The following is a 144,179-nucleotide window of genomic DNA, read 5'->3' as shown; positions in this document are numbered from 1 at the left end:
CATTTTACATAAAAATGTACACATAGGAAAGTAGCCATACATTCCATGTACTTATACTCATTACATAAACCTTAGAAAATTTACCAAAACACAAACAAAACAGTAATCTCAGTAACATTCTAGTTAGCAACATTCATTTTATATATTAGGTGATATTTTGCTGAAACTAAATTGCCAATATTGGGCTTAATGATATACCAATGTATCTAAATTTTTTGAACTTTGATTACAATATGATTTATTGGTTATTTTAAGTCATTGTAACTACCATGTCAGTGTTCTTCCCTTTTAGTTGACCTCATTTTAAACCAAGAATCCATGATTTTGAAGGATAATCAAATGAAAGGTGTAAACCAAATGCCATGTTGAAAAGTAGAAAAAAATCTTAAATGAAAAACTCTTCATTGTATATTTTCCATAGTAATTACTGTTGTTAATCACTGGAGCTGGTACAAACAAAAAGGGGATCCAATCAAAAGACCTGCTTACTTACTTACTGTGATCTTACTGTGAACTGTGGCTCTGGGGTGATGCCTCCACTTCCTCACTGTGATGGTTAATTTTTATGTGTCAACTTGACTGGGCAAAGGGATGCCTAGATAGTTGATTAAAAAATTATTTGGTTGTTTGTGAAGATATTTCTGGAGGAGATTTCCATTTGAATTAGTGAATAAAGCAGATATCTTTCTCCAGTGTTGGATAGGCATTATGCAATTTGTTAAAGGTTTTAGATGGAACACAAAGGCAGAAGAAGGATAGATTTTTTTCTCTCAGCCTAAGCTGAGACATCCATCTTTCAGATGTAGTCAGGAACAAACACCTTTCCCTCTTCCCCATTCCTGCTCCCTTCACAGACCTTTTGACCAAATTACACCACTGGTTTTCCTGGTTCTGTAACTTTCAATGGCAGACTGTGGTTGTTGACCTCCATAATTACTTTACAAATTTTTATAATAAATCATAAATATATATATATAGGTCTATGGGTTATATAACTATATATCTATATCATCTTTATCTCTATCACCTATATCTATATTTATCTATATATCTGTATCTATATCACCTTGTCTATGTTCCTCTATTGGTTGTCCAGAGAACCCTGACTAGTACACCCACTACCTTTCTCCATTTGAATTTCCCTTTGATAGCAATGCCTTCTACCACCTTCATGAAAATTTTATGGCCCAACTCAAATGCTTCCCTTTCTGAATGAAAATCCAGACTTGGTTACTGCCTCTCCCCACATGCCCATTGCATCTGCTTGCCCTTCTTTTCCACTGTGCCATTTATCACAGCAGTTATATATCTAGTTCCCACACTAGATGGAAATCTTTTAAGCCAGGGACCTTTTCATAATCACTGAAGCTCCTAAGATGAATAAAATATCTTGGTATTAGGGAAACCAAAAGGAGTGACCTTCATAGGTTGTGTGTTTGAGGCTTTCAGTATACTTGAAGACTTTCAGTATAGATTGGCTGACACATTTTAAACATTCAAAGCTTGAGCAGATTTAGGACTTGGCAAGTCCAATGTATCTAATCCAAATCTTTTACTTTGTAGAGGGGAATCAACTCTCAGGGAAATCAAGCAACTTTCCCAAGGAAAGGTCACATAGCTGAATATTGGCAGCACCAGTAATCAATGCCAAGCCTAGTGTATTTTCTGTTATATTGATGACTTCTCTGCCTTTCCCTCCTCAGTGATCCCTAGAGAAGTCATTCAAAGAAGAGTTTCCTCAGATTTCAAAGAGGCTGGCTTCAATTGCTCATCAGAAGTTTTTGAAAATTGATTTGTATTACCTGCAGCTGCTGAATTTTTAATTTTCTTAATCAATTACATCTACTTCACAAAAAAGGAATAATTGGATCATATTTAATGGAGACAGAGCTAAGTAAGGATGGAACTATAGGCACAAAATTCTTATGTGTTTGATTGAATGGATTTACTGTTTAAAGGAATGACTATTCATAGTTTAAATTCCATGATACAGAAAGACAGATACTGATGATATGAACCAAACACAAACTTGCAAACACAAAAGTAGATGGGAAAAATTCAGAATTTATAGGCAATTTGTGTCCATTTTATCTTCACACAGTAAAGCAGGAGTTGACAAATTGGCCCTTGGGCCAAAGCTGGTGTCTATTTTAGTTAAAGTTTTATTGGAGCATGTCTATACCTACTTCTTCACTGATTGTCTGTGTCTGCTTTCATGCTAGTAGTTTCATGATTGGGAGAAAGATCATATGGCCCTAAAATCTAACATTTTTATTATCTGGCCTTTTACACAAAACTTTTCCAGACTCTTGAACTTGATGGTATCTTAATCTGGGTTTTATAACTCCACTATAATTTCTAGATATGTTTTTAGAATTCTACTAGAATGTTTAAATTTTGTGATTTCATGTCTATATTAATGAGGAAAAAATGAACATAAGCATGCTTCACATCATCTGAATGACTGCCCTAGAACATAGTTGCAATGTCTTGTGTTTTAATGTCTGCATTTAGATATGGGTTAATAGTCATGCTAGAAACATGAAAAGGTACATAGACCTCACACTGTGCTAGAAAAAGTTTTTTTAGGAGCATGAAAGGCTGTGTTAACTACCTTGTTGTTATGGCTTATATCTAGATGACCCCTCAAAACTTCATGTGCTCATAAGTGGGGCTTTTGAGACTGACCGGATAATGGTGTGTGATACTGGATCAGTCCACTGGTTGGTTTAGCATAGTTCTGGGTGTGGATGATAGATTTACTGAAGAGGGAAAACTCACATGGGTGTGAGTGGCACCAACCAATAGGCTTGTATGGAATGAAAAAGAAAAGAAGTAGGAAGCCCCTGCTGCTTTTTGCCTGCCATGCCATGGACTGTTTCTGCTCTGCAATGCCCCTCTGCCATGCCTCCCAGCCTTGGAGATAATTGACTATGGACTGAAAACTCTACAAACTGTGAGCCACAATAAACCTTTCCTGCTTTAACTTGTGAGCATTGAGTATTTTGTCCCAGCAACAAGAAAGTAACTGAGACACTTTCCTCTGACATTGAGGCATCTGCCTTTGAGATAGATAAACTTATCACCAGAGAAAAATATATATGTTTTTCTCTGCTCCCAGGAGACTCATCCTGACACAAACAAATTCACTTTCCCTGTTCCAAGGGAAAAGAAGGATAGTTATTTTTTGCTATATGGGAAAGTGAGGATGGCTCCACTTTTAAACTTTGCATAGGGTGCATTTTTCTTCATTATTTACCAATTAATTTTCAAGGTATTCATAAAGTAGTCAGTGGGTTTCTAAGGACTTAGGGTTTTATTGGGGAAAACCAATGTTACTCTACTCATAGGTGATTATACCATTTCACTTTGTAGCTAGAAATCTGTCACCAACAGATACAAAGTTTGAGGTTGATCATCCATTTAAAATAGAATCCTTTATCTTTCAACTATTCATGCATCCTTGAAGCCTATGTCAACTCAATCAAATTCATGAAGATAAAGAAGATAAAATCAGACAGGCTTTTGAAAGTTCAGGGCCTATGAAAAATAAGACTGATTGGTTTAAAGAGGAACTTTGGAAGCAAGAAAGCAGAATTTGACCTATAAAGCTTGAAACCATACAAAGGCAATTAAAATACTGATTTCCTCAAAGTATAAAGGTTCATGTGATAGTTCAAGCCCAGAAACTACTTAGAGGCACTCAATTTTAGTCTTCAGTAGTTAAGATAAAATTTACAACAGCAGACTGGAATACTACTTTTAGAAAGAATTATGTAGCAGGAGGCAAAAGATGATTTATAGCCTTAGATTCAGTAATTCCACAAATAGGGATTATTTTTTATTTAGGAAATAATATACAGAAATAGAAGATACATAAGCAAGAATATTTACTGCTATATCATCTTTAAGATACAAAATAAGAAAGCACTTTATGTTAAAAATATCAGTCTTAGTAGAATGTTTAATATGCTATTTTAATCTTATAGAACTATTAAAGCAAATAATTTAGAGAACATGTAGAAATATGGAGAAATGTGTCATAAATTAAGTAAAAACAGTAAGCAAGAGCATGTTCACTAAAACAACTACAGTTAGTGAATATTACATGCTAGTGACAATATCAAAACAGAAAATAATTTATCAAGTAGTGTGATTGTGATAGTTATCTTTCCATCAACTTAAAAGGATGAATAGCTAACTTTGGCTCATGGTTTCAGAGGTTTCAGACTGTAGTCATTGGCCTGGTTGCTTTGGGTCTCTGGTAGCACAGCAACTTGTGGTAGGAGTGTGTGGCAGAGGAGGTTGCTCAAGTTATGGCAGCTGAGAAACAGAGAGAGAGAGGGAGAGAGAGAGAGAGAGAGAGAGAGAGGCCAGAGTCCCACCACTTCCATAGTAGTAATACTATAATGACATTTTAAATGATTTCTTTAATGATTTTCTTAAATGAAGAATGAGGACAATTACTAAAAAGAAAAAGCTCAAATACTAAGAAAACATCATATTTTTATTTTGACATAAGATTTGATATACAGTTTCTGGAGAAAATAAAAATCATTCTATTCAAAAGTTTTAAGGATTCTGATGAAGAGTTTAAATGCCAGAAGTCATGTGGGTCCCTTCTCTGAGAATGAAGTGTCACTGAGTTCCTACTGAGAGGAATCATCTACTGGTAAGATAACAGCCTTTTGTGGCAAGGGCTATTATTGTCCCCATTTTTCAGATGTGGTAACAAACTTAAAGCAGAGCAGTAATTTGCCCATGATCACACAGCTAATTAGTGGCAGAGCTGTGATTTAATCCAAACCTATCTGACTACAAGGTCACTGCAGCTGTTGATTTAGAAAATCTTGAGGACTTTATGCCCCCGAGAAATAGCCTCTCAGACAAGAAGACCCTGGTAATGAACAGGTTCTTGGTAATCACACAGACCTGAGTTTGGATTCTGGCTTTTTCTGTCAGCTAGGATGCTTCTGATGAAAAGGAAATAAAATCTGCCTCATAGTAGCACAGAGACTTGGGCAATTCATTATCTCATGTAATACAAAGTCCAGAGGTTGGGCTGGCTGTGAGGCTGCTGGGGTTGGCAGCTCAGCAATATCATGGAAGACCTTTGCTCTTTCTCTCTTGTCCCTCTACTATCCTCAGTGTTATCCTTGTTGAGAATATGATGCATCACATCACTGCTAGAAGGAAAAGGTAATCCTTTGTCTGAGATTCTCTCTCAGGCGGAGACTTTTCCAGAAGTCTTCCAGGAGAAATGTCTCCCAGGATTTTGCCTGAACTAGTTTCTGTAGGGAAGCAACAGCCTGGTTGCTTTACATTAGCATGATGTGCATGGACATTGGGTGTCAACGATGATATTCATTGTACTCTTTTCTTAGGCTTGCCTAATTCACTTGCATTTCTATTTCTTCTTCTGTATGATGGCAGATCTCAAGGTTCCACAGAGTGAGGGTTCAATGCGGCTGGCCAATGGAGAATGTCCAGTATTTTATTGGTTGAATTTGTCTGTTGATGGTGAAAAAGTACTGATTATGTAAGGGTAGCTTTTTAAGGTTTGATTGTAGTTGTCTTAATTCTTTTTCTTTACCATTCCTCACTCCTGCAGTGTGGTAAAGATTGAGGTGTGAATACTCCACAAGTTTAAGTGTTCTTCTATCCTCTTTTCTTTTTTTTTTTTTTTGCTGTATAGGGAAATGGACTCAGGACCTTGTGCTTGCGAATCAGGTGCAGTGCCACTGAGCTAAATCCTGGGCCCATTATCCTCTATTCTTATCCTGAGACTTTTATCCATTTCTCTGTTGAACTTATATAATTGACAATAAACTACATTAAATCTGGAGTTTTAAGATGTTATGGAATTCCATTAGTACAAATAAAAAACTGAGTTTCATTGAAAATTCACAATTTCTATCCAGACCCAAGCTGTTCCCCACCCTGTTAGTCTCTGTTACTGATGTTTCTTTTAGGTTACCTTTTAACAGTGGAATTTATTTTTCTGCATTGTGAGTAAGTTTTAGTTATATGAAGTGAAAAAAAAAATGAACTTTTATGAATTGCAAAATTCATGCACTTAAACAATTGTGACTCTTCCTTCCTGAAAAAGCAGAAAGCATACACATTACAGACTGAATGTTTGTCCTTCCTGTGATTCATAGGTTGAAGCTGTAATTCCCAGTGCAGTCTCTAATGGGACACAATATTGCTTCTAAGGAAATAATAAAGGTTAAATGAGGCCCAAAGGGTGGGACTGTGATCCAGTAAGATTAGTGCCCTTTTAAGAAGATATACCAGAGAGCTTGCCCTCTTTCTCTTGCCTTGTACAAACATAGAGACTGTCTTCAAGCCAAGAAGAGAATCTGACCATGTTGGCACCTAATCTTGGAATTCCAACCTCCAGATATGTGAGAAAATAAATTTCTGTTGTTTAGGCTAACCAATCTGTAGTTTGTTTTTGTTACAGCAGCATGTGCTGACTAACATAAGTACACCTTGCCAGTTAAGTGTTCTGGTATGACCACATCCACTGGAGGAATATCACATAGGCTTTGCTTTTTCACATACTATTATTAAGGCTGGGTTTCTCTCATCTGCTTTGTCTGTTCACCCCATCTCTGGTGCACACATGGGTGACAGGTAGAATGATACATGGAGGTCAACACTAGGAACTGTGAAAACAAGTAAAAGAAAACTGGTTTGCAGGGCTGGTTTGCATGAATTATTTCTGTCTGTCTGCCTCTCTCCTCCTCTGTTCCTCCAAATATCATGTGAATCATGCCACTGGATATAGTTTATAGTTCCTTTTGAATTATTCACAGGTGTCACAGAAACCATGGAAATATTTCTTTATCAGAGTGAAAGAACATCAGCCCCACTTTGGAGACAAAGCACTGGTGTATCTTTACTAGTGTGTGTGAGTATAGAGTCACTGCTGTTTTTTTTTTTTGGCAACTCTGGTGGAATGCCATAAGAAGTGTGATGTAGTTCATTCTGTAGCCAGTTTTTGCTTAATTCTCCAGCTCTCACCCATTTATTGCAGTCCCAAAGCTCTTAAAATATAGTAAAAACTATAAAATATCAACGGGTTAAAGTATTTCAACCTACAAGAATGCAACAGCAGAACAATAAATAACTTGTGTGAATTTTTATTTACTATAAAACAAGAATACTACACTTGAAATGTCTTAAAAGGAAATACTACTTAAAATTCTTTCACCCTAATACAATTGTCCTCATTTTCCATATCTCCAGGCAGCTTTGGGCCTATGTCTACATTTTTGAATAGTTGTAACCATAACACATATGTACTTGTGAATAGTAGTGTACTGTTGAGATTCTTGAATTTGACTTCTCAATTTTAATTATTTGCCTTGGGCTTCAAAGTTTATAGTATTTTGTCATTTTTGCTTAAATCCTTTTATTGATACATTTTAGGTATACAATATGTTTGCATTTAACATTGGGAACTTGTACCTGTACATGATACATCTTGGTTCTTATTGTTTCCTCATTCCTTGTCCTCCCTTCACCCCTTCAACCCTTCCCTATTTACAAAGACTTTATTTCCATTTTTTCCCTTTCTCATAATTTTTCCTTTCCCTTGTTACCTTTCCCCTTCCTCTCAAATTTTCCCTACCTGTTTGGACCTTTTCTTCCTATTTCAAATTATCAATTATTCATTTTAATCATTTTAATCCTTATTTACACTTTCAGTTTCTCACACCAGAGAAACTATTTGGTATTTAAACATGTGTGTCCTATTTATTTCACTTAAGAGTATGGCCTCAATATGCAACCATTTAGCTATAAATGTCTCTAGTTTCTTGTTCTTTATGGCTGAGTACTCCATTTTATAACAAAACTACATCTTCTTTATCCAGTTTCCAGTTGATGGGCACTTGGGCTGTTTCCAAGCTTTAGCTATTACAAACTGAGCCGCTATAAACATGGGTGCACATATATCACTGTGGTATGATTCTTTAAATTCTTTTGGGAAGATCCCCAGTAGGGGAATAGCTGGGTCAAATGGGACCTGTAGCCCTAGTTCTTTGAGGTATCTCCATACTGATTTCCACAGTGGTTGCACCAGTCTGGACTCCCACCAACAATGGAGAAGGGTTCCTTTCTCCCCACACCCCCACCAGCATTTGTTATTGGTTGATTTCTTGATAGCAGCCATTATTTCTGGGCTGAGGTGGAATCTCATTGTTGTTTTCATCTGCATCTCTCGAATGACCGGTGATATTGAATATTTTTTCATATGTTTATTTGCTGCTTTTACTTCTTTGTCTGAGAAATATCTGTTCATTTCAGATGCCTATTTTTGAATTGGATCTTTAAATTTGGGGGGTCTGATTTTTTTCAATTCTTTATATATGCTAGATAGTAGTCCTTTGTCTGAGGTACAGCTGCTAAAAATTCTTTCCCACATTGTAGGTTGTCTGTTAGCTCTGTTGGTGGTTTCTCTTGCAGTACGGAAGACTTTTAATAAGATAAGATCCCAGTTGTTGTTTCTTTGTGCTAGTTCCTGGGCTATTGAGGTTTTGTTCATAAAGTCTTTTCCTATGCCAATGTCTTTAAGAGTTCTACATAACTTATCTTCCAGCAAGTTGTGTTTCTGTCTTAATATTTAGATCTTTAATCTGCTTTGATCTTAGTTTAGGGCATGGTGATCGATATGGGTCTAGTTTTATTCTTTGCCAGGTTGAAATCCAGTTTTTCCAACACCATTTATTAAATAGGCTATCTTTCCTCCAATGAGGGTGGTGGGCTCCTTTGTCAAAGATGAGGTGGCTGAGTATGTCTGGAGTTGTTTCTGCATCTTCTATTCTATTCCACTGATCCGCAGGTCTGTTTCTTTGCCAGTACCATGCTGTTTTTATCACAGTAGCTTTGAAGTATAGTTTCAAGCTGGGGATTGTGATGCCTTCTGCCATGTCTGTGTTGCCTAGAATTGCTTTTGCTATTCTAGGTCTCTTCTGGTTCCAAATGAATTTTGGATTGTTTTCTCTAGTTCTGTGAAATATATTGTTGGAATTTCAATTGGCATTGCATTAAATCTATATAGCAGTTTTGGAAGTATGGCCATTTTCACTCTACTGGTTCTTCCTACCCAGGAACAGGGATGTCTTTCCATTTTCTTATATTCTCTTTGTTCTCTTTTTTCAGAGTGCTGTAGTTTTCTATGTAGAGGCCTTTTGTTTCCTTTGTTAGATTAATTCCTAGATATTTCATTTTTGGGGCATACTATTGTAAAAGATATTGTTTCCCTAATTTCTCTCTCAGTGAGTCTATTATTTGTGTATAAGAAGGCTACTGTTTTTTGAGTGTTGACCCTGTATCCAGCTACTCTACTGAATCTATCAATTAAGTCTAGAAGTCTTTTGGCAGAGTTTTTTGGGTCTTCTATGTAAAGGATCATATCATCAGCAAATAATGACAGTTTCACTTCTTCCTTTCCTATCTTTATTCCTTTTATTTCTTTCTCTTTTCTAATTGCTGTGGCTATTGTTTCCAGAACTATATCGAACAGGAGTGGTGATAGTGGGCATCCTTGTCTTGTTCCTGATTTTAGCATGGAAGCTGTCAGTTTTGTGACCATTTAGCATGATGTTGGCTGTTGGTTTTTCATAAATAGCCTTAATCAGGTTGAGATAAAGACCTTCTATTCCAATTTTCTGTAGGGTTTTTATCATGAATGGGTGTTGGATTTTGTTAAATGCTTTTTCTGCATCTATTGAGATGATCATATGGTTATTGTCCGTGGCTCTGTTAATATAGTGTATTACATTTATTGATTTATTTGTATTGAACCATCCCTGCATCCCTGGGATAAATCTGACTTGGTCAGGGTGTATGATCTTCTTGATGACCCTCTGTATTCTATTTGCCAGTATCTTGTTGAGGATTTTTACATCTATGCTCATTAGGGAGATTGGCCTGTAGTTCTCTTTTTTGGTTGGATCTTTCCCTGGTTTTGGAATGAAAGTAAACCTTGGTTCCAGGAATGAATTTGGAAGCATTGCTTCCCTTTCAATTTCATTGATGAGTTTAAAGAGAAATGGCATTAGTTCTTCTTTAAATGTCTTGTAGAATTCAACATTGAAGCCATCAGGATTTGGGGTTTTCTTTGTTGGTAAATTTTTTATTACATTTTCACTTTGACTATTGTAATTGGGGTGTTTAGAATTTCTGTATCTTCTTCATTTGGCAATTTGAATGTATCTAGGAATCTGTCCATTTCTTCTTTGTTTTACATTTTATTAGAGTACAAGTTCTCGAAGTAGGTATTGATGATCCTCTGGATTTCTGCTGGATCTGTTGTTACTTCACCTTTTTTGTTCTTAATTGCATGGATTTGAGCCTTTTCTTTCTATTTTTCAATAAAGTTGGCTAAAGCTTTACCAATTTTATTTATTCTTTTGAATAACTAACTCTTTGATTCATTGATTTTTTTTGTGTCATTCTCTTAGTCTCCATTGCATTGATTTCTGCTCTGATCTTTATAATTTCCTCTCTTCTATGAGCTTTGGGTTTGTCATGCTCTTCTTTTTCTAGGAGCTTGAGGTTCAGCATTAGGTTGTTTATTTGAGCTCACTCTGTTTTCCTAATATGGGTACTTACTGCTATGAATTTCCCTCATAGAAGTGCTTTCATTGTGTCCCAAAGATTCCTGTATGTTGTACTGACATTATCATTGACTTGTAGAAACTGTCTAATTTCTTGTTTAATTTCCTCTGTGATCCATTGGTTGTTCAGGGGAGTGTTATTCAGTTTCCATGTGTTTGTGAGGGTTTTGTGGTTTCTTATATGATTGATCTCCAATTTTATTGCACTATGGTCTGATAAAGTACAGGGGGTAACTTCAATTCTTTTACATTTACTTAGACATGTCCTGTGAGCTAGCATGTGGTCTATTTTGGAGAATGGCCCGTGTGTAGCTGAAAAGAATGTGTATTTTGATTTTGTAGGGTGGAACACTCTGTAAAAATCCATTAAGTCCGGGCTGGGGATTTAGCTCAGTGGTTTCGCTGCCTGCTGCACAAGTGCAAGGACCCGAGTTTGATCCCTGATACCAAAAAAAAAAAAAAAATCTATTAAGTCCATTGGTTCAATAGCTTGGTTCAGTTCTAGAATATAGTTGTTAATTTTTTGTCTAGATGATCTGTCTATTTGTGATAGTGGGGTATTCACTACAATTATATTAGTGCTTATTTGGGTTTTCATGCCCAGTAATATTTGTTTTGTATAGTTGGGGGCATTTGTATTTGGTACATATATATTTAGGATTGTCATCTCTTCCTCTTGGACTGTTCCCTTCACAAGGATGTAGTGACCATCTTTGTCTTCCTTAATTAGTTTTGGTTTGAAATCTACTTCGTCTGCAAATAAGATTGCTACGTCTACTTTTTTCTGGGTTCCTGTTGCACGGAGAATGGTTTTCCATCCTTTTTCTTTCAGCCTATGAATTTCTTTTTGAGTTAGGTGTGTTCTTGTATATAGCACATGTTGGATTTTGCTTTTTAATCCATTCTGCCAGTCTATTTCTTTTTATTGGTGATTTGAGGCCATTAACATTGATAGTTACAATTGATAGATATTGATTCATCCTTGTCATGATGGTTTACTGTTGTTGGCTCTTTTATTTCTTATATTTTCCCCCATTCCCTTTAGTGTCTTACCTTGCCTGGTGGCTTCCCTCTGTTGGGCTTCATGGAGTTGTGACCTTCATTGTCTTTTTCTAGGATATTACTTAGAATTGTTTGGAGTGCTGGTTTGCTGTTCATGAAATTTCTCAGGTGCTCTTTGTCATGGAAGTATCTAATTTCCCCATTGATTTTGAAAGATAATTTTGCAGGATGCAACAGTCTAGGTTGGAAGTTATTTTCTTTTAGGGTTTGAAATACTTTACTCCAGGCTCTCCTTGACTTGAGGGTTTTTGTTGAGAAGTCTGCTGTGATTCTGTTGGGCTTTCCATTTTAGGTGATTTGTTTCTTTTCTCTAACTGCTTGTAGGATTTTGTTCTTCTGTCAGGTTTCTGGGATCTTGACTTTATATGTCTAGGTGTAGATTTTTTTGATCATGGCTATTTGGAGCTCTATATGCCTCACTTATCTGTATGTCCAGTTCTCTACCTCTCTCTGAAGCTTTCCACTATCTCTTCTGTGAACAGTTTTTTATGTCAATTGTACTTTCTCCTGTTTTTTCATGGACTCCTATCAGTCTAATGTTATTCTTTGCATCATCTAGCAGTTGCTGGATCGATTTCTCATGGTCCCTTACTATTTTTAACAAATCTCTGTTTTCATGGTTCTTCACCACCATCCTGTCTTCTATATCTCATAGTCTATCATCACATTCTCTTAATCTGCTCAGCATACTTTCAATGGAGTTTTTAATCTCCTGAATATCTGTTTGAATCTGTTTCATGGATTCCATTTCTTTCTTATGCTGGGCATTCATAGCTTCCAGCATGGTTCTGAGCTCACCTATTTTTTTTTATCTGTTTCTGTTCTGGAGCCTCTAATCATATCTTTCACTCTGCTCACCATCTTTGTAGTTGTCTGGGAAATTATTTCTGTTTTGAATTTTTCTAGAACCTCATTCATCTGTTTTGTTACTTCATGTGCTATCAGTTCAGGGTGTCCAGGTGGTTGAGTATCAGACTTTCCTACCTCATTTCCCCCAGAATTTGCCTTTAGTGTGGTGGAAGTCTGCGTTTGTGACTTGCTTAAATGTCTTCTCATTTTTGTTTTTGGTACTGTCCTTGGTTTAATTCCTGGGTTGATACTTCAAAATTGCTTATTGTAAGTATCTTTGTTGATGTATTTAGAACCCTTGTCGAATGATTGCTTTTCAGAGGTGTCTTCCAGATATAGCTTGTCTTTAGGTTTTGAGTTTCTAATGACTCTGAGGGTATCTCATATTCATTATACCAGGAAGGCAATCACAACACCTTAGCCCAAATGATACAACTAGCAACACAATAGCATCAAGTACATCTTAGAAAAATGACAATTTGTAGTAGTTATTATTCTATCACCTTTAACTGTGTGAATTAAATAAAAATCAAGGACCAGTCCACCATATGTTTATAGTGAATAAACTCTTCAATATAGCAACTTTACCCTTTGGGATGGGAAGTGAGAAGGAGTTGGGGAGGGATGATAGGTAGAAGGAGAGGGAAAGGTTAGCAGTGAGGCCAGAGGACACAGGAAGATCATGGAAACTCTAAGAAACTGTTGAAGACAAGAGGAAAAGACAGAATGAAAGAACAAAGATGAGAACAGAACAGCCTAACAGCAATAGAGAGGTTAGAAAATGTATTTACTATCCTTTAAAACTAATGACAATCAAGAGAAGGAAAAAGAGAAGAAAAGAAAAATAAAGAAGAAATCTGAATTAGGTCCAGAACAGGAAAAAAAGTGGACAGAAGAACAGTGTGGGACAGTGAGTGAATGAGAGAGAGAGAGAGAGAGAGAGAGAGAGAGAGAGAGAGAGAGAGAGAGAGAGAGAGAGAGAGAGAAAAGAAAGAAAAAAAAGCAGAGACAAAAAATCAAAAACAGTAGAAAAAAATTAAAAATTAATAATAAGAAAAAAATTTTTGCAAATAACAAATAAAAAATAAAAATGAAAGGGCTCCTTCAGGGTATGTCTCTGTTGTCACAATAGACAACGTGGGCAGCAGTGTGCAGACACAAGTCAATGAGTCTCAGCAAGCCAGTAGCAGACCTGTGAGATTCAGGCAGATTTCTGGCTGCAAGTCTCAAGTTGAGCTCCCTGTCCTCCTGCAGAGTTGAGCTCTGCAAGTTTCTACTGCAGGTTCCAGCTGCCCTTACCCTGAAGATAATCCAGGTTCTGATGATCCGTCTAACTTACCAGGTACAGGGGTTTGGTGTGCCTTTATTGTAGAGATGCCCTTCACTTTTCCAGTGGGCTTCAATTTTCCTCGAGGAGCCTGAGAGAGGCCCTCTTTCTGTTGTTCATTTCTGCTCTATCTTTTGGAGCTCAGGATAATGGCCTTTATGACCCCCTATGCCTCTGTAGTGTAGAACCAGGTCACAGGGCAGCTGGAGAAGGCCAGAGGCAGGAGGGCGGTGGTAGTGGTGGTGGTATGGCTGCAGGCGCCTGCGCGGCTAAACTGGTCTCTGTCGGCAGAGATCCGGAAAAAGTGGGTGCTCCAAGCTGTCGAGGTCCTCACCATGCACTGGCTGGTTTATGTGGGCAGATCTCAGGGACTCTATTTTACCATTTTTGCAGAGATTTTAATTTGAAAAGCTCAGATTCCAAAGCAGGTGCAAGGAAATAAGAATCACACAGTTGGAGCCTGTCCCAGCACCCGGAAGGAAGCTTCCCTCCTCTCTCCCAGGCTCCTAGGGCAGAGAAGCTCAGCTGGTCCCAGCACCTGGAAGGAAGCTCCCCGCCTCTATCCCAGGCTCCTAGGGCAGAGAAGCTCAGCCGGTCCCAGCACCAAGAAGGAAGCTCCCCACCTCCATCCTAGGCTCCTAGGGCAGAGAAGCTGAGCCGGTCCCAGCACCTGGAAGGAAGCTCCCCTGCTGCCATCCCAAGCTCCTAGGGCAGAGAAAGTGAGCTGTGTGGGTGCCAGAAGCACCCCCTCTCGTGGAAATGAGAAGACACATAAACAGACTTCTGGATCACCTACAGCAACCCCAAAGGGAAATGAGATGGAACACTCTGATATTCAACCACCTGGACTCTCTGAACTGGTAACAAAAGAGGATCTGGCAAAAATGAAATCAGAAATAATTACTCAGATAACAGCAAAGATTGTGCTCATGGTGCAAGGCATGATTAATAAATCTAGAGAGGACACAGATAAAAAAATAGAGGATCTGAGGAATATGATGGAATCCCAACACAGGAAACAAATGGAATCCATAAAACAGATACAAACAGATTTCCAAGAGATTAAAAACTCCATCGAAAGTCTGTGCAGCAGAATGAACCAATGTGAGGATGGAATTTCAGATATAGAAGATAAGATTGCAATTAGTGAGGAGGAAAAGAAAAATTGCTTTAAAATTGTAAGGGAACATGAGAAATCAATCCAGCAGATGCTAGATGATGCAAAGAAGAATAACATAAGATTGATTGGAGTCAATGAAGAAAGAGGAGAGAGTGCAGATGACATAAAAAAACTCTTCACAGAGGTGATGGCAGAAAACTTCCCAAGGAGGGGAAAAGAACTTGACATACAGATAAGTGAGGCATATAGGACTCCAGCTAGCCTTAATCAAAAAAAATCTACACATAGGCATATAATAGTTAGGATTCCAGAAATCCAGGAGAAGAACAAAATTCTTCAAGTAGTGAAAGAAAAGAAACAAATGACATACAAAGGAAAGCCCATCAGAATCACAGCAGACTTCTCAATGCAAACACTCAAGGCAAGAAGAACTTGGAGTGATGTAGTTCAAGCCCTAAAGGAAAACAGCCTCCAACCCAGACTGATGTACCCTGCAAAACTATCTTTCAAAATTGTTGGAGAAATAAGATACTTTCATGATAAAGAGGACCTCAGGAACTTCATGAATACCAAACCGGCACTCCAAAAAATTTTAGACAATACCCTAGGAAAAGACAATGAGGATCACAACCCCAGGAAACCCAGCAGAATGAATCCATTGGGTGTGACAAATTAAATGCAAAGGGGGAGAATCCAACAAAAAGAAAAAGTCATGACAAGGCTTTTAAAACTTTTAACTTCATCTCCCTAATGAGTGTATAATTCAATCTTATTACTGTACTGATTAGTATTTTTCTGATTCTAGAGTTGCACACCATTCCTTGTGCTATGCTGGCTATTTATCATCTTCTTACATCTACATTTTAATTGGGTTGTCTATTAATGAGCTCTAAGAATTCTTTATATATTCTGGTCATAGGTTATATGTATTGTAAATATGGTCTGTTTAAGCACTACTTTTTATTTTAATGATGTCATTTAAAGTTCTAAATTTTGATGGAATCTCATTTATCAATTTTTTTCTTTTATACATCATGTTTTTTGTATCCTAGGTAGTTCTTGCCTACCCTGAATTCATAAATATTTTCCCTTATAATTTCTTCTTAAAGTTTTATACTTTTAGGCTTTCTTATTTAGGTTCATAGATCCCTTCAAGTTATTTTCATGTATGGAAAAAAAGGGTTGAGGTTAATTTTTTATATACGGATACCAGGTGTTCTAGTGCCGTTTGCTGAAGACACTGTCTCTTCCTTGGCTCTTGAATTGAGTTTATATTCTATAAAATGCTAATGTTAAATAATCTTTCAAAACTCAGTGGACCATATATGTGTGGTTCTATTTCTAGATTCTCTGTTTTATTCCAATGATCTATATGTCTTTCCTTACACCAACACTGCCTCGATTACTGTAGCTTTAGAAGAAGTCTTAAAATGAGGTACTAAATGTCTTCCAGCACTGTTTTTGTTTTTGCTTTTGTTTTTAACTTTTCTAGGTCTTTTGTATTCCTTCATAACTTTTAAATTTCAATATCCAATTCTTCATTTATAGCAAGTATACACAGACCTGAATTTTTACATATACCTTGTGTTTTCTAATCCTGCTAAATTCAAGTACAACTTCTAGGGGCTCCTAGAGATTTCTTAGTATTTTCTCTGTAGATGATCATTTCATCTACATATAAAGATTTTGCTTCTGCCATGCCAATCCTACCCTAGTTGTGTCATTTTATTGCCAGACTATTTTGGTGGGGACTAGGTTTCAAAGTTTAATGGACAGATAAAGAGTAAGCATACCTGCCCTTGTTCCCCACTTTAAGGAGAAAGTATTGTATCTTCTCCATTCATATAAGGCATTCTCACTGGAAGTATGGAGTACATGTCTTTAATCTGTTGAGAAGGTTCTGTTCTACTTCTAATCTCCTGATAGCTTTTACCATGAACAGCTGTAGAATTTAGTCCAATACTTTTTCTCCAACTAGTGACAGGATCATATGGCTTTTTCCTTTCCTCTGTCAAAATGATGACTTTTGGGGGTGGATCTTCCAATGCTGAACCAACACTGCCATCCCTATAACAAAACCACTTTCTACATCCTGCCAGATCTGACTTCCAATAGTTTGTTTTGTTAAACAAATTTCTATCTATGTTCATACTTTTTTCTTCTATTGTCTTTATCCAGTTTTAGGATTAGCACAATGTTGAGTTCCTAAAATGAGGGGAGAAGTGTTCCTTCTTTTTTCTGCTTTAAATTTTTGATATAATTTATCAGTTAAAATGTTTATGAGCCTGCTGTCGTCATATAGGTAGGTTTTCAAGCTAGGAATATACTTTCTTTAATAGATGCTATTCAAATTTTATATTTCCTCCAGAGTTAGTTTCATTAATTTGTCTTCCAAGGTACTTCTTAGAAGTTGTCAAATTTATTTCAAAAAAGATTTTTGTAATATGCTTTCTATATCCTTTTACAGTCTGTAAAATCTGTGGTAATGTCTCCTAGATCTTAATGTTGTAATTTTAAAAATGTATAACTGATATTGTGTAACAGGAAGGAAAGGTCTAAAAGAGCAGGGGAATTGTGAGGAGTAGGGGAAGGGAAAAAAGGGAAAGGAAAAAATATGAGAAGAGGAAAAAAAATGGAAACAAGGTCTTTGCAAATAGGGAGGGGTGGAAGGGGTGAAGGGAGGGCAAGGGAAGGGGAAAAAAATAAGAACCAAGATACTCATGTAAAGGTACAAGATCCCAATGATGAATGTAACTGTATTTTATACCAAAAATGTACCAATAAACTTTTAATTGGACAATGGAAAAAAAAATAACACAACTTCTGAGCATTTAGGGTTAAAGTTAAAAATACTACTTTATTTTTAGTGACTAGTGCATATGTTATTTCTGCTTCACTTTACTCACCAATACCAAACAAAAACACATACTTTTCTCTTCCTTCATACTTTCCCTTCTGTCCATATCTTACTTTCTCTTTCTTCCCCTGACGTTTTGTTTTGAAATTATTGTATTGTACAGAGGAATATTGTGAGCCATTAAATATTTGAAAGACAAAAAAAAAAAAATCACACAGTTGGTGAGCAAGCCCAGCCCACTATTCCTGGGACCACTATTTCAATAAAGAATTTTATTTTTCATAAGGAGCTTGCATGGAATTCTCATGAAGTAATAAAACATTTTTTCATTTCAGATTTAGGTAAGTATGCTAATGATGTGAAGAAATGCAATCTAGAATTTATTTTATTGGTAGAATTTTTATAGCTTTATAAGCAAACCTTAAGTACATAAATTCACTGGAATCTTTGATTACTTCACATTTTCAGTTACTGTATTATAAGGGGTGAAATTGTATGCTATAGTGGTTTCTGCTTACTGGGAATTTGCAAGGATATTGGGCCATATTCCTCAAGAAAATCAATAGTGTATTGTATTCTACCTCTTCATGTAACAGTTAACTTCTTCTTAATATTTTTTACAGTGTTACATAATTTTCATAAAGACCGAGTTAAATGGCAACACAATATGCCATTGATTTACTGTATGACCATTTACCAACCTGTGATCCAACCACTTCACATTAAGGTGGTTCTCCATTATGTCCTATTGAAGATAATTTTGCAATGATAAATATTGTGTCTTCTTTTAAAGTATTTTCTTGGAGTAAATTCCTAGAGGTAGGTAACAGGGGATGAACATTTTTATGACTTATTTTAGGTACGAGGGATTGAATTTAGGGACTTACTGAGCTACTACCCCAGCACCAACCCTTAAAAACATTTTTTTTTTTAAATTTTGAGGCAGAGTTTCACTAAGTTACTAAATTGTCCAGGCTGGAGTCAAACTTATGATCCTCCTGCCTCAGCCTCTCAGAGTTCTGGGATTTAAGGCATGTGCCACCACTCTCAGCTTATGACTCTTGAAGTATTTTATTGTTTTCCAAAAGATGTATGCAAATTTATAAAATGATCATCAGTGTATTCATTCCAATTGAGTATTGCAATGTAAATGACATTGCATATGATACTAGTTTGCCTATTTTAATAAGTATAAAATTATTTAGTATTATTGTTTTACTTTCCAATATGTCGATTAATGCCTAGGTTGAACATTGTAAATTTATTTACAATTCAAATTTTGACTTTACATTATGTATCTGCAGAGCTCTAGAGGCTGAGGGAGGAGGATAGCAAATTCAATTCCAGCCTGGGCAACTTAGTGGTTTAGCAAGTCCTTGTCTAAAGATATTTAAAAAAAAAAAAAAGAGCCACGAATGTACCTCAGAGGTGCTAGATTCAATTCCCAATACCAGGTGGGGAAAAAAAGTGAGGTATCTGTTCATATCCCTTGCTAGATTTGTTTTATAGGGCCTCAATCTAGGTATTGGAGTCAAAAGTTTGAATCTCAACACTATCACTTTTAGCTGTGTAATTCTGAGCAAGTTACTACCCATCTGTTTGCTCATCTGAAAAATGAAGACAGCAGCTTGTCTCTCATACTGTCATCAGAAGGATTCATCAGGGCAGCTCATGTGCAGAAATACAGAGTACACACAATAGAATTATTTCATTAGTTTTTAATCACACTATGTGGTTGATTTTGTTAGTTGGCTTTTATTCCAGCCTGATCCTTCCTTCAGAGACTTCCTAATATGGTACTCTCAAGATAAGCCTTTCAGCAGCCAGTCAACTTCTCCTATCTGCCAACCCACTCTTCACAGGGAGTGTCGTGGATGTGTCTGGTTGTGTCAGAATTTCATGTATTCCTTCTTGCCACTAGTTCACTGCCCCCACCAACCTTCTATCTTTAGCAAACTCCTAGTTATCCTTCAAAATCTAGCATCTAAAAGTTTCCCTGCCCCTCTAAAATAACTTCACTCCTCTTTATCTGATGGACCCTTATGTGCATCTCTACTAGAGCATTTACTGCATTAGTCTGCATTGTTCATTTACTTGTATTTTTCTTCCAATAGACTCTGAGCCCTGTGTTTTATTTGATTTTACAGCCTCACTGTATGCAGTGCTTGGCATGTGAAAAGTGCTCAATAAATATTTGTTGAGTGAATTAATCAATACCTGCATTACTCATCAGGCATGGACCCAAGTGCCTCAAAAAAGAAAGAAAAGTCACTTTCACAGGGCAAATATTTGTCACCATTGGGATTGGTTGGATTTAGGAGAGCGTTGTGGGAGAAAGGATCTCATCTAGCCAGGAACAGCTCTAGAGTTGTAAATTGTGGAATTACAAAATACCTGTGTGATCTCACTAACCTCTGCAATCACCAGTCATGGTTCTGAATTATTTCCTAAAACCTCAAAGGGCAGAGAATTGCTTGGAGCTACCATGCTCAATAGTATATGATACATAGTCTGAAGGCAAATCTAAAAGAGGAATCCCTAAATTATGATGGGCAGTGGCTCTATTGGAGGAAGTGATTAATTCCCCAAGATGACTATTTTGAAAGTGACAACATCTATTCGGATGATTAAGTTCTGATGTAATTGTCTGAAAAATAAAAATAGGTGTGTGTTTTGGCACATTTCTAAGTGCTAGAAAGTCCACAGCTAAGGAGTATAGGTAGAGTATAATCCGAGAGACCTTAGAATAGGTAACACTTTAGTTAGATCTTGAAAGACATGGGTTAAGTGCAGAGTAAGCATTTCCAGAAGTGGGTAGAACAAAACTAAGATCCAGGATGTGAGAGGCAGTTTGGATGGAGCAGAGGAAATTAAGGAATGAGATAGGATAGGTGGCTTGCAGAAGGGCAGGAGGGCCATTCCAAGAATTCTTTCTTGCTGTAACTGTGCAGTCATTCGAGGGAAAGCCAGAGGCTCACTGCCTTATGTGAGGATCGTAGAAGCAAAGCCTAGGATAGGAATTTAGGTATAAGTGATTTGTCAAAGAGGTGTTCTCCTGAAAAATCCACCAGGGAGAGAGGGAACCAGCATAGCAGAGGGGAAGAACCCAGCAAAGATGAAGTCTCACTTAGAGATTAGTCTCTGCCTGATTCATTGCAGGGGTGCCACGGTCTCTTCATTCACCACACCGTATAGTTGTCCCCATCTTAAGGCAAGGGGTTGACCTTTTGTGCCAGTATATGGTTATTAGCCATACCCAGAGGCAGGCTGGGCTCTGGTCAGCTAAGAGAAACTTTCATCAGCTGTGAGCTGAGAGCCACCAGAGTGCTAGTGGGGACTCCCACTTGGCAAAGGAGGTCTGAACAAGGTCTCAACACCTTTACTACATTTAGAGCTGACTCTGATGAGTTCTGTTTCTTTCCAATCCCTCATGCCTGAAGCCTTACCCCTTTGTAATACTTGCACAAATTCTCTTCCCTGAAGCTGTCCCTAGTCTCACCAGTATTGGAGAGTTATCTCTTTCTTCAGACATCTAAGACACTTCATCCTTATCTCACTTGGTGGTTAGGTGGACTCATTCATAGCTTTGTGTTATATTGACCCCAGCGTGGTGGTGGTCCATAAGAGGTCACAATGATTTTGCAGAGAGTGGGTCTCACATAATGCTTCAGCCTCAAGTAAAAAAGACTTTAGTTGTAAATCCATTTTCTCTGGGTTTACTGCTGAATGCTCTTGGGTTATCAGACCACATCCATGCAAAGCCTTTTCTGATCTTTCTTCTCCTTGAGCATTAATGTACTCTTTTATTTTTTATCCCTTTGTTTGGGTGCTATTAGCACAACTTGCACAGTATGAAATTATAGTAACTCTGGATGCTTTCAAAAGACTTGCTTTTGTGTTACCCAGTGTCCAGTCTCACAGATCAATGTTGAGCCTATGAATCTGGTACTGAAGTGATGTATTTGACATGCCCATGAATACATGCATCTGCCACTCTGTGGCCTGCAGCCAGGCTGCAATTCTGAGCCTGCCTTCTGGACTCTGTTTTGAGAAGGCCCTGTAGGAAAGTCTGCCAATTGCTTACCAGTGCAGAGTAACAAGATACCATGGAAATTGCCCCATGGAGTCTTCTTTTGTCCTTCAAAGCACCTGGTATTGCCTCTGTACCTTCACATCTTGAAGGAGGACATAAGTGAGGTCATATAGGGCTTTCAAAGGGATCATGGCACCAATGACTATGGCCTGCAGGCCTCAGCTTGTTGAGTGTTTGGTATAAGGGTGGAGTGTGGTGGGGGTCAGAAAGGAATCTTTATTCTGGCAGAAAAACAGCCATTTCTGTGCATGTTCTTCTGGAAGAACATCTGGGATGGTGTGTGTTTCACCACATTATGCAAACTGATGTACTCTGTGCAGGTTGGATTCATGACTTACTGTGCCTATTTTAATAAAACCCAATCCTTTGAGAAATGTTATTGGCAGAGATGTGAAACAGGCATTTTGTAAAGCCTCTGTTGCCAACTGTGAGAGCACTGAACTTTTTGTAGCCCACACCATCATCCAAAGACCCAATATGTCACCCATGTGATATAAAGGATATTAAAAGATTTAAAAGAAAACAACAGTGAATTCTGTTTTGCTTTTTCCACTTGAGAATTTTCATGGAGTCAGGTGTTTTCTATGAGCAAAACTATTCACTATCTAGAGAGAGACAAACAGGTATTAACCATAGGCAACCAGGGTGCCCATTTGGGACTAGATGGTGGTTATGGTGATGGGAATAATTAACTCTGGAAGTGCTGACCAGGTCACTGTTAAGCCCCTTTCTAAGTTATTGGTGCCAGGCTCCTCCCAAGCCCCTCATTCCAGGCCACTGCAGGATGCAGTTGACCAATGGCCAAATACCCTGCTCACAGTACCCTGATTTGCTGAGAGCAGACACCACTAGCATTTGTTTCTCTTTTGCACCCTGGAGGGTGATGGCTTCTTGTTCTTCTCAGGTGACACTAACTCCTTATTGTCTGCAGTTAGGGTAAACTAAGAAAGTGTTTTAAATGACTCCATTTACTAAGAATCCCAGTGTTGGCTCTAACTCCACTTTTTGTGGCATGCTGGTTAATTTTGTCTAGCTTGGCTTGGTTGGATTCCCTTGGACATATGATCTTTATGAATAAAACATTCAAGGGCCAAATGTTTTTGTGTGATAACTTGATGTGATTATCAGGGAGACTGACATAAAGCATAGATTGGGCAGGTGCTTCTCTGCCAAAGTGAGACCTGGGAACGTCTGTGGTGTAATGGAAGGAATCCTCAAATCTGGAGTCCAAAGACTTTGTTCAGGCATCAAGTCTGTCATTAACAAGATTCTCAATAAGGCAAATGGTTTTCTTTGTAAAACATTTTGTAGCACTCATAATTTTGCTCTTTCTGGGGGAAGATTATGCTTCCCTGTCCTATGGTGCCAGGCATGGCCATGTGGTTTTTGGCACCCCTCTCCTGCAGAAAGACTACACATCTCTGCCCTGTTGATGTCAGACTTGGCTATGAGATTTGCTTTGGCTGGCAGAAATGAGTATGAGGAATTGTGCCACCATTGCAGAGATGCTTTAAGAGCCATTGTGTGTTCTGCTGTTCCTCTGTCTCATTATTGGGTCTTAGATCGAAGATGACATGGAGGACTGTTGCTGATCCACAGACATGTGTGACATGAGTAAGAAATAAACCTTTGTTGAGGTAAACATCGAGACTTTCAGGTCATATGTTATTGGGCATCATTTAGCTTAAATAGATTAAAATAATTGGGAATAATACACTTTTTGGGAGAAATCTTTAGAATTAACTTAAAAGTGTATTGTGTACCTGTAACATACTAGGCACTGTGCTCCAAATTTAAGTGCCATACAGTTATATGAGACATGAAACCTGTCTTCCAAAGATCTAATAGTCACAGACAGTGTATGGTAGGTAGATCTATGGCATTTGCAAGTGATTCAGCCTTGGATATTGCATCTGCAAATTTAGGAAAACCTTTTAACATCTGATTTCCCCCAGAAAATTCTGAAAGAATGGAGAATAGAGAATAGCAAAACTGTTTATGGGGCAGCTGAATGCAATCAGTCACTAGCTGAATAACCCTTTCTTTGTACCTTAACCTTATAGTCCTAAGCACTTTATTTAAATCCCAGTGAAAATATTTCATTTCAATTGCATGTGGTTACTTGTTAGTAGTCAAAAGCATAAAAGTAAAATTATCCAAAAACCAAGGGTATGTGACATAGGACATGCCAGTACTTGACACCAAGTATGATGATGGTCCATCATTTGATAAATGGTTACTCCAAAGTTAGAAAGTGGTGCTACTCATAAATACAAATAGATCCACAGCAGACTTGTTCTAAACAGGAATGGTTTGAGTATCAGAAAGAGGGAGCCAATCACAGCGATTCATCAGAGATAGGGGTCTGGAAGAATGCAGGGAATCTCAGCAATCTGGAAAGGTTCCATTTCTCACCAAGAATGTTTCATGTTTGTCTCTGCAATCTGACTTTGCCATCAACTTTGGTGCCTCCTCACTTCATCTTACCTGGTTCCGCTTTGCCACTGTGCTTATTTGACCCTTTTCTATGTGACTGTGATGGTTAATTTTATGAGTTAACTTGCTTAAGGTGCCCAGCTGGATGACCAAACATTATTCTGGGTTTTTCTATATAGGCATTTTTGAACAAGGTTAAAATTTGAATCAGTTGACTAAATAAAGCAGACAGATTTCCCTTAGGTGAGTGGGCTTCATCTAATCAGTTGAAGCTTTGAGGCTCTCAGGTACTTTCACTCCACTTTGTAGGTCTCAATATCATTCCAGCTAGAGAGGAGCTCTAGTTTGCCCTGGGCCATGAGACTGTTGGTCAGTCAGCATTAGAGGGATCATGAAGTCCAGAGGCCCCCACCCCCTAACCCACACACACTTAGGGCAGGTTCTAAAGGCATCATGGGTGAGGAACAAGTGAGAAACGTTCTCTCAGTTCTCCTCTCCAGCTAATGCAACTTGCTTCACCTTTGTCTACTCAAGCAGCAAATTTGCACTATTGTGGGGACATTATAGGGTTTCTTACTTGTTTTTTAATTTAAAAAAATCAGGAAAGTACCACTTTGAGCTCATTCTTGCAAATGAATTTTTAGGCATTTGAGGCACAGTGCTATTGTTCTACCTTTGCTCTCCCAGAGCACTGGGCCAGGAATCACTAAAATGAGGTTTGTTAGGTGCTCTACTATTTACCAGACATGTGATATTGGGCAAGCCCCTTCTTTTCTACCACATCAGTTTTCTCTTCTATAAAATGGGTCGATGTGCACTGCTGGAGATACAGTGAGATGGTGTTGGGCAAAACCCCATGACAATTTAACTGGACATAAATATGAATATTGTTGGAGAATTCCAGGATATCATAACTAGAAGGTGTTACTGAGAATACAGAGCCTGACCTTTTTGTTGTAACAATAATAGAACCGAGGCTCAGAGAGGGATCATTTTCTCTGTGGACATAAATAATGATTCTCACACCTCTGTGGTTTGTTCTGGCCTGACCTTTCCACCCTCCACGAGGCAGTTTGTTTTCTTAGCTGGGAAGGTCATGATCTACAGGCTGCCTCACTTCCCCCCTCCCTTTAAGGTTTTTTTTCCTTTCCCCTGGGGCCACTTTTGGACCCCCTGATCTTCCCTTATAAGGAAGCCAGTGCACCCAGCTGCTCTTCTCTGACAGACCTGCCAAGGGCAGGCATTCAGACTCCTATGGCAAGAAGAGTCAAGAGCTACAGACTTGAGTGAGGATTAGGTCCTGCATCAGGAAACACCACATGCCACACAGGTGTGCAGCCCTGAGGCCAGGTTTTTGGGATGTAGAGTTTGGCCCTGCCAAGCCTCGGGTGCCCAGAGTACAGCTTTTGATCTAACGCCATAGTGTTTCTGAACTCTGACTGCAGTGCCTTTAATCGCTCTTGGCTCTGATTTCTCAGGTTAATTTCCTGACATCTAAGGAGCTTTGTTTGGCCTGTGTAACTTCCTGTCTTTTATGTCAGAGCCTGTGAACTGACGAAATCATGGAGTGAGCCAAGATAACTCGGGGGTGGGAGCAGTCTTGGAGACTCCCTTCCTACTTTTATTTTCTTTAGCCACACACTCACCCTTAGTCACTTTCTTCCCTTTGATAAGAACACAATAGAAGGATCCTTATATAAGATGTTATAAGGGGTAGAGTGTGTCAGGAGAGGGATTTTCTGTGTGTATGAAGTCCTCAGAGTGGTTTTAATTTGCATTCATGACTTTGCAGAGATGCCTAATAATGACTGTGGGGAGCTGTCACTGAGGGAGGGACAGGGCCCTTGTCCCCCTCCCAGCTCTCTTCACTTGGGTTCCCCACTACTCAAAAGTTCCTGGGCACCCTGGTCTCATCCCTGACCTGTTGTTCACTCCTCTATACCCCTCTTCCCACGATGACCTCTTCAGATTTTCATTTACATTCCTTTTCTTTGTCTGACAGCTCCATTTTATCAGAGTTTGCTCAGCTGTTTGTTTGTTCTTTCTGTGGGCGAGCTGTGTGCTTTCCAGAAGCTTCTGGACAGCTGTGCTGTACCTCACCAACTTAGTGCCCTGGGTGCCCAGAGAAAACAGGTACCCAAATGAGTGTTTTTGATTGTGGCAGGTGTTGCACTGCTTACCTGGGAGGATTATGAGGGGAGAGGGGGCTGCTGTGAGGCTCAATTAACATTTCAGACACCCATCTGGCAAGAACAAAGTAGTTAAGTTTGGGAACACAAATGTAGGGAAAACAAACTATTCCCTTTTACAAAGAAGGGGCTAAATTCCTTAGCTCAGGATATGGCTTTTTAGAAATCATTTAGAGAATACTCAGCAAAATGGAATGGGACCTTAGAGACCACCTCCTGTAAACCCACACAAGCTTGGGTCCCTATCAGCAGTTTTGCCTTTTGTTTTTATAGCCACTGAATCCCCAGTGGCCAGAGCAGTCCTTGTATCCAGTAGGTGTACAAACCTTGACTCTCTGGGAATGACTGCAGTGACTTGCACCCTGATATCTCATAGAAGAGCAAATGAGTGCCACAGAAGTGATGGAATTAGGAAGCCTATCTTCCCCAAGTGAGCGGTGATTCCATCTAATTGACTTGTGTGTTTTGCATGTGGACCACTGACTGCTTCAAAGGCACCAGAGCTGGGTATGGGGACCATGTGGAAATTCATGAGGACTTCCCAGATGGGTGAGAACAGCCCACGTGGACCCCACAGGAGACCTCCTGCCATTCTGCGGTGATGAAGAACCCTTGCTGGGTTCCTCCTTCAGACAGCTGAGTTTCCACAGTCTGAATATCCAGTGATGTTTCCCCTGAGACAAATGCTCCCAAAGGCAGGGTTCTTGGCCATATTATCCCCCAAGAGTTGCCCCCAGAGGATGTTATAAAGGGGATGCATAGTGTGTGGAGCCCAGGGTTACCCATCAGAAAAATTTACTTAAAAAAAAATCTATCCTGTCAGCAATTAAAAAAAAAAACAACTAACCATGAGATTCTTAGTCAGAAACAAAACAACTCAAGACAAAATAATACCTTTGTTTGGGAATTCCCACAGCTTCTGTAACTCTTTGCCTCTTTTCCCTCTCCCTCTGTTTCTTTGTTTCTGTCTCTTTGCCACTCTCAGTTTAATTTTTGGAACACACATACACTTATACAGAACACATGTGTATACACAGTTAATTCTTTCCTTTGATTTTCACAATCAGCAAGCTTGTGCCTTTCCTTCTGCAGCACAAATGACTCCCAGGGAAATGGAGAAGATGCTAAGCATAGAAGTTGAACTGACTTGTTTTTGTTTTTGTTTTCTGGTATCAGGGATTGAACTCAGGACCTTGTACTTACAAGGCAGGCGCAGCGCCACTGAGCTAAATCCCTGGCCCAGAAGTTTAACTGGCTTGTATTCCAAAGGACTGAGTTGGAAGCAACCAGATCCTCCCAAGGGATGCACTGAGGAAAGGTGAGGGGCTGTTTTTATTCCCAGTAGAATAAACAGCAGGTGCAGAGGGGACAGTGGTGTCATTGGCGAGGAGTCCAGGAACAGTCGTCAGAAATAAGGTGGAGACATGTGGAAGTGACCCCTGGCACAGATGCCCACCTCTCCCACTCAGGCCATCTCCTTTCTTGCCCCTGGCCTAGTGGGGAGGTCCCTGGGGGTTGGGAGTTCCAAAGTCTTGGGCTGCAGTATCCAGCCCTGTCCCGTGAGGTTCTCGGCCAGAAGAGTATAGTGAAGAGAGAATGAAGACAGTGGGCTGCTTCCTCTGTCTGGGTAGAAAGGCCAGTGAAAACAGTCCAATTCTAGGACCTTCATAAGCAAGTCCTGAAGACAAGGTTTCCTTCACTAGGTGAAAAAAGATTATTTATAGCACCAAGGCTAGGGAATAACATGATTTCTAATTTAACACTTTTTCTTCATTTCTTCCTATTTCCTCTACCACCTCACTACCTTCCCAGGGTGTTTATAGGAATAAAGAGAACATGTGTGATTGCTCTGAGTGCCTTAAAAGAAAAGTATTATATAAACACAGAGTATTTCTATGTATCCTTATAAGCTGTGTCTTCCCTGGCTAGAAGAGCCTTATTCATGGAGCTAAATAAAACCAGTTTATTTGGAATAGTAGCAATCTCAAAGGAGCTAAACAGTGTAAAAAGCTGTGTTTGGGGAAATATTTGTGTTAGGGAAAAACTGTTTCTAGCATCAGCTTTTTTCCTGCTCTGTGGAATTTTAATTTCTACCTTACTCTTTTTGTTTTACCTTGATCCATGCACACCCACACACACCAGCTTCCCTGCATGACCCACAATATGACTCCAGGCAACAGTTTGCTGGCAAATGTTTAACACCTGGCTGTTTGGGTGGGGGTGGAGATGCCCCAATTTGCAGTTTGTGCCAATTTTCATGACACAAATACTTTTTACCATGGCCAGTTTCAAACTATCAGCACAACTGGTAGTGGAAAGGATGCACAGTAGCCACCATTATATGGTTTTCCCACCATGCAGGTAAACTTGGCCTAAATAACTTCAGGACACAGACAGTAGTAAAGTATAGTAAACTAGGAAGTGATGCATTTTGAGAATTTTATTACATTTAAAGAACATAATTTAGTTAATTGTGATATATATGATTTAATTTTTATGAGTGGCTGAGTTAACAACTGGCTTGAGAGATTTCAGAAAATGTAATGGCTGTTATGAGCTGGCCTCAGAACACCCCTAGTTAAGATATTGACATTGGTGTAGCCTTAACTCCTCTGAAACTTCTGGCTCACTCTGCCAAGTATCTGTTGGGCATTTCCACTGGATGCCACATCGTGATGGTAAAGTAAATGGCTATAAAAGTAAATTCCTAATTTCTCCACTAATAACCCTTTCTGACTTTATCCAGGTTAAAAATTGCGAAGTCACCATTGTTTCCTCTGCTCTCACAGTTTTCTTGCTTGCTAGTCAACTGTAATCAAGTCTTACTTTGCAACAGTGCATCCCACTGTATTTCTCAGACTCAGCTGCACACTGGAATCATTTGGGGGAGTTTCAAACAAATACCAGTGTCAGAGAGGAAGGGGTTCTGGGCTGCCATTCCACCTCTCCCAGCCCAGAGGAAGGGGCTTTTGGGACACCACTCCACCACTCCCAGGCCAAAGGAGGGGGCTTCCGGACAGCCATTCTACCACTCCCAGCCCAGAGGAAGGGGCTTCCAGGCCACTGTTCCACTGCTCCCAGCCCAGAGGAAGGGGCTTCCAGGCCACCATTCCACCACTCCCAGCCCAGAGGAGGCAAGCTGTGTGGGTGTCAATAGTAACATCTCCCCACCCCATCGAAATGAGAAGACATGTAAACAAGTCTCAAAACCAAACTTCCAGATCACCTACAGCAATCCCAAAGGGAAATGAGATGGAACACTCTGATACTCAACCACCTGGACTCCATGAACTGGGAACAAGAGAGAATCTGGAAAAAATGAAATCAGAAATAATTTCTCAGATAACAGCAGAGATTGTGCTCATAGTGCAAGACAGGATGGAAAAATGAATAGATCAATTAGACAAAAAATAAGCAACAAAATACTAGAACTCAATCAAACTCTTGAACAAATGAATGTAACAGATGTTTACAGAGTGTTCCAGCCCACAAAAATTAGAATACACATTCTCTTTAGCTGCACACAGATCATTCTCCAAAATAGACCACATACTTGCTCATAGAACATGTTTAAGTAAATGCAAAGGAATCAAAATTTTCCCCTGTATATTATCAGATGATAATGTGATGAAATTGGAGATCAAGAGCAAAAGAAACCACAAAAATTTCATAGACACATGGAAATTGAACAACACACTTCTGAATAAACAATGGGTCACAGAGGAAATGAAAGAAGAAATCAGACAATTAAATGACAATGACAATACAATGTATCAGAATCTATGGAACACAATGAAAGCAGTCTTATGAGGGAAATTCATAGCAGTGAATATTCATATTAGGAAAACAGAGTGAGCCCAATTAAACAACCTGATGCTGAACCTCAAGCTTCTAGAAAAAGAAGAGCAGGACAACCCCAGAGCTCATACAAGGAGGAAATTATAAAGATCAGAGGAGAAATCAATGCAATGGAGACTAAGAGAATGATACAAAAAATCAATGAAGCCAAGAGTTGGTTCTTCAAAGGAATAAACAAAATTGACAAACCCTTAGCCAAACTTGTCAGAAAAAGGAAAGAAAAGGCCCAAATCCAAGCAATTAGGAATGAAAAGGATGAAATTACAATGGACCCAGAAGAAATCCAGAGGATCATCAATACCTACTTCAAGAACCTATAGGCCAATAAGATGGAAAACACAGAAGAAATGGACAGATTCCTAGATATGTATGAATAACCAAAGTTGAACGAAGAAAACCTAAAAATTCTAAACAACCTGATATCAATCAAAGATATTGAAAAAGTAATTAAAAACTTACCAACTAAGGAAAGCCCAGGTCCTGATGGCTTCACTGCTGAATTCTACAAGATATTTAGAGAGGAACTACTGCCACTACTGTTGAAACTCTTCAATGAAATTAAAAGGGAAGAAATACTCTCCAGTTCGTTCCTTGAAGCAAGCATCACTTTGATGTCCAAAACAGAGAAAGAACCAACCAAAAAAGAGAACTATAGGCCAATCTCACTAATGAACATAGATGCAAAAATCCTTAATAAGATATTGGCAAATAGAATGCAGAAGATCATCAAGAAGATCATACACCCTGACCAAGTGGGATTCATCCCAGAGATGTAGGGATGGTTCAACATACACAAATCAATCAATGTAATACACTATATCAATAGAGCCAAGGACAAAAACCATATGATCATCTCAATAGATGCAGAAAAAGCATTTGACCAAATCCAACATGCATCCATGATAAAAACTGTACCAAAAATTGGAATTGATGGTCTCTACCTCAATCTTATAAAAGCCATCTATGAAAAACCAACAGCCAATATACTAATGGTCAAAAACTGAAATCCTTCATACTAAAATCAGAAACAAAACAAAGATATCCACTATCACCACTCCTGTTCAATATAGTTTTGGAAACATTAGCCATGACAATTAGACAAGAGAAAGAAATAAAAGGAATAAAGAGAGGAAATGAAGAAGTCAAATTGTCATTATTTGCAGATTACATGATACTCTATAAAGAAGACCCCAAGAACTCCACCAAAAGTCTTCTAGACTTTATAAACAAAGTCAGTAAAGTAGCTGGATACAAGGTCAACACAAAATAATCAATAGCTTTCCTCTACATGAACAATAGACTCACTGAGAGAGAAAGATGGCAAACAATTCCTTTCACAATAGCATCCAAAAAACTGAAATACCTAGGAACCAACCTAACAAAAGAAATCAAAGACCTCTTCTCTGAAAACTATAGCACTCTGAACAGAGAGATTGAAGATGATATCAGAAAATGGAAAGACTTCGCCTGCTCCTGGTTAGGAAGGATCAATGTAGTGAAAATGGCCATACTTCCAAAACTGCTATATAGATTCAATGCAATTCCAATTGAAATTCCAGCAGCATACTTCACAGACCTTGAGAAAACAATCCAAAAGTTCATTTGGAACAAGAAAAGGCCCAGAATAGCAAAAGTAATTCTAGGTAACATAGACATGGCAGGAGGTATCACAATCCCCAACTTGAAATTATACTACAAAGCTGCTGTGATAAAAACAGCATGGTACCGGCAAAGAAAGAGACTGGAGGACCAGTGGAACAAATTAGAAGATGCAGAAACAACTCCAGACACACTCAGCTATCTCTTCTTCAATAAAGGAGCCAAACACCCTCACTGGAGGAAAGATAGCCTCTTTAATAAATGGTGCTGGAAAAATTGGGTTTCAACTTGCCAAAGATTAAAACTAGACCTATATCTCTTGCCATGCACTAAACTAAAATCAAAGGGGATTAAAGATCTAAATATTAAAATAGAAACACTGAACTGGCTGAAACAGAGGTTAGATAGAACTCTTGAAGACATTGGTGTAAGAAAAGATTTTATGAACAAAACCTCAGCTGCCCATGAACTAAAACAATCAACAAGTAGGATCTCTTCTTACTGAAAAGCTTCTGGATATCAAGAGAAACCACCAACAGTGTAAAGAGACAACCCACAATGTCGGAAAAAATTTTCACCTGCTGTTCCTCAGACAAAGTTCTACTGTCTCAAATCTATAAAGAACTTTAAAAAATCAGACCTCCCAAATTTAAAGATCCAATCCAAAAATGGGCATCTGAAATGAACAGACATTTCTCAAAGAAGTAGAAATAAAAAATAAGCATATGAAAATATGTTCAACATCACTGGTCATTCAAGACATGCAAATGAAAACAACGCTGAGATTCCACTTCATTTCAGAGAGAATGGGTGCTATCATGAAATCAACCAATAACAAATGCTGGCGGGGCTGTGGGGAAAGAGGAACCCTGCCCCACTGCTGGTGGGAGTGTAGACTGGTGCAACCACTGTGGAAATCAGTATGGAGATACCTCAAAGAACTAGGACTGGAAATCCCATTTGACTCAGCTAGTCCCCTGCTAGGTATGTTCCCCAAAGAAATAAAAGAATCATACCACAGTGATATATGTGCATCCATGTTCATAGCAGCACAATTTGTAATAGCTGAAACTTAGACACATCCAAATGCTCATCAACTAGAGACTGGATAAAGAAAATGTGAGGTTTTTTTTTTTTGGTACCAGGGATTGATCTCAGGTCCTTGTGCTTGCGAGGCAATAATGGAACCACTGAGCTAAATCCCTGGCCCAAATGTGAGGTTTAAAAAAAAAATAAAATGGAGTACTACTCAGCCATAAAAAATGAGAAATTAGAGACATTTTTAGCTAAATGGATGCACATTGAGGTGATACTCTGAAGTGAAATAAATAGGACACACATGTGTAAATACCAAATAGTTTCTCTGGTGTGAAAAACTGAAAGTGTAAATAAGGACTAAAAGGTATGATAGATAATGTGAAATAGGAAGAAAAGGGGCTAAGGGGAAGGAAGTGGAAGGGGTAGGGGAAAAGAAAGAAGGGAATGGAATTAATATGAGAAAATGGAAAAATAGAAACAAAGTCTTTGTAAATAGGGAGGAATGGAGGGGTTGAAAGGAAGGCAGGGGAAGGGGGAAAAATAAGAACCAAGAGAGATTACGTAAAGGTGCAAATTTCCAGTGATGAGTCATTATATTGTATACCTAAAATGTACCAATGATTAAAATGAATAATTGATAATTTGAAATAGGAAGCCAAAGTCCAAAGGGGTAGGGAAGCTGGAGGGGGGGGAGAGAAGAAGGGAAACGAAATTATGAGAAATGGAAAAAATGGAAACAAAGTCTTTGTAAATAAGGAATTGTGGAGGGGTGAAGGGAGTCCAGGGAATGGAGAAAAAATAAGAACCAAGATACATCATGTAAAGGTACAAGTTCCCAATGAGAAATGTACATGTATTGTATACCTAAAATGTACCAATAAAAGAATAAAAAAAAACCAGTGTCAGAGTTCTGCTCCTGGAGGTCCTGATTAAGATCCCAAAGTGTAGACTAAGTGGCATGGTCTTTGAATACTCATGTGGATCTAATGTGGAGCCAGGGCTGAGAATCGTTCTCATTTGCCTAACACTTTAGTACAATCCTCTTGTTCAGTATCATAAAATATGAGCTTGGAAATCCAATAAATCTGAGTGTGCATTCTGGTTTTGTCATCCACAGGAGCATTCTTCCTAAACTCTGACAGATTCTTTTTAGCTAACACTAAAGTGAGAACAATAACCCCTTTCACATAAAGTTATGTAAAAATGGGCTTATCTCTGCACTTGACTTAATAAAAGTCATATTCCTCCCTCGTCTTTTAGTTTCCTGTCCTTCCTGTCTGTCTGTCTATCTACCTATCATCTGTCATCTGTCATCTATCTACTCTCTATCTCAGACACCACAGCTAAAATGATCATTCTCCAAAGACCACCTGAGCTCAAAACCCCAGGCTATCTCCCTTTAGCTAAGTATAAGCCCCATCTACTCTGCTACACAGACCTCAGGGATCTCACCCAATGCACCTCCCACCAGTAAAAACACTGCTGTCCACAAGGGTGGGACCTCTTTCATGGTTGTAAATCCACCTTGTGTTTTTGCTCCCCTGCTTTTGGTCCCACTGTGACTCTGTGATGCTCTTCCAGAATGCGCTCCCTGCCCTCTCTGCCAGAAGAAAACCTTCCCATTCAATACCTCTCACCATTTCCAGGAAGTCTTTTCTCTGCCACTACCCTGAGGGATGTCTCTTTCTCAGGTTGTCTTAGTTCCTGCTCTCTGCATCTTTTACTTGAAACTTTTGTGTTCCCCTCATAGAATTGAGACATTTACATTTTACACTCTCAGATTGAAGTCTTGTAGATGACAGACAGGGACTTCTATCCAGAGCCAAGGTTGTCTGTCCCTGGGAATGTGGTCAATGAAGGTGGCTAATTAGGTACAGTGCAATTAGCCCTACATCTGGGAATCACTGCTTTCTGGAGCTACTCAGATTAGAGGAAAAGGAAGAGACCAAGTGACTCTGATATCTTGGCCACTCTTTCAGGTTGGACAGGGCCTCTCTGCCTTGTCCCCTCCTCTGCCCCTCAAACCTTCCCTTGGGATGACTGTGCCCATTGGCACCTCAGTCCCTCCTCAATGCTCAGAGTGACAATCCTTGGGCCTATGAGTTCATTGCAGCAGCTCTCTCCTCTACCCTGCTGGCAACAGCACTCAAGAGTATGGAAACAGTTCAGAAGGGGACAAAGGTCCTTGCTGCTCAGCTTGTGGTCTCCACTGACAGTTTTCTCTGGGAGAACTGTAAAGGGCAGGGCAAGGCCTTGCTCCAACCCTGTAATTCACCTGTCTACTTAAAGAACACATACCTACAGTAACAAAAACATGCTACTTTTGTAGTAGCTAATTTAAAAATTGTGTCTAAATAAAAGTGACCATCTCTACCTAGTTTTTTCAATATCTCAATATCCTACTACTGTACTGTAAAAGTTTCATTTTATTTTCTGAGGCAGGGCCTGACTATGTAGTTCAGGCTAGGGTTGAACTCTGTATGTTGCCTAGGCTGAGCTCAAACTTGTGATTTTCCTGCCTCAGCTTCTTGAGTGCTGGGATTGCAGGTGTGAGCCACCATGCCCCCTTGAACTGTAAATATTTAAGATGAGTTGTCCAGTTTCTCAGTCTTCTATGTTCAGGCCTCTTATGTTCAGTTTCTCTGCTGAGTTATCAGCATTATCAGGGACTCAGTCGGCCAACTAAAAAGTCTTAGAATCACTTTCTTCCTGCCTCAACCTCTAAAACTAATTAGCCAACAAGTGCTGATTTTCTGAAGACCACAAGCCTGATTCTCGTCTTCATTTTCACCATATTAACTTATTTCAGATTTTTCATGATCTTACTTGGTCTATAGTACCAGCTTCTGACCTTAGCTGTCCATGTCACACTTTGCTTGCTGCCTATTACAGTGTCTTTCTAAAGTCTCATAAATCATAGCCCTGCTAAAAATCCTCAGTTGTTTGCCCACCATCCAAAGAATTAAATCCAGACCCTAATGTGACACCTGTGCCTTCACATCTGACCGCAAACCACTGGACCAGTCACATACTTAGCCAGTTTCTTCCTGCCTAACCTGTGCTCCAGACACTGCACACTTCCTGTGTTTGCTCCTGCTGTTCCCCTCGCCTGGAATGCCTTCCCTCTCCTTTCACATGGGAGCATTCCAACTCACCTGTTCAGTTATGATGCAAAGTCACACTCTTCAAAACCATCCCTGACTGCCTTTGATATTAGTTATTCCTTCTTGTGTTCTCACAGCGCTTGGTACAAAGCTTATTCAGCACTTGACTGCATTATTTTAATTATTTTTTTTCACATCTGCCTCATTCAGCTGTGGCTTAGTCATCTTTGTATTCCCCAATGGCCCCACACCGAAGGAGGAGCTTCAAAAATGTTGCAGAATACATGGGTGCATTTCATGTCATACATTGCACATCCCCTTTTTGTCTTCCCATGTGGGAATTGCACCAGTAGACTAAATGGAGCAAGACCTGCTCAGACAGTAACACTGATGAGTGCCTTGCAAGCTCTGTGGTATGCCTGGAAGAGCACTTCCCTCAGATCCCACATGGCCTCTGTGCATTAAAGTGAGTGGTGGCAGGCAGGTGAGAAGTCTACCCTCCACCCTCAGAGTGGCTGTGCTTGGTAAACGCTTGCTGATTTTAACTTGAATATTGGTCACCCATAATGGTGCTGCCGGGAATCTCTCTGGGGTTGGTCCAAGTCACAGAACATGTGCAGATTGTTTTCCAAGCTGTGCTTTGTTAAAATAGCAGTTCCCAGTTTGCCTCAGGTGTAGAGTTTAAGTTCATGGTTCACTGGATATTTTAGGAAAATAGGAGTGAACATTCCAGCCCTTCTTTCCCCACTCACAGTATGTGAGGTTGTTTGTTCACATGGATCAGAGTTGAGAGAACAGATTGCTGATAATGGCCATTCCATCTCTTGGCTCACTCCCAAAAGAACCACACTTAAACTCTTGTGGATTTGGATGCCCACAAAGCATTGCTCTCCAAGGTAAGCTGGACCTGGTGTTGAGGGGCTTTGGAGTCCCTGATAGACCAGAGTCCTGGGCCCATGTTACAGATGAGGCCAGACTTGGCAATTTCCCTGCAGACCATAGGTCTGGCCATATTATAAGAATGAATAAATAAATGAAAGGAATCTTTCCTTAGAAATTGATAAAAAAAATTTGAAGCCCAATCCTAGATTTTGCACTATTCTTTCATCAGCCTCTCCCCACTATCCCCTCTGGAAGTTCACCTAGTCGCCTTTGAGCACGGACTTAATGAAGGTTCTTTGCTGCAGGTAACTTTGCCAGATTAACCTTCTGTGGCATACAGTGAAAATGACTGTCAATGACCTGGAGCAGGAAGGGGAGCCATATGGCTTTCTAATGAACACTGGTGAACACAGAAGAAAGTGCACATTTAAAAGAAAAATAAGTAAAGATCAATAAAGTGGGAAAGGCCTTCCTTCCCTTCATTCAAGAAAATGATTTTTTTTTTTTTGGTACTGGGGATCAAACTCCGGTCCTTGTGCTTGTGCAGCAGGTGGTGAAACCACTGAGCTAAATCCCTGACCCCAAGAAAATGACTTTTGGCAAGGTGCCTCTTTCATCCAGGGAGTGTGCTCACTGACTGAGGTAGCGTTGACAGGGTAGAACCAAGACTTGGTATGGAGCTGGTACATATGGGCGAAGTGGTGACAGGGAGAAGGTTTTGGCAGAGTCCCAGATGATCTTTGTTAGAGCTCCAGCCAGGGTGGAAAAAATGCATCACAATCACAGAAAGTGGCTTCTCCAACTCCATGTCATCAAGTAAATGGCCAAGGGAGTCTTTGAGTATGGGCAATGCTACCTTGTATCAGCCTAGGCAAGAATTGTGATGTTTACTTGTCAGGATCTTCCAGGACAAGAGTGTACATCTAAGGAAAACAGATGTGCCTTGAAATGAAAGTGCACTTGGGTTGTATCAGTCATTTAGCAACAATTTGGTGGGATGGGGAAACACATTGTAGAAAGGAAGAGCTGTGATTTGAGGTGCACTATCCCACACCGAGACTAGAGCCACCTACCATCTGTCAACTCAGCTGTACAGCTAATCAAGCTCCCCTTGACTGCCTCTTGAGGTGCCCAGGAGCCATGCATGCCATCTTGGAAGGTTTGTCATCCTAATTCCAAGCTGGGAACTGGGATGGAGGAGGAGGTTCATAGAAGGCAAAGTCTTGGCACACACTATGTTCTGGTGCCAAAGGAAACACTCAAATAATAGAGTGCAGGCAGTCACACCCCTTATCTCACTTGATCCTTGTTGCAGTCCTCTGAGGTACAATGGGCATTCATTCATCCGTTCAGTGTTTCAACATTTATACGATGTGATAAAAAATACAGTGAATAATTAATTAAAAATAAATTACTGTAAAATGTTGCCATTAATCTCACACAGCATACTCCCCCTCACTTCAAACACACTTATCCCCATCATTCTTGCCATTTTCTGGAAGTTCTGGAAGTGTTCTTTTGTGTCTTTAGTTCTGTCGTAGCTACCTCATCCAGAATCGATTCAAAATGTTTACCTTTTGTGGTGATTTTGACTTTAGGGAAGAGCCACAAGTTGCATGGTGCCAGATTCCCATGGATAAGGTGGATGGGGACACATTGTTATGTTTTCACAAGCCTGCCTTTTTGTTGAACAGCACTCAACAGCAGTATTCACAGAAGACTTCTAAAACTGCTTCAGAGAGTGGAAACGATGGAACAAGTGTGTTCGAAGCGAGGGGGAGTATTTTGAGGGGATAAATAATAACATGTCTTTTAACATAATAGATTAAAAAGAATTTAAACATTCACCATATATATTGATCACCCCTTGTACTAAGTAACATGTGCCAAGTTCCATGCTAGGAAATAGGAACATAAAATGAATGAAAAAGGTAACGAAGAACACTTGAGTATTTGTTTCTTTTAAACTCAATTTTATTGCGGTATTTTTTACATGCAAAAAATGTATGAATTTTAAGTGTGCAATTTAATGAGTTTGTACAGGCATATACACCTGGTAACCAATTAAGATACAGTACACTCCTATCTCCTCCTAAAGCTTTTTGTGTCCCTTGCCAGTCAACATCTGCCTGAGCACCTTCCTGCAGGCTACTGCCAACCTCAGTCATATTAGAATACTCCTGCTATGCTAGAATTTCATCTGGATAGAAGCATGAAGTATGTCCTCTTTGATATCTGGGTGTCAATCAATATAATGTCCCTGAGGGTCACCCATGTTTTTGGGGTGTCTCATTTCCTTCTTTCTGATTGCTGAACAAAATTCTATGGTATGAGATACCACAATGTCTGTATCCATTCATTTGTTAATGATATCTGGGTTTCCAGTTTGGGATTGTTAAAAATAAAGTTGCTGTGATTACTCAGGTACAAAACATTTTGTACATAAAAGTGAAATCCTTCGACAGGAGTATTTATGTCTCTTGGGAATATACAAAGGCCTAATAAACAGGAAAAGATGCCAACATCATTAATTATCCAGAAATGTGAATGAAAACTGTGATAAGACAACAGTGCACACATATTAGCATGGCCCAAATGACAAAGACTGTAACAAATGCTAGTGAGGGTGTGAAGAGACCGGATGCTCACACCCTGCTGGTGGAACAGTAAAATGGTGCTTCTGCTTTAGAAAAACAAATTGGGAAATTAATATATATTTATATATATTATATACATAGTATATGTTATATATTAATATATAATATATCTATTATACTATACACACACATATATATTTATCATATGACCCAGAAATCCTATTCCTGAATTGCTCAGCACTGAATAATTTTGAGAAGGGCAGCAATAGGAACAGATTTGGTCTAAAAGGAATACTCTAGCAGCACTGAGGATGACAGCTCTGTGTATTTAATCTTCATAAATATTATTTTTTATTGTTGAAAAATAGTTCATCACATTTAAATATTATACCTGAGTAATTATTTCCTTATTGTAGATGATCAAGTAATGTTATGTATTTTGTTATTGAACAGAGTTCTGAGTGAACTTCATGCGTAAAACAGTTTTGTTTTTGCTGAATTAGTTCCTTAAAATGAACTCCTAGGATTGGGATGACTGAGTTCTTAAATGTTTTTATGCTTTTTGCTGCCAGGAGCCACTCTGATTGTCTAAGGGTTGTACCCATCAATACTAGGGTGTATATGATAAATTACTTTTCATAGATCAGGAAAGAGAAGATCAGCCTAGTGAATCAGATAACACAGGCAGGCAAACAGGAGTAATTTAAGGTTGGTAGCTGAAGTTAACTTGTTACCTTGACCTGTCCTTAGTCTAGTGGTTCTTTCTCTCCTGCTTGCTTATGTTAAACAAATTGTTTTTCTTTTTATCCACACTTATCTTTACTCAGAATATTGTCTTGAGAACCCTGCTCTGTGCCACAGACTGTGCTGGAGGCTAAGAATACAAAATAAAAATGAACAGTCCTTCTTTCCAAAGAGCTTCTGGTCTAGGGACTTCCTAAGTTCTTCCTGTCTGTCTTGTAGGCAAAGATAAAATTTCAAGTGAACAGACTGAGTAAGAAAAGCAAGAGGAAAGAAGTGTGAAAACCATACGCTGGACTATGGCTTGGATAGCAATTTTGACCCAGCTTTCAGGACCATGCTGAGAGACAACAAAGGAATTGCACCCCACCTAGAAACAGCATTTGGCGGGATCAGCCATGTGGGTGGAGGCCTGGAATTAACTAACCATCTCAGTGGGGAATGACCACAGAGATTCAGTGTGAGTTTAGAAGGGAGAGAGAATATAGAAGTGCTCAGCGGGGAGAATGACAGGCTGGAGAGTGTGATAGAGGCATTTTGAATTGAATACATTTTACTGTGAATGGCTCATATTTCTTGAGTTCTTTCTGTGTGGTTGGCATTGTTCTAGGTGTTGGAAGAAAGTAGAAGTATAAAGGTAGGGGCTGGAGATCAGGTCATTGCAAAAATCATCTGGCACATATCAGTACAGGTGAGGCAGGAGGTAGAGTGGGGGTGCATGCACCTTTTAATGCAGTCCAGTTGTTTCTGTACCTCACTCTGTTCCTCACACCATCTCGATACCCTCTTTCTCTGCTCTATCCCCCACTATATCCCTGGAGCCTCCAGATACCAAGGTAGCACTGTGATGTCGTCCCAGCTCCTCCTTACCCCGAGGCAACTTATCTGGACCTGCACCCCTGCTTTGGAATCATAATCACAAATTTCTGCAGATGCTGGTTAGGTCAGCCAAGTGAGTAAAGAAAGTTGTGGCAGGAATCTGCGGTGATGCTAATGATGCCCACAGACTAGGCATTAAACCATGGCTCAAGGTTCCAGAAGGAATGGGAAAACAAGTTTTTATTTGAAATCTCACAATATTTAAAATGGAGATCCAGTGAATTTAAACATTTAAAAATCTTTTTTGTTTTCAGCATGTACTGGCCAAATAAAATACCTTGGGCTGGATTTCTGTGGGAGTGGGAGTGGGACTCTTACTGCCTCTGTCATAGGCAGTGCCATGCTCCTCTTTCTGTCTTTTTCAAAACCTGTCTCTTGTTCCTAATTTATGTTCCCTTAGGACCCATAGAGATGATTGGCAAGCTAATTAAGTTCTGAGGGAAAACTGAACTAGAAAAATGTTCTACCTTCCTCTTGACAAACTGTAGAGTTCATAACACAGCGGGGTGAATACATTGGTGGAACTTGGGAAGTGCTGTAGTTTTGAGTGTTGAAGCAGAGGACTCTTTAGGGTCATGATAACCTGCTGGTCTGGGATCTCATCCCATGAAAACTTTCATTTTTGTGACAACAATATATACATTTATCCTCCCTCTCCAAACCCCAAACACACTGTTTTAGAGCAACACCACCGAGTAGGATAATCCCTGAGAAGGCATTATTCTTATTATCCCAAATAAGTTGAAATGAGCTATTAAGAGCAATCAGAGTTTTCTACCAATATATAGTATCAAGATGAGTGGGGACAAAGGCAGAGACTTGTCCTTTTCTGGTCACAGGAGAAAGGAGAGGTAGTATATCTGAAATAAGTCATGTTGGTCTTTACATCTACTGCTGGAAAAAAGGAAAGTACAATATGAATCCACAGATGAGGAAGGGCTTGTGGAAAATAAATGAAATGTTGAGAAATGGTCTTGATGAATGCCAAATACATACCCTGCTTGCAGAAAAAAAGGTTTCCAAGGATTTTGTGGGGGAAGAGGGAGGAGTAATGCAGTAACATCAATATCCATGTCTGAGGAAGCAGGAAATACTTTCTGAAAATTAAATTTCAAATAGATATGGATGATTTTAATATTCACATGGTTGGACAGAATATACCCTGGATAAGTTTCAATATTTTGCTTTCTAATATCCACCTTCTTTCCTTCTGGGAAGCAAAATATAAGAACTCTAGAATTTAAATCCAAAGAATTTAGTACTTGGTATGCTGGAAATATCCATTAGCAAATACTGTATTTCAGACTCTAATAAGGATGTTTTGACATATTTACATGGGAGAGAAAAGGCATCTTTTTATTACTTCAGATCTGGCATAGGAAATGGAGTCATTAATCTTGATGTGTGAGGGGTCCCTCTCTCACATTTATTTTGAGAAAGGGAAAAATGTACCTTTCTCTCCTAATGTCTGCTTGCTTTGAGAAATATTTTTGCCCTTCACACACACATAAGAGGCATATATGCAAGGTACGTAAAATTTCCATATTATATCTCCAACCAGGTGAATTGCAAAATGGATCATTCAGTTCTCCTGGAAACAGCCCACCATTCCTGCTCTGAGGGACCAGCCCCAGCAGGGCACCCCCTCTCCTCAGAAGCCTGAGTCCCAGCTCTAACTGGCTCCAAAGCTGTTAGAATCTGATGAACTCAGACCCCTTCATATTTCCCCTAGCCCAGAGGTGGTAGTTGTGTTCTAGCTACTGCCTTTTGTTATTCAGGGTTCCTCACTTGCCTTTCAATGCCTCCTACTACCTGTTTAATCATTTCCCTATATTAATTTCTCTCTGTTAAGATCACTAATGGAACTTCTATTTTCTGACAAAACCCTGGCTGATCAACACTCTCTGTGGGTTACTTGAGTTTCTATGTGTGAGGGAAATGTTTGGTAAAGCTAACTGAATTGAAACGAGAAAGATTTAGATTTGTATTCTGGCTCCTTTACTTTCTAGCTGAGAAATCTTGGCCAAAATATTTGGCTTCTTTAAGATTCTAATTTTCTTATTTCTGAGATAGGATTAATAATGATTATATTGTATAGTTACATGTAGTTGAATGAGATAATGGCTAAAAGTCCCTGGCACTTAACGAATCTTTTAGAAATGTTGGCTATCTTATTACCTACATGTGTCAGAAATATATGTTTGCATCTGTTTCTATTTCATAGATTCCTTTGCTCTTTACTGTTGGGCTCATGAGCTTTTTTGAGCAGGCTTAGATTCTCTCATATCAGGTTCCTTGGTTCATTTATGGTGTTTGTTTTAGATAAGACTGCAGTTCTGCTGTACAGATTAGCATGAACTCAAATGACTTACAAATAAGGAAGTCAAACTTTTGAGTGTGAAAAGAGTTGGCTTTAAACTGCATGATGAATGAGGATGAAAAATAAGACCCCGATTGGGCACAACACAGGGACACTTTTTAAAAAATTTAATTTTATTGGTACATTTTAGGTATACAATATAATGACATTCATCATTGGAAATTTGCACCTTTACATAATCTCTCTTGGTTCTTATTTTTTCCCCATACCCCTGCCCTCCCTTCAACCCCTCTATCCCTCCCCATTTATAAAGACTTTGTTTCAATTTTTTCAATTTCTCATATTAATTCCATCCCCTTCTTTCCTTACTCCAATTCCTCCCACTTCCCCTTCTCCTTTGGACCTTTTCCTATTTCACAATATCTATTATACCTTTTGATCCATATTTACACTTTCTATTTCTCACTCCAGAGAAACCAGTATTAACACATGTGTGTCCTATTTATTTCACTTAAGAGTATCGCCTCAGTGCATCCATTTAGATAAAAATGTCTGTAATTTCTCATTTTTTATGGGTGAGTAGTACTCCATTTTATAGAAAAAACAGATTTTCTATATCCAGTCTCCAGTTGATGGGCATTTGGGCCTTTCCCAAGTTTTAGCTATTACAACTGTGCTGCTATGAACATGGGTGCATATATATCACTGTGGTATGATTCTTTTAATTCTTTGGGGAAGATACCCAACAGGGGAATAGCTGGATCAAATGGGACTTCCAGTCCTAGTTCTTTGGGGTATCTCTATACTGATTTCCATAGTGGTTGCACTGGTCTACACTCCCACCAACAGTGGAGCAGGGTTCCTCTTTCCCCACAGCCTCACAATCATTTGTTATTGGTTGATTTCATGATAGCAGCCATTCTTTCTGGGGTAAGTTGGAATCTCAGCATTGTTTTCATTTGCATCTCTCGAATGACCAGTGATGTTGAACATATTTTCATATGCTTATTTGTTATTTCTACTTCTTTGTGTGAGAAATGTCTGTTCATTTCAGATGCCCATTTTTGGATTGGGTCTTTAAATTTGGGAGGTGTGACTTTTCAAAGTGCTTTATATATTCTAGATAGTAGACCTTTGTCTAAGGGACACCAGGAGAAAATTTTTTCCCACATTGTGGGTTGTCTCCTCACACTGTTGGTGGTTTCTCTTGTTGTGCAGAAGCTTTTTAATAAGAAGAGATCCCACCTGTTGATTGTGCTAGTTCACAGGCAATTGAGGTTTTGTTTAAAATAAAATCTTTTGCTACATGAATGTTTTCAAGAGTTCTACCTAACCTCTGTTCTAGCCAGTTTATTGTTTCTGTTTTAATATTTAGATCTTTAATCCATTTCAATTTTAGTTTAGTGCATGGTGAGAGATATAGGTCTAGTTTTAATCTTTGGCAAGTTGAAACCCAGTTTTTCCAGCATCATTTATTTTTATTTTTTTCCCTATTAAGTTTATTGGTACATTTTAGGTATAAAATACAGCTACATTCATCATTGGGATCTTGTACCATTACATGGGTATCTTGGTTCTTATTTTTTTTCCCCTTCCCTTGCCCTCCCTTCACACCCTCCACCCTTCCCTATTTGCAAAGATTTTGTTTCCATTTTTATTCTTTTCTTATATTTTTTCTTTTCCTTGTTTTCCTTTCCCCTACCCCTCCCACTTCCCCTGCTCCTTTAGACCTTTTCTACCTGCTACACAATATCAATTATACATTTTTAAAATTACAACATCAAGATTTAGGAGACATTACTACAGATTTTACAAAATGTAAAAGGATATAGAAAGCATATTACAAAAATCTTTTTTGAAATAAATTTGACAAGTTCTAAGAAGTACTTTGGAAGACAAATTAATGAAACTAACTCTGGATGAAATGTAAAATTTGAATAGCACCTATTAAAGAAAGTATATTCCTAGCTTGAAAACCTACCTATATGACAACAGCAGGCTCATAAACATTTTAACTAATAAATTTATCAAACAATTAAAGCAGAAAAAAGAAGGAACACTTCTCCCCTCATTTTAGGAAATCAACATTGTGCTAATCCTAAAACTGGATAAAGACAATAGAAGAAAAAAAGTATGAACATAGATAGAAATTTGTTTAACAAAATAAACTATTAGAAGTCAGATCTGGCAGGATGTAGAAAATGGTTTTGTTATAGGGATGGCAGTGTTGGTTTAGTATTGGAAGATCCACCCCCAAAAGTCATCATTTTGACAGAGGAAAGGAAAAAGCCATATGATACTGTCACTAGTTGGAGAAAAAGTATTGGACTAAATTTTACAGCTGTTCATGGTAAAAGCTATCAGGAGACTAGAAGTAGAACAGAACCTTCTCAATAGATTAAGGACATGTACTCCATACTTCCAGTGAGAACACCTTATATGAATGGAGAAGATACAATGCTTTCTCCTTAAGGTGGGGAACAAGGGCAGATATGCCTACTCTTTATCTGTCCATTAAACTTTGAAACCTAGTCCCCACCAAAATAGTCTGACAATAAAATGATCATCTACAGAGAAAATACTAAGAAATCTCTAGGAGCTCCTAGAACTTGTACTTGAATTTAGCAAGATTAGAAAACACAAGGAATTCAGCTGTGTGTATACTTGCTATAAGTGAAGAATTGGATATTGAAATTTAAAAGTTATGTAGGAGTACAAAAGACCTAGAAAAGTTAAAAAAAACCCCAACCCCCCCCAAAAAAAACTGTGTTGGAAGACATTTAGTACCTAATTTTAAGACTTCTTCTAAAGCTACAGTAATCAAGGCACTGTTGGTGTAAGGAAAGACATATAGATCATTGGAATAAAACAGAGTATCTAGAAATAGAACCACACATATATGGTCCACTGAGTTTTGAAAGATTATTTAACATTAGAATTTTATAGAATATAAACTCAATTCAAGAGCCAAGGAAGAGAAAGTGTTTTCAGCAAACAACACTAGAACACCTGGTATCCGTATATAAAAAATTAACCTCAATCCTTTTTTTCCATATATGAAAATAACTTGAAGGGATCTATGAACCTAAATAAGAAAGCCTAAAAGTATAAAACTTTAAGAAGAAATTATAAGGGAAAATATTTATGAATTCAGGGTAGGCAAGCACTACCTAGGATACAAAAGACATGATGTATAAAAGAAAAAAATTGATAAATGAGATTCCATCAAAATTTAGAACTTTAAATGACATCATTAAAATGAAAAGTAGTCCTAAACAGATCATATTTACAATGCATATAACCTATGACCAGAATATATAAAGAATTCTTACAGTTCATTAATAGACAACCCAATTAAAAAGTAGACATAAGAAGATGACAAACAGCCAGTATAGCACAAAGAAAGGTGTGCAACTCTAGAATCAGAAAAATTCTAATCAGTACCATAATAAGATTGAATTATACACTCATTAGGGGGATGAAGTTAAAAATTTTAAAAGCCTTGTCATGACATTTTCTTTTTGTTAGATTCTCCCCCTTTGTGTTTAATTTGTCGCACCCAATGGATCAATTCTGCTGGGTTTCCTGGGGTTGTGATCCTCATTGTCTTTTCCTAGGGAATTGTCTAAAATTTTTTGGAGTGCCGGTTTGGTATTCATGAAGTTCCTGAGGTGCTCTTTATCATGAAAGTATCTTATTTCTCCATCAATTTTGAAAGATAGTTTTGCAGGGTACATCAGTCTGGGTTGGAGGCTCTTTTCCTTTAGGGCTTGAACTACATCACTCCAAGCTCTTCTTGCCTTGAGGGTTTGCATTGAGAAGTCTGCTGTGATTCTGACAGGCTTTCCTTTGTATGTGATTTGTTTCTTTTCTCTCATGGCTTGTAGAATTTTGTTCTTCTGTTGGATTTCTGGAATCCTAACTATTATATGCCTATGTGTAGATTTTTTTTTGATTAAGGCTAGCTGGAGTCCTATGTGCCTCACTTATCTGTATGTCAAGTTCTTTTCCCCTCCTTGGGAAGTTTTCTGCCATCACCTCTGTGAAGAGTTTTTTTATGTCATCTGCACTCTCTCCTCTTTCTTCATTGACTCCAATCAGTCTTATGTTATTCTTCTTTGCATCGTCTAGCAGCTGCTGGATTGATTTCTCATGTTCCCTTACAATTTTAAAGCAATTTTTCTTTTCCTCCTCACTAGTTGCAATCTTATCTTCTATATGTGAAATTCTATCCTCACGTTGGTTCATTCTGCTGCACAGACTTTTGATGGAGTTTTTAATCTCTTGGAAATCTGTTTGTATCTGTTTTATGGATTCCATTTGTTTCCTGTGTTGGGATTCCATCATGTTCCTCAGATCCTCTATTTTTTTATCTGTGTCCTCTCTAGATTTATTAATCATGTCTTGCACCATGAGCACAATCTTTGCTGTTATCTGAGTAATTATTTCTGATTTCATTTTTCCCAGATCCTCTTTTATTGCCAGTTCAGGGAGTCCAGGTAGTTTAGCATCAGATTGTTCCATCTCATTTCCCTTTGGGGTTACTGTAGGTGATCTAGAAGTCTGTTTTGAGGCTTGTTTATGTGTCTTCTCATATCTATGGGGGCAGGAGGTGCTTCTGGCACCCACGTGGCTCACCTTCTGTGTCCCAGGAGCTTTTGGTTGGTGGCTGGGGAACTTCCAGGTGCTGGGACCAGCTCAGTTTCTCTGCCCTAGGAGCTTGGGATGGCGGCTGGGTTGCTTCCTTCCAGGTGCTTGGACTGGCTCAGCTTCTCTGCCCTAGGAGCTTGGGATGGTGGCTGGGTTGCTTCCTTCCAGGTGCTGTGACGGGCTCACTTTCTCTGCTTTAGGAGCTTGGGATGGCAGCTGGGGAGCTTCCTTCCAGGTGCTGGGACTGGCTCAGTTTCTCTGCCCTAGGAGTCTCCAGCACCATTTATTAAAGAGGCTATCTTTCCTCCAGTGAGGGTGTTTGGCTCCTTTATCAAAGATGAGATGGCTGAGTGTGTCTGGTGTTGTTTCTGCATCTTCTAATCTGTTCCACTGGTCCTCCAGTCTCTTTCTTTGCCAGTACCATGCTGTTTTTATCACAGCAGCTTTGTAGTATAATTTCAAGTTGGGGATTGTGATACCTCCTGCCATGTCTCTGTTACCTAGAATTACTTTTGCTATTCTGGGTCTTTTCTTGTTCCAAATGAACTTTTGGATTGTTTTCTCAAGGTCTGTGAAGTATGCTGCTGGAATTTCAATTGGGATTGCATTGAATCTACATAGCAGTTTTGGAAGTATGGCCATTTTCACTATATTGATCCTTCCTACACAGGAGCAGGGGTAGTCTTTCCATTCTCTGATATCTCAATCTCACTGTTCAGAGCGCTATAGTTTTCAGAAAAGAGGTCTTTGATTTCTTTTGTTATGTTGGTTTCTAGGTATTTCAGTTTTTTGGATGCTATTGTGAAAGGAGTTGTTTGCTTATTTCTCTCTCAGTGAGTCTGTTATCCATGTAGAGGAAAGCTATTGATTTTTTTGTGTTGACCTTGTATCCAGCTACTTTACTGAATTTGTTTATAAATTCTAGAAGACTTTTGGTGGAGTTCTTGGGGTCTTCTAAATAGAGTATCATGTAGTCTGCAAATAATGACAATTTGACTTCTTCATTTCCTCTCTTTATTCCTTTTATTTCTTTCTCTTGTCTAATTGTCATGGCTAATGTTTCCAAAACTATATTGAACAGGAGTGGTGATAGTGGACATCCTTGTCTTGTTCCTGATTTTAGTGTGAAGGATTTCAGTTTTTGACTATTTAGTGTGATATTGGATGTTGGTTTTTCATAGATAGCTTTACCAGGTTGAGGAAGAGGACATCTGTTCCAATTTTTGGTATAAGTTTTATCATGAATGCATACTGGATTTTGTCACATGCTTTTTCTGCATCTATTGAGATGATCATATGGTTTTTGTCCTTGGCTCTATTGATATAGTGTATTACATTGATTGATTTGTGTATGTTAAACATCCCTACATCCCTGAGTTGAACCCACTTGGTCAAGGTGTATGATCTTCTTGATGATCTTCTGCATTCTATTTGCCAGTATCTTAGTAAGGATTTTTGCATGTATGTTCATTAGTGAGATTGGCCTATAGTTCTCTTTTTCAGTTGGGTCTTTCTCTGCTTTGGGGATCAAGGTGATGCTTGCTTCCAGGAATGAATTTGGGAGTATTGCTTCCCTTTTAATTTCATTGAAGAGTTTCAACAATAGTGGCAGAAGTTCCTCTCTAAATGTCTTGTGGAATTCAGCAGTGAAGCCATCAGGACCTGGGCTTTTCTTAGTTGGTAAGTTTTTAATTACATTTTCAATTTCATTGATTGATGTTCAGTTATTTAGAATTTTTAGGTCTTCTTCATTCAGCTTTGGTAATTCATATGTATCTACGAATCTGTCCATTTCTTCTGTGTTTTCTATCTTATTGGCCTATAGGTTCTTGAAGTAAGTATTGATGATCCTCTGGATTTCTGCTGAGTCTGTTGTAATTTCATCCTTTTTATTCCTAATTGCATGGATTTGGGCCTTTTCTTTCCCTTTCCTCATAAGGTTGGCTAAGGGTTTGTCAATTTTGTTGATTCTTTCAAAGAAACAACTCTTGGCTTCATTGATTTTTTGTATCATTGTCTTAGTCTCTATTCCATTGATTTCTGCCCTGATCTTTATAATTTCCTCCCTTGTATGAGCTTTGGGACTGTCCTGCTCTTCTTTCTCTAGAAGCTTGAGGTTCAGCATCAGGTTGTTTAATTGGGCTCGCTCTGTTTTCCTAATATGAGTATTCACTGCTATGCATTTCCTTCGTAAGACTGCTTTCATTGTGTCCCATAGATTCCGTTATGTTGTTTTGTCATTGTCATTTAATTGTCTGATTTCTTCTTTAATTTCCTCTGTGACTCATTGGTTATTCAGAAGTGTGTTGTTCAATTTCCACGTGTGTATGAACTTTTTTGAGTTTCTTTTGCTATGGATCTCCAATTTCATTGCACTATGGTCTGATAATATACAGGGGATAACTTCAATTACTTTTCACTTACTTAAACATGTTGTATGAGTGAGTATGTGTTCTATTTTGGAGAATGACTCATGTGCAGCTGAAAAGAATGTGTATTCTGATTTTGTGGGGTGGAAAACTCTGTAAACATTGAGTTCATTTGTTCAAGAGTTTGACTGAGTTCTAGTATTTTGATGCTTATTTTTTGTCTAGTTGATCTATCTATTTGTGACAGTGGGGTATTGAGTTCCCCAACTACTATTTTATTAGTGCTTATTTGATTTTTCATGTCCACTAGTATTTGTTTTATGTAGTTGGGGACACTAGCATTTGGTGCAAATGTTTATGATTGTCATCTCTTTCTCTTGGATTGTTCCCTTTACAAGGATGTGGTATCCTTCTTTATGTCTTTCTTAATCAGTGTTGTTTTGAAATCCACTTGACCTGCAAAGTGGATAGCTACTCCTGTTTTTTTGGGGGGGCCGGTTTCCTGTGGCATGGAGTATTGTTTTCCATCCTTTAACTTTTAGTCTATGATTTTCTTTTTCCAATAAGTGTGTTTCTTGTACACAGCATATTGTTAGATCTTGCTTCTTGTCCTATTCTGCCAGTCTAATTCTTTTGATTGGTGAACTGAGACCATTAACAGTGATGGTTATAACTCATATGTATCAACTCGTTGTGACTTTTTCTTTTTGTTGAATTCTTCCCTTTCGTGTTTAATTTCTTGTCATGCATGATGGATTCATTGTGCTGAGCTTCCTGGGGTTCTGATCCTCATTGTGTTTTCCTAGGATATTGTCTAAAATTCTTTGGAGTGCCGGTTTGATATTCATGAAGTTCCTAAGGTTCTCTTTATCATGAAAGTGCCTTATTTCTCCATCAACTTTGAAAGATAGTTTTGCTGGGCACCTCAATCTGGATTGGAGGCTGTTTTTCTTTGGGGCTTGAAATGCATCACTCCAAGCTCTTCTTGCCTTGAGGGTTTGCATTGAGAAGTCTGCTGTGATTCTGACAGGCTTTCCTTTGTATGTGATTTGTTTCTTTTCTCTAATTGCTTGTAGAATTTTGTTCTTCTGTTGGGTTTCTGGAATCTTAACTGTTATATGCCTATGTTTAGGTTCTTTTTTTGATCACCACTAGTTGGAGACCTATATGCCTCACTTATCTGTATGTCAAATTCTTTTCCCCTTCTTGGAAAGTTTTCTGCCATCACTTCTGTGAACAGTTTTTTTTTATGTCATCTGCTCTTTCTCGTGTTTCTTCATTGACTTTGATCAATCTTATGTTATTCTTCTTTGCATCATCTAGCAGCTGCTGGATTGATTTCTCATGGTCCCTTACTATTTTAAAGAAATTTTTCCTTTCCTGGTCACTAGTTGCAATCTTATCTTCTATATCTGAAATTCTGTCCTCACATTGGCTCATTCTGCTGCATAGACTTTCAGTGGAGTTTTTAATCTCCTGGAAATCTTTTTGCATCTGTTTTATGGATTCTGTTTGTTTCCTATGTTGGGATTCCATCCCGGTCCTCAGGTCCTCTATTTTTTATCTGTTTCCTCTCTAGACTTATTAATCATGTCTTGCACTATGGGCACAATCTCTGCTGTTATATGAGAAATTATTTCTGACTATTTTTTCCAGATCCTCTTTTGTTGCCAGGTCAGGGAGTCCAGGTGGTTGAGTATCAGATTGTTCCATCTCGTTTTCCTTTGGGGTTGCTGTAGGTGTTCTGGAAGTCGGGTTTTGAGGCTTGTTTACATGCCTCCTCATTTCGATGGGGTGTGTGTGCTGCTGGTTCCCCTGCAGCTCACATCCTCTGCACTGGGAGTGGTGCTATGTGGCACAGAACAACATTGGACACTTCATAGCATGGTGCTCACTATTGTTCACTGATCACTCTTTTTTTTTTACCTTATTGCAGCATTTTTATTTCTTTTTTTAAATTTTTTAATTTATATATTAATTGGTACATTTTAGGTATACAATATGTTTACATTTATCATTGGGTGATTGTACCTGAACATGATGTATTTTAGTTCTTATTTTTTCCCCCACCACCCTTCCCTATTTACATAGACTTTGTTTCCATTTTTTTTTTTTTCTTTCTCACAATTTTTCCTTTCCCTTCTTCCCTTTCCACTTGCCCTCCTTCCACCCCTACCCCTTTGGACCTTTTGCTATTTCAAATTAACAGTTTTTCATTTTAATCATTTTCATCCTTATTTACAGTTTCAGTTTCTCACACTAGAGAAACTATTTGGTATTTACACATGTGTGTCCTATTGATTTCACTTAAGAGTATGGCCTCAATATGCATCCATTTAGCTATAAATGACTCTAGTTTCTCATTCTTTATGGTTGAGTAGTACTCCATTTTATAAAAAACCCACATCTTCTTTTTTCAATTTCCAGTTGATGGGCACTTGGGCTGTTTCCAAACCTTAGCTATTACAAACTATGCTGCTATAAACATAGGTGCACATATATTGCTGTGGTATGATTCTTTTAATTCTTTGGGTAAGATATCCAGCAGGGGAATATGGGTCAAATGGGACTTCTAGTCCTAGTTCTTTGAGGTATCTCCATACGGACTTCCACAGTGGTTGCACAAGTCTGCACTCCCACCAACAATGGAGAAGGGTTCCTTTCTCTCCACACCCCTGCCAGCATTTGTTATTGGTTGATTTCTTGATAGCAGCCATTCTTTCTGGGGTGAAGTGGAATCTCAGTGTTGTTTTCATCTGCATCTCTCGAATGACCAGTGATGTTGAACATTTTTCAGACATTTCTCAGACAAAGAAGTAAAAACAACAAATAAATATATGAAAAAATGTTCAAGATCACTCTTTTTTATGTGGATGTGCTCAAGACTTTATTTAGAGTTGCATTTCAAAAAATGCTATGATATCTTTGAGGGTGGAGGAATGTGAATTAAAAATTAAACAAAGTCTGACTGGGACCATTTGACTAAGACTATGTCAAAGTTCATTTGAAGCCACTCCTAAGTTTAACAGTTTTTCAGTGGCAAAGAATGTGATGTGTGAGTCACCATTTGTCAAGGTTAATCTTGATTGTCAACTTGATTGCCTTGAGAGATGCCCAGGAGCAATTCTGGATGTCTGGGTTGATCAAGTGGGGTGTGATCTGGTCTCTGGTCCCTTCTTCTCTTTTTCTTCCCTTGGTCTATGCTTTCTGGCCCCCATGAGGTGAGCATCTTTCCTCCACTATGCCCTTCTTCCATGTTGTTTCTGTCCCAGAGCTAGCCTACCTTAGACTGAAACCTCTAAAACCATGAGCCACAATAAATCTTTTCTCCTTTAAGCTGTATACCTCAGGTATTTTGTTCCAGCAACAAAAAGCTGACTAATGCACCAACCATCCTCTAGGCACTTGACGTTGTTAAGGAAGCATTCACTAGGGCCTGCCAGAATTAAAGGCAAACAAAAACTGGTCTTAGGCCATGATAGATTTCCATTATAATAAGAAGACAAAATTAGCAGATCTAAACACAAATATAGTATCAGTGCATATGATTCTCCTAAGCTCTAGAATTTGATTCCTGAATTGACAGATACAGATCCTGGAGCATAGGTAGTACTGTTGAGGAGTATTGTTTTAGAATCCATTGTGAGTGATTTCTCCCATTTTCTCTTCCCATTCAACCCTAGCTGACCCTAATGCCTTGCTGCTGCTATGGGCACCCTAGTATCAACTCACAGAAGGCTTGTCCATTTGCTTGGGTCCCAATTACTTCTAGTTCACCATCAAAGTTTATCAACCCTCCTCTCTTAGGACTGTGCTTTATTTTTATCTCGACTTGTGTTTAATACTATCTTGGTTGAACATTGTGTCAGCCTAGATCCACTGAGAGTGGGATTGGCTATTGTGAGTCCTGCAGTAGGCTCAGACTGGCTAGAGAGGATTCAGGAGTGCTCCGAGTTTTCTTTAGGGCTTCTGAGTCTCAGTCATTTCTACTGGTGTCATTTTTTTCCACCCTGTGTTACACAATGGACTTATAATAAATGTGTAGCACATAATAATTAGAATGAATTCTAATATATGCATGCTATATAATGTACTATATAATGTATGTTGTATTATGAAAGAATTCAACTATTTACAAATATGATGGGGTCACAATTATATCTGATCTAGAGTTCAGAATACGTTTGTCTGGAGAATAAATGGGCTATTGATTAGCTAAACCTTCCCTTCCTCTTCCCCTCCACTCATATCTGTTTCATGAATACTTTTACATGAATCTTATTTGTTTCTGGAAGTGAGACTGAAGAAGTTTAATGCATATGGATCCTGGAGAAATGAGAGAAATATGCATGATGAGAATTGCAACAATGTCTATATCTTCAACTTTTTAGTTTGAAAAATTTGAAATCCTTTAGAAGTCACAAGAACAGTACACCATATACCTTTCACCTGAATTCATGAATATTAACATTTTGTAATATTTGATTCTTCACTCTCTCCCTCCATATATACACAGATGTGTAAGTTTTGCTGAATTGCTTAAAAGTTAGTTGTATGGATCAATTTCTTTCATCTCCAAGTACTTCATCATTTAAATCCTAGAAAAAGGGACATTATCCCATATAACAATATAATTTTTATGCTAAAATTTTTATATTTATATAACAATATTACTTAATATGGAATTTATATTCAAATTTCCTCAATGTTTACATTTATATCTTATTAATGGACATTATTTTAAAATGCTAAGGTTGAATACAGGCTCATTCACTGCATTTAGTTGCTATGTCTTGTTAGTTTCCTTTGGTACAGAGACTATATCTCCAGATTTTATATGCTTTTCCAAGACATTAAATTTTCTGAAGGATCCAGGCTAGTACTGATCTTCAAGTTGGATTTTTCTGGTTGTTCTCTCATTTATATTTAGGTTTACCAATTTGAGTAAAGACTAGATTCTGAGCACTCTCCGGGTAGGGAGCAGAACATGAACAGGGAGCCCTTTCTGATCAGACATCTCAAGTTGGCTTTTGCACAGCAAGGATCAAGTGGGGTTGGTGTGTTCAGCCAGCTTTGAAGCTTTGTAGTTGGGAGGCAACAAGAATCACAGACTCAGAGCAACCCAGGGATCAGAGCCTGGAGTGGCTGTCAGGAACTACAAGAAGCATAGAAGGACAGGGTAGGCCTTACCACCAAGCAGCAGGACCCTTGAAGTGAATATATCTTTAAAATTTGTGAGACTCCTATGGGGGTTCCAGAAATACTTAGAAATAATTTAATTGGCTAGGAGTGTGTGTATGAGTGTGTGTGTGTGTGTGTGTGTGTGTGTGTGTTTGATGGTACGCCCCACAGTGAAGGCTCCTATATTGTTGATTCTTTTTCCCTGATTAAACCCTTGTGGGGTTAGAATTCTAATAGTTAGGTGAATGTTGGGGTTTATAATCTGGAAAGGCTTGGCTAAGCAGGTGGGAAGTAAATGAATAACAGAAAAAAAAATACTAACATTTTCATTTCCCTCACTGATGTAGAGGCCACTGGTGGGGGATTGGAAAGGGAGGTGGGGTTGGAAGTCTCTCAGACTGGGAGGGAGAAATTATGAAATATTTTATAGTCAAGGATCTTAAGTAAGCTTATTTTTAGCAGAACTTTTATCATTTGTGGTTTATGAAAAAACAGGAAAGACAAGCACTTTTCCTTCTACAGGGAAGATTTCCAGTTCCTGAAATTTTCACTGATCATTTTAGGAAGTGTTTGGGAGGCCAAGAGCCCACCCTCCTGTGTCCCTAAGTGAGATACCGGTCACCTTTGCCCCCATCTCTCCTGACTTTGCCCCTTGATGTTCTGAGCACCCACTGCTTCCTGAGGATGGAAAGATATGAAAGTAGAACTTGCTTGGGAACACAGAGGAGGCAATTTTTGCTGTTTTGTGGAACTGGCCTCCTTTTGGAGCACTAGGTGAGGCAGATGCAAGCTTGGTTTCTGGATTGCAAAGCCTTTTGATCTTTAAACAGCTCTTTGATCCTGACATGATGCAGGCCAGACAGAATGTAGCTCGTGGTTTGGATTAATCATTTGCTCATTCCCAAGACCGAATTCTACCCAGTGGGCATGAGAAGCATGAACAAAACGTTTCAAAGCACATTATTTTAATTATTTTTTTTTCAAATCTAGCAATGATGCATTCTACTTGTAAAGTATTTTACTATTTACAAAATTTTTTACAATTCATACTTGGCCTCCATACCCCAAATCCAGAACTTCCACCAGGGCTCTCAGCCTGAGATGTCTGTGAGGGGGACAGCCTCATTCATCTTTGCTCTGTAGCCTCCTAGGAGTTCTTCAGCCACCTGGTACAAGGATTTTTTGGAGGCTTGAGCAGCTGTGGACCTAGAGAGAGGAAGGCACCTCTGAGACTTCCCTGTTTTATGAAAACAAATTATTTTCATGTGGTGTGGGAGAAAGTTGCTTTCTTCTGTCATGAAGCCCTTCGGAGGAACAAATATGACCCAGTGGGTTTATTTTTTGATCAATAGGAAGGATAGCCACATTAAGAGGAGCTTCTGCACAGCCCTGGAGTTTGAGATGCTGGATTTCAAAGGTCAGTGGGCTACAGACCCTACCTGCAGGGGTGTGTGTGTGTCTATGTGGGCAGCTATTAGGTAGCAGCACTCTAGATGATCCTCCCTAAAAGACAGCACATTTTAATTTGTCGCTCACACAAAAGACTTCAGGATGAAATGACAGCCTCTGGCTACAATTTCAGCTAACTTTGGACTTCCTTTATAACTTATAAGAGAGACAGCTTCTACCTTAGCATTTATGAAATCCCTAGAAGGTGAGCTGGTGAGGAAAGAGCTCCCAGCAGCTTCTTTTATCCTTGCTTCCTGGTTCTATCAGTAAATAGCCACAGAGGTTTCGGTTTGGGGCTGTCCTTGTCAGACTCTCTCACACTGAGGGGACTTGGTTAATAACTGCCCCCTGGGATTTCTTGGGGTCTGTATTGGACATTAACATGGAGCCAATCTTTTGTTTCATCCTTTGCACTGCACTATGGTCGTGAACTGCAACAGTGGAACCCGAAGAACCAACCAATTCAGTAAAACATGAAATAAAGTACACCCATGTTCATAGCAGTTTTATTCAAAAAAGCCAGAAAGATGAAAGCAACCCAAATATTCATCAACATACGAATGAATAAACAAAATGTGACATCGACATACAATGAAATATTATGGAATATTATTTAGCCTTCAAAAGAAGGCAATTCTGACACCTATTATGATATGAATGAACTGTGAGGACATTATGTTAAGTGAAATAAACCGGTCACAAAAGTAAAATTACTGTATGAGTTCACTTATGTAGGGTACTTGGAATAACAAACTTGTATACACAGACAGAAGGGGTAGATTCCAAAGGCTGGTGGGTGGGGAGGATAGTGTTTAATGGGTATAGAGTTCAGGTTTTACAAGATGAAAATGTTCTGGAGGCTAATTGCACAACAATGTGAACATATTTAACAATACTGAACTGTATACTCAAAAATGATTAAGTTGGCCAATGTTAGGTTATGCATACTTTACCACAATTAAAACTGAAAACAAACCACCACCACCAACAACAAAAAGCCTGTTGTAAAACAATTCATTGATTAACAGAGCTTTATTAACTGGTATCTTAGCCTTCCTGGGGACACAGTCATGTGTGGCCAACCACAGCAGGGTCAGGGGAGGTGACTTCAAGCTAGACAGAGCACCTGCCCTGGGGAGGGTTTGCTGAGGAGGCAGTTGGGTTATTTTCTGACCTTTGCCTTCCTGGGAATTTTTCCCTCCCTCTTCAACTTGTGGAGGAAAACTCATTGTGAAAGGATCTATCTCCATATTGTAAATACTAATACAGTCCAGAAGCTACTGCCTCAAGGTTTCTGGAGACTAGGAGTAGGTTTTTCTCTCCTTGGTCACAGAAATTTATTCGAGTTCATGGACAGATGGAGAATATTGCCAAGGTGGGTGGCTGATCTAACAGATATTTCTCAAGCTGAGATTCAGAGGATCTTTATGCAAACTGTATATCTTATAGTATCCTAAACCTTATAATGTAAATATAACAAAATTATAAATTTAATAGCAACAACATGATCAATTTATTACTAGTATACTGGTATAATTTCAGCACATTTTTTACCATATTAACTCTAGTGAAGGGCAAATAACATCCTGAAGCTTAGCATAAATGGAGAAATAGCACCAAATTAAACCGAGAAAAAAGGGAGATTTGAATCATTCCACCACACAGGGTAGTAGTCTGGGCAAACCACACTCAAAAATGCCAGTGTGGTAACACTGCCAGCATAGTATGTGTGTTGCAATCCACTTCAACAAAATAATATCAGTGAAGATATGTATTTCACACGGTCAATATGAATTTTATTGACTTTTGAAGTTTTGTTTCCATTTAATTGGTGAGTTTCTGTTGATTTTCAAGTTGCATCAGAGGAGTAAGTGTGAAGACTTTATATCTATGTTTGTGTCAGTATGTTTTAAGTAATGATATAAAAAAAAGGTAATTTGTGAACACCAAAGGTCCAAGATGTCTTCTCTTTAGAAGATACTACCATTCCCTGGGTAAGAAGCCCTAATAGCTACAGGAGGAGGTCAATAGGCACTCTCTCTCTCTCTCTCTCTCTCTCTCTCTCACTGTCTATCATCTATCTAGTATCTATAATCTAGCTGTCCATCATCTATGATCAGATCTTCAAGGAGATCTCTAATTGGGACTATATGAGACCAATAAAATTTCTTATGAGAATAACTGAAGACACATTCAGGAATTCTACCCATTATCTTCAGCATTAATTCATAGAAATCTATCAATATAAGAACATCTTCCTGCCTGGTTTGATAAAGAATCTGGCACACCAACTTCTAAGCCCTTCTCTCAGGCTGGGCTGAGACATACACCTTTCTTTTCCCTTCTGGTCACTTCCAGTGTTGGCCATTTCTTTTGTCCAGGATGCTTGCTTGATGTACAAGAATTCCTGGACTTCACATAAATAAATGCTCAGATTTCACTTTAAGTGGAACTCTTGTTAAGCAGTTTCTTTGAATTTGGCAATCCTAGAATACATTCTGCACACTGTTGCTTTCTGATTTTCCTTATGTCCTAAGACTTTCTCTGCATAGTTGTTGAGTTTCTCAACTCTCCTCTCTTTGCCTGCCACATTGTGCTCACTGTTACACTGGGGATCCCACCTGAGCATAGTAGGGACATTTGGAGCTTTCTGGGCAAGAAGGCACTTCCTGAGCAGGAGGCCTGTTGAAATTGGATTTCCACTTGAGGTAGAAACTTGGGCACCCAGATACTTTCTTTGTGAAACCACTGATGGTTCCACTGGAACTGAGATGTAGGAGCTATTTCTGATTAGCTTTCCATGACCATGGTCATGAAAGCATGGTGTCTCCTTGCTCTTCATTTGGCTAATATTTATTAGATACCATTTATACGACAGCTACTGCTCCAGGTTTTGTCAGTCTAAGAAGAACAAAATATAGCATTTGAAGAAATCTATGTAAATAGAGAAGGGTGGAGGGGGTGAAGGACACACAGGTAATGGGGAAAAAAAATAAGAACCAAGATACATCATGTATAGGTACAAGCACCCAATGATAAATGTAAACATATTGTGTACCTAAAATGTACCAATAAAAGAATTTTAAAAATCAAATCACATCAAATTAAAATATAGCATTTGTTCTTCACAAGCTTGAGGAACTTGTCTGGGGAAGGCATGTACATCTAAATATGGCCAGATCATTGCAATAAATGCTCTATTGCACCATACAAACATCATACTCGACTGTAAAGCCCTCTTCAGGTGAGAAGGAGGAATTCCCTTCCTCTCTTTCTCATCCTCTCTTTCTCTCTCATCCCTTTCTCCAGCATCCCTTTCTCCCTCATCCCTTCCTTCCCTCCTTCCTTCCTCTTTCTTTCTCTCCCACTGTCCCTCCTCCTTTCCTCCCTCCCTCCCTTCCTCCCTGCTTCCATCTCTCCCTCCCTCCCTTCTTTTTTTCTCTAGCTTTACAATTAACATACCATACAATTTATCCACTAAAGTGTACAATTCAATGGTTTTTAGCATATTCCCAGAGTTGTACAACCATCATCAAATTAATTTGAAGCTACTTTCACCACCACATAAAGAAACCCTATACCCTTGAGGGCTCATCCCTCAACTCAAGCCCATATTCTCCTGATCTGAAAGATCCACTAATTTACTTTCTGTCTCTATGGATGTACCTATAGGAAAAAATCTCACAGAGGTGGAACCACACTTCTGGATTCTGATCAGGCATCTACAGAGCTGGAAGTATTTGTTTTACGATTAAGCAAAAAGCTGAATGGAATAAAAAAATCAACAAGTCTTTTTAGATACATCAGAGAAGTGGAATCACAGGGCAAACTACTGTCCTTAATTGGAGAGAAAGACAGGCTGATACTCAAAGTCACAATTAGTAAATTGTGACTCTAGTAAGAGTACAGAAACTCATGAGAAGAAGCCTCCATGGGAAACTGCCGAGGTAGGAAAACCTAACCAATGAATTACTGGTGGTTCAGTGTGGATAATTTTGAGAGAGGAAAAACTCCAGAAAGACCCTATCATAAGGCAGTAGTTTTTGTGAGTTTTAACTCCAAAGGTTCAACCAGTAAACCCCGAAGGAAAATCTCCTCTGCTTTCAGCATGAGGAGGACAGGAAACTATTTTGAAGCAGCAGAGCATTCTGTTCTTTTTAACTGGGAGAAATTGCCCTGAGGAGAAATTGCTTTACTGAAGCCTCAGTTATTGCCATATCACAAGAGCCTAACTGAACTGGAGGCAGGAAATACTTAGCTCCAGCTGTCCCACATATCCTGTACCATCTCAGTCTCTGTGAGGTGAGGATCGTATGTGGCCACTCCCAGTGCAGAGGCACAGGCTCACTGCAACACCTTACCACAGGACCAGAGGACACAACCCACCTCAACACCACATCACTCCAGGCCTATGTACAACACTTCCTTTGGACCAGTACATTTTGTCTATCTATAGAGAAAGTTGTTATAAAGAAAAGTATTAAAAGCCATACTAAAAGTCAAAAAACCATTTGAAGAGTCAGAGCAAGCTTTAGCACTAGATATAGATGTGGCAGGAATGTTGGAACTTTCATATTAGGAATTTAAAACAACTATGATTAATAGGCTAAGGGACCTAGTGGATAAATATAGGGTATGTAAGAACAGATGGACAATGTAAGAAAGAAACAAAAATAAGTGCAAGAGATAAAAATAAAAAACACTGCAACAAAAATTAAGAACACTTTTGATGGGCCCTTTAATAGACTGGACATTGCTCAGGAAAGAATTGTTGAGATGGATGATAACTCAACAGAAATTTTCAAACTTGAATAATAAGAGTAAAAAGGAAGAGGGCCATGCGTGTAGAGCGCCCAGGACTGACTGAGCCCAGCTCTGTCCGGCTGGCTATGCCTACTTGTGACCAGGAGCTGGTAAGGACCCCCCAGGCACACACACCAGCCACTTGTGGAGCTGAGCAGGTGCATGCAACAACAGAGACCTCCCCCCACTCCCCCGCGCCACCTCTGGCCTCTTGGCTGTACAGCTACCTGGTGCCACACTAGTAGACTACACTGGTTCCACAGAGGCATAGGGGGACATAAAGGCGAGATGCAGAAGTGAACAACAGAGAGAGGGCCTCTCTCAGGCTCCCTGATGATAACTGAAGCCCACTGGAAAAATCAAAAGAATCTCTGCAATAAAGGCACACCAGACCACTGTACTTGGTAAGTTAGAGGGATCATCACCTCCCATCAGAACCTGTACTGTCTTCAGGGGAAAGACAGCTGGAACCTGCAATAGAACCTTGCACAGTTCAACCCTGCTGGAGGACAGGGAGCTCAATTTGGGACTTACAGCCAGAAATCTGCCTGAATCTCATGGGTCTGTGACTGGCTGAGACTCATTGACTTGTAACTGCACACTGCTGCCCACATTGTCTATTGTGACAGCGGAGACATAACCTGAAGGAGTCCCTTCATTTTTATCTTTTATTTGTTATTTTCAAAATTACCACTATTTTTTGCTCTCATTTTTAATTATTTTCCTTCTTTTTCTACTCTTTTAAAATTTTTGTTTTTCTCTTTTCCTTCTTTTCTCTTTTCTCTCTCTCCCTCCCTCCCTCCCTCCCTTACTGTCCCACATTGTTCTTCATCTCCCTTTGCGTTCTTGTTCTTATTCAGGCCCTGATTTGTATTTCTTCTTTATTTTTCTTTTCTTCTCTTTCCTTCTCTCACCTGTGTCCTCTGGTCTCACTACTAACCTTCCCTTATCCTTCTACCTACCTAGCCCTCACCTCCTCAACTCCTTCTAACTCCCCATTCTGAAGGGTAGTTGCTGTATTGAAGAGTTTATTCACTATAAACATATGTTGGGTTGGTCCTTGATTTTGATTTAATTCACACAGTTAAAGGTGATAGATTAATAACTACCACAAATTGTCATTTTCTAAGATGTACTTGATGCTATTGTGTTGCTAATTGTATCCCTTGGGCTAAGGTGTTGTGATTGATCCAATCAGTTGTCCTTCTTGGTATAATGAAAATGAGACAGCCTCAGAGCCATTAGAGACTCAAAACCTAAAGACCAGCTATATCTGGAAGACACCTCTGAGAAGCAATCATTCCATAGGGATTCTAAATACATCAACAAAGATACTTACAATATGCAACTTCAAAGTATCAACCCAGGAACCCAGTACCAAAATCAAAAATGAGAAGATATTTAAGTAAGGCACAAACTCAGACTTCCAACCCACAAAAGGCAAGTTCTGAGGGAAATGAAGTGGAAAAGTCTGATAATCAACCACCTGGACACCCTGAACTGACAGCACAGGAAGTAACAAAAACAGATGAATGAGGCTTTAAAAAAATTCAAAACAGCCATAATCTCCCAGATAACTACAGAAATGATGAGCAGAGTGAAAGACATGATTAGAGGCTCTAGAACAGAAACAGATGAAAAAATAGATGAGTTCAGAAATATGCTGGAAGCCATGAATGCCCAGCATGAGAAAGAAATGGAAACCATGATCACCCAACATAAGAAAGAAATGGAATCCATGAAACAGATTCAAACAGATATTCAGGAGATTAAAAACTCCATTGAAAACATGCAGAGCAGATTAAGGGAATCTGAAGATACAATATCAGATATAGAAGACAGGATTGCAGTGAAGGACCATGAAAACAGAGATTTCTTAAAAATAGTAAGGGACCACAAGAAATCAATACAGCAGCTGCTAGATGATGCAAAGAAGAACAACATGAGACTGTTAGGAATCCACAACAAAATAGAAGAAAGTACAATTGACATTAAAAAATCTGTTCACAGAAGTAATAGTAGAAAACTTCCCAGACAGAGGTAGAGAACTGGACATACAGATAAGTGAGGCATATAGAACTCCAAATAGCCATGATCAAAAAAATGTACACCTAGATATATAAAAATGTACACCCAGAAACTCGACAGAAAAACAAAATCCTACAAGCAGTTAGAGAAAAGAAATAAATCACCTACAAAGGAAAGCCCATCAGAATCATGGCAGACTTCTAAACACAAACCCTCAAATCAAGGAGAGCCTGGAGTGAAGTATTTCAAGCTGTAAAAGAAAATAGCTCCCAACCTAGACTGTTGCTTCCTGCAAAATTATCTTTTTTTAAAAAAAAATTCTTTTATTGGTACATTGTAGGTATACAACACAATTACATTTCTCATTGGGAATTGTACCTTTACATGATGCATCTTGGTTCTTATTTTTTCCCCATTTCTAGCCCTCCCTTCACCCCCTCCACCCTTCCCTATTTACAAAGACTTGATTTCCATTTTTTCCATTTCTCATCATTTTTCCTTCCCCTTCTTTCCTTTCCCCTGCCCCTCCCACTACTCCTACCCCTTTGGACCTTTTCTTCCTATTTTGCATTATCGATTATTCATTCTAATCCTTGGTACATTTTAGGTATAAATATAATGACATTCATCATTGGAAATTCTGGAAAATTACCTTTCAAAATCGATGGGGAAATTAGATACTTCACGACAAAGAACACCTTTTTTTCAGAATTTTCCAGAATTTCCAATGATGAATGTCTTTATATTGTATACCCAAAATGTACCAAGGATTAGAATGAATAATCGATAATGTAAAATAGGAAGAAAAGGTCCAAAGGGGTAGGAGTAGTGGGAAGGACAGGGGAAAGGAAAGAAGGGAAAGGAAAAATGCTGAGAAATGGAAATAAAGTCTTTGTAAACAGGGAAGGGTGGAGGGGGTGAAGGGAGGTCTAGGAATGGGGAAAAAATAAGAACCAAGATGCATTATGTAAAGGTACAATTCCCAGTGAGAAATGTAATTGTGTTGTATACCTAAAATGTACCAATAAAAGAATTTAATACAAAAAAAAATATAGAAGAGCCAACAACAGTAAAACATCATGACAAGGATGAGTCAATACCTATCAATTGTAACTATCAATGTTAATGGCCTCAATTCACCAATCAAAAGAAATAGACTGACAGAATGGACTAAGAACCAAAATCCAGCAATATGCTGTATACAAGAAACACATCTAACTCAAAAGGAAGTTCATAGACTGAAAGTAAAAGGATGGAAAACCATTCTCCACTCAACAGGAACCCAGAAAAAAGTAGGCATAGCAATCTTATTTGCAGACAAAGTAGATTTCAAACCAAAACTAATTAAGAGAGACAAAGATGGTCACTACATCCTTGTGAAGGGAACAATCCAAGAGGAAGAGATGACAATCATAAATATATATGCACCAAATATGAATGCCCCCCAACTATACAAAACAAATATTAATGGACATGAAAAACCAAATAAGCACTAATACAATTGTAGTGGGGGACCTCAGAAGCCGACTATCACAAACAGACAGATCATCTAGACAAAAAATCAACAATGAAATTCTAGAACTGAACCAAGCTATTGAACAAATGAACTTAATAGGTGTTTACAGAGTGTTCCACCCCCACAAAATCAGAAAATACATTCTTTTTAGCTGCACACAGGTCATTCTTCAATATAGACCACATGCTAGCTCACAGGACATGTCTAAGTCAATGTAAAAGAACTGAAATTACCCCCTGTATATTATCGGACCAGAGTGCAATAAAATTGGAGGTCAATAACATAAGAAACCACAAAACCCCCAGAAACACATGGAAGTTGAATAACAAATTCTTGAACAACCAGTGGGTCACAGAGGAAATTAAAGAAGAAATTAGACAGTTTCTACAAGTCAATGATAATGCCAGTAAAATATACAGGAGTATGGAGCACAATGAAAGCAGTTCCACCTGGGAAACTCATAGCAGTGAATGCCCATATTAGGAAAACATGGAGAACTCAGTTAAATAACCTAATGGAGAAACTCAAGTTGCTAGAAAAAGAAGAGCATGATAAACCCAAAGCTCGTACAAGAAAGGAAATTATAAAGATCAGAGCAGAAATCAATGGGATGGAGACTAAGGGAATGATACAAAAAATTAATGAATCAAAGAGTAAGTTTTTTGAAAGGATAAATAAAATCAACAAACCTTTAGCCAACCTTATCAAAAAAAGGAAAGGAAAGGCACAAATTCATGCAGTTAAGAACAAAATAGGTGAAGTCACAACTGACCCAGCAGAAATCCAAGGATCATCAATACCTACTTTGAGAACCTGTACTTTAATAAAATGGAAAACACAGAAGATATTGACAGATTCCTAGATACATTCGAATTGCCAAAGTTAAATGAAGAAGATATAGAAATTCTAAACATCCCAATTACAATGAGCGAAATTGAAAATGTAATAAAAAATTTACCAGCAAAGAAAAGCCCAAATCCTGCTGGCTTCAATGCTGAATTCTACAAGACATTTAAAGAACTATTGTCATTACTCTTTAAACTCATCATGGAAATTGAAAGGGAAGCAATGCTTCCAAATTCATTCCTGGAAGCAAGTGTTACTTTCATTCCAAAACCAGGGAAAGACCCAACCCAAAAAGAGAACTACAGACTAATCTCCCTAATGAACATAGATGCAAAAATCCTCAACAAGATACTGGCAAACAGAATACAGACGGTCATCAAGAAGATCATATATCCTGACCAAGTCGGATTTATCCCAGGGATGCAAGGATAGTTCAGCTATCATAAATCAATAAATGTAATACACTATATTAACAGAGTCTGGGACGAAAAACATATCACCATCTCAATAGATGAAGAAAAGGCATTTGACAAAATCCAACACCCATTCATAATAAAAACCCTACAGAAAATTGGAATAGAAGGTCTTTATCTCAACCTGATTAAGGCTATCTATGAAAAACCAACAGCCAACATCATACTAAATGGTCAAAACCTGAAAACTTTCACGCTAAAATCAGGAACAACACAAGGATGCCCACTATCACCACTCCTGTACAATATAGTTCTGGAAACATTAGCCACAGCAATTAGAAAAGAGAAAGAAATAAAAGGAATAAAGATAAGAAAGGAAGAATTTAAAGTCATTATTTGCTAATGATATGATACTTTACATAGAAGACCCAAAAAACTCAGTCAAAAGTCTTCTAGACCTAATTGACAGATGCAGTAGAGTAGCTGGATATGAGGTCAACACTCAAAAAACAATAGCCTTTTTATACACAAATAGCAGACTCAGTGAGAGAGAAATTAAGGAAACAATTCCTTTTACAATAGCATCCTAAAAAATGAAATATCTGGGAATCAACCTCACAAAGGAAGCAAAAGACCTCTACACTGAAAACTACAGCACACTGAAAAAGGAGATCGAGGAGGATATAAGAAAATGGAAATAAATCCCTTGTTCCTGGCTAGGAAGAACCAATGTAGTGAAAATGGCCATTCTTCCAAAACTGTTATATAGATTTAATGCAATGCCCATTGAAATTCCAAAAATATACTTCACAGAACTAGAGAAAACAATCCAAACTTTATTTGTAACCAGAAGAGACCTAGAATAGCAAATCAATCTTAGGTAACAGAGACATGGCAGGGGGTATCACAATCCCCAACTTGAAACTATACTACAAAGCTACTGTCATAAAAACAGCATGGTAGTGGCAAAGAAACAGATCTGAGGATCAGTGGAATAGATTAGAAGATGCAGAAACAACTCAAGACATACTCAGCTCCCTAATCTTTGACAAAGGACCCAAACACCCTTGCTAGAGGAAAGGTAGCCTATTTAATAAATGTTGTTGGAAAAACTGGATTTCAACCTGCCAAAGATTAAAACTAGACCCATGTCTATCACCATGCACTAAACTAAGATCAAAGTGGATTGAAGATCTAAGTATTAAAACAGAAACACTAGACTTGCTGGAAGATAAGTTAGGTAGAGCTCTTGAAGACTTTGGCATAGGAAAAGACTTTATGAACAAAACTTCAGTAGCACATGAACTAGCACAAAGAATCAACAACTGGGATCTCATCTTATTCAAAAGCTTCTGCACTGCAAGAGAAACCACCAACAGAGCTAAGAGACAACCTACAATGTGGGAAAAATTTTTTAGCAGCTCTACCTCAGACAAATGTCTGCTATCTAGAATATATACAGAATTGAAAAAATCAGACCCCCATATTTAATGACCCAATTCAAAAATGGGCATCTGAAATGAACAGACATTCCTCAGACAAAGAAGTAAAAGCAGCAAACAAATATATGAAAAAATGTTCAACATCACTGGTCATTGGAGAGATGCAGATATAAACAACACTGAGATTCCACCTCACCCCAGAAAGAATGGCTGCTATCAAGAAATCAACCAATAACAAATGCTGGCAGGGGTGTGGAGAGAAAGGAACCCTTCTCCATTGTTGGTGGGAGTGCAGACTGGTGCAGCCACTGTGGAAATTAGTATAGAGATACCTCGAAGAATTAGGGCTAGAGGACCCATTTGACCCAGCTATACCCCTGCTGGGGATCTTCCCCAAAGAATTAAAAGAATCATACCACAGTGATATATGTGCACCCATGTTTATAGCGGCTCAGTTTGTAATAGCTAAAGCTTGGAAACAGCCCAAGTGCCCATCAACTGGAAACTGGATAAAGAAGATGTAGTTTTGTTATAAAATGGAGTACTACTCAGGCATAAAGAATGAGAAACTAGAGACATGTATAGCTAAACGGATGCATATTGAGGCCATACTCTTAAGTGAAATAAATAGGACACACATGTGTAAATACTGAATCGTTTCTCTAGTGTGAGAAACTGAAAGTGTAAATAAGGATAAAAATGATAAAACGAATAACTGATAATTTGAAATAGGACAAGGTTCAAACGTATACAGATGGTTGGAGGGAAACAGGAAAGGAAAGAAGGGAAAGGAAAAATTATGAGAAAAGAAAAAGAAATGGAAACAAAATCTATGTACATAGGGAAGCGTGGAGGGGGTAAAGTGCACACAGGTAATGAGGAAAAAAATCAGAACTAAGTTGCACCATGTACAGGTACAAGCATCCAATGATAAATGTAAATGTATTATATACCTAATATGTACCAATAAAATAATTTTTTTAAAAAGGAGTAAAAAGGAAACACAATGGACTACCCAATCGAACAACCATAAAGGCACAATCGTATAATATGGGCTTCTTCCACTTACTACTGTTTAATTTCCTAGCAACTGCAGAATGGGCAATGATTCTATTTCCTCTAAACTTCTGAAGGGATTATTGACCTCTTGGAGAGAAAAAGAGAAGAAGAAAAGAGTGGTAGAGTATTTGAAGATGTTGAAAAGGCAAAACTAAAGGCATAAGCCTTCATTTAAAGACATTTTGTTTCTTGAACCATGGTTTGCTCCCCAGGTATAAATACTTCTCTTCTCAAAAGCCATCCTTTTGTTTTGAGTAGTGGGTAATTCACCTAGCATACCATGGTCTACTGTTCAGGTCTTTGTATATGGGTTGGTAGAGACAATCCCTCCCTTTCCCACTGTTGTGATAGCTTGACTTCCATTAAAACATCGCTGACTTTGGCATCTCTCTTATTGTTTCTTTAAGAGCTTGCTGCCTGACAGTGGGTGGACATAAAACCGCTTCACCTCTAAAACAGACTTGATGAGCTGGTAAGTGATGTAGTTGTGCCTTGTACTGTTTTCATGAGTGTGGTTCAATTTGCACTTGCAAAGTCAATAGAGAAGCCTTTGTCCATTTTGCTGAGTTACTACTGTGCAGAGGAGCCAAGATCTCGAAAGGTCTGGTTTCTTTCTCTGCAAGCCTGGTTGGCACAGGCTCAAAGACTGCATCAGCCAATGTGAGCAGCCTGGGTCCTTTCCACAAAGCTCTCTCGGTGTTATGGACCCAGAGACAGAATCTCATAAAGACTTGCAGCCATTTATGGCTGCAGTCTAGTGATTCTTTCTCTTTTTCTACATGAAGATTTGATTTTGGATCTGCTTGGAAAATGACACAGTTAGCTTGAATCATTTTAAAGTTCAGTGTTAAAATAGAACTGGATAGGCAGTAGTTGAATCACACTATTGTAGTTAAACCACTTGTCACCTAATACTACATGAATTTAAGGGTGGATTTAATCAATAATTTTATGAGGCACATAGATGCCAGAGCACTCTTTCCATCTTGTTCTCTTCTTTAACAGTGTGTGTCATTATTACACCTCTACTAGATAATATATTTTAAGAGCTTGTCATGTATAAATCTGCTTTCTCTCTAGGTCTCCTTTTCCCTTCCTTCCCTCCCTCTTTCCTTTCCTTCCTTCCTTCCTTCCTTCCTTTCTTCCTTCCTTCTTTCCTTCTTTCCTTCCTTCCTTCCTTTCTCTTTCTTTCTTTCTTTCTTTCTTTCTTTTCTTTCTTTCTTGCTTTCTTGCTTCCTTTCTGCACGACTCACTTATATTTATCAAAATACATTCATAAATAGTGCTCCAATAATTTAAAAGGTTTTAACATGGGGCTTGAGATTGTCTTTTAAAGATTTTTTAGAGTGTGCTAATGAGAATGGGCAATGGCAGCAGCAGGTCTAGGGTGGTGGGTAGAGAGGATGCTTAGTGCTCAGAAACCCTAGTTTAGTGAATGAAACTTCTGCCTGAGGTTAAAGGCCAAATCCCTTCTCCTAACAGCTGTGACCCAGAATCTGCTGCAGGGTTCTATTTCTCCTGAGAGCTGGTTAAGACATATGAGCCTGGAACACCAAGGCAGGAGTGGTGGTAGTATGGTAGCGGTGTCAGGAGCATTCTTGCCATCAGGCACCAATGAGCTCCCAATCTCTGACCAGCCTGGTGTGGCGGAAAAGCACAGATGACATTATCCCAGGACCTGAGTTAGTGTTTGGGAGTCAGGCATTCATTAGCTGTGTGGTGCTGAGAATTTTATTCACTATTTCAGGTCATCAATTACACATTTTCTAAAAGAAACAACAGTAACATCTACCTTATGGAAGATATTGTGAAGATGCAGGCATGGAGTGTTTCTGGTTCAAGATTTGTCTATACCTTAGGGCATCTACATATGATGTGACCCATTTGGTACACCTGGGCAGTCATTTAGCTGGAAAAGTTGTCTTATCTATTCATTCTCTTATTCTGTCATTCATTCATTCATTCATTCACTTATTCATTCAATGCCAACTGCTAAGTGTGTGACACTGGGCAGGTATTGGGAATATAACTGTTATGAATCAGATCCTATCCTGCTCCTGCCAGTCTGGTGGAGGTGCTGACTGCAAAAGACAATTCCAATTAAGTGTGGATAAGCACACACTAGGGAAAATGGTGACCTAGTAGCATTTGGCTTCATAGGACTTAGCTGGGAGAGTTAAGGAAAACAAAGTTTCTAAAGATGATAAGAGAGAAGGCAGGTGAAGATGAAGCATCGCTTCATCTTTTGCAGCATTGCTTGCAAATAGAGGTCAAAGAGATGAGGTCAGGGCACGATCTGTAGATATCTGGGTATGGCTGGAGTGTTAATTTGAGGGAACTGTAAAAGTAAATGCAACACAGGGAGATGGAAAGATTACAAGCCATCATGCCCAGGAATTGTCTCTTTCTCTCCATTACTTCAGATGTTGATCCCACTTGACTCTGTTTTCACCAAAGATAGGACACTGGGGCTTTTTGCATTTAGAGTTAGAAATTGCAATACATTTTTCATTAGAAACAACATGTTAAATGGTAGTTTAATATACTTAAGACAATGGTATAAATAATACCTTCAGGTGCTTTTAAACATATAAAATATAGAAAAATGAAGGTGAACAGATTCTGACTTTGCTAGGGCTCCTTTTTGCAAGGCAGAGCACTATATATCTAGATCTTGCATCAGAGCTTTAGGCTGGCTTTGTCTGTGTTTGAATCCGAATGTTTGGTCTAATGAGGCTGCACAGTATTTCCATGGCTCCATCACTCCCTGCTGCTCAATACATGGCTGACTTCCTCATACTGATGTTACCTGCTTGGCCCTGGAAACTGCTGAACTTGGAAACCCTTTTAGTTGGAAGAGAAACTCCAGCAGGAGTTAACCAGAAATGCAGGTGCATTCCAGGCACAGAGAAACATGAGAGCCAAGGATTAGGCCCTTGAATGGTGCTTCCAGGCAATTGCAGGATTGAGCACACAGCCAGGGGGCAGGAAGAAAGTGATCAGAGTTGTAAGAGCGGAGGATCAGGAGGCTTCTACTTTTCCTGCTTGTCTGACATGTAGGGTGGTGGTTAGCACCTCCTGGCAGCATTCCAAACTGAGATGGGCACCGTTTCCTGTCCTATAGGAAGCCTGTATTTATCAAAGGTTTCCTTAGAGGGAGGAGTCTCAAGAGAGTAGAGGGCTGAGTCTGCACTTGCAGGTAAAGTGGACTAAATGCAGGCCAAACCCAAAATAGCTTCTGGAGGTTGACTAGATGGAAATTAGATTACTGGTCGGTGTGGGTATAGTTCTCTAGAAGCCAGGAAAATGATGAGAACAAGGCAGTGATCCATCTAGGGGGCGGGGAGCCAATGTTGCAAAAGAATATCTATGAGCCACATCTTAAAAAACATTCAAAATGCAAAGCAATTTTGAGTGCCTGGCTGGAAGGAGGGTACTACTACTTATTGGTGGACAGGAAGATTATTGACCCTGCTGTTTAAAATATTAATCTCTGGACATGTTTGTGAAGTAATAAACCAGAGACAGCTTTCTGATCTTCCTGAGCTGGGAGGAATCCAGTCATGTTCCTTAGGTAATTGTCACTAGGCACATGCTGTCCCATTAGGAAAATGCTTTAGAGAGGAGCTCAATGGTGGTCTTATCCTCTTCCACCTATCTGTCTGTCTTTGGTCCTTCTGTGGAAGGCTACTTGTTTAAGAATCATCCCCAGGGCCAGATGCCATTTCGACATGTAACCTCTGTGTGGTTTGATTTTCTTCTCTAGTCACTGGGTTGTTTGGGAAACTGGGGAAATGGTGATTGCAGCCACTCAGACAGCACCAAGCATCCCTGCCTGAATCTCCGAGGGCAGCCCAAGGGCAGGAATGTCTGGTTTCCTCATCTTAAAGGCACAGGGAGCAGCTGAGTGCACACCTCAGCCTCCGGAGGAGGATGGTTTCAGGCTGGGAGATTTAGATTTTGAGTAAACAGGAAAGAGGATTTCATAAGCTTCTCGTAAACACACGGACAGTCATGACCCTTGTCATCTGCTACTAAATTTGGCCTTTTCATCCTCTTTGCACAGGGTATAATGGCAATGTGGCACAAATTCTAGGATAAATTTAGATAAACAACTTGGTGGCTGAGGATTTTTACCTGTTATGGGTCCAAGAGATGTGAAGGGTTTTGAGCATGACTCAAGATAATTTCAATTAAAATGTCAAAAATAGAAAAAACCAGCAATATTTCTGATTGCTGTCTTTTTGTTCCTTTTCTACATTTGTAATTTTTATTATGCTCAATAAACTGTCAGAAGTGATACTATTTTTGTCCCTTGAGCTTTTATAAAGTGAATAAGCTGATTCTCACATTTGGGTACAATTGTGGGGTGCTTCAATGTCACTCGTGGAAGACTTAATGGATCCCCTGCTACCTCCCTCTTCCTGGACAGGTGGGATCAATCTTTCCCACTTTGAATTTCCAGAGCCCAGAGCACTTGTCTCACCTTGTGAGTGCTTGTAGAGCCTTTGGCACTAGCTACTCATAGCACATTATTTGTCCACCAGTCAACCCTCCCCTCACTGGTGTTTGCTCCTGTTAGGGACCATCTCTCATTGACTTCTGTATTCTCAATGTGAACACAGTGCTTGACACATGGCAGGTACTTATTGGATGTTAAGTGGTCATCCAGCTTCATAAGAGAGTTTTTTTGTGTGTGTGGGGGGGATACAAATGACAATGGAGTAGAGCATAAGCCTCAAAAAAGGTGGGTAGGAGGTAGGGGGATGGACAAAGGATTTAGAGGCCAATGATTCTTCTCTTATTTATTAGATATTTCTGTCACTTTAGGCAATCATTAGTTTGACCTTTTGTTACTAATGAAGTGATAGTATTGCTTTACTTCTAGATTTTTGGGAGGGGATTAAAGGATGCAATAGATTTGGAAGTGCTCTTTCAACTGTGGCGAGTTTTATGATCAGAATCATTGTCTTAAGCAATAATAAGCTTCTATAGCCAAGAGTTGGGACAGCCACATTCCTGTATAGTGCCCTCCATTCTTTCTGAATGACCTTGAGCAAGTAAATTACTTGGCCTCTGTCATGGATTTCTTGTGTCAAAGGAGACTGACAGTCCTATTTTCAGGGTCATGGTGAGGATCAACCAATAATACACATGAACAGGGTTTGAAGATTACTGAGGTTTGTGAACGAGAGCTGTGATTCTAGAAGATAACGAAGCTATGGGTTTGCCCAGGGCCTCTCTTCTGCCTGCCTTCCCTACCTTCTCCTCCCTGCCACCCATCCTAGTGACAAACACTTGCAGGTACTCATATGGAAGGCACTGGCAGGAGCTTCCAGTTCTGAGCAGCAGCAGCTATGCCCCTATTCTTGCTCTGTATAATCACTGGGACCTGATAATTGGCTGATTCTGCTATGAGGATGGGGGGAGAGGGCAGTGAACTCCTCTGTGAACTCACACCTTTTGCGATGATACATCCAGGTGTCTAAACCTTAAACAGACATACTCTAAGCAGATATATATTTCTAGCATTTCTGGACCCAGAGTGGGCACTGACAATGTTTGTTACTTTATTTTTTCCTACATTGGAGATTGAACCTAAAGCCTTCACACCTACCTACATCCCTAACCCTTCCATTTTTTGTTTTTTAAATGTTTAGACAACATCTCACTAAGTTGCTCAGTTACCCAGGTTGGGTGGCTTGGAATTTCCAATCCTTCTGCCTCAGCCTCTCAGAGTGCTGGGGGTATGAGCCATCATGCCTGGCTTGATTGTTTGTCACTCTTTAATTAATCATCATCTTTTTCTATCAGTGAGATAATACACAGTTTAAACTTAATATTATACAGTCGGATAATATATAGAGTAGACTTCTAACCTATACACTGAAAATAAAGCACTGTAAGCGTGATTAAGACAACCAGGTCACTCAATTCACTAGCATTATGTTGCTGCATTAAGTTTTGTCAAGAAAGATGAACAAGCTAACACACAGAACTGGTGTGTCAGGATGATGTGTTATGATACTCTTTTTTCTTTGTGTTGTGATAGAAGAAAGCAGTTTGGAAAGACATTGTTGACCTTTATTCCTTTTATCTCACTGATTTCTTTCCAAGAAGGTAGACAGCTCTTTTGGATTGTGAACTCCCAAGAGAAGAAAGAGAGGTAAGGGCTTTTGGGGTGTTAAATGGAAGCCTGGGGAGCTGGTACAGGTTGAGGGCATACTGAATCATAGTACCCACAGCATTTCTCTGTCCACACCCCAGCTTAGCAGCAAGAATTGAATAAAAATTGAGTTCCAGGGATGCTAAAGCCCAGGGAATGGGGCTTCCGACCCCAGAAACAACTGGACTCCTCTACTCCAGAACAGTCTGTGAAACATGGGGCACCAGCATTTCAAAAGACCCTGTCAGTTCTTTGTGTGACCCTGGCCAGCCAGGAGGCCCCAGGAGATACTGAGATTGGATCTTGGAACCATTGCTCAGAATTGGCTTCATGAAAATAAATAAATGTGACATTTCTTAGCTGAATATGAATTTGCAAACTTAGCCTCACTTCGTTGGCATTATTTACTTTAGAAATACAATTTCCACAGGGCTCTATAGGGTCAGATGATACCCAGCTTGGTTAATAACACCTGCATTTTCAGGACTGTAGGGGCTTGAAGAGTTGTCAGTGGAACAAGAAGAAAGCTGAGGGCCAAGTTTCAGAAGTGAGTGTGGTGGGGTGAGGAGGAGCCTGTGATTCACCTGAGCCAGGGGCTTTAACTTCTCTCCCCCATTTCCTCTCAGTGAGAATCCTTGAACATCCTGGAGAGTGTGACAGTGACAAATCACCAGGCAGGTGCTGTGCTAAGCATGTTACACACTTCAACTCATCTAATCCCCATAGCAATCCCAGAAGGTTGGGACTTTAGCAGCCTCCCACCTGTGTACAGAGGTACAGAGATCCTCAAAATTACATAGCTACTAAGAGACAAAGCCAGGAGTGAGCCAGGGAGCCTGGCTTCAGAATTCATGCTCTTAGCAACCATATTCTTGACTTGTGACCTATGAGCCAGGTATGGAGTAACATTTTCCATGTTCCTTTTGGGTTATTAAGAGGCAAAGAATTTTTTTTAGGATAAATTTGTACAAGTACTAAGACAAAGGGGGATTTTTGAATAATCTTTGGTTGTTTCATTTCTGCTGAATGCAATTCTCTTCCTAGAATCTGTGATTAATCTGGATTTTACTTCACAAATAACTTTCAGTAATTGAGGCAATCTTCAAACAGATTAGAACAAACAACAAAACCAAATCTGGTCTAGCCTGTGGGGCTTGTCTTTGGAAATAGGGGGAGGGGCAGGATGAAATCACAAAAACCTTATCTTTGCCTTCTGGTAAGAGCACTAAGTTCTGGCAGAGCAGATGTGGCAAACACAGAGAGGATGGTTTCACCTGGCCATTTCTATTTAAATGAAATTTGACTAGGGATTTGGGGAGCATTATTACATCCTGGGGGAATTCCTGTATGGACATAAATAGAGCTTAGTGTTTGTTTATAGGCAAATGCCCAAAAGATCACCACAGGTAAGAGTTTAGAGGACACAGCCATAATGGCATTTTTTTTAAAAAAAAGGACTTCAGGACTTTATTGTGCAGATGAGTACTTTCTGTGTAGAAGTAGTTTTCTGGCTTTGAAGATAGACATTTCTTGTACTCTCAACTCATAGTTACATCACAGAGGGATCATATAAAATAAATATATTTATGATGTACGTGGGTTTAAATTTTATTGTCACAAAGAGAAAATGACATCCCAGGGACTAGAAGCTTCTGTGGTGGTTAGAAGTCTTCAGATTACCCCATCCTTCCTTTGGTGGTTGCCACAGGGCTGTTTGTCTCAATAAAAATAGGTCTCAGCAATGAGCAGATAATCGAATGTCAAGTCATCTGTGTGGCCTTTAACAAGCCTTTTATCTTAAGTACCTGGCCACTACTTTTCTTTTATGATACAGCTCAGACCTGAGTTTCTGCCTCTCTACTGCAAAATCATCCATTTGTCTGTCTGTCTGTCTGTCTCTACCCATCCAGCCATCCTTCTCTTATGCATTATCTATTCTCTACAACAGACTCCCTCAATGCAGTGACTCTCTTATTCTGCTTTCAACTTGGAGGTTGGAGATTCCCAGTGACGCCTTCTCATGTCATGCATGGCTGTGCAGAACACTGCAAGGTCACCCCTCAGGATCATTTTCCAGGACTCCTCCTTTGACCAATTCAAGTCCATTGTCATACTGAATTGTTGGTCAGTTGGTCTTATCCAGCAAGTGCTTGGTTCTGAATCCATAGCACTGGATAGGAGAGGAGGATACGGGGCAAGGGAATTGAAAGTCCCATCTTTGCCCCTGTTTTTCTTGTGGGACAGGAGATACCCTCATATCACACTCAACCTTGTATACCTTGCTGAGAATGCTCTGGTAATTATATATAAAAATGAAAAAGAATGGAAAGAAGAAGGAGAAAGAGAAGGAGAAGGAGAAGAGAGCCTTTGGGAATCCTGATAAAATCCTTTCTCTTTCCAGTATGTCTTACAAAGTCTATTGCCTTGTTTATCTGGGCATTCAGCAGCTGGTGCACTATTTGTGTGTAGTAATCTCTCAATAAATTCATGCTTGTTTTTAAGGCGTTTTGAAAATCACAAACTGGTGAAGGATTGGCTAAGAAAATATTTCTGAAACAGAGAAGACAAACCAGAGAAGTTCAGTGTGATTTTAATTTTAATATGAACTTATGAGTCTACACTGAGTAAACAGGCAATAAAAAGATAAAATATTGGACTTAGGAAATTGTAATTTTTTCAGTGTTTAAAAAATTTTAAAATTGCATACAGTTTTGTTTTTTTTTTTGCTACCAGGGATCGAACTTGGGTCCTTGCACTTGTGCAGCAGGTGGCAAAACCACTGAGCTAAATCCCTGGCCCAAAAAATTGCATACAGTTTTATCCACAGAGAGAAAAAAAAATTGTTGCTATGAGAGAGCTGTGAATATCATCATGTCTCCAGGGCAACAAAGTGAATAATATTTCAGAGAGAAGAATTGAGATAGATTCCCACAGCCTGGATCCAGTGTTTTGACTAAAAGTCATTTAAGAAAAAAAACAAGCCAAACTTTCCAAGGCAGAAGGGCAGGTATCAAAATTAGATTCAAAGGAAACAAGGCAGAGTCCTTGTGTATAATCCTCCTTGGTGGAGACTGAGAAAAGAGATGGTGAAATAATGGAAATTTTATGAGTGTTCAACTCTGAGACATCGTGGCACAGGCTTTTTGGTGTTTACGGCAAGGAAGATCTAGCTGGTGAAAGATGTATGTATAAGCCATCTTCCAAGGTCAGTTGCAAAATGCAAGCAGCCCTGTGGAGTGTAAAAGAATATGGTCCCAGGCTTTCTCTGAAAAGGGCTGGCAGAAAAACAAAGCTGTTCTGAGAACTGCACCTCACCTTCCCATTGTTCTCTGGCCTGGAGTGTTCTCATTTCAGCTCCATCAGGAGCAGATTTCAGGTCTGATACTTGGCATGGTTGTTTGCCTCCTAATTCTGGCATTCTGCAAATTGGTCCGTTGTCATGGGGACAGTCATTTAGACAATTCATCTGAACAAGGCCTTGTTAAGTGGGCAGAATAGGACCCAAGGAAGTACCCACTTCAGCACACAAGAGCCTTGCAGGCAGAACACTGTATTTCTGCCGGTGAATAGCCACAAAACTTCTTGAGCCTAGCCTTTGGCATTCATCCCTTTGCCTCTCCATCCTCTCAGGATACCTATGTTCATTGCCTTATACATGCCCATGATATGCAACTTCAGTAGTGTTGGATCTGGCTTCCTAGACTTTCAGGATTCTCCTGCAGTGCTGGGCTTCTTTTGTCAGCACACTCCCACAATAGGTTGTAACAGTTGTCTCTGTGTGTGGTATCTCATATTTACAATGTGTAAGATGTGAGCTTCTTTAACCCACTGTAAATATAAAAGTTTTGAAATCTCTAACTGCCCTGGTGTCTGAGTTACTTTTCTCCTTGCTGAAACAAAATACCTGATATTCAAAGTTAAAGAGGAAAGGTTTATTCAGCTCACAGTTTATAGAGGTTTCAGTCCATAATCGGCTGGCTCCAAGGCAGAGAGGCATGGCAGAAGGGAAACAGTTCATGGAAGGCAGAAGGTAGCAGCAAGGGATGACCACAGCTCTTTCTATCCCTTATATCTTATCCAAACTACTTAGGGTAGGCAGCACTCATACCCTTAATCCTAGTGCCCTTAATCCTAGCATTGCACCATGAATCAATCCCAGTGTCACACACACTAGATCCAGCCACCTCTAAAGAAGCCCCACTTATGACTGCATGAGGTTTTGGGGGGACATCTAGACACGAGCCATAACACCTGGGCTCTTAGAGCAGCCCCATCTGTAGAAGAACCCACAGGGCCAAGCCTAGCAAACCAGACATGGGGTTGGTGAACAGATGCAAGTCTAGAGTGAAGGAAAGGTGTTAAGAGCCACTGAGGGGTGGTCAGCCATAGTTGTCCTCAAAGGGACCATGCATGTAATCAATGTGAAGCTATTCTCGGGGCCTTGTTCTGAAAAGGAAATAAAACATTATGCAAAGATTTGGAGGTAACTGATCACATGTAATACAGAAAACAGCATCTAATAGGACAGTAGTATGGGGCTGTTTAGCTGCTGCCAAATGACACTGGAAGCCAAGAGTATTGCATATCTCTGTGACCATCTGAAGCCTTGCCCTGGTTCCCCAAGGTATAAATGTATTGATTTTCAGAACCACAACAACACAAAGTGAAGAAAATCTAAATATATAGATGTCCCTCAGTACATAATGAGGTTATACTTTGATAAATCTATTGTAAATTGACAATATCTAAGTGAAAATGCTACCCTACTGAACACCACAACTTAGCAAGACAATGCACAGTAGCGTGTTGGTTGTTTCCTCTCATAATCTCAGGACTGACAGGAAACTAGAGTTCCCAACCCCTGCCCAATGTTGACAAAGAGCATAATAGTGCCTATTGATAACCTGGGATGTGACAGTTAAGCTGGCTTTTCAATTTGATTGGCTTAGGAGCCAGTCAGGATTGTGGAGCACACTTCTCCAACTGTCCAGGTGGGTCATGGAGGTGTGACCTTAGGTACTATATATGGTCCTGGCTCCTTCCTCTCTGGCACCCTTCCCCTGTTCTGCTTCCAAGCTGCAAGGAACTAAGCATCTTTTCTCCGTTACATCTTTCTACCATGACTTTTTTGCCTTGGAGCCAGCTGACCATGGACTAAATCCTCTGAAACTATGAGCCAAATTAAACTTCTCTTTCTTTAAGTGTGAATGTTGAGTATTTTGTCCAAGTAATGGGAAAGCTGACTAATACAGAGAAGATCATGTTCAAATTTCAAAGTACAATTTTTACTGATTGTATATTGCTTTTACACCACCATGAAGTAAAAAAGTCATAAGTCAAACTACCATAAGCCAAGGCCACACAGCTAGGAAGCACCACAATGGGGGATTAAACACAGGCTATCTGGCTGCAGAATCTCTATTCTTAACCAGCATCACTGTCAGGGGTGGAATGGACACACCCTAACCTTGAGATCCATGAGTGTAACTCCTCCCCTGGGCTGTGTGTGCTGGATTTGTCCACCATCCTTGGTCAGGGCAGGGCCAGCAAGTGGGGCTGACTTTGTGAAAGGCTGAAAGGATAACTGACATAGGGTGCTTGTCAAGCTGAGAACAGGCATAGACTTGAGTCTTCTGCCTCTCCCAGTGTCAAATAATGAAATAAGCAGCCATATTCTTGGCCTGTTCCAAATTTCCTGCTTTCTAGTTGGACAAAGACCAGGGTCTCTTAATTTAGAATAACAAGATCAAGGGACAAGGCAATCTCTGTTAAGCTACCTGAGTCCTTGTGGTGTCACTGCACAGGACCATATGGCCAGGATGCCATTTTATTAAGTAGGGGTATTTGTGTGTGATAATGCCCCTTCCTCTTTTGGGGGAACATTTATTCAGTAGTCATCAGGGAGGCCCAGCATGCTGGGTGTCTTACAACTTCAACATGCTGTGCTGCTATTGAGGTTTCCATCTGGACACTGACTGATGCCAGCCACTCCTAGGGCTACAGCTGCTGCTTCTGCTTGGATCCCTCACATCACAGGAAGGAATGAGGCTGTGGAAGAGTGGAGAGATGCTGGGCTGGCAGCAATGTTTTACTGCTACTGTATATATGAGTATTTTGGAGATTGGGAGTTGTATGGACAGGGGTTCAGTCTTGGTCACTAATTACTTCAGGGAAGTAACTTCACCTTTCCAAACTGTAGCTTTGTCATTTACAGAGTATGACCAACACATCACAAGCTGTTTGGGTTAACGTAAAGTGGCCACTATATAGGAATGGCTTGGCAATTTAAGCTTTTTCCCCAGATACTGTGCTCTTACTTAAGGAAGTGCTTCTACTAGGTTAGCCGATGTCATCATTCTTGGGCGGGTCTTTGGTTTGCCTCTGACCATGAGTCTTTTAAAATCAGAGATGCTTTCATGTATCTGGGTAAATAGACAATGCCAGACAAAGAAGAAGCAACACTGAAGTTTCAGAATAGACATAGGACAGTGAGGACTACCGAGTGGCAGAAATGGACCACAGTAATTTAAAAGGCAAAAAAAGAATATCCCTGGGAAAAATAATTGCATATAAGTTCATCCCTTTGTAGAGTAGTAAGTATTGGGGGCCTTTTCAAATTATAGTTTTTATGTCATGTTCTCAAACTACAATCTCAACAAAGACTCACTGTCTCCTAGAAAGATTCTACAAAGTGAAACCAGGGAATTGGAAGACCACCTAACAGCAAATAATCACCTGTTAGCAGAACAAGGAACATCTCACAGACTCAGAATCACATTTCAATCCAAATTCTGCTGGGGTCAATATTACCTTACCAGACCTGCCCCAGGTGCCCAAGCGGTTAGTAGGAGGCAGATAGTTTGAGAGTTTAAAGTTGGCTTATTCTTTGTCTCTGAAGATCTTCATCTTCAAAGACAGCTTTCTTGCCAACTTTTTAGTGAGAAGGAGCAGCTGACGCATATGCTCTTCCTCTCCTACAGGAACATGACTTCGAATGCAGAGAGACACGGTAAAACCCAAGCAAAATACTAAACAAGCATCCAAGTGGAACTGACGAGGGTGAGGGATTGTGACTGGCTGAGGAAGGTTAAAAAGTCACCCATGGAGATGAAGCCTCAGATTTAATTTACTATTGATTTCAGTTTCAGGGGAAATAAATTGCCTTTGAGGCCAAGTGTGCTGCCGTGCAGAAACCTCTATTTTCTCATTCTGCCAGGATTCCTGTCCCCACCCCCATGCCCTACAGCAACCCCATGTGAGTCTGTGCTGGGCTCTGTCTACTCTCAAGGCAGTGCTGTGACCAGGAAGTCTCAAGCTCGTCCCTTGTGTGCCAGGGTGGTAAGGCGTTCTACAAACCTGCACCCAGTTCTCACAGACGATCTTTAACAAGCAAGGACTGCAGTTTTGCATCCTTGATACAAAGAGATTTAAAAATAACCCTACTGGGATGAAACATAAATAGGGTAAAGTATTACTCAGGGATCCCTCTCCTGATCTGTTTTCCTTTCCAGCCATGAAGAACATGACATCATTCAGCACCAGAGCTGCTTCCTGTGTCACCGAGAACAGTGTAACTGCCACCTAAATTACGCCAGGCAAGGGGCAGGTGGGTTAGCTGAGACTGGGGCCCAGCCAGCCCTCCCATCATGGAATAAGGAAGCTCTGGAATAAACACTGTCTGATTGGATTGAATGTGAGCTAGGAGATACGGTTTTTATAGACGCTAATTATGGCAGCAACTTGGTATGGATATTAGTGCAGTACACCTCAGGGTGTCCAGCCCCAGGGTGGGCCCTGTGCTGTTTTCTTCTCTCCGTCTTCTCTTTCCTTTATACCTCAGTCTCACCACTTACAGTGACTTCTTCTTCTTTCGGGTGAGTTTAGATCACAGCACCTGGGCTCACTGATTCCTGTTTCCGCTCCGTGAACAGATAGGATTTTGCTTGTGTGTATGTGTGTACACATATGGGTGTGTTTGTGTATTTTGTCCTCTGTCTGTAATGGGCATAACAATTAAGGACAGAAATGGCTCAAGGACTCATCTATGACAGGGAGTGTGGGAATGTATGCACAAAAACAATCCAGACAATTCCCTGCTTTTAAATAGCTGATAATTGGTGGTATGGGTTAAGGATGTTAAAACAAGGGAAAGAAGTTATGTTATGTGAACAACTAGCCTTGAGAAAGCATCAGCAGAATAAGGTATATGCTGTGTGTAATGAGCTGTGGATGTTTTAATTCTGACAAGGAGATCTAGACAGAATTGTATTTCTTTCAAGATTACTTTCTGGTTCACCTAGAAACAGAATATTTAAGTATTAAATATTAAATGCAATTATGAGCTCATTTACTCAAAAGTGAGTATTTAATATTAACTTAAGAAGATATCTTAGAACTAAGTAGTTCTGGAGATTGTTCAGTGACTTGGTTATTTTTCCATGCTTCTTCCATCCTTCACTGTCATTCTTAGTGTTACTAGATTCTTGTTCTTATGTTTTATGGTTTCAAGATGGCTGCTACAGTTCCAGTCATCACATGAGCATCCCGAGCTTAAAGGAGGTGGCAAAGACATCTCCTCTTCATTAGGCTCCAGATTTTTATTTTTTTAAGAAATGAAAATCTTTTTTGGATTCTCCAAGAAAATTTTCTTTATATTTCTGTGCTAGTCAGTTTAGGTTACTATGGCAAAATACTTTAGGCTGCATGGTTTATAAACAACAGAAATGTATTGCTAGGAAAAGAAGCTGGGAAATCCAAGATCAAAGTGAGGGCAGTCTGATGGGGGCCTGTTTCCTAGTTCACAGATAGCACCTTGCTGTGTCCTGGTGCAGTGGAAGGGTAGAGCAGCTCTCTGGCTTCTTTTATAAAGGGACTAATCCCATTCACGAGAACTCTGCAGAATCCCTTCCACTCTGTTGACATGACATGACACTGCTTCCTTCGCCCCGGATTCCATGTGGGATTTGATCAGACAGACCTGGGCTCATCCTGCCCTAGATGTGCCACTCACAACATTGTGCCCTTGAGCAAGTTACTTAGCTCCCTACACACACACATACACACACACACACACACACACACACACAGACCAGTAAATATACACAGGATGACTTATATCTTACAAAAAGTGTGAGAACTAAACAATGACTGTAAAACACCAAGCACCATGTCTGGCCCAGAGAGATGCTCAATATATGGCAGTTTGGGGTTTGTTTTGGTACTGGGGATCGAACTCAGGTCTTTGCGCTTGGGAGGCAGGCGGCAGAACCACTGAGCTAAATCCCAGCCCTGATATATGGCAGTTTTTAACAGCAGTCATTTATTGAGTACTTACTGTATACTTGGCATATGGTAAGGAAATTAATTTGTCATTTCCTACCAATTAACTCATTTAATCTTCACAACAACTCAGTGAGACCAGATTGGCTTTAGCTTATTTAATAACTCAGGGAATGAGAGAGGAAAAATAAACTTGTCCAAGATCTCAGAGAGAGTGAGAGGCAGAATTAAGACAGAATCCAGTCACTGGCCCACAGCCTGGCCTTTTAACCACTATGTGATTTTTCCTTCCATATACAACATTACTGTCTTGGAAGTGGGCTTGTATCCGGCAAGGACAAATGCATCCTGGTAGGCAATGGACCTTAGACAACAGGCAGCTGGAATACCCCCAACCTGTGTGGCCATGGGAATGCAAGCTCTCATAAGCAGAAGGCTGTGTCCTATCTGAGAGGGTGGCTCGGCATGAGAGGCCTCAGAGGCAATGAGGCTCTGCACCTCATCCCAGGGTTTTTGCCCAGCTACCCTGGTTTGGGAGTGCTCAGCTGGGCCTTGCAGCAGCCCATCCTGATGTAAGAGGACCGCCTTTGGAGAATCAGTGCCTGGAAGCCTCCTGATTCCACCAAAATTCTTGCAGATTATTTTCCAGGTGGGGACCAGTGAGATTTTGAAAAAAGCTCAATGTTAAAACCCAGAAACATGAAGTTATTTTGATAATTCTTCCCAGAGTTCAGCTTTTCAAAAGGAAATAAGGCAGAATGCAAGAGAAAAATGGCTACTTTTCCTTTGGCTTCCAAAAAGCCCGAGCAGGTTGTATCAAATGATTCCAACCAATAGACAGGAAGCAGCTCCATAAATTCAGAGGCTGTATGGAGCCCAGGGGCTAATGGCCCTTTTGGTTTGAGATCCCAGAACAATAGGGCAAGGAAGAAACAGGATGGGAACCCAAATCCCTGGTTTACTGACTGTCCTAAGTTTAAGAGGTTTCAATTTGATTTTTTTGGCGACATTTCTTTCCAAGTGGACCTATGGATCCAAACATCAGTGTCCACATTAACAGACATTTCATGAAAACAAACAGATGAATCTCAAAGCATGCTGGAAAGGGCTATGAGAGGACATAATAGTTTTTATTTTTAGTGGGATTACTCCAGAGTCTGTGGAGGAGGAGGAGGCTGGTGGGGTGGAAAGGCACAGGTGTTTGCCAGTGGTGCTCTATGGAGATAAACTCCTCCCTCGGCACACTCTTCATCCTCCATTTTTGGGTCATTGCCTTTGGATTTTTTCAATGATATCAAACTGGATAATATAAAAGACTTGCTCTCCACTGAATAAAGGATGAGAACCCACAAAAAGGAGCCAGAAAGTGTGGTTATTTGGCTGAGCATGTAGGCCTATCTCGAGAGCAGTTCCCACTGTACACAGGATGAGTGGAGCATGGATTTTTTTTAGCAGGCTTCTAATTGTTGCTTCTTTCTGTCCATCTGCACATTGCTGAGACAATAACAGCTTCCCCATTTTAAAAGCAATTCCCTCATACCTTCTTCCCTCACACCTTCTTTCACATGTCACCATAACATTGGATGGAACTAGGATAAGGGAGGGGTTTTTTCCCTGGTTTTACAGAAGAAACAAAATCTGGGGTTGGAGCAGCCAAATGACTTGTGGAAGAAAGGCTCTGGCTGATGTCTTTGGAATGCAAAACTGAGCCTTTTCCTAAGAGGTGGAGACATGTGGGTTCAGGACTCTTCAGGAAGGTTTGTGTGGAAGGAATTAGATAGGAGATACACACTGTTTGGGGCACCAACTTGTTGCCTCCATAGAGTCTGGGTTTGTTGGATTCTGCTGAGCTTTGGGAATATGGTGCTTTATCCAGAGGGCTGGAAGATGTCCATATGCTAGCATCATGACCATAGAATTTAAACCCTGGAAGGCACTTCAGAGGTTTATTCAGCTAGTTATCACAAGTGAGGAAAATGAAATGCAGAGAGGCTGATTAACTGACCCAAGCCCATGCCACTAATGCAGAGCAAGCACTTGAACTCAGATCTATCTTCAGGTGCCCCACCAAGGTACTTTTCTCTAGTGCTTACTGCCTAGCGTTTTGCCTAGCATTTCTTTCTGTGGCTGTAATTTGTGGGCCAAAAAAGTGATGAAGAGGAGGCCATGGAATGAATGGTGGTGACAGACAGGGGTTTGGAGTTGGTGAGACCCGAGCTTGCATTCGGTCTCACTTGTAAGATGGCTGTAACCACGAGCACATTCAGAGAAAGAAGAAGGGGAAGGCAACAGGGTTGTGCTAGCCAAGACTGTGCCTTTTCCTCAATAAAGGAGAATTTATTTTGGAAGCTGCATGAAGGAGTCTTTTGCTTCCATCTCAAGGGCCAGGGCAGGTGGTCTGTCCTCACTTAGGAAGGAAGAGAAATGGATGAGCTCTGACCTGTGCAGCAGGAGGCAGTGAGGTTCAGGGAGCAGGAGGGCAGGACCCAGGACTCAGTATGGCCCCATGGGTTGGAGCAGGTCATGCAGAGAAGTAGGACAGAAGAGGAGACTGGCTTTAGTCCTTCACCTGGAGTAACTGTCCTTCAGCTGAGCACTCTGCCTTCATTCCCAGGACTATTCATGGAATAATAGTAATAGCCTCTCTAAACGCATGAAGGAATTTGGGAAAGAGAAAATGGGGTCATGGTTACTGAAAGAGCTTGAGTGAAATATAAAAACTTGTCTAAAATACAAAGTGGTTTTTGCACCATCACCCAGATATGTCACCTGGATGTTTCCTGTTCCTTAGGAACCAGGTAAAAGTGGTTCAAGCCACCATTTCTTGGCACACTAGAAGGCTCTCCCATCAGCAGGGAATGTACTAGTGTGGTTATGCTGGCTCAGAGCTGCATTTCTGCTGCATTCATTCCACTTGAGGACCACATTCCAGTCCTAGCCAGGGGAGGCTGCTTCTGGCATCCCCAGTTGACCCAGGCATCCACCTCAGGGTCTTTCTTCTTTTTCCACCAACCTTCCCAAGCCCCAGGTATATTTATTTTATGAAGAGGTGAGTCAAGAGTCAGGCTCACTGACATCAAAGCCAGGGAAAATTCAATGTAAGAATACAAATTGCATGGTGAGAATTATTTCTTTCAACTTCATGCTCCTTTTTGAGGCAAGCTGGGTTTGTGTTACAAAGACTGTCTGTGCCATTGTTTGTTAACTCTAGATTTCCAGAGCAGGGTGGATGTTTAATACATTTGTTAGGTAAGAGAAGGGAAGGACAATCTTGAACCAGGAAGCAACCACTCAATGATTTGTGAACTTTTGAGAAAGTTTTGGGAATGGGAAATTAACTAGGATTTTAAAAGGCATTTTCTTTTTGAATCTTTCACTTTCTCATGTGAAAGTTTTTCTTATTGTTATCTTGTTGGAGAGAACAGGAATTGGTTTGGAAGTCTAGTCACCTCCCATGTTGTCAGTGAGATTTTGCTGAACATATGTAACATATTTAAAGATTTGCCTGCCACTTGTATTATTTGTTCCTACCACCCTATCCACCCAAGGATTCTTTGCAGATTTCATGTTCTGCATTTCTGAGGTTGCCATGGAGATAGAAGCTCCAGGATCTTGGGCCATAAAGAAGGACACTAAATGTTTTCTCTTGTCTGAGGCGGGGGGGCTTCTCTGGGTCTGGAACATACCCACATAACAAATGTGGCTCAGTTTTCTTATGTGAAGAGTGGAATTGTTAACATTCAGATTACTCAGTATCCTGAAGACTCTTTGGCAATTTCCAGGCAGCATGTATAGCAAACACTTCTTGGCTCCAGACTTAGGATGTCTTGCTGAAACTTTGGAAGGTCTTATAAGCATATTGAGCACTGAGATAATTTCATTGCTGCTAGAAAATATCTGTCTAGGACCAAAGGGGAAAAGAAGCTGCCTGTGTCAGACCTGTCTTGTTGATGAGTCAGATTACTTAATCCATCTATCAGCTTTCCACTGAAAAGCCCTACTAGAGTTCAGCATTTTTTTTTTTTTAGTACTTTTACCTGTGTGTCTGTTTCTGCCTCTGAGCTATAATGTGAGATACTTTCTTAGAGGTGGAAGCAGTAGTTTGGGTTTGATAGCTCATCTCCCTGAGGTTGGAGCAGAGGATGACAAGGAGAAATCCAGCTGGGCCACAAGGAAATTGGAAAAAGCCATTCAAGATGTTCATTACCATGTGTGAAAAGTCAAATTGATTTGTAGAAACTACAATCTAGTTGAAGGGTATGTTGAATAGCCCCTGTATTCAAATAATATCCCCAAATAATTTCCATCCCTGTGTGATGTGAAACAGATCTCTGCATGGCATTCTTCCTTTAAAAGGGAAGAACAGTCCTTCCCACCCCAATCCTATTATGCAGGTGAAGAAACTGAGCTTTAAGAAGACATTTGTTTATGTAGAAGAGTAAGAGCATGAGGGAACTGCTTAAATCATCTCACGACTTGACTCATCCCACTGTACTGGTGTCCTCCTGCCTAAATGGCTGGGGCTGAGGGGGCCATTGAGAATAGGTAACATCCACTCTGATCCTCTGGTGGGTGTCTCATTGAATGGCTCAGGCCAAACTGTTACAGCAGCAGAATGAATGTTTCTTCCCTCCCATCTTTCTAGAATGAGTTCTTTCCAATATAGTCCACCCACAAGGAACTATGTACCATTCTTCAAACATGGCCTTTTCTGAGCTGTTTTTGTGCCTTTCCATATTTATTTTGTCTGGAATTCTCTCCGTCATTTTCTCCTTTCTCTGTGCCTGCTCATTCATCCTTCTCGGCAGTCACCCTTCTGGGAAGCCTGTGTTGACGCCTTAGCCACTTTGCAGTAACTCGGTCATAACCCCTCATGGGCTCATCATCCTGAATGTCATCAGTATCTGATTAGTACCTTTATCTCTCCAGTCCTCTGTGAGGACAGGCCCCCGGGTCTTTTCATGTCCACAGATTTTTGCCTCAACAGTGCTTGACACTTAAGGTATGGTCATCTAATTAATTATTGGTCATCCCACCATTCTCAAAGTTGAGAAAGGGTATTACAGCCCCCCCCCCATCCTGTATTAATTCACTCTGGTGATACCAATGGAGAGAGCTGTGGGGAAACTTGCTGAAACCAACCCAAGTTGCTGGGTATTCTAAGGAGACCTGAGTCTGTCAGAGTTTTATATTCAGATTCTACCCGCTGTTGATATCCAATGTGTACCAGGCCTTCTCCACCAACTACGTCAGTCAAGTCTCACAACAGCAAGATGAAATAGGTATTAATATCTTTGCTTTCCATTTGAGGAACTGAGGCAAAGAGAGATTATGAACTGGCCTCAAAATCCCAGAACCCTACAAAATAGGAAAGCCAGAGTTAGTTCTGTGTGAGCTGAAGTTCAAGGTGGTGCTCTTGACCACTGAGTCACATTGCTTTCTAATACATTTGTCAGAGCATGCATTCAAGTGCTATTGTGATGGTGGAGAGGGCCCAGCAAGGGTAGCTGAGCTTAGCCAGAACAATTTTTTCACCTCCAGGCTTAAACTAAGGCCTGGAGGGCCCCTGAACTAGTACTGAGTGCTCGGGTAATATATTTGGAAAGGCACCTATGGGCCTCCTGGTACACGGAGATCTGCAGCAACAGTGTTACTATTGAAGATCAGGTATGATGAGCTACACACACACACACACACACACACACACAGAGGAATCCACTCCCCCAAACTCTCCTGACCTTTTAGTGGGGACCAGGCAATTGTCAAGGGGAAAAGTCCTGTGTGGAGCTTGGTAAGTAAGAGGCAGCAGTGACTCCAAAACAACTTCAGTAAGAACAAGCCCCGGGGCCAAATGTTCACCTCCTACCCTGTGTTTGCTCAGAGTTCTGGGCAGCAGTCTGAGGTAGGAGGGGAGAGGCTTCCAGCTGTTCCACATCAGCCCCAGGCAATGGTCAGAGCCTGGGATTGGTCTGGGCTTTGCAGCCCCTGAGGGCTGTGTTGCTTGCTGCAGACCAAAGAGCTGCCAGGAGGCCCCAGAAATGCTGGAGAACAAAGAGGCAATAAACACACGCTGAAACCTTTTACCAACTGGCTCTCTCCCAAACCAAAATGAGAAATGAATTGCTGGGGCAAGCGTGTGTGTGTGTGTGTGTGTGTGTGTGTGTGTGTGTGTGTTAAATTGCTGGGAAAGAAAACCCTCTTTTAGATAGGAATGTTCAGTTTGGACCATTGAAATTAATTTAGCCAACTTAATTTCTACAAATGGGTCCACTGAAAAAATTGACTCGATAGGCTGTGAAATCTTGGCACCTCAAGTCCTCAAGTTTTGCAAGTATTTACATTTCTGGGGAGAAAAGCAAAGTGTTAGCTCAACTTAAGAATGCTTTTTAGAAAAAAAAAAAAAAGAATGGTTTTTAGTAAGAATATTTGTGATCCTGGTGCTGAGTGGCTTCCCGGCATCATTCCATCACCATTATTCATTAAGCATCATTTATGAACTAGGCAAGCGGCTCCGATCTTACAGATATTGCCTATCATTTTAAAACCAGGGCTACAATGCTCACTTCAGCAGCACATATACTAAAAACAGTACTACAGGCTTGCTATTCTTCTCATTTAAAGAGGAAGAAATTGCTGTTCAGATTGCATAAGTCATTTGTTCCAAATCATACTACTGGAATTTGAATTCAGGTCTTTCATACCCTTAAAATCCATGCTATTTATGTAAATATTTATCATTATGAAAGCAATTTCTCAGGTCAGATCAATACTTACATGAATACAACTGTTTTCTCAATGCATTGACTTTTATTTATGATTCTAATTTTAATTAATGCATATTATTTATGAAGAATAAGAATAGTAGGTTTCATTTTGACATATTCATGTATCACTGCATTGAATTTTAACCAAGAATTCAGCTGAGTGTGCTGTTATCCAAACAGAGATCCAAGAGTCAGGGGCTTCATTCAATTTCTGGTGGTTAATTACTTTTTCTGTTTTCTCTTCAGTAAAATAAATATGCTATGCGCTCTACCCTCTATTTAAGGCTCAGTGAATTCATGTCTATAAGTTGCTTTTAATATCTTAGGCACAAAATATTCACACAGGTTTCTAATTGTTCTTTTGATTGATTAAATTTACTAACGATCACTGACATTGTTTTAAGACTGACACAATCAAACCAATAATCCCCAGAACAATTCTGTATTCTTTTCAAGATGAGTTCACTGGGCATAGAGACATTAAATGACTTGCCTGAACATGTGCACTAGATTATTCTCCAAGATTCACATTTGGTTCATTATTTTATTCTGTCAGTTAATATTTATTGTCTAGAGTGTCTGGGTACCGTTCTACGCACTCAGGTTGCAGCAGTGAACACACTCAGGGCAAGTCCTTGTGCCGATGAGCTGAGTGAAGGGTGACTTCCAGAGCATAGATGTTGTGTTTAGCATGACCCCAATCCTATCTGAAGCTCCTGGCTGGAGGAGTCACACCTCTAACAGAGTAGCAAATGTGAGGTTTGATTTTAGTAAATTGGTTCCACGGAAATGGGATGTTGAACCATCTTGTTACACCTTATGCACATACCTATGAAGGGATGTGTGAGAACCGTGGGCTTTTCTTCAAGATGACAAAGCTATTGGTCCTTGTTAATTAAGACGTTTCTTCCATAACAAGGTAAAAACTGTCCTGTTTCAAAGGTGAGGCTAGCTCTCAGTGGGCCTCTGTTCAGTCCCCCTGTGCATGCTGCAGCCCACTTGGCTCCTCCCAGACCCATGCTGCTTTTGGATTGAGCTGCATTCAGTGGAGGAGGAAAACTGTGGGGAGGATCTCTAAGCACCCAAAGGCCTCTCTCCCTTTGATGTTAGCTTCCAGAGAGTCTTATAATCATGAAAACAAAGAACACGCAAGGCTTCTTTACTTATTCCTAGCTCCTCAAAGAAACGATTTATTTAAATGCTTGCCAAACATTGAATGAATCAGAGAAGACATCCCAAGAGCAAGACTCATGATAACTAGTTTTTGATCATGACTTTAAAAATAAGTAGCTGGGATGTCAGTCTGGGGCTTAGCATCTCTGGGCCTTTATATTCTTATCTTAAAAATGACAAGACAAGCTCTCAGGCCTCTTCTAACCAGACCACTGCAGATGGCCTCTCATGGACAAATTCTTTAACAACAGATGTTGACAGCCTGCAATATATCTTGTACTCTGCTTCATAGTGAACCCCATGGAAACCCCCAGATGGGCCCAACTCTTTGGACTTTTTGTAGAGTACCAAGGGGCTGAAAGCTCTTTGGTTAAGACAGAAGAGAATTTTATTATTTTTATTATGGTTCTTAATCATTCATTGGGCACTTAAAATATTACAGACACTGTGCTAAATGCTTTAGTATGTTATTTCTTTTAATCCTTCAATTTTCCTCATTTTATAAACCAGAAAGCCAAGCCTCAGAAAGATTAATTAACTTGCCCAGGCTCACATGCTAGCAAGTAATAGAGTCAGGAAGCAAAATCAGTTCTGTGTGGTTTCAAAATCTGTGTTTCAGTAAAGGCAAATATCACATAGGTATCCACACTGCACCTATGTGGCAGGTGTTGCTGTCTCAGGTGAGAGCATCTTTTTTTGCCTCCCATCTGCCTCAAGTTTGCAGTAGGAAGGCTGATGAATTCTCTAGAGGATATCAGAGTCCAAGATCCAGAAATGAAACAAAGCCCCTTTCCATCACTCCTACCTAAGCCAAGCCAAGTTAAGCCAATTCAAGGTGTATAGAGAAGCTAGATGTTTTACACACAGGAAGGGAAATATGAAGGATAAGTAAGGATCCCAACTAATAAACTTTTGCAAAACTAAGAATTCAGTGATCGGACATTGATAATCTGCACAAAAGGACCTGAAGTGATTCCCAGGGGAAAACTGGGACAGTTACAACTTCTGAAACTATTTGTAACCATTAATTCCAGTTGCTAGAATAGCTTTCCAAAACAACTAACTAACTAACTAACTAACAAAACCAAAGACAAATTTCATCCAATTCTTCAGTTTCAAAGTTGCAAGCATTTCATCTCAGGAAAAGGTTTAGGTGCCCATGAAATCTTGATTTAAAATGAATTTGTCTTGCTTTCTGTTCATTCTAACAGAGCTGCCATTGATGAGGCATTAAAACCCAGAGCACATCCACCAGCATGGGAAAATGAATGAAATGATGACTGCTCTGAGACATGGGCTCTGTGAGGGACGCATTGGCTGTTCTTAATGTTCTCCCAGGACTCTGTTACAAAGCAACAGCCCCACCTTGGACACAGACTGCTCTGCATGACTCAAACAAAATTTCCTCTGCAGGTGGACAGCCTTCTCCTAACAATGGATTGGCTGTGCTGTTTCACAGCAAAAACACCATAAACCAAAGAATTAATGTACCTGTCATAGTCTGGTGGCTGGAACCCCTTGGCGAAGAGGCCCCAGTAAACTGAGAGAAATGCTGCGTTTATGTTCAGCGTGGGCCCAAGCTGTGCACTAGTCCATTCACTGCTCACACTGACTGCCATTGGATAGTGTTATTACAGACCCACTTACTAACTGAAAATATTATATACTTTTTACTTGGTTTTTTCAATGGGCTCTTGTTTACTTCTGCTGCTGGGTATGCAGAGCAATCGCTGCTGCTTCTAATTCTCCTTACTTTTAGTCCCCCTTTCTGCTAAGCTGAGTGTAAACCACAATCTCTCAGAACCTTGCAGTGTATACTGAGAGGACTTGAGAGCTTGACCTCTCATGTTACAGATGAGCACACAGAGGTCCAGAGGCCTGAGCACGTGGCTAGTTGTCCCAGGGACCAAGACCAGAAACCTAGGTGACCTTGGTCTTTGGACCTTTTTACTTATCCATTCAACTTCTGGCAAACATTTAAATAAGCCATTTCTTCAAGGACCTGGGATAGAAAGACTGAGGTACCCAGTATCATTGCTGCTGTAATAGCAAGAAGCCCTGAGAAGGATCTTCAGAGGCAGAGAGGCCTTTGGATGCTTTGAAAGAGAGATTCTCCCCACAGTCCCTGTCTGTCTTCCACGAAACCCAGCTAAAACCAAGCCAGCACAAATCTCAGATTCATTAAATAAATTCACCAGAAAACCAAGTCAAAACGACAGAGACCAAGAGAACAGGCACAAGTGCCTTTTTATTCCTCCTCTGAGCCAAGCTGAAGAGCAGCCCCAGGTGACAGAGTGTGATACTCAAGGCCAGCCCTCGTCCCCTACTTCAGCACAGCCTGGATGAATCACACACCAGAGAACAACAGCGCTATTTCTTTCAGTCATCTGTCAAGCTGACAACCCTGCCCAGAGTTATTTAGGGCTTTCTAAAGACACTTCTTCCCTGACTGCCACAGGAAGCACCTGCAAAACTGCTGAGCTGCGGTTTTGCTCAATAGCACTTTGATAGTCCCTGAGGGCATCAATTACTCTTCTTTCCTTCCCTGCATGGACTTTGGTTTTGATGATGAAGAAGAAGGAGATGGTGAAGATCCCTGGGATCTGAAGCCAGACGCTTTGTGGAGGTGGGTTTCTCACTGATTGCTGTGGGGGATCCTCTGGACAAGGACAGCCCAAGAGTGTAAGGAGAATATTCCCATGAGAGTAGGTCTCCCTCCTGGAGCAGAACTGTACTCTTTGCCAACTCCTCAGAGGAAAAACAGGCCTGTCAGACAAGTGTGTCTGGAGCAAATCTGGTCTTCTGATTCAGGTGGATGACATAAAAGAGGGGTAACTTGGAAAAGGATCAGAAGAAAAACACAAAAGTAATGAGAAGATCTGGATGAATGGACCTCTGAAAGCAGTTAGGGGAATTAGAGTTGTTGAGTCTAGGGAAGGCAAGGGTGAACTACCAATCAGCTTTGAGTATGGAGAGAATAATTGTGCAGGGATTAGTGGTCATTTCCACTGAAAATATCATGTGAGTTAGAGATGCTTAAATTGCTGCCTGAGGAGTCTGCTCAGTGTGTGCTGGTCTGTCTGGGTTATTGCAAATTCTTACTCTCAAAGTGGTCAGTCTGCTTCCTTGGATATTTGCATGAATGAAAATGACATCCTTCCAGCTGGAATGGGTTAGAGAAAGTCACATGGATCTCTTCCCTTTGACTCAAACTGCCCAACACCCCAGCTTCACTCTTATCTGAAGCCTTTTAACTGGTATTTGGATATCCATCTCTGCCTCCATGGACCCACTTTGCATATTGAGGTCTTGTTTATCTTTCTTAAATCATCTTGGGTTAGCCACTGTCCTGCCCTAAAAACACTGATGCATTTGTTAGCTTGCCATTACTATAACAGATCCCTGAGACAATTAACTTATAAAGGGACCAGTGACCTAAAGACCACCCACCAGTCCCCATCTCTTATGTTTTACTATCTCCCAATAGTGCCACCCTGGGGACCAAGCCTTTAACACATGGGACTTTGGGGACACTCAAGATCCAAACTATAGCAATGCCTATTCATTCATTCAGTCAACAAAATTTGAGCACCTGTTATATTGAGCATATATTGTATATCTGCCACTATACCTCGCCCTGTGCATACAAAAGGGCACAAAATACAGCAGGGTTGCAAGTTCACTCAGTCTTTATGTCCTTGTCCTGGAATCTTTCGAGGCTCCATCATCTTGATTTAGTGTCTCTTGCGGCACAAAACCTTTTCTTTTACAAGCAGAGTCCATTCACGGTGACAAAGGATTTCTTGGCCTTTCTTCTTGCCATGACTTCTGCATAGAATACCTTCATCCAGAGCCTATCTCTTCTTTGCAACCAGCACAAGTCCTCTCCCCTTTAGGAGGAGTTGGACCACTTGGGGGTTAGGATCTACCAGGACCTCAGTCCCCACAGCACTCCCTTACTTAGCACTGAATATTTTCTGTCTGAGAGAACATATGGGGTAGCTTCTGTCCCTGCCTGGAAACTTGGTGTGGACAAGCCCTGAGAGGGTGTGGTCTCTGAACCTTCTCTCTCTATCCAAAGCTCTGCTGTGAATGGTGAGACGGCAGCTCAGGTTTTGGCTGGTGCTTCCCGAACATTTGCTGCCATTGAGAAATGGGAGAGGATATTTAATCCCTGAATTTATCGGGAGAAAAAATTGGGAGATTTTGTTTTTTGCAAGATGTGGAAACTGAGGACCAAAACAAGTGACTTATCCAAAGCCACTCACAAGGTGAGATTGTAGCAGAGTCAAGTCTATACACTATCTGGTTTGTCTCTGCTCTGCATAGTCCAGCAACTGGAATACTTAAGAACCAAACACTGCAGGACACATATGGAAGAAATAAGAAGTATATTAGTTTCCTGTTGTGGCTAAAACAAATAACCACATATTTACTGGCTTAAACAACACAAAATTATTGTCTTTATAGTCTGTAGGTCATAAGTCCTTGACCTGAGTCTCACCAGGCTAAAATCAGAGTGCCAACAGGTCTGCATACCTTTCTGGAAGTCCAGAGGAAAATCTGTTTTCCTGCCTTTACTGACTTCTAGAAACTACCAGCATTCTTCAGCTTATGACCCTCTTTGTCCATCTTCAAAGCCAGAAAGTTAGCCTGAGTCCTTCTTGCATGGTATCGTTCTGGCTAATTTCCTCTTCTGCTTCCTTCTTCTATTTAAGGACCTTGTGATTACACTGGGGTCACCTGAGTACCCCAGGGTGATCTCCCTATTCAAGTCACCTTAATAGCAATCTTAATTTCCCTCTGCAGTGTAACATATTTGCAGGCTCCAGGGATTAGGATGTAAATGCTCGGGGGGTGGGGGTGGGGGGTTGGTTGGTGGCTGTTTCTTCCTACCACAATAGAAAAAATGAGAAATAGTTCCCCCCTTTCCTCCCGCCTCTGTGTCTCTCCTCTCTCTCTCTCCTCTCTCCTCTAATTCTCCATAATCTGATAAAATTAATCTGAAAATGTTCTGGGCCTCTGTATTCAACTTCACACTTCTCTTATGAGCCATGGTCTGATGAATTTGGTCAAGACACAAAGGAAAGGAATTAAAATGCAAAAATGCACAAAGAAGGAGGCTCACAAATGTTGGCTAAAATAGGATGAGGACCAAGAGGTGAGTCCGCTAATCTCTAAGGATTTGAGAACTGCTGGGCTTTAAGGATGTGGTCCAAGTTTGCATAGGAGAAGTTGCTATGAAATGTTTAGATGGAATCTCCAACTGGAAGGCCTGTTGGTCACTAAAACCAGTTAATAATAGGGGGTGAGAAGGGTTCTGGACAATTCAAGAAAAGAATCAACACTTCCATGTTGGGAAGATCTCACAGAATCTACAGGACCTTAGGAGTTTTCTAGTCCACCCTCACACCTAATGTAAAATCTACCCTCATCATTTTTTTTTTTTTTTAAAGCTCTGGCAAGGGGTAGGAAATCACTTAGATTCTCTTAGATAGTCTCAAATTCTTCAAATTTATGATTGTGAATTGCAAATGTTATCTCTAGTTAACTCTTGGTATTGGTTGGAAAATCAAGATAACTATCATTTTTTAATCTTTTCTCCACCAAGATGGTGGGATGTTGGCTATTATTCTATCTTTATGGGGGAAGATCTGATCCCTAGTCCACACATAGCATTTAATCCTCATTTATAGGAGGACGATAAAGACATGGAGAAAGACCTGAAAAAGGAATTATCTGCCAGTAGTTTCAGTGGCTGCTCATGAGCTTTACTTTTCTCTGATGTTTTGTGGTGGCTGTTTTTTATCTGTCTGGCACCCATCCCCCACTCCTCCCAGCAACAGAGCCTGTTTGTTCCTCAGGCTAGAAAAGGGGGCACCTGACTCAGCAGAATCAACTGCTCGGCTCACAAGCTTAGCCACAGTTAATGGGCCAATCAGCACCATTCCTCAGGGATTCTCTAATCCAGGGGACATGGATGGTGGTGACTTACTTTCTGACTCTTCTCAGGTCACCAGCTATGGGAGGTGAGCTTTGCTGTTGGCTGCATCCTCACTTCACGGAGGAACGGGTTTGGGAAAATGGCAGTAGGAGGGAGCAAAAAGGAGAGGAAGTGAGAATCCTAAGAATGTTTTAAGGTTTTTCAATTTACCATACTTTTTTATGGTTTGGTTATATGAACAAATAAATTTCCCTTTTAGGGTTAAGTTCGTTCAAGATTTGTTTCTTTCATTTGCAACTCAGGAATCCTGAATAATGTAGGACCTTTTGTTCTTGGTTTTCTACTTTCTAAAGCTTCTGTAAAGCAAATTGAAGACCAGAAACAATTAGTCTCAGAACCCAATGTGTCCATGATTGTTTGGGGGAAGAATCAGTAGAAAAAGAAGGTGGGAAATGACCCACTTGAGAAATCACAAAGGTTCTTATATGCAGACTCTAGTAGGTAAATCATAGGGTCCTTTGCTCTTTTCTGGACCTCAAACAGATTAAAAGAAATCATGGTTCAAATTCACCTAGATTCAGGCCAACAGTAGGATATGTTTCTATTTTTTGGACCTGGTGTTCCTTTGCAGTAGGTGTAAATCAGAGAGAGACACGTGACTCTAACAACAAAATAGCGATTGGATATCTTCTATGTGTAAGCCTGTGCTAGTTTCAACTTGTCATTCCAAAGCAACAAGTAGAAATTTCATTTGTGCTGACAGACGCTAAGCTTTAGGTGTGTCTGGTGTAAGCACACCCAGGTGTGACTGGCAAGCAGAAAAGTCAAAGGACAATTACTCATGAAGGTTGCTGAGGAAGGAACAAGAACGAGTGGGCCCACATGTAAGCTAGAAGTTCAGTTAAAACATATGGAAAATGTTTTCTTGATATTCATTTAAAGCCTGGAACCATCAACACAAAGAGGTCATGGCGTTGCCCTCAGAGGAGGCTGTTGAGAACAATTTAGATTGCTGATGGCTGCTTTACCAAGCCTGATTATAGGTCCCTATGACTCGGTCCCACACATCTGCTTTTCAGTAACACTGTGGGGGAGGCGAGTTGTCCCCTCGGACCTTTAAACATAATTTGTCTATGGGTTTTGCCTTTTTTCCTGGCAGTTAGTTTTTGTGTTTGTTTTGTGAAGAAAGGACTTAGTATATTTCTTTTCTCTCTCCCTCTCTCTTTCTTTTTTGCAATAAGCAGTTGGACAAAATGTACACAATCTCGCCCGAACTTTTAAATGCTCCCACATTTGGATACAGTGTTTATCTGTATAGTTTTTAGCAGGTCAGGATGGATTTGACAGGTCAGAAGATGGCTGAACTTTTGACTCTCCCCTTCAGCACACACACACTGTTGTGTGCACATTGTTCTATCTTCAAAATGGGAAACCAGGAACCATTCTTTAGCCCTATCTTGTTCACAGAGCTTTTCCCCCTCTTGCATACTGCGCCACCACCCAAAAGCTTGAAAACACCCCAGGAAACCCCCGCGTCAGTGTGAAAGGACTAATCGTTACATATCACTTGGTTTTCCTTCCTGGACGTCATGGGCCATGGCCCTGTGATTCTCACGTTGTTTCTGTCATCGTCCCTGGGAGTTTAACTCTTGATCCTGAGCCGGAGGAGGACAGCCTGTCTCAGCACGAACTCTTATGTAAGTGGCTGTGGGGAGAGAGTTGGCAATAAACAAACATTTTTTTCCAACCCTTGTTTTCTCTGCAGCCTTGAAAAATATTTCTCTGGGGGTGCTACTGCGCTCTTGCAACAGAAGACCAAATGCCCAGCTTTGAAATGTCTTCCATTGCATTTCTAGATTCTAAAATCAGAATGAAGTGAACCAAAATGTTCAAAGTTATTGAATTACAGAGAGCTGAGACATGGAGGTGCGTTTCTCTACAAAGAACTTTGCAGCAGCATTTCAGAAGGCTGGTCCCCACATCCACGCTGTTGGGGAACAGTCGAAAAATTACATGATGGGCGATGCTGGTTCTCAGATGGGAGAACCAGAAGGCAATAGGAACGAACCTGGGAACAGAGAAATAATTTCATGACTACCGGTGTGGAAGTCAGACTCACTATAGGAACAAAATACATCCACACATATGAGCACAATGGGACCATACATTTCTGGAACCCATGTTTTCCTTGAGCTACTCCACCTTAGAAATTTGAAAGGGGGAATAATTTGTAACATCAGCCTTGAAACACTCTACCTCCATTCCCATGATTGAATTTAGTGGAACTCCAGCCACAGTTCCTCCTCTGAGTAGACAGTTCCTGTGAGTGTCTCCTAGGAATGCTCACACAGGCAGGATGGTTTCCTGGTTCACTTAGGGGTTGGGATGGGGCGGGGGAACTTCTGGGAGCTAAAGCTGTGGCTCCTGTGGCAATCACCTATGAAAGCTCCTCAGAGCAGCTGCTTTTCTGAAGCAGCCATCCTCTTTCCTCCCCTGCAGTTGTCACCATTATTAGATGCCAGTTAGAATGACCTTGAGCTCCCAAGCTCCCTGCAGTGGCTCCTGTTCTGAGGTCACTCCCTGTGCCAAAGGCCAAGCTGATTTCTCTATCCCTCTGAGTGATTCATCTCACAAAGTATTACCAAATGAGTCTGTTATGGAGTGAGTGTGGGGTGGTGACAAAATAGGAAGCACGTTTAGAGTTTATTTTAGTCCACCAAGACCCCTGAAAAAGAACTTACTTCCTGTAGCCTGGATATGTTGCTACGTACCCAAGAAGTCATCACTCTTTTGGCAAGGGTGGGTCTGTGAGTATATTAATCCCATCTCTCTTGTCATTGTTTCCATGGCATGGAATTAGAGAGAGTCACCTGGAAAGGAAGTAATCACCCAGGGCCACTTGGCTAGTTCTTTGATCACATGTAACTCGGATCAGCTCTATAATTTGTGGGGTTGTATCAGTCAGCTTTTCATAACTGTAACAAAGTACCTGAGATAATCAACTTAGAATGATGAAAGGTTTGTTTTGGCTGACAGTTGGAGATTTCAGTCCATGGCTGGTTAGGCTCAATGATTTGGGCCTGCACTGGGGAGGATATCGTGGTGAGGGACTTGTGGTGGAAGAAGCTGCTCACCTCATGGCAGCTGGCAAAAGAGGAAAGAAAAGACCAGCCTCCCACAATCCACTTTGGGGCATAGCCCCAATGACCTAAGAACTCTCACTAGTCCCCACTTCCTAAAAGCCCCACCACCTGCCAATACCAACACTGGTGGAGGATCCAGCCTTTAAAACAAGAGCCCATGGGGAACATTTATAAAAATCATAGTGGGCCCCAGTGAATATAAAAATGAGGACCCTATTGTTGAAAAGTAACAATTTTAAGATGGCAACAGTTGAGCATTACACCAGGACAGGCCCTCTGCAGCTGCACAGGTCATGTGCTCATGATGCTGCCCTGCTGTAGCTTTTATTTGACATCTAGCTTTCAGAGTGGAGTGGTCAGAAGAGGTAAGTACTTTGAATTTTGTGCAGGAAAGTCTAAGAAAGAGAGAAATGACAGCTATCTGGTTCTAGCAGATGACAGCTGGTTGCTTCTTGCAGGGCATTCTTTATAAGTAGGTAGTATTTGTGGGTTACTGAATGAGAGGCATTATTCCAAGTACTTTTCCTAGGTTAAGTCATCTTGTATATCTGTACAGTATTTATGTAATTTATATCTATCTAATCATTAGTCCTCATGACAACCATATAAAGTAGGCACTGTTATTTTCCCCAGGTTTCTAAATGGGGAAACTGAGACACAGCCAAGTTTAAGGAAATTTCAGTTTAGAGTTTGGTTCTCTGTTTTCTGAAAAAGAACCCCCATTTTTCAAGTCCACTTGGAGCTTGCTAGACCTTGGGGGATTGATTTACTCTAACCTCACGGATAGTTGGTTTATAGTCTATAAAACAAATTTATGGTAGTGATAGGCACTACCATTCCAGTAACTGAGATATTTATTTCCAATAATCTAGGGCACCTCTTTTGGGTATTGAGGTATCGGGGTTACTAAAGTAAGAATTAGAAGGTTTCTCCATGAGTATAGAATCAAAACAAAACTAATTGCAAATTCTCAGGGGAAATGTCGATTAGACTAAGGCAGAATCTGGGAGATCATCTTGTACTTCACACACACCTTCCTGCTGAGTGGAGTGCTCCTAGCTGCTGAGCACAGCATTTTCTCATGTGCAGGAGTTCCACCAACTCAAGCCAGGCCAGTTACATTACAAATAAGGAGCTTTTTATTTTGCATTTTGCTCTGGGATACAGTCCAAACATTATGATCCTAAAGTATCTTGTTTATAAGCCAACTCTGAGGATACCCCATCTATACAAAGTCTGTTGATCTCTGCAGGTTTCTACTTCAGAGAACGAACTGAAGTATTCTCAATAAACATAGCCTCTAAGTAGCTCTGAAAAGTAATTAAATCCTTAAAAATGAGATAATTTTGGGTCCACAAATTCAGGAAAAAGATGCCAGGTTGGCCCCTTGGAGGTAAGTTAACTCCCTAAAAGTGCCTACCTGTGTGGCATAAAATAATTAAGCAATAAAATTGCACTTGAATTGGTTTCAAGTGGGGCTGAGAAAATAGACGTAAAGAAAATGACATTTGCATCATCAGGGACCTGTTTTTTTGCTCTGTTTTGTTTGTAATCCTCTACTGGAAAGTTGTCTTCTTCCTACCAGACAGGGTGATTCATAAAACCATCCTCTACTAATGCAGAGAAAAACTGTTGGAGTTGACTTTGAAGAGCATTTTTGGAAGCCACCTTACAGAATAGCACAACAGAATTGTAAGGATGATGATAATAATAATAGCTACATTTAAAATTTTTACTATGTGGTATGATCAAAATATATGGTGAATGTTTACGTTAAAAAATTATTACAGTAAAAGACACATTGCCGTAAACCTCCCTCAAAATACTCCTCCTCTCACTTTGAACACACTTATCCCATTGTTCTTGCCACCTTCTAAATGTATTCTGGAAGGTATGATAAAAAATACTATGAATGCTGCTGCAGAGTGCCATTCAATGTAAAGACAGGCTTATAAACACATTACAGTGTATCCTCATTTAGTTTACTCACTAAATCTGGCACCATGTGACTTTGGGCCCTTCCACAAAATCAAAATGACCGTAAAAAGGAAGTATTCTGAAATGATTCAGGACACTGAAGAAGCCACAACAGTGCAACTGAAGACATTCATGAAAGAAGACTTATAGAACTGCTTCAGAAAATGGCAAGATTGATGAGATAAATGTATTAAAAGAAAAGGAGGAGCATTTTGAGGAGGATTAATGGCAATGTGTCTTTTTTCAGTAATAATCTTTTTAGAAAATTTAAACATTCACCATGTTTTTCCAGCACCCTCCATATATAGGTGTTGGGCATTGTGCTAACTGGATTAAAAAAAATTTTTTTTTAGTAATCCTATAAGGTTATTCTCAGTTTACTGAGAGAAAATAGAATTTGGTTCTGAAATGATTGTAGAGGTAAAAGTAAAGATTCTTAATCTCTAAACTTTAAGTGTTGAGAATTGGCTACTATCCCAGACTCATCTTAGTTAGAAGGGATGGTTCCACTGTGATGTTATTGTCCTTAATCACTGTCCCTAATCATTATCCTGGGGTGGTACACTTACAAAAATTCCGACAGGAAATAAATAGTATTTCAGGGATTTCAATAAGAAAATAATGACAGCCTTGGAGTACAGCTGCAGTCAGTTTCTGAGATTAGGCCTCTGCACCTCCCCTTGGCCTTGGCCATGGGTTTAGAATGCTATTTGATCCCTAAAGCTCTCCTTCCATCTAGTTCAAGTATTTGCTTGTAGGCTTCTCTGAGCCTAGTACACAAACAAACTTTAAAGGACAAAAGAAAACACTGGTTTGGTGCTGTGTTCCAGTGTTCCAAGGAGGGCCCGAGGCAGGGATTTCCCAGAATATGCTATGACAGGCAACCCGCTCCCCACATCAGGCTGAGAGGAGCTAGGACCAAGGTTGAAAAGCCATGAGTCAGGCCAAGAGAATTTCAGTTTCAACACCCTCTCTGCAAGAGGCTGTTTAATCATACCTGTGACCTTCAATGAAAAGGTCACCAGCTCTGTAGTAAATGATTATTTGCTGGCTGTTTCACTTACTGTTCTGATTCTAATGCCTTTACATTTTTATTTAGTTTTGAAAGGAAAACCATGATGTACTTTGTTTGGGATGGTGGCCACAGCAGATGGTCAATTGGTGAGCTGGTTATACTTGATGTGCTATGTGTAGACAGCTCCATGGAGGATTGAAGGCAGGGGTGGGCAGCATAACATCAATCTGTAGTTCAGGTTCTGGTATAAGTCCTCTCACCCAAGTCAAAGGCTCAATGAGTGACTGGAAACCAGTTTAATAATCACTATGGCTTGAGAAGTGAAGGAAGAAAGAACCTGGGCACTGAGCTTCTAGAGAGAACATCCATCCAGTCATGCTGTGACTGAACTCTGTGTCTTCCAGTTCCTAACTTGCTGTCATCAGCCTCAGAGCAGCTGACCCAGGGAGATCATGTAGAGCCCTCTTAGGATCCATCAGCCTGATTCCTTAACTTAGTAAAGAGTCACTCTAAGCCCAGTCATGCTTGCTGGCTTGCCTCCTTACTGTCATGAAAAAGGGGAAAGGGTAAATTTGATATATTGATATAATTTGATATATTTTGTCAAATTTGTTATACCACAATAATTTAGCCCTTCCAGTTCCTCAAGAGAATAAATGCTAAGAAGTTATTTGTTGGAAATTAATTTTAGGAGAGATGAAGATATGGGGGATTAGTTGATAGAAGCATAAATGCATTCTGATAATTTTTTCACCCTTTTCCTACACTTATTCCACATAGAACTCATTTAATGTCTATTATGAGCTCCATAGTAACCAAAAAAAACTTGAAATAATTAACTTATAAGGAGAACTTTATTTGGAAAGACTTTGTTTCCATTTTTTCCTTTTCTCATAATTTTTCCTTTCCCTTCTTTCCTTTCCCCTACCCCTTTGGACCTTTTCTTCCTATTTCCCATTACTCATTTTACTCATTATTTACACTTTCAGTTTCTCATACCAGAGAAACTATTCAGTATTTACACATGTGTGTCCTATTTATTTCACTTAAGAGTATCTAGGGAGGACAGGAAATGGGGAAAAAATAAGAACCAAGATATATCATGTAAAGGTACAAGTACCAAATGATAAATGTAAATGTATTGTATACCTAAAATGTACCAATAAAAGAATCTAAGAAAAAAAAGAACCTAAAAAAAAAGAAGTTTATTTGCCTCACAGTTTTGAAAGCTCTGGTCCATAATCAATTAGCACTGCTGTTTGGACCTGTAGCAAGGCCACACTTCATGGTGGGAAGCCAAGAAACACCATGACTAGGAAACAAAAGAGAGCAAGAAGGGGGACGAGTCCCTCAATCCCTTTCAAAGGCACATGCCCAATGTCCTAAAGACTCACATTAGATTCTACCACTTCCAATAATGGGGGACTAAGCTTTGAAAAGACATGAGCCTATGGAGAATACATTTAAAGTCCAAATTATAGCACAAATCATCTGCACCTGTATCCAGAAACCCACTCAGACTCCTGGGGCGTGAAACTTAACAAGGGGAGGGGGCTCATTTAAAAAAATTAATTACTTTTCAGAATAAAGTAAGAAATCAAAATAAACTATAAATTTCAAAATTATGGCACCACATTATATTACAAAAATCCAGAAAAATACTATACTGTTTTTATTGTTAACTACCTATCATATCCTGGTATCCTCACACAGTTTTGACTACATACTTTTTGACAGTCTGTTCATATGACAACAATTTTGAAGAAAACATAACAGAAAGATAAATGTAGTCTTTCATCTAAAATGACAGTTCAAAAAAATTTTTAAATTTAAATTATAGCTGGAATACATAAACCTGTGATGCACACCAAAGCATATTTGTTATTTAAAGTACTATATGTTTATACCTAAAGAGATAGAGTTTATTTTCTGACTAGATGGCCATAAAGATTGAAATTTGTGCTTATAGTTCTACGTAGTTGATGACTGGTGGAATTTCCATAGACCAGCTTCTGCTTCCATAATTTCAAGCCTCAGTAACCCTCTATTCCCCATGTATTTCCAGGGCTAGATTCTGCAGGGAACACTTAGGTAGTGATAGGGTTCCTTCTGTGTGCCTTCATATCACAATGTTGCATGAGTTGGCACTTGGGTAGAAGCATTCTTACTCCACGATGAATAGCAATAACTTAACTATGTACGGAGGTAACTCCGAACTAAATATATCCCATTAAACCCAAACTAAATATTCCTCCAACTTAACTTCTTAACAGAGTTCCAAAAATACTGTGGAGATTCCAAAGCAACCCCATACAAGGTGTTCACAAGTGTGGTGAGGGGAAGTCAGTGGAAGAGTCTTAACTCATTACAGATGAAATATTTTTTTCTTGCAAAGTTTTCAAAATGTATATGACCCTGGACTCTGTAGCTTACCCTTCATTAGCTTCATGGCAAATCTGCTTCTGCTTGTACAGTTGTCCCTTGGTATCCTTGGCAGATTACTTCCAGGACTTTCTGTGGATATTAAAATCTGCAGATTCTCAAGTCCCTTGTATAAAATGGAACTTTCTGGAATTTTTAAAAATCCATAAATGTGGAATTTTCAGATACAGAGGACTGACTATATTCAGTTTGAAACCTGGTTCAGTGCTCATCAATTGGTGTTAATTGAGGAAATGGAGAAATTAATCTGTAAAAGACAATGAAGGTTGACGAATGAAGACATGAAAGGCAAAGCTGCTGCCCACAGTGCCTGTGGGCTACAGGTATCTCTTCCTGATGTGGGACCCCAACAAAGCAGCCAGCCAGCCAGCCACAGCAACCTTGCAGGGGTGAGACCACTGGACATCTGATTTTCAGATCATGATGGTTTTCCAAAGCATTGGCTGATAGTGAGGGTGAGAGGGCAGCCTGGACATGCTGAAGAAAAAGAGAGTGAGAGGTCAGACAGGGAGTTAGGAGAGAAGAATAACAACAGCACCAAAATTTTCTAATCCCCCGGCAATGGCAGCTCTGTGTGTAGCTCCTAGAAGGGAACTGTGTCAGCGGTCACTTGTGGGTACATAAAACACAAAGGTTGCTAAGGAGACCCGATGATGACAGATGTCTTCTGGTCCTGGAAGGAATGCATTCCTGAGTCTGAGGACATGTCTATCTGTTTGTTTCTAGATCTCTGTGATCAGCAATTTTTCTGGATGAGAAAACAGGTTGGTGGTGTATGGGGAAAATAGTGTGACCCAGAGATACATTTGTGTCCCTTGATCAATGCCGGGTTGAAGAAGAAGATTTGATATTTTTCATTTCCTCATTTTCTGGGGCTCTGATACTTTCTGTTCATTCACTGGTTTGAAGACTACGTACTGAAAGTGTGTTGATAGCTACTCTGTGCCACACTGCTCCAGAGCTGAAGACATAACGAGGGACAAGACTGGAAAAGTTTCTGCTCCACAAAGCTGTATAAGTAAACAAATGATATTCTCTGGCTCCAAAGGGTCAAAAGAGCCATGGAGAACCAGGAGGATGGAAGGGGATGGGTTTTAGGGAGAGCAGTTTCAGGAGTGGGCTTCCTTTTGAGGAGAGGACAGCTGTGACTAAAACGGTGGGAAAGAGGCAGCCGTGAAGGACCCAGGCAAGAGAGTTCCAGTGAGAAAGGGGATACAGATGTGGAGGCCCTAGCACAGTAGAAGGCCAGTGGATCTGCACTGAAGTTAAAAAAGACAGAGGCAGGAGATGAGGCTGGAGAGAAATGTGCTTCCAAGGCTATGGTGAGGGTGATGTGGGATGATGAAGTCACAAATGGAAAATCTTGGGTCCCTGGATCATGGAGCAATCACCTGCTGGCTAAGAAAACTCACAATGTTCTGCTCAATGAATGGTAAGTAAATGTTTACTGGTTAAGCCACTGACATTTAGGGACTTGTTTGTTATAGCAGCTATGCTACTTGAAGTGGTACAGCACTATAGTTATGGCAAAAGCAGAAAGAATAAAATGTAAAGCCCACAACCTTCTTGTCTCTTCAGTTCCACTACTAGCTGTCTAATTAGATTGAAGCATTCAACTTCTCTGGACCTTAGTTTTTTTTCTCATCTGAAAATAAGATAATATTGGATTAGAAGCATGACTTCCAAACACTTAGTACTGCAATTTACAAGAAGAATTATGTTGTGACTGGGAGAGCACACATAAGCTTCACTGGACAATGATCACCTTTCCTATGAGCATGTAATTCTGATGTTGACAGGATACCAGCCACTTCCACAGTTATGAGTGCAAAATGTGTAAGAAACTGGAAAATGACTGTTTTATTGTGTTGAAAACCAGAAAGTCTTAACTGAGTTCTTTCTCATGGCAATTACCTTGAACATTAGGTATTAAACTCCATTTTTGCATAGAAATGTTCTTCTAAAAGAAAGGAAACCTAATAATACATTTTCAATCCAAAGAAAACTTAGGTTCTGACCTCCAAATGCTTCTGACAGACTATGTACTCTATAAAAGTGGTGAGAGGAAAGTATGTTGCTTCCACCAGGAATTCTAGAGAGAGAGAGAATGGCATTATTTATAGCACTTTCTGAGGACCAATTCTATATAAATATAAGGTGCTATTCTATTAGCCTTTCACAATTAGAAAGAAAAAATACTATAAAATTTAAAAAGTAAGATTTTGGCTTCTGAGTAATTGCTTCCATAGACATTTACCAGAACACAGAGGACAAACTCAAACGGCAAGCTCTTTTCCTGTCCTATACTCTTTTCCTTACTTGGAAAAAGTCTATGTCCTAAATCTGAAGGCTACTGGGGCCCCTGACAGCTGTAGTGTAAGTAATGAAACTAGTCTCTATTGAGACATTCCCCTTTCTGGAATCCTCAATGGAAAATTTAATGAAAAGTAAGATATAATAGAGTTCATGAAAAGGTAGAAGTTATATGTTTATAATTTTCCTTGAAGACTCCCAAGTTTTTCTACAGGTCCTCATAGTTGCTTCCTTTGTAATGTAGTCTGCTGGGGTTATACGTTACTTTGCCATTTGGTTCCAAAAGTTGGTGAACTGTTGTGATATTCCTCTGAGGAGTTATGTTTTGTTGCTCACAGCTAAGACTAATTTTCTGGACCTCAATTGCCTGTGCAATTTCTTTTGGAAAGGCTAAAGGAAGTATCAAGGGCACCATTATCTTGCTTTTTGTACCCAGGTATATTAGTGTTTCATGCTTCAGTGGATAAAAAGAGGAATTATGGAAAGTGGAACAGGGCGAGCTGAAACAAATCTAAGGCAAACAATAGGGTTACATATCAATGGAGAGGATGTATAGTATGATGTTTTCTATTCCAGAAATATGATGAAATGGAACATCATGATTATCACCCTTCCTAGAACTTTCTAGCTTTCAAGTTAATGGGCACGCTAGTTAATAACTATGATAATGCTAATGAAATTAATAAGAAACATTTAATAATTTTAAGTGATTAATACCATAGTAAGATTTTTATGTATTTTCATTTAATCCTCACAATAATCCAAGAAAAGTTTTATATACTAATTTTGAAAATAAAAAGACTGATGACTGAAAGCCTTAGTAACTTGCAAAAATACTAAAAGTTAACATACAATGCTGCAAAGGTTTAAGCTTTAATCAGTTGGAAATCAAATTTACACTCTTGGTCACTTTGTTGTACTACCTTCTTGATGACTTTAAGATGTTCACAGAGGAACAACCAATGGCATGTAGAACAGGTCTCACAGTAATTGGTGCTGATGCATCACTGCTGTTAAATATATTCTATTTTGTTGATATTTTGTCTTTTTATTTATTTATTTTTTATAATTAGTGCACTATGACATTTCTGTTTTTTTTTCTTATTTGAAATTTGTCAAGTTATAGTGTCCCTTAATTGATCATCTATCGATCATCCCTCTTCCTTCTGGAAATAAATGAACTTTGTGCCACAAGGGAGATGACTCAGGTCAATCACAGTGATTGGGCCAGGTGCAGGTGCATGATTCAGCTGGGCCAATCCAGCTCTTTTACCTCTCCAACTGGAGGTGGTAGAGAAGTCTCTTTAGTTACCATGAGCCAAAAGTCACTTTTTAAAAAAAAATTTCAAGTTGGGTTTCTGAAAGAGTCTTGAATAATACAAACCTTTTCCCATTTCTTCTCAAAAATTTTTTATTGTAGGCTCCAATAGTCTTTAACTATAGGTAAAATTGGTCTTCTACTAATACAAATCATTTTCCTCTCATTTGAGAGTTCTTTACTGTTCTACATCAAGTTTAAGACTCATGATAATTTAGGCTTTATAAAATATTCTGCTCTGGATGCTCCTGTTGCATAAATTTTCTATATTGGGTATGCTTATTTTTCTAGTGGAAACCTTCTCCATTTTGTATATATTTTTTTCACCTATGGACCTATAAGGGAGAAAAATCAGTTTATTTTTCTAAATGGAGTTTTGTGCTAAACAAAAAAATCTAGTTACAAGTAAATTATGCTTTGATCTTGAGGGATAAAATAAACACAAAGCAATACAGAGCTATGTCTTGCAGAGCCAAATAGAACATGACGTTCAGAAGTTTCCAATTGAATTCCAAAATTAGAATAAATCTTGGCAAAATCCATACTCATGTCCCATTAGGAATCTTATCATTTGAACTCTGTTCTGGCTATTTCCATGCCTTATTCATTCCTGTAGCTCTCAGGAGGCCTGAGGACTTCTCTCCATGTGTTTTGGAGTTGCTCCAGGACTGCTGATTTTTCCTTTGCTATTGGCAAAACTGTGCCCCAGTTATGATGAAAAATAGGGCATCAAAACCCTAGTCAGAGACTTGAGATTTTTAAAGCCCATTTCTAGCCTCATTTCTTATGGGAGCTTTTGCTGCTGGATTTGTACAGTGAGTAGTTATTACTGTTGGGTTTTACAACTACAGTGCTCTTGGAAACACTTGGTGGTAGGCGATGGGTCCACTTCTTTTGACTGATCCTTGAGTTCTGGCTTACAATGAAAAGCTCTCCAGTTGACACATTCTATATGATGTAGTTTGTTTCCAGATTAGAATCCTCTTGAATAGTCTCTCTCATTCAAGTGTGAGTAAGGGAGTTCCTATCAGGAACTTGCTAAAGGAAGCCATATGGTTGCCAGTTAGCACCAAGCAAGGATAGGTAAATATTTACTGAGTTACCTCCCATGGGCCAGGATACCAAACTTCATCACCAGTGTGAACTTGAAATTTCTCCTTCTTTTATTTGTGTGTTTCTGAGCACAAGATTTTATCTTATTTTTCCCTACTCATGAATCAGAGTGTAGACACTTAAGTCAGCCAGTGTCATCTGAGTCCCTTAACATGCCATATTCATTCTAACATCAGAAGTTTGGCTCATTCCTGTTTTTCACTTAGAATACTTCCTTCTACTCTCCAAATGCCATTCATCTCTCAATCCTGTCTCAAAACTTGCATCCTCTGTAAACCATCCCAATCAACAATTGCAGTTCCCTTTGGTGGCTTGCCTCTCTCTTTTCTCAATCTCTACCATCATGCAGAGACTACTGAATTAATATTCAGTCATTCAGCTGAATGGTCAGCTTTCATTTTTCTGCAGTTATGTCCTACAATTGCATCAAAGCATCTTGAAATCATGACACATATAGGCTTTCTTTTTATATATATATATCTCTCTTGAAATTTGAAGATAGGCGTTTAGTATTTGCTCCAAGTTTAGTGTAACCTAATGATTATAAAATCTGTATGCTAAAAATTAGAAAATATGACTGAGATGAAATAGATTTGAGTAGATTCTAAGTATTCTTATCATACAGTAACTGTGACAGGTGATGTATTTACTAGCTTGATTGTGGCAATTATTTCATAATGTATACATATATCAAAACATTATATTGTATACATTGAGTGTGTACAATTTTATTTCAAGTATGCATCAATAAACCTAAAAGAATAAGGCCTACATAAATGAAAATATGCTCATGTTTACAGATCAGATTACTCAGTGTTATTATGCAAAAATCCTCATAATAGTAGGAAAAGCAAATATTTCATAAATCATACATAGAATATATTAAACATAAATCTGAAAAATTAAATGATCTTAAAAATAAGAATTTCTTTATCAAAAGACACTATTAAGATAAAAAAGCCATGGATTAGGTAAAGACATTGCAAATTATATATCTGAAAATGGACTTGTACTGAACTATATAAAGATCTACGAACTGATAAAGAAAATATAGATAGCCCAAAATAAAAATGTGCAAAAGACTTGTAGCAGCAGTTTGCAAAAGACTTGTAGCAGCAGTTTACAAAAGAAGAAATCTGAAGAAATCTTTCAGTAAACATAGGAAAGATGCTTCTAACCTCATTACTCACTAGGAAAATGCAAATTAAAGTCAAAAAATATAGCCGCTGTAATAGTTAAAATGAAAAGGACATTTGATACCAAGTGTCAGTGAGGATTTAGGATATTTGGAATTCTTACATACGATTAAGATACAGTGTTAGTATATAGTTGGCAGACTGCTTTTCAAATCTTATCTAGTAGGACCTACTATAATGAACATAACGTATACCATATGAACTAGTATTTCCATATCTTATCAAAAGGCATGTAGGAAGAATGTTCATAGCAGCATTACATATAATTACAACAAAGCAAAAACAAGCCCAATTTACACCAGTAGAATGGGAAAATTATAAAGATGGTATATCTATACAATGAAATTCTTTTAGCAACAAGAATGTTCACAGTTGATACATTCAACAATTTAGATAAATCTCACAGACATTATTTGTTGAGCAAAATAAGTTAGACACAGAATTTCTGTTGTATCGTTTCATTTGTTTAAAGTTCAAAAAGAAGCAAAACTAATCTATAGTAACTCAAGAGAGCAGATAGAGACTGGGAGGGTCACCAGATGGTTCTGGAGATCCAAGAATTTTCTTCATTTGGGTGGTGGTTTATTCTTTTTGTGGAAAATTCATGAATTTCACATGTATGGTTAACACACTTTTTCTGTGTATATAAAGTGTTTATGCTTAAAAGAAAAAGATATGTCCTAGGAGGATGACTACCTCTCAGCAGGGATTTCTCCACAACTTCATTTCTGTTTCTAAGCTCAGGAGTAGAAAATAAGGAAAGTTTGTTCCAACAAACAGATTCATAAATCAGATTTCAAATCTCGTTTTGACCTTGGATAAAATAAAGCACTCGTTTGAGCTACTCAATTCCTCCTGCTTCAACAAATTGACCTATAAAACTGTTTTATAGATGTCACTTTGCCTTGCTTTCAGCAAGGACAGCATCTTTATTAACAACATGCCTGTCCTCATTATCTCTTGATTGTAGTGCATCTCCTGGCTTAAAATTTCATAAGTCTCATGACTATGATCTTATTGAAGCTTGTATTATAATTGTGTGTATTCTTTTCTTATTCTACTATCCTCACCTTTTAAGGCAAAGTAGTCTGTGCTGCTCAGATGAATTCATAGGAGGGGCTCAGAGCTAGAGTTTTAAAAATTTGATTTAATTGGATTAATTGCAAAAGTTCAGGGAATAAGCTGAGTGAGTGGCTATCACTACACCTTATTATGCCTTCACTTCTCCCTTTTAGCATGAGGTTGAAGGCCACCACTCCCACCAAAACCCACCACAGTGCTGAAGCTTCTTTGCTACTCTGCAAGATCGCAGGCTTGATTTGCCAGATTTGTTCTTGGTTATTCAAATTGGCTTAGGATATTCTAGCCAAAACATTCTATAATGTTGTAGGTAAATTGGAAAACATATTCTTATGTTTTTGTGTAAATTCAATTATACTAAAATAAGAGGAGAAAGTATTGCACTTGGAGTCTAGAAGTCCTAAATTGAAAATGTTTCCACTTAACCACTGAATCACTGCAACTCTGATAGTGTTGGGAGGCAGGGTGGGCATTTAACACCCATTTCCTTATCTTTTTTCAATGGGACAGTGATACCACTTCTCAGGATAATTGAAAGGATTCATTCATATATGCATTCATTCAGCTTTTAATATTTAACATTTCTTCAAAAATATTCCATGTGTCAGAGCCTCCATTGGCTCAGGAAATTCACAAAAGGCTCATAATCTGGTGGGTAAGAAAGGTGTATGAACAAATCCCATCAGTATTTTTCAACCTTTATTCATTATTAGCTTCTGAGAAGCCTTTTTGTATGCCTTTTATCATCTCCCTCCCCCACCCATGAAATTTTAATACCAGGGACACACTATTTGTTTATGTATTACATGCATATTTGTGCTTTGTAATAAAAAGAACAACATTTTTTCTAGTCTCTCTTGCCAAGAATCACTTCTGGCTCCCTTGGGGTTAAGATCTTCTTATTGAGAATGAGCAAAGTAAATGATTACACAGGAGCCCAGAGAATCCTGCATTTGTCTCACCATAGGTGCATTAGAAGATCCACTGTGCTGGGAGGAGCTAGAAAAGCTTCAGGGACAAAAGCAGGATGCAGACTCTCACAAAGGAAGTCTCAACCACTGCATAGTCATGGGGGTTGGGGTGTGAGGCCAGAAGCCCACAAAAGGTAGATGCAGAAGGGTGTCAGGGGGCAACCACACAGGGCCTTGGATCTGAGCTCAGGAGAGTAGATCGTACCCTAAGACAGTGGGAACACATAAAAGTTTTAACAAGGGGAACAGCTTGGTTAGATTGATGCATTTGCCAGTTCCCTCTGGCCTGGTGTGGATGAGCAGAAAAATCTGGTCAGGGATAAAGGCAGAAATCATAACTTGAATGAAACAGTTGCCTTCAAGGCCGAGAGAGGAGGAACAAGACTTTGGAATAGGATTAAGGGGAGCAGTTTCCATGCAAGCAGCCTGCCTGGTTCAAGGATTGATAAGAGGGCTTCTTATTATGATTGGGCTTTGGGGACTATGGGCCAGCTAGGCATTGCAGAGGCCATAGGGCCTGATTGCAGAAAGGCCTCAGGGACCCAAGGTATGATATTTATTAAAGGCATCTTCTCCTTTGAGTTGGAAGTGGGTAGAATAAAGCTCACCAGTGAGCTCCAGAGAATGGTACAGGTGGCTCCTAGGGTGACAAATTATGGAGAAATGGAAGGCAGGACAGTACAGCCCACAGAAGTCTCAGACTTGCTCAGCGATTTATTCAATAGCTTCAGTGCTCCTTTGCTGTGGCTCTAGCCAAATGTGAATCCACTGACAATGTTAGTGACTGTAGTTTCATCTTTTCTGTCTACCTCTGCTTGGTTTTGGGAATCACTTGGTCTTCCCCCAAGATCTTTATAACATGGCCATACTGCACTATCTGTGGCTCTTGCAGTAAATTAGGCTATTTGTGGATGATCCAACACCAAGTTATTCTTTTCCTACTTGTTGGTAGTGATGCAAAAGGTAGGAAAAGAAAGGGAAAATCCTGGGTGTGAATGGCTGTTCTGTGAAGTGGAATGCTACGACCAATGGCCTTTTGGCAATAGGAGGCCTGTTTGCTGCTCCTGGGAGCGGGGAGAATTCAGGAGGTGGATCCCCAAGGTGGCTGCTCCTGCTGGTATCACCTATTAGCAAGCTGTCCCTAAAGCTGTCCAAGGCCTGAATGGTGTTCAGGGAGGCATCTGTACATTACCTGAGACACTGTGATATGTACTAAAGCCCTTCCCTTAACTTCAAGCAGAGCATGCTCTTATGTAGGACAAGCTGGCTTCAGAGTAAAGATAAATGCATCTTGCACCCATACTGAATCATAATCATCCACAGATGGCCACCTCCTCAGCTGTCACCTTTAACTATGTTTCCCTTTCAAGCCTCCAGAGCCTACCGCAATGCCATCAGGCTTTGAGAATTGACAGACTCCCCTGACCACTCCTTCTCTTTGGCTTCCCCAGCTCATTCAGTTTCCCATACTGGCTGTCAGCTTCGCCTAACCCCATTTGGATTGATAACTGGTTCTCAGATCTGAGCTCTGACATGAAGTGATTGTGGAGCACTGCTTTTGGAAACTTCCCTGCCTGGGTTTGCAATGCAAGTTGGGCACAGGAATAGGGCCCTGGCTCTCTGCCTGTCTTGGATGTAAGAGTTAGATTCAGCTGGGCTCACAGAACCCTCAGATTCTACTCAGCTGTCAGGACCAAATGGAAGTAACAGTGCTGAGATGGAACTGGAGCTGAAAAGAGTTAGGGAGCTTACAGGGAACCCCCAGATGTTCCAGTAAAGCCAGAGCATCTAACCAGGTCATGTTTTATTCCAAGATAACTATTAAAAGGCTATATCCAAAGGGTGCTGACTCATGCACTTTAGTATCTGGAGGGAAACTGTCACAGTTCCTGGTATAGTCATTGTTTAAAAATTAACTGGACTAAGAGCTATGGAAATATGTTGAAGATGGAGAGAATGTAAAGCTGTGAGTAGAAAGTAGTATACTGTGAAAAAGTCAGGATTTAGAGCAACTTTAAGAGGCTGAGCCATATAACTAGCTTTCAGGGAAGAGTGAGAACTGTTAATGAGAAGTGTGAGTGGTTTTGTATTAACTGTAGAATGCAAGAGAGAAGGAGTGTGCCACATCATCATGAGTTGTAAAAGCCTTTAGAGTTTTAGTTGGCAATAGATCAAAGGTATAAAGTACAAGATCCAGCACTTCAAATTTTACTAGCCAAAACTGAGCATGTAAAATTTGTACCTCCCTGTCAGTCCCAATTTCTGTTGATTACAGGTATTAGTCTCCCATTATCATATATTGTACAACTGCAATCTCTGGCTATTTAATGAACATTTCTTTGGCATGTAATCCTACAAAATATCTTAGGGAATCATTTCATCATTCATTCATTCTGTCAATTTAGTACTTATTGAATATATAGTCAGAAGCACACACTATCCCACATATGGGAAACACAGTAGTAACTGAGATAGGTATAGTTCTCTTCCCAGAGTTCATTGTATTGGGGGGGGGGTATTAAACTATTAAATCCACACAGAATTATTCCAAATGATGATCCTTTGTAGCTTAACAAAAGTACAATGTTCTAGACAGCATAGAGTAGGGAGACTAGGCCTAATTTTCAGAGGGGATTTCAGAGACTGTTCCTTGAGGAAGTGAATTTTGAGTTCATAGAAGTTTATATAGCTATGTTGCCCAATATTATAGCCACCAGCTACATGAGTATATTTAAAGTATATTAAAGTATATTAGAGCTACATGGATATATTTAAATTTCAATGAACTAAAATTAGAAGTTCAGTTGTAGTATCCAGGTTCAGGAAGCAAGTGGCTAGCATCTTGATAGCACAGTAACAGAACATTTTCATTGCTGCAGGATGTTGTATTGGACTGTGCTTTTATATAGGACTTAACTAGCTGGAAAAGAAGTACTTAAGAGGAAGAAGGAAACACCTTGAGCAAAAACAAAAGAAGATGCTACTTAATTTAGGGAAACTTAATTATAACTTAAGAAAAATAAAGTTTATAGAGTGTTACTTGATGGTGACAATTGATGATGGGGTTTCTGTAAGGGATCAGAGGAAATGGGAAACATCCCCTTCTCCTATTTTCTCATTCAGACTCTGGATAGTTAACACCCAGCTAATTGTTTAGTGCTTATTCCCTGTTCAAAGTCCTTGCTTTGGTTTCCCAGCATACAAAATAGTTAGAGACCAAGTCTGCATAACGTAGAATCATATTGTCCTTGAATCGTTCAGCAAAATTTAAACTGAGTAAAAGAATAGCACAACAGACAACGAGTTTCTGATTGTATGGTAAAACTCACACATAACTAAATATATTCAGCCTTCTGTATCTATGTGATTCCACCAACTACAGATTGAAAATATTCAGAAACCGTGCAGTATTTAAGCTTGTGTGTCTGACTTATTTCTCTTAATATTCTAGTCTCAAGTTGTGTTCATTTACCTACAAATGCCTGAATTTTATCTTTCTTTCTGGCAGAAAAAAATCAAAATAGAAGACAAGTAAAAAGGAAGTAGGGAAATCTTTTTCAAATGGATCCAGAGCAAGAGATGGAGGGAGGAGAGGGTAAAGGGATGGGAAAAAAAGAATTGAAGGGAAAATGATGAAAATAGAGCAAATAGGAAGAGCGTCAAGAATTGGAAGGAGCAGGGAGGGAGAAGAGGGGTCGTGGACCAAAAAAACAATAAAAGAATTAAGATGTATTATGTACCAAGTCCCCGTGATAAATATACGCCTTATGTACTGCAAATATATACTAATAAAATGTAGATAGAAGAAAACGTTTAGAAAAAATTGTGTTCTGCACATTTGTACTTTTTTTCTCTTGATTCTATTCTTGAAAAATATAGTCTAACAACTGTTTAAATAGATTTTGCATAATATTAGGTATTATGGATAATTTAGAGATGATCTATAGTATATGGGAGGCTGTATAGAGGTTATATGCAAATACCGTACTGTTTTCTGAAAGGAACTTGAGCATCCATGGATTTGGTGTCCTCAGAGGCCTTGCAAATAGGCCTCCACAGATACAAGGGATGAGTGCATTGGTAGCCACCCCTGCTCTGCATCTTCTGCCATGTGTCACTTCTGCTTGTCTGCTGCCTACCACTTCAGTGTCGCTGAGCCCTGTGCCCTTTTCATTCCGCCTTTCCCTGAGTGTGCTCATTTACTCCATGACTTAGCATATGATCCATAAGCTCCCCATTCCTACATCCATATCTCCAGCCCAGCCCTCTCTTCTATGCTTCATACATATGAATTCTATGTCTACTGAGTCTCCAATTGGCTGCCCCAGGGACACTCCCCACTCATCCCTTCAGTGCCCACCTAAACTGCACCTCCTCAGTTCCCACTTCACCAATAGCAATCCTGCCCAAGCCAGAAGTCAGAAGTCTGGGCCTCATCCTGACTTTCCCACTGGTAACTCATCAGTGGCCACATTCTGCTGATTCTGCCTCAACCTCTCGAATTTCTTAACTCTAGCTTTCCCTTCCATATTATCCTTATAACTTATAATGCACAGCCTGGATTATGTAGTTGTTTTCTAACCAATATCCCTAGCTCCAGCCTTGGCCTGCCCCAAACCATTCCCTGCACTCCAACCATGCAATCTTCCTAAATCTGATAATGTCTTTCATTGCTTAATACCTTCCCATGCCTCCCCATTACAGTGGTCCAAGTAACTATCTGTGGTTACAAGGCTTTTCTTCATTTGGCACTTAATACTTTTCTAGCTGCTTCTCTTACCCTTTTTACCTTGTACATTCTTCTCCAGACACTTTTAGCTTCATTTAGCTCCAGGAATCTAGTTTGGTTAATTTTGTATCCAGGCCTTTACACATGTTATTTCCAGAAGCACTTTCACTTCCCACCCTCTTTGCCTCAGTTTAAATGTTGTTTTCTCTAAGGAGGCGCCTCCTAATTTCCCAGTGCAGGATTAGCTGCCTCTGCCATAAAGGGGCAGCTAAGTAGGTTTCATAGAAGCCTCCCCCAGAATCATAACACCATTCTAATTCCCAGAACCCATGCATTTTACCTCAGATGGAAAGTGTCTTTGTGAATGTAATTAAAAATCTTGAGATAAGATCATCCTGGACTGTCCAGGTAGACCTAAATACGGTGTCTTTACAAGAGACATACAGAAGACACAGAGAAGAGGAACAGAACACGTGAAGGAGACAAAGATGGGGCTACTCTGTCTCTGTCTCAGTACAAGGAACCATGAGAAGCTGGAAGAGGAAAAGAAAGATACTTTCCTAGAGCCAGAGAGAGTGTGGCTGTGCTGACACCTTGATTTTGGTTCAGTGACAACTGATTTCGGAACTTTTTTTTTTGGACCTCCAGAACTGAGAAAATTTCTGTTATTATAACCCATCAAGCTTGTAGTAAGTGGTTACAGCCACCCTAAGAAGCAAATACTTTCTCTCCTTACTTCTATAATACCTCTGATTATACTGGATTGAAGGGCCTCTTGCTTGCATTCTAAACTTCAGGAGGCTTCCTGTGGGCAGGAGCATGTGTGTGTAACTTACAACTGTATGCCCCACATTGCCTCAGCACTTTGTACAGGTTGATCAATCACTCATCATTTGATATAAGAATGAAGTAGTGTTGGATGATATAGGCAGGGCAAGTCTTGTAGAGGAGATTGCTGTGATAAAATGGGCAGGATCTGGGAAACGTTGAGAAGGAAGTGATTTTTTCCCAGCACCAGAATCATATTAATGAGGTCCTAAAAACCAGAACTGGAATGATATGTGAACTCACAGAGATGTATCAGCCTGACCACCTTGAAATAAAGCTGAATGACACTGAGGTGAGCTCATGGAACTTTCTCCGGCATGCCAGCACTCACCTCATAGGTGTCCTCAGCAACTTTGTGATGCTAGAGGGTCAGTTTGCCACGACACCTGTTTTCTCCCACATGGCTGCCTGGGTCTGGGACTGTAGAGCAGCCTGCTCTAGTATACATGCATTATCATGTTCTCCATGTGTCATTGTTCAAAACAGATTGGGAAATACTAAGGTTAGGACTCATTAAAACTTTTTAAATTGAAATATGAAAAAGACTGACTACGTGCTTATTGGCCCCAGGACAAAATAATATGGTGGGCTCTTGGATCAAAAATCGTTAGAAATTTAAATATGCAATAGCAGAGCATTAATCAAGTGAGAGGCCTTTCTAAGCAAGTGTCTTCTGCACAGACCTTATAGCCAAGAAGCTGATCTTGACTATGAAGAAAGATTTCCTCAAGATAGATATGAGGTTGTTGTGTGAAATGGGTTAAATGGGAATGGGGTAGATTAGAAGGACAAAGTGGGAGGTAACTGCAATAAGGCAGTAAGCAGTAAGGCAGAGGCGAGGAAATCCTTGTTAGGCTAAAATAGTTTCCTAGGAATGTAAATGGAGGAAAGAGATGAACCCAACTGATGATATGTGCTCAGAGTCAGAGGTGTGTTTGGGTCTTTCCAGACTTCTCAGTACAGGTGGAGGCATCAGGGAATCCAGGAACATCAGTGTTTCATTAGCATAGTACTGCGTCAGGCAGGAATGACTAGAATTCAACAGGAGTAGGAGTGAACAGAGGCAATTTACCCAACAAAGGAATTATATATGAATATTGGGTTATTGTCTAATAACATGATGATCTCGGTGAGGGAGATGGATGAAAAGGCAATGAGAGAGAAGTCAGACCTGGTGGACATGTGAATGTGTGTGGTTGGAGAGTGACGGAGACCATCATAAACTCCTGATTGTCCAGCGTGGATGGATGCTATTCCATATCAGCTCATCACAGCCAGATGAGAATGCAGGAGTAGAATGATCAGGGCTTCAGACTTGTAGACAGAAGCCAAATATCTAGAATTGCAAAGTATTTTCCAGTTTTTAAGTGTTGAACACTAAGTTAAATTAAAAAAAAAACAACCAAATACAGCAAGTCAAAGCAAACATACTCAAGGTCAGATCTGGCTCATGGGATCAGCTCATAGCTTTCATATAGAGCACGGTGGGTAGAATGGGCCAGATTCCAATCCTGCCTCCACCTGGACCAGTGGTGATCCTCAGGCAGAGGCCTTCTAAGCCCCGCTTTCCTGTATAATGGGGATAATTTTAGTGTCCACCTCTTAGGGGAGTAGTGAGGATTAAATGATGTCTTTTGGATAAAGTACTGATAGTAGCCAGTGCCTACCATATAAAAGTGAAATGAATGTTGGCTGTTACCATTCTTAAGCATCTACCACATAGCAGGTGCTTTGCTGTGTACTTTATATATTCTGTATATTTAATATTCAGAGCATTCCCATCAAGTAAGCATTATTATAGTTCCTAACCTATTTCCCAAAGGTGGGTTCCAGGATATAAGCTTTCTTGCTTCAAATCATAGACTCTAGGAGGGAGTGAGAAAAAAATTTCAACATTTCTGCCTCCAAAGGTGTTGCTTTTTCAACAATTTTTTTTTTACCTTGTATTGACTCTAGTGGTTTTATTTTGGATTTTTCTCAAAAGACTGTTCTAGCAAATGATATTTTTCAAGGAAAAATCTAACAACAACAACAGAAAACTTCAGAAAGAAAACCACACTCCTCCTCTTCCCATATGCAAACTCACATGTATACACTTGTTCCAAACAAATGTAATAAAGGTGCTGGCAAATTTTTTTCCCATCTAATGGACTGTTAAATAACATTGTTCACACACATTTTTCCTTGTGTTTTTTTTCCAATTCCATGGGACAATTATTGCATTCCTATTCTGCCTCAAAGGTGAGGAAGTTGACAGTATAATGAATATGGGGCTAGGTACAGGCCCTAAGGCAAGAGATTAACTGGAGGACCCTAACACCTTTATTGAGTAGAACAACTCCCTTGAGTTCGCTAAGGAATGGTGACAGGTGTCAGAGCCAAGCATGAGGCTCCAGGCCTCTGTTCCCTGAGAGGCAATTAGGTATTTTCTCAGTAGACTGCACTTCATGTATATCCTATAGTTCTGCAAATTGATCATCCCATCTCCCTCTTCTCTTCAGGGGCTTTAGACTCTGAAACAGTCTACCTAGGATCTTTCAACAATCAGAATTTCTTTAAAAAAATGAAAAAGAAAGAAAAAGACTTACATTGCCAATAAGTTGAAAGGAGCACAAATTTTAACTTGTTCCTGGAACAAATTTTAGGGCACTCAGATTGCAAGTGGAATTGAGATAGTGGTGAGGGGAGGAGGACCCAGCTAGGCAAGCTGGAATGCTGAAATTCATAGCCAACAGCTTTGTTTGGTTTTTTTGACTATGGCCAAGCCAGTAGGGCTGAGAGCATAGTGTTCTCAGTAAGAGCCTTGACAATAATATGATTTGTTTCTTTTCTAAAGCTGAAAATGGCATCTCAGCCTACAGAGGGGAGCTTTCTTCTGAACCTGTAGGATGGGAGGGCCGATTTCATCCTCCAGAATGGGAAATGAAGGCATTACGCAGAGTAGAATGGAAATGTCATCTGTCAATGACATTTGCCTAAACAATATGTATTTTTATTTTGGAGAAACTTTTTTTTTTTTTTGTCATGAATAGGATTTCAGACTAATGTGCTCTTCTTTCCTGATCACTGGGTTGAAACTGAGTATCTCCTCTCTCCTAGGGCCATCATATTAGTGCTATTTTGGTGATGGACAACCAAAATTAAGTCCTGAAGCTTGACCCAAGCTGGCTGATACTTTTAGGCCTTGGTCTTATAGCTGCCTAAATGGTTTATTTTCTTCATAGTTTTCTGAATTCATTTGGGAATTAGGAGGATGTTGAGTAAGTTTCAGCTTTCTCAAAGGAGAAAGTTGAAAGCTAGTAGGGCACTTGATGGCAGCAGTTACACTACAAACAGAAGTAAGGTTTCTCTTGCTTTCATCAGGGAAAAGCTTGGCTCTGGCCAAAGCATTGCTCTCATGCTGCAGGGAAACAATGAGACACCAAAGATGAGATCTCAGCCCCTGGTGAACTTGCAGTACAGTGCAAGAGCAAGGTGCACTCATGTGCTCATAGTGAAAAACAGGTAAATGGACCTTTGATTTACGAACTCAGTTTGTTCACGAGGTCTGGTTGTAACTCAAGTTGGTCAATTGAAGGCTCAGGCTCCTCTACACAGCCTTCAAAGTCTCTCTCCTGTATACAGGCAGGTCTCAGTGCCCTTAGAGAGACATTGGATTTCTCAATTACCTCACACAGGAAAGAATATTGTAATGTTCCTTCCAGAACTCTTTAATTGTTAAATCTGTACCTGAGACTATCTGGAAGCACAAGTGGCTGGCAACTGGGTCATAACTCAAGACTTTGTAAGTTAAAACTAAAATTTCAGTTGTAGCCCAAGTTATTTGTATATCAGGCTGGTTGTAACACAGGGTTCACTATACCTTCCATCATGTAAGTTCATTTCCAAGTTAATAACATGCACTCAAATTGTGTCTGCTAATATAAGTTATATTGTGAAGGCTGAGTGGATTTGGGGGCTGGAAAACCACAATCCATTTTCTTCTTTAGATCATGCAGAATTTTCTCACCTTTTACGACTTTGTTTCTATGTGTAGATGTATTGATCTTTGTGGTTCTCGTAGCAAATACCAGAGGTTCTGTGGGATCATCCTGCTGGAGGAAATGTCGCCTCTGCTCTCCTTTTATATAGATTCTGCTTCATTCAGTGTTCCAGTGGAGTGAGAAGTTGGTACCCAGCCAATGACGGGAAGAGTGATGGGTAAGTGTCTTGGGTGGAGATGGAAAAGCAATGAAACCTCCATAAAGTGATTCATTTTTACAAAAAAATTTAAATCTTGGCTGTGATTAGTCCTGGAGCCTTAGACAACACTTTCTCTGTGAGCCTCCCAGCCTTTGGGATATTCTCAGTTTCCTCATCTAGAAAATAGGAATGGCAATTGCCTCAGGCAGTGTTATGAAGATAAGGACATAGGATACAGGATAATACCTAATTTGATTCTCTGTCATACCTTTGGCATGTAGTAAATATGGAATCTGGATGTGGTAGAGAGAATGAGAGCATAGGATGTGTAAAAATCAAGGGCAAGTACAAATACACTAAATGGAAATTATGCATATATGGGCTAAGAGAGAGGTAGGGGATTGTTTGTGTATCAGGTAATAGGGGGACAGCAGATAAAGCTATCCACATCACTCTGGGAAACTTTCACATACATGATCCTCCACAGGACCTATCCTTTAGCACAGCCAAGCTTGGAGGGTTCTTCATGATGGTTTGGGTTTGGTCAGGGTTACCCTGTGGGCTCCTGGTTCTGCTTCTCTTCCTGCTGATAAAGGGTGAAGGAGAAATGCTCCACTTGTCTAGGATTCCAAGATTTAGCAAGTAAAAATATAGGATACAGAGTTAACTGAGTTTCAAGTAAACAATGAATAATTGTTTAGTATAAATATGTCCTATGCCATATTTATGATGTTCTTATTATAAAGAAATTCTACTGTTATCTGAAATTGAAATTTAACTGAGTATCCTATAGTACATTTGGCAACCTTCTTCCTATTATTCCAACATCTGAGCGGTTAACAGTAGAACTAGCAAGAAGCATCACACTGGCATCTTGAGGAAGAGGAACTAACATTGCCTTGGATGGCTGGGTCAATTCAAGCAAACTGTCCTGGATGGTGCAAAGTGACAAAGTTTTCCATTGTCAGAAAGCTGTATTAGCTCCACTCTCCTCTTGGAATCAGGGACCCTCCTGACACAGGTTCTGAAATTGATGACCTGGACTGTGTGGTAGCTTTGAGACTTTGGCCCCAGAGGGAGATGCTGCCTAAGGACCTAAAGGGGATCACATGTGTCTATAGGGCAGGAGTTTTTAAGGTTCCAGTCAGTTCTCAGTCTCAAGAGGAAGCCAATAGGGTAAGAAAACCAGACAGAGTGTGAAGGGGATTCATTCTTCATCTTTTAGAATAGCGAGTTCAAAAAACTTGTTTAAAAAGCTTATATAGCTTTTGATAGCTATGTTGAGGCAACAAACCGTTCCCAAATATTAAAATTACAACTTATTTTTTGCTTAGATCTCAGGTGTGTGGTAGTGGTAGCCAGCCTCCAAGGAGGCCCCAGTGATCCTTTCCTCTTGTTATGCATACCCTTGCGCTGTCCCTTCCCATATACCAGAGCTGGTCTGTATAACTACTGTAGCACTACAGAAATGGGAAGATGCATCACTTCTGAGATTAGGTTATAAAAGACACTGCACCCTCTGTCTTGGGCATATGTTCTTGGGCACACACTATCCCTGTCTTTCGGAGTCTACTTACTTTTGAGGAAGCTGTTGCTATGTTGAATAGTTGCTCCATATGGCTGCCACAAAGGTTACTAAACTTGACACTAAATGCACACTATACAGAAAGAAAAGTTGATAAATTGCAAATGTAAAATCTTCACTCTCTGAAAGATCCTCTTAAGAGGAATAAAAGAAAACATATATAATAGGAGAAAATATTTGCTAACCATGTATCTCACAAAGGACTAATATCTGGATGTACAAAAAATTCTCAAAACCAAACAGTACAAAAACTAAACACCCCAATTAGAAAATGGGCAAAATACATACACAGACATTTTCCCAAGGACAATATAAAAATAGTAATAAGCACATGAAACAATGTGCAAAATGAATAACCACAAGAGAAATGAAAATTTAAACCACAATAAAACAGCAGTACACCCCTATCTGAATGACTAAAATGAAACATAATGACAACACCAAGATGAGTCAAACAAACTACGATAAACCCAAACCATGGAATACTATTCAGTAACAAGGGAGAATAAACTATTAATAAGTGTAACACACAACTTGGATCAATTTCCAGAGCATTACGCTGAGTCAAAACAAAACAAAACAAAACAAATCAAAAGGTTCACATTCTATGATTCTATTTATGTAACATTCTTGAAATGGTAAAATTACAGAAATAGAGGACAGATTAATAGTTGCTAGGGCAAGGCAAGACAAGAGGGTGGTAGACGTGCTTTATTTTTTATTTTTATTTATTTATCTATTTATTTTTTTTCTTAAATTTTTTTATTGGTACATTTTAGGTAAACAATACAGTTACACTTATCATTGGGTGCTTGTATCTGTACATGATGTATCTTGGTTCTCATTTATTCCCCATTACCTGTGCGCCCTTCACTAATAAACCCTTCCCTATTTACATACTTTGTTTCCATTTTTTTTTCTTTTCTCATAATTTTTCCTTTCCCTTCTTTCCTTTCTCCTTCCCCTCCCACCACCCCTACACCTTTGGACCTTTTCCTATTTCAAAGTATTAATTATTAGTTATTAATCCTTTTAGTCCTTATTTACACTCTCAGTTTCTCACACTAGAGAAACTATTCAGTATTTACACCTGTGTCCTATTTATTTCACTTAAGAAGATGGCCTCAATATGCATCCATTTAGCTATAAATGACTCTAGTTTCTCGTTCTTTATGGCTGAGTAGTACTCCATTTTATATATAAAAAAACATATCTTCTTTATCCAGTTTCCAGTTGATGGGCACTTGGGCTGTTTCCAAGTTTTAGCTATTACAAATTGTGCTGCTATGAACATGAATGCACATATATCACTGTGGTATGATTCTTTTAATTCTTTTGGGAAAATACCCAAAAGGGAAATAGCTGGGTCAAATGGGACCTCCAGTCCTAGTTCTTTGAGGTATCTCCACATTGATTTCCACAGTGGTTGCACCAGTCTGCACTCCCACCAACAATGGAGAAGGGTTCCTTTCTCTCCACAACCCCGCCAGCATTTGTTATTGGTTGATTTCTTGATAGCAGCCATTCTTCCTGGGGTGAGGTGGAATCTCAGTGTTGTTTTCATCTGCATCTCTTCAATAACCAGTGATGTTGAACATTTTTTCATATATTTACTTGCTGCTTTTACTTTTTTGTCTGAGAAATGTCTGTTCATTTCAGATGCCCATTTTTAAATTGGGTCTTTGAATTTGGGGGGTCTGATTTTTTTCAGTTCTTTATATATTCTAGATAATAGCCCTTTGTCTGAGTTACAGCTGCTAAAAATTTTTTCCCACATTGTAGGTTGTCTGTTAGCTCTGTTAGTGGTTTCTCTTGCAGTGCAAAAGCTTTTCAATAAGATGAAATCCCAGTTGTTGATTCTTTCTGCTAGTCCAGGTGCTACTGAGGTTTTGTACATAAAGTCTTTCCCTATGCCAATAACTTCAAGAGATCTACCTAACTTATCTTCCAGCAAGTTTAGTGTTTCTGGCTTAATATTTAGATCTTTAATCCACTTACATCTCAGTTTAGTGCATGGTGATAGATATGGGTCTAGTTTTTTTTTTGTATTAAATTCTTTTATTGGTACATTGTAGGTATACAACACAATTACATTTCTCATTGGGAATTGTACCTTTATATAATGCATCTTGGTTCTTATTTTTTCCCCATTCCTAGCCCTCCCTTCACCCCCTCCACCCTTCCCTATTTACAAAGACTTTATTTCCATTTTTTCTATTTCTCATCATTTCTCCTTTCCCTTCTTTCCTTTCCCCTGCCCCTCCCACTACTCCTACCCCTTTGGACCTTTTCTTCCTATTTTACATTATTGATTATTCATTCTAATCATTGGTACATTTTAGGTATACAATGTAATGACATTCATCATTGGAAATTTGCACCTTTACATAGTCTCTCTTGGTCCTTATTTTTCACCCTTGCCCAGCCCTCCCTTCAACCCCTCCACTCCTCCCTATTTACAAAGATTTTGTTCCTATTTTTCCATTTTCTCATATTAATCCCATTCCCTTCTATCCTTTCCCTTAGCCCTCCCACTTCCTTCCCCTTTACTCCTTTTCTTCCTATTTCACATTACCTATTATACATTTCCTCCTTATTTACACTTTCAGTTTCTCACATGAGAAAAACTATTGGGTATTTACACATGTGTGTCCTATTTATTTCACTTAAGAGTATTGGCTCAATGTGCATCCACTTAGCTATAAATGTCTCTAATTTCTCATTTGTTATGGCTCAGTAGTACTCCATTTTATTTAAAAAAAAACACACACATTTTCTTTATCCAGTCTCCAGTTGATGGACATTTGGGCTGTTTCCAAGTTTTAGCTATTACAAACTGCGCTGCTATGAACATGGGTGCACATATATCACTGTGGTATGATTCTTTTAATTCTTTGGGGAAGATCCCCAGCAGTGGAATAGCAGGGTCAAATGGGACTTCCAGTCCTAGTTCTTTGAGGTATCTCCATACTGATTTGCACAGTGCTTGCACCAGTCTACACTCCCACCAGCAGTGGAGCAGGGTTCCTCTTTCCCCACAGCCCTGCCAGCATTTGTTATTGGTTGATTTCATGATAGCAGCCATTCTTTCTGGAGTGAAGTGGAATCTCAGCGTTGTTTTCATTTGCATCTCTCGAATGACCAGTGATGTTGAACATTTTTTCATGTATTTATTTGCAATTTCTACTTCTTTGTCTGAGAAATGTCTGTTTATTTCAGATGCCCATTTTCAATTTGGGCCTTTAAATTTGGGAGGTCTGATCTTTTTAAGTTCTTTATAGATTTGAGATAGTAGACCTTTGTCTGAGGAAGAGCGGGTGAAGGTATTTTCCCACATTGTGGGTTGTCTCTTCACACTGTTGGTGGTTTCTCTTGCTGTGCAGAAACCTTTTAATAAGAAGAGATCCAACTTGTTGATTGTTTGGGCTAGTTCACGGGCAACTGAGGTTTTGTTGATAAAATATTTTCTTACACCATTGTCTTCAAGGGTTCTACCTAACCTCTGTTCCAGCTGGTTCAGTGTTTCTGTTTCAATATTTAGATCTTTAATCCATTTTGATTTTAGTTTAGTGCATGGTGAGAGATACAGGTCTAGTTTTAATCTTTGGCAAGTTGAAGCCCAGTTTTTCCAGCACCATTTATTAAAGAGGCTATCTTTCCTCCAGTGAGGGTGTTTGGCTCCTTTGTCAAAGACGAGATGGCTGAGTGTGTCTGGAGTTGTTTCTTCATCTTCTAATCTGTTCCACTGGTCCTCAGGTCTGTTTCTTTGCCAGTACCATGCTGCTTTTATCACAGTAGCTTTGTAGTCTAGTTTCAAGTTGGGGATTGTGATACCCCCTGCCATGTGTCTGTTACCTAGAATTGCTTTTGCTATTCTGGGTCTCTTCTTATTCCAAGTGAATTTTTGGATTGTTTTCTCAAGGTCCATGAAGTATGCTGCTGGGATCTCAATTGGAATTGGATTAAATCTATATAGCAGTTTTGGAAGTATGGCCATTTTCACTATATTAATCCTTCCTACCCAGGAGCAGGGGATGTCTGTCTATTTTCTGATATCATCTTCAATCTCTCTTTTCAGAGTGCCATAGTTTTCAGAGAAGAGGTCTTTCATTTCTTTCGTTAGGATGATTCCTAGGTATTTCAGCTTTTTGGATGCTATTGTGAAAGGAATTATTTGCCCTATTTCTCTCTCAGTGAGTCTGTCATTGGTGTAGAGGAAAGCTATGGATTTTTGTGTGTTGACCTTGTAAGCAGCTACTTGACTGAATTTGGTTATTAAGTCTAGAAGACTTTTGGTGGAGTTCTTGGGGTCTTCTATATAGAGTATCATGTCATCTGCAAATAATGACAATTTGACTTCTTCATTACCTATCTTTGTCCCTTTTATTTCCTTCTCTTGTCTAATTGTTGTGGCTAATATTTCCAGAACTATATTGAACAAGAGTGGTGATAGTGGACATCCTTGTCTTGTTCCTGATTTTAGTGTGAAGGATTTCAGTTTTTGACCATTTAGTATGATATTGGCTGTTGTTTTTTCATAGATGGCTTCTATCAGTTTGAGGTAGAGACCATCTATTCCAATTTTTTGTAGGGTTTTTATCATAAATGCATGTTGGATTTTGTCAAATGCTTTTTCTGCATCTATGGAGATAATCATATGGTTCTTGTCCTTGGCTCTATTAATATAGTGTATTACATTGTTTGATTTGCATATATTGAACCATCCCTGCATCCCTGGGATGAATCCCACTTGATCAGGGTGTATGATCTTCTTGATGATCTTCTGCATTCTGTTTGCCATTATCTCATTAAGGATTTTTGCATCTATGTTCATTAGTGAGATTGGCCTATAGTTCTCTTTTTCAGTTGGGTCTTTCTCTGCTTTGGGGATCAAGGTGATGCTTGCTTCCAGGAATGAATTTGGGAGTATTGCTTCCCTTTCAATTTCATTGAAGAGTTTAAAGAGTAGTCGCAGCAGTTCCTCTCTAAATGTCTTGTAGAATTCAGCAATGAAGCCATCAGGGCCCAGACTTTTCTTAGTTGATAAGTTTTTAATTACATTTTCAATTTCATTGGTTGATATTGGGTTGTTCAGAATTTCTAGGTCTTCTTCGTTCCCCTTTGGTAATTCATATGTATCTAGGAATCTGTCCATTTCTTCTGTGTTGTCCATCTTATTGGCATATAGGTTCTGGAAGTAGGTATTGATGATTCTGTGGATTTCTGCTGGGTCCATTGTAATTTCACCCTTTTCATTCCTAATTGCTTGGATTTGGGCCTTTTCTTTCCTTTTTCTGACAAGTTTGGCTAAGGGTTTGTCAATTTTGTTTATTCTTTCAAAGAACCAACTCTTGGCTTCATTGATTTTTTTATATCATTCTCTTAGTCTCCATTGCATTGATTTCTCCTCTGATCTTTATAATTTCCTCCTTGTATGAGCTTTGGGGTTGTCCTGCTCTTCTTTTTCTAGAAGCTTGAGGTTCAGCATCAGGTTGTTTAATTGGGCTCGTTCTGTTTTCCTAATATGCGTATTCACTGCTATGAGTTTCCCTAGTAAGACTGCTTTCATTGTGTCCCATAGATTCCGATATGTTGTATTGTCATTGTCATTTAATTGAAGGAACTGTCTGATTTCTTCTTTAATTTCCTCTGTGACCCATTGGTTATTCAGAAGTGTGTTGTTCAATTTCCACATGTTTATGAACTTTTTTGAGTTTCTTTTGCTATGGATCTCCAATTTCATCGCACTATGGTCTGATAATATACAGGGGATAACTTCAATTCCTTTGTACTTACTTAAACATGTTCTATGTGTGAGTATGTGGTCTATTTTGAAGAATGCCCCATGTGCAGCTGCGAAGAATGTGTATTCTGATTTTGTGGGGTGGAAGACTCTGCAAACATCTGTTAAGCTCATTTGTTCAAGAGTTCGATTGAGCTCTAGTATTTCATTACTTATTTTTAGTCTAGTTGATCTATCTATTTGTGACAGTGGGGTGTTGAGGTCCCCCACTACAACTGTATTAGTGCATATATGACTGTTCATGTCCATTAGTATTTGTTTTATATAGTTGGGTGCACTAGTGTTTGGTGCATAGATATTTATGATTGTCATCTCTTCCTCTTGGATTCTTCCCTTTCCAAGGATGTAGTGTCTTTCTTCATCTCTCTTAATCAATGATGGTTTGAAATCTACTTGATCTGTAAAGAGGATAGCTACTCCTGCTTTTTTTGTGGGGGGGGGAGGGGGTTCCTGTCACATGGAGTATTGTTTTCCACCATTTAACTTTCAGTCTATGAGTTTCCTTTTGAATTAAGTGTGTTTCTTGTATGCAACATATTGTTGGATTTTGCTTCTTGACCCATTCTGCCAGTCTATTTCTTTTGATTGGTGAAGTGAGACCATTAACATTGATGATTATAACTGAAATGTATTGACTTGTCATTGCAGTGACTTTTTCTTTTTGTTGGGTTTTCCCCCTTTCCATTTAATTTCTTGTCATGCCAGATGGGTTCATTCTGCTTTGCTTCCTGGGGTTGTGATCCTCAATGTCTGTTCCTAGGATATTGTGCAAAATTCTTTGGAGTGCTGGTTTGGTATTCAGGAAGTTCCTAAGTTGCTCTTTGTCATGAAAGTATCTTCTTTCTCCATCCATTTTGAAAGTTTTGCAGGGTACATCAATGTGGGTTGGTGGCTGTTTTATTTTAGGGCTTGGAATATGACACTCCAAGCTCTTATTGCCCTGATGGTTTGTGTTGAGAAGTCTGTTGCGATTCTGATGGGCTTTCCTTTGTATGTGATTTGTTTCTTTTCTCTGACTGCTTGTAGAACTTTGTTCTTCTGTTGAGTTTCTGGAATCTTAACAATTATATGCCTATGTGTAGATTTTTTTTGATCAAGGCTATTTGGCATCCTATATGCCTCACTTATCTGTATGTCAAGCTCTTTCCCCCTGCTTGGGAAGTTTTCTGCCATTATTTCTGTGAAGATATTTTTTATGTCATCTCCACTCTCTCCTATTTCTTCATTGATTCTAATCAGTCTTATGTTATTCTTCTTTGCATCATCTAGCAGCTGCTGGATTGATTTCTCATGTTCCCTTATAATTTTGAAGCAATTTTTCTTTTCCTGGTCACTAATGGCAATCTTATCTTCTATATCTGAAATTCTGTCCTCACATTGGCTCATTCTGCTGTGTAGACTTTCAATGGAGTTTTTCATGTCCTGGAAATCTATTTGCATCTGTTTTATCTATTCCATTTGTTTCCTATGTTGGGATTCCATCATGTTCCTGAGCTCCTCTCTAGATTTATTAATCATGTCTTGCACTAGGGGCACAATTTCTCCTGTTATCTGAGAAATTATTTCTGATTTCATTTTTTTCAGATCCCCTTTTGTTGCCAGTTCAGTGGGTCTAGGTTGTTGAGTATCAGAGTGTTCCATCTCATTTCCCTTTGGGGTTGGTGTAGGTGATCTCGAAGTCTGGTTTTGAGACTTATTTACATGTTTTCTTATTTCAACTGGGGCGGGGGGCTGTTAGCACCTGCACGGATTACCTCCTCTGAGCTGGGAGAGATAGGACAGGGACCTGAAGCAGCGGTAGGGATAGCTGACCCAAAAGCCCTTTCCTGTGGGCTGGGAGCACTGGGAGGGATGGTGGATGGGAAGCCCCTTCCTCTGGACCAGGAGCAGTGGGATGGCAGCTTACAAGCCCCTACCTCTGAGCCGGGAGTGGTGGGAGGGAAGGTGGCCTGGAAGCCCCTTTGTCTGGGCCAGGAGCAGCGGGACAGAAGGTGGCCCAAAAGCCCTTTCCTCTGGGCTGGGAGCAGCGGGAGGGATGGTGACTGGGAAGCCCCTTCCTCTGGACCAGGAGCAGCGGGACTCAGTACCGTGGTCTGGTGGTCTGGTGTCCTCTGCGTCTTTGTAGTGTGGAACCAGGTGGCTGTCTGTCTGCTGCGGGGTGATTTGGCATCTTCTGCACGACTCGGGACCTCGGTAGGGTGTGCATAGACCTGCCTGTCTGCAGCGGGCTGATTTGGCGTGTTCTGTGCGACCAAGAAACAGTATTTTGTAGATGAATGGGTCAATAAGTACAGATAAATGTAGAACAGTCTATTGCATAAATAATGAAAAGACCTTCAAGAGAGCAGATGAAGGGTTAGGCATAAAAAGTCCTGCTAGGAGAGGTGATTTAAGCCAGTCATGGAGGGAGCTGATGGGTGAGAGTATTGGAGATGTGAGAGATGCACATCCTACATGTTCCCAGAGAAATCTAGGCTTGCTCCTGAATCATTTGCCACAATTACATTGCCTCAAAATTGTTCTTTCAACCGTTTCTCACTAATATATGAGCTTCAGATACTTAGCTTTAATCTCTGTATTCCTAGAATGTAGCTCAATTCTTGTTATATGATAAGTGTTCAAAACACAGAAGAATGACTCAGGTGAGATTTGGAGGCAACATAGACCAATTGTGAGCCAGGAGCCATAAAAAATATTTCTTGGTTTAAAACAATGGATGTATTTAGGAAAATTACTTTTGTAAAGGATGATCCTTTGACTTTACCTTGCATGCTTAGATTTTCCTTAACAGTGAGTCAGGAGCCTAACTCAATTCTTGAGTGTGTCTTCAACAACAGGGTTGAGAATTGATTTTGAGAAGTTGTGTGTGGGCGAGAAGGGGGAGAGGAGAAAAGAGGCTGTGGGCTGAGAGACTTGCTGGGCAGGTGTTTCAGGCAGTCAGCATGAGACAAGGGAGGGATGAACTGAAGGGGTAGGTGTGAGAATAAAGGGGAGATAGGAGGAGAGTGCAGAAGCAGAAGTAAAGGCTGGAGATTATTAAAGATTTAGAGTGGATTCATTCATTTTCTTCTCTGTCCTTTTATTTCTAAATTCACTCATGCTTTATTCAGCATTGGGGAGTGTTAAGTGCTCTTCTCCGATTGCAGTCTGGGTGACAACTTTAGGGGACATCATAGAGAGTGGCCATGCAGCATTGTGAACTCTTAATTTCATCCACATTGGGTCTTGTCTCAGTTCTCCCATTGTGGTTCTTGGGCAATTTATTTAACTTCTCTAAACCTCACGCTTCTCAAGGAATAATGGAATAACACTTCTCATGGAATAATAACCTCATAAGGTTATTTTGAGAACTGCCTGAAATCGCACACCAACTAACAAAGGCTGGCTATTGTATGATAAGTGAATTTTTCTTAAGCATTTACCTATGTGTCAGGCACTGTGACAGATAGTAGGAAAACAAGACAGAAAAGACCTCATCTCATCCTCCAGTACCCTAAAGAAAACTTTTCAGGGTGGGGTGCTGTGTAATCTATAGTGGTAAATGACCTAATGGAAAGATGATGCTGGCATCATGGAATTCAGACAAAGGGATTAATAGGGCTTGGGGAATTCGTGGAGAACCACAGGTTGTTGAATAGAATGGTTTTGAAAAGGAGTAGAAGTTGGAAGGTGAATGAGGAAGAAAAAAGAATGTCAGACAAAAGGAACAGCATGTACAAAAGAGCAAAGAATAATGATGTGGCCCCTTCCAGGGTTATACTGGGGACAAACTGAGGCCCCACAGGTAGTGCACTGGGCTCCTGGGTACATAGCAAGCTTCTAGGTATATAGTAAGCACTCGACAAGTAAACAAAAACTTGTTCCAGCTGTGTCTTCCTTACACCACATGGGACTTAAACCAAAAAAATGGAAGTACACCTCAAAAAAGGTAAGGAGAGAAGGAAATCAGGGGTTCCAAGGCCCAGGTTTCTATAACCATGGCTGATTTGTGAATGGAGAGATACCAAACCAGGAGCCTACACATGAGGCTGATGAAAGTCACTCAGGGTGAAAGGGGCAGAAACAAGAGCATTCACATCACATACACCAAGGAAGGGAAAGGCCCAAGAATGTGTTTGGTCAGTTAAGTCAAGTATAATAAGAGGTCAAAATAGAAGAATGTTACCAGGGCTCTTCCAGTGGCCTTCAACATCCTCAGAGGTGTCCTCGATAATGGTGGCAGCTATTTGGTGAGCCTAGCTCTCTCATGTCTCCCAAAGCTTGGGCAACATTTCTTCCTCCCCTGGTATCCCTACTTGTCTTCTGTTCCCCTAGCCTACTAAGTCCACGATATCTGCAGATCACAGAGATGTGGGAGGAAAATGGAACTGAGCTCTACCCTCAAGCCACTCCACAGACCAAGCTCCCTCGATGACCCCCCCACCCCCAACCTGAGTTTTTTCCTGGGTTTCATCTTCATGCAGGAGAATCCCATTGTCCTGAAGGGCAACTGCCCACATCCTGGATTCAGCCTCAGGGAAGAGTTTAGTAAGACAGAAAGAAATTAAAACACAGTTTTGGTCTTCATAGTACCTAGTGGTGCAATCTCCCAGGATATGACCTTAAAGGACTCAGATGTCAAATATTTAACAACAAATATACTCTTTTATCAGGATAAAGTCCTTCAAGACCAGGTTTTTCACAAATGTACTGGGAATTTGTGAGCACACATTAATCCCCATACTATCCATCTATCCCAATTCTTGTGATGACCCTTCAGGTGCTGATAGTTCTACACAACACTCCAGGTGAACAGCTGTCTTGGCCTGAACCTTGCACCAGTGCTTCAGGATGTGAGTTCCGTCTGCTTTATAGCTGCAACCCTGAAGATGGAGTCACACTTGAAAGAACAGTGATTCAATGGAGGAGACAAATAAACATGCAGGCAGGATGTTCCCTTTCTTGCTTGCTTCCTCTTTTTTGCTCTCTAAATCACCTTATATTTTCTTTTTTTAAAATTAATTTTATTGGTACATTTTAGGTATGTAATACAAAGACATTCATCATTGGAATTTTGCACCTTTACATAATCTCTCTTGGTTCTTATATTTTCCCCATTCCCCTGCGCTCCATGCAATCCCTCTATCCCGCCATATTTTCAAATACTTTGTTTCCGTTTTTCATTTTCTCATATTAATTCCATTCCCTTCTTTCCCCTTCCACTTTGCCCATTTTCTTCCTATTTTACATTATCTATTACACCTTTTAGTCCTTATTTACACTTTCAGTTTCTCACACTAGAGAAACTATTTGGTATTTACACAAGTGTGTCCTATCTATTTCACTTAAGAGTATCACCTCAATGTGCATCCATTTAGCTAAAAATGTCTCTAGTTTCTCATTTTTTATGGCTGTGTAGTACTCCATTTTATTTTTAAAAAACCACATTTTCTTTATCCAGTCTCTAGTTGATGGGCATTTGGGTTGTTTCCAAGTTTTAGCTATTACAAACTGTGCTGCTATGAACATGGGTGCACATACATCACTGTGGTATGATTCGTTTAATTCTTTGGGGAAGATACCCAGCAGGGGAATAGCTGGATAAAATGGGACACTCCTAATTCTCCGTGTTATCTCCATACTGATTTCCACAGTGGTTGCATCGGTCTACATTTCCACCAGCAGTGGAGCAGGGTTCCTCTTTCCCCACAGTCCCACAAGCATTTGTTATTGGTTGATTTCATGACAGCAGCCATTCTTTCTGGGGTGAGGTGGAATCTCAGTGTTGTTTTCATTTGCATCTCTCAAATGACCAATGATGTTGAACATTTTTTCATGTATTTATTTGCAATTTCTACTTCTTTGTCTGAGAAATGTCTGTTTATTTCAGATGCCCATTTTTGGATTGGGTCTTTAAATTGGGGAGGTCTGGTTTTTTTAAGTACTTTATAGATACAAGATAGTAGACCTTTGTCTGAGGAACAACAGGTGAAAATTTTTTCCCACATTGTGGGTTGTCTCTTCACACTGTTGGTAATTTCTCTTGATGTGCAGAAGCTTTTTAATAAGAAGAGATCCCACTTGTTGATTGTTTGTGCTAGTTCACGGGCAATTGAGGTTTTGTTCATAAAATCTTTTCCTATACCAATGTCTTCAAGAGTTCTACCTAACCTCTGTTCCAGCTGGTTCAACATTTCTGTTTTAATATTTAGATCTTTAATCCATTTTCATTTTAATTTAGTGCATGGTGAGAGATATAAGTCTAGTTTTAATCTTTGGCAAGTTGAAATCCAATTTCTCCAGCACCATTTATTAAAGAGGCTATCTTTCCTCCAGTGAGGGTGTTTGGCTCCCTTGTCAAAGATGAGGTGGCTGAGTGTGTCAGGAGTTGTTTCTGCATCTTCTAATCTGTTCCCCTGGTCCTCAGGTCTGTTTCTTTGCCAGTACCACGCTGTTTTTTTTTTTTTTATCACAGTAGCTTTGTAGTAGAGTTTCAATTTGAGGATTTTGATACCCTCTGCCATGTCTGTGTTGCCTAGGATTGGTTTTGCTATTCTAGGTCTCTTCTTATTCCAAATGAATTTTTGGATTGGTTTCTCAAGGTCCATGAAGTATGCTGCTGGGATCTCAATTGGAATTGCATTGAATCTACACAGCAGTTTTGGAAGTATAGCCATTTTCACTATGTTGATTCTTCCTACCCAGGAGCAAGGGATATCTTGCCATTTTCTGATATCATCTTCAGTCTCTCTTTTCAGAGTGCTATAATTTTCAGCGAAGAGGTCTTTGATTTCTTTAGTTAGGTTGATTCCTAGGTATTTCAGTTTTTTCACTGCTATTGTGAAAAGTATTGTTTGCCCTATTTCTATCTCAGTGAGTCTGTTGTTCATGTAGAGGAAAGCTATTGATTGATGTGTGTTGACCTTGTATCCAGGTACTTTACTAAATTTGGTTATTACGTCTAGAAGATTTTTGGTGGATTTCTCGGGGTCTTCTATATAAAGTATCATGTCATCTACAAATAAAGACAATTTGATTTCTTCATTTCCTATCTTTATTCCTTTTATTTCTTTCTCTTTTCTAATTGCTGTGGCTAATGTTTCCAAGACTATATTGAACAGGAGTGGTGATAGTGGACATCCTTGTTTTGATCCTGATTTTAGTGTGAAGGATTTCAGTTTTAGACCATTTAGTATGATATTGGCTGTTGGTTTTTCATAGATGGCTTTTATCATACTAAGGTAGAGACCATCTGTTCTAATTTTTTAGGGTTTTTATCATAGATGCCTGTTGGATTTCGTCAAATGCTTTTTCTGAATCTATTGAGATGATCTTATGGATTTGTCCTTGGCTGTATTGATACAGTGTATTACATTGATTGATTTGCGTATGTTGAACCATCCCTGCATCCCTGGGATGAATCCCACTTGGTCAGGGTGTGTGATCTTCTTGATGATCTTCTGCATTCTGTTTCCCAGTATCTTATTAAGGATTTTTGCATCTATGTTCATTAGTGAGATTGGCCTATAGTTCTCTTTTTGGGTTGGGTCTTTGTCTGCTTTGGGGATCAAGGTGATGCTTGCTTTCAGGAATGAATTTGGGAGGATTGCTTCCCTTTCAATTTCATTGAAGAGTTTAAACAGGAGTGGCAGTAGTTCCTCTCTAAATATCTTGTACAATTCAGCAGTGAATCCATCAGGACCTGGGCTTTTCTTAGTTGGTAAGTTTTTAATTACATTTTCAATTTCATTGGTTGATATTGTGTTGTTTAGAATTTTTAGGTTTTCTTCGTTCAGCTTTGGTAATTCATATGTATCTAGGAATCTGTCCATTTCTTCTGTGTTTTCTATCTTATTGGCCTATAAGTTCTTAAAGTAGGTATTGATGATCCTCTGGATTTCTGCTGGGTCTGTTGTAATTTCATCCTTTTCATTCCTAATTGCATGGATTTGGGCCTTCTCTTTCCTTTTCATGATAAGTTTGGCTAAGGGTTTGTCAATTTTGTTTATTCTTTCAAAGAACCAACTCTTGGCTTCATTGATTTTTTGTATCATTGTCTTAGTCTCCATTGCATTGATTTCTTCCCTGATCTTTATAATTTCCTCCCTTGTATGAGATTTGGGTTTGTTCTGCTCTTCCTTTTCTAGAAGCTTGAGGTTCAGCATCAGGTTGTTTAATTGGGCTCACTCTGTTTTCCTAATATAACTATTCACTGCTATTCATTTCCCTCATAAGACTGCTTTCATTGTGTCCCATAGATTCCGATATGTTGTATTGTCCTTGTCATGTAATTGTATGATTACTTCTTTAATTTCCTCTGTGATCCATTGGTTATTCAGAAGTGTGTTGTTCAATTTCCCTGTGTTTATGAAATTCTTGCAGTTTCTTTTGCTTTTGATCTTCAATTTCATCACACTATGGTCTGATAATATACAGGGGATAACTTCAATTCTTTTGCAGTTACTTAAACATGTTCTATGAGCAAATATGTGGTCTATTTTGGAGAATGGCCCATGTGCAGCTGAAAAGAATGTGCGTTCTGATTTTGTGGGGTGGAACACTCTGTAAACATCTGTTAAGTTCATTTGTTCAAGAGTTTGATTGAGTTCTAGTATTTTGTTGCTTATTTTTTGTCTAGTTGATCTAACTATTTGTGACTGTGTGGTACTGAGGTCCTCCACTACTGTTGTATTAGTGCTTATTTGAATTTTCTCGTCTGTTAGTATTTGTTTTATGTAGTTGGGTACACTAGTGTTTAGTGCACATGTGTTTATGATTGTCATCTCTTTCTCTTGGATTGTTCCCTTTACAAGCATGTAGTGTCCTTCTTTGTCTCTCTTAATCAGTGTTGCTTTGAAATCTACTTGATCTGCCAAGAGGATAGCTACTCCTGCTTTTTTTCAGGTTCCCATCACATGAAGTATTGTTTTCCACCCTTTAACTTTCAGTCTATGAATTTCTTTTTCAATGAACTGTGTTTCTTGTATACAGCATATTGTTGGATCTTGTTTCTTGACCCATTCTGCCAGTCTGTTTCTTTTGATTGGTTAGTTGAGATCATAAACATTGATGGTTATAACTGATACATATTGACTTATCATTGTCATAACTATTTCTTTTTGTTGGATTCTCCCCCTTTATATTTAATTTTGTGTCATGCCCAATGGATTCATTCTGCTGGGCTTCTTGGGGTTGTGATCCTCATTGACTTTTCCTAGTATATTGTCAAAAATTTTTGATGTGCTGGTTTGGTATTCATGAAGTTCCTAAGATGCTCTTTGTCATGAAAGTATCTTATTTCTCCATCAATTTTGAAAGATAGTTTTACAGGGTACATCAATCTGGGTTGGAGCCTATTTTCCTTTAGGGCTTGAAATACGTCACTCTTAAGCTCTTATTGCCTTGAGGGTTTGTGTTGAGAAGTCTGCTGTGATTCTGATGGGCTTTCCTTTGTATTCAATTTGTTTCTTTTATTACTGCTTGTAGAATTTTGTTCTTCTGTTGTGTTTCTGAAATCTTAACTATTATATGCCTATGTGTAGATATTTTTTGATAAAGGCTATCTGGAGTCCTATATGCCTCACTTATCTGTATGTCATGTTCTTCTCCTCTGCTTGGGAAGTTTTGTGCCAACACTTCTGTGAACAGTTTTTTTTTTTTGTCTTCTGCACTCTCTCCTCTTTCTTCATTGACTCCAATCAGTCTTATGTTATTCTTCTTTGCATCGTCTTGTAGCTGCTTGATTGATTTCTCGTGGTTCCTTACAATTTTAAAGCAATTTTTCTTTTCCTGGTCACTAATTGCAATCTTATCTTCTATATCTGAAATTCTGCCCTCACATTGGCTCATTCTGCTGCATAGACTTTCGATGGAGTTTTTAATCTCCTGGATATCTGTTTGCATCTGTTTTATGGATTCCATTTGTTTCCTATGCTGGGATTCCATCATGTTCCTCATATCCTCTATTTTTTTTTTATTTGTGTCTTCTCTAGACTTATTAATCATGTCTTGGACTATGGGCACAATCTCTGCTGTTATGTGAGAAATTATTTCTGATTTCATTTTTTCCAGATCCTCTTTTGTTGCCAGTTCAGAGAGTCCAGGTGGTTGAGTATCAGATTGTTCCATCTCATTTCCCTTTGGGGTTGCTTGAGGTGATCTGGGTGTCTGGTTTTGAGACTTGTTTAAGTGTCTTCTCATTTCAACCAGGGTGCGGGGAGTGCTTGATGTGCTGCGGGCAGCAATACTGCACCCCAGAAGGTTCACCTCCTCTGTGCTGGTGGCAGCTCTGCTCCTAGGCACTGGAGGTGGTCATACAGCCCCCCGGAATGTTCACCTCCTCTGTGCTGGGGATGACTCTCCTCCTCTGCCTTACCTTATATTTTCTAAAATTGAAACAGTGAATCTACTCTGAAGAATTACTCTGGATAGGAATATAAACTAACATGGTAATATTCAATTCACTTTTGGTTTATCAGTATGTTAAAACATGGAACAAAATGGACTAAAATAAAGATGCAAGATGGATAGAGATCTTAATATAATTTTGGTGGAGAAATATAGGCAAAAGCAAGAGATTGAAAAGAAAGTACATTGTTAAGGAAAAATAAGTCCTACGTAACATAGAAAAGAGCCAAGAAAAGCTAAAATCTATGCTAGCATGAGACAAGCCCTTGCCTTTTCCTCACAGACTGGACTGTGTTTTATTGTGGCTCTTAGTCTGCAAGATTTTCCTTACTTTATGCTCAAAAAAATGGAGGTTGATCATCAAATACTAATTTGACCTCTACTAATTACAAAGCAGAATACTTAGATGGAATGCTACTCTAAAACCCCCCATCAGGGCTGGGGATTTAGCTCAGTGGTTCTGGTGCCTGCCTCACAAGCACAAGGTCCTGAGTTCGATCCCTGGTACCAAAAAAAAAATTAAATAAAAACAAAACCCCATCATCTTCACCAACCTCAGATACCCTTACTGACCTTCAGATTAGGCTAGGGCACCATCATGTTTGCATAATATCCCAGGTATGTATTTCACAACAGCCACTGCCCTTGTGTTTATTGGTCAATATCTGTCTCCCCACAAATTGGAAGAAGCGAGAGAGTGATAACTCTTCGTAAACTGATCCCCCCGTACCTGGAGCATCTCATACAAGGCCCCATACAGAGAGTAAGTCTTTAAAACATAATGAGTAAATGAATGAGAAAAAAAATGGAAGAAAGCAACATTCTCTCCAGGCTATTGAGATTATTAATTTTTCCTTCCCTTTGGAACAGCAATGGAAGACAGGTTATTCAAATATCAGCTTGATCTTTCTCTCTTTCTTTCTTTCTTCTTTCTTTCTTTCTTTCTTTCTGCTTCTCCTAATACTGCTGCATGACTCATACCCTACTTCTCTCACCAGTTCCTAAAATATTAAAGTAACATCAGCAACAACAGCAAAATGCACTCAAAGTGTATTCATCCTCGAGGAGGCTGGGCACCACTCCAGGACTGTTAGCCCTTAATTATGTATGATAGTGGTGCAGATACACAGCTCTGGTCCTCTGCTGTGCTGTGTGAAAGTTTTATGTAATAGGAACATGTCAGTTGGCATGCTGTCAGTTTGGAAAGAGAAGCCATGTCTTGTTGTGGCTTTGAGTTCAGACAAATTTTTCATAATCTTTGAAGATGACAAGCCCTATAAGCAAAGCAAGCCTAAAGGAGTCTGAATGCTTCAAGCTCTGTGCAAGACAGGAAGAATGCTGTATGGGAATATTATTTAGAGAGAAACTTGATAATTGCTGTACTGGAGCACCGACATTTGCAGAACTCAATTGTGTGGCGTCCGACTGTGTAAG

The 144,179-nt window shown here is 39.7% G+C and overlaps 1 long non-coding RNA gene across 1 annotated transcript; it reads left to right on the top strand.

Annotated features, from left to right (window-relative positions):
- The first annotated feature begins 58,412 nt into the window (after nucleotides 1-58,412).
- LOC110348998 (uncharacterized) lies at nucleotides 58,413-138,116 on the top strand. Its single transcript, XR_002394656.2, has 5 exons — nucleotides 58,413-58,606; nucleotides 69,746-69,810; nucleotides 93,932-124,573; nucleotides 124,921-124,989; nucleotides 137,119-138,116. It is a non-coding gene; the product is annotated as an uncharacterized LOC110348998 (long non-coding RNA).
- The last annotated feature ends 6,063 nt before the right edge of the window (nucleotides 138,117-144,179 follow it).

The sequence above is a fragment of the Heterocephalus glaber genome, unplaced genomic scaffold, assembly GCF_053883595.1.
Source record: "Heterocephalus glaber isolate CG9 unplaced genomic scaffold, H.glaber_assembly_v1.0 deba00001666, whole genome shotgun sequence".
Lineage (NCBI taxonomy): Eukaryota > Metazoa > Chordata > Mammalia > Rodentia > Bathyergidae > Heterocephalus > Heterocephalus glaber.
This window is presented reverse-complemented; position numbering and strand designations above follow the sequence as displayed.